We start from the raw sequence: 144,179 nt of genomic DNA, 5'->3' as shown, positions 1-144,179 counted from the left end.
TAAGAGGTACACACACAGGGAACAGGGGATGGGTCTTTTCCTTACAGTGGCCTTAAAAACAACAGCAGAAATGACCTTGGTAGTCATTACGTACAAAGCATCTTCGTCAGATGAGAAAATGGAACCCTGGAGATGGGAAGTAAATGGTCCAATTCCCAGAGCTCATTGGTGGGAGGGCCATTGCTTTGTACATCTCCAGGGGCCCTCGGCTTCATTACCTTATAGCTGCAGAAGTCACCAGCCACCTTATTTTCTCTGTGAATAGTGGTCCCTAGAGATGTGCCACACAGCGACTCAGAACCGGGTCTCCAAACCAGCTCTCTCTCTCTCCCTAGCACCGCCCTAGCTCTGGAGCACATCCCACCTTCTGAAGCTTTTGTTCTCTTTCCCGTGTCCACAAGGAACGTGCACTTGGGCAGAGCAAAGGCCATATTGGACATCACTAGGAACAGGTACTCGGAGAACTGGGGAGGATTCTAAATGATGAAAGAAACCAGAACTTCATAAAGAAAAGGAGGCTCGGGGAACCATTTTTTGTTCGGAATTAAATTTCCTAATGCTGGCAGGAAGATGAAAACACTAGAAAGGCAAAGCCGGAGTGGGTGGTTGACAGCTGTAGGCAGCTGGAGTGGAGGGAAAGAATAGGAAGACCATTACCGTGCAGCAGTGGGTAAAGGACCTGGAAATAATGAACATAAAACCCCACTGAGGAGTGAGGTGACACAATTAGAGACACATAATGGGCCAGTAACACAGTAACTTAGTGCCTTTATTCTCTGCTAAAGGAGTTTTAATTTGCTGCTAAGAATTTTGATGTGCTAACATGTGCTGCCCCAGGAAAGGAACACACTGTTCAAATCTCAAGGTCATTTGAACTGGGTTTTCAGGCTTCTCCAAATAGGGCATATCCGAGTCCACCTCTGGCAGGAGGTTTGATTGAGGCAAGACCTGCCTCGGGCAACAATCCTCCTGTATTCATGTGCGGTCATTGTCCGGCCCCTGGGACGCCTGTAGTGTTTGGGAATTCTCCTTCTATTGGGAGATTCAAAGAAAACTTTAAAAACTTACAAACTACAACCCAGATTAAAGCTCAGCCCCAGGGGTAGTATCAGATGGGAAATATGAATTTAATGAAAAAGCATCTGAACATTTGGAGTAAATTTGAAAACAGAACCATCTGTTGAATAATCAGATCCGGTAGACTCCACACTTTTTACCACCAGCTGCTGTCAAATAGGAGATTATGAAACCTTGTAATAAGTGCTCCACTAAAGCCTGTTTTCTTGTTTCAGGGTTAACTTGGGGCAGAGCAGCAAGGCTGGAGGGATGAAGTTCTGGAGTCTTTTTATGTCAGCATTTCTTCTCGGTGTACGTCTTTCAATTCGGTCATCCATTGTGGATGTAAAAGTAACCCCAAGCCAGATATGTGAGGTTGGAAGAGGGGCAGAAAGAAGTGAACTCCGTCGTTCCTCTACTCCCTCTTGAGTGTAAATTCTGGCTTCCTCTCCCGCCTGCCCTACTGTTTCTCCACCATCTTCCATTCTCTGCTTCTCTATGACCCCACATGGTGGGATACTCCTGGAAATGACAGGGGAAGGGAAATTGAAATGGATGTAAGGATCAATATTTCAGGGCTTTTTTCTTTACTTCTGGCTTTGCCCACAGATACGAAGAGATGTTAGTAATCATCTCAATGAAAAGACAAGAGGAAAAGAAGCTGGAACATTCTTCCCACTTCTACTCCACAAGTTTCCTTATTTCTTTGGTCCATCTCTCGCTCCCCAAACTCTTGTTCTGAGTAGGTCTTGCTGATGTTGATGGCTGAACTACCCTGGAGGTGGACAGATAAATGGTCCCTGTTGATTGCAGTTTCACAAGACAACTCAGGTTTATGAGAATCTGAAGCAAAGAGTTTATTTAATCCGAGAGCTTCCTTATATCCAGTCAAAACGTATGTGTCTTTCTCAGCTCCTTGCTTTCTCTCATTACCCATGTCTAATCCATCAATGGTCCTTTTGCCTTTGTCCTCAGAGTGTATCCCAAACTCTCTCCACCCGCTCTGCACCTCTGGTCTGGATGACGGGCTCCTAACTTGTGTTGCCCTCCCCCAGCTTGCTCCACCTCAGTCCCTATCTCCAGCCAGTAGCAAGAAGGGTCTTCAAGAAGTTCATTCAAATGACATCATCTCCCGCTTCAAATCCTCCAATGGTTTCTTTTCACCTAAAATAAAGTCAAACTCTATGTGTGTTATATGATATGGTCACTTCAGCCTCATTTATTACCACTCTTCCCCTCAACCACAGCATTTCAGAGACACCAGCCTTTTTGTTTCTTGGATAGGGTATTTTGGTCCCTAGTTCACCATGGGGAAACTGAGGTACAGTGACATTAGCTAACTTCCCACAAGGGTACAAAGACAGGGAGGGAACTTCAGCTCAAGCCTTCTGGCTTCTCACTCCTCCAGGCTGCCTCTCATTATCTCATTTGATGTTCACGATATCCCTGGGAGGTCAGAAGGGCAGGGTTGTAATCCCGGTGACATTCCAGTGAAATTTTCATGTGACACATACGCTTGCCAACGCTGGCTGGGAAACCCCAGTCTGCACAGATCAAACTGGGAAACGGGATTCCAAGCGGTTCTCTCAGTGCCACACAAGCGGTAGGACGGGCCCTTCTAGGTTGCTGTTCTGTCTGTAGCACAGACGAAAGATGGACTCATGCTTTCTCCAGCACCATCTACCCCAGCGTCCAAGTCACCACCTCCCTGGTGCCTCTCTCTCCTTTACCCACCTGCCCACTAAGTCGCCATGCAGGGTCACTTCTCCCTCCAACCATCAACTCTTAGCTGTGGGCCAGGCTGCTAGCATGCGTATCCCTGCTTTACACTTACTAAGTGATGCTTGACCTTGGCAAGTTATTTAACTTGTCTGTGCCCCAGTTTCCTACTCTGTAAAATGGAGGTAGAAAGTAGAACTGATCTCACAGGAGTGTTATGAGGATTAAATCTGTCAGTGTCTACAGAGCACTCAAGCACAGGGCACAGAGCAAGTGCCATGGAGCTATGGGCTGTAGTCATCATCATTAGTCTTTCTGGGTCCTCATTAACACTCCTCTGGATTCTCCTTTCAGTCTCCTAGCAGGACCCCTAACTTCCATTTTGCCCACCCCCTCCACTCACCACAGAGCTTCTTAACATATAAAATGGCACATGCCACTCCTTGGCTTAGAATACTCAATGGCGTTCCACTGAACTTTGGATGAAATTCAGTTGTTTTGCCCCAGCCCACAAGGTCATGGTCTGGCCACTTCATCTTTCTCCCATCTCACCTATGCCACCTCTGCTTTAGCCATTTGGTTACAGCCTTACTGGCTTTCTGCCAAGTTCTAGAACATACTAAGCTCTTTTATACCCCAGGCCCTTTGCACATGCTGTTCCTGGGTCTTGAACTCTCTTTTCCTTGTTCTTCTGGCCTCAGCTCACAGCAGCCTTCCTGTCCACCTAATCTGAGAGAGGTCACCCACATCCACGATTTTCTGTCTTGGTCCTCAGATTATTTCTTAACAGCACTTATCGCACTTCCTAATTATTGCATGTATCTGTTTCTTTGCTTATTTCTGCTTTCACAAAATTTTTTCTCATCACAGAATGAAAGTGTCATGAAGCCAATGATCGTGTCTATCTTACCACAGCATTAGAACTTAGAGTAATGCCCAGAACATAGAATGTTGAAACTGTATGATCATGAACTAGGTAATATTTTCTGCTCACTTACAGATAGATGGATTCGAATGCCAGCATGAGAACCGCGATAAACATTCGAACCCATTTGAGCTTGTCTTGAGACATGACTTATAGAAATGACAGTATGTGCTTACAACTAACACTATTTCTAATCCCAAGGATTTTATTTCTCTTGCAGGTTTTGACCACAGCTTCTATTTTAGAAAAGAAGTAACAGGGGAATAGTTTCAAAGATGCTTTAAGAAACCAGTTTTGGAAAAAAAGTAATTATTTCTTGATGCTACACACACAGACACACACACTTTTATGCATAAATAGCAATGCTTCCCAGAGGAGGAAACAAAAAGAGAGGAATGATGGTTATAGACCTATAAATGGGCCTGAATAATTGAAACGTCACCCACAAGTTTCACTAAAGAGAAATTAAAGGGAATTTCATTAAATTTCTCTAAGTTTTGATGGGAAGGGAAATGAGGCCTATTAAAATTGATTTGTGTTCCTCACAGTTGAAACTGTGGCAGTGTGAGTGTGAGTGCGTGTGTGTGTGAGTGTGTGTGGAAGGAGGTGGGGGCCCGGGGGCGGAGAGCAGACCGTTAAGACCAGAAAAACCTCCTCTGACGTGGTGCAGTCCTGCTGAGCAGCTCATGCACTTTGAAGATTTCTTTTAAGTTTGTAACTACAGAAAAAGCCAACTAGGTTGGGTTCCTTCCTTCCTTCCTTCCTTTATTCCTTCCTCTCTCCCCCTTCCTTCCCTCTCTTACTCCCTTCTTTCCTTCCCCTAATCTTGATTGAGTTTCTGCTCTACACCAGTATTTTACTAAGTACTATTAAATCAAAGGTGATAGACCTAGTCCCTGCACTCAGGAGGCCCACATATCTGTAGAGAAGGCAAATCCTTAAACAAGCAATGAGCCCAAAACATCACAACTACAGAAGCAGGTACAAACTACGTTAGCAGCATGATGAATTTTATTTAAGAGCAGCTAGGGCACAGGGTTGTAGTTAGGAAGGCTTCTCGGTGGTGGTGACAGCTACACTGGACTTTGAATTTTCCATGGGAGTTGGTGCATGACCAAGTGAGGACAGGCCAGCTGGACAGAAGCAAGAGCCAGGCGGAGATCCTCTATTGGATCCTCCTGGATCCCTCAGCGCTCTCTCTGTCTCTGTGTCTGTCTGTCTCCCTCTCACCCTCTCTCTCGGCTCTGCAAAATCGACCCACATCTCTGCAGTACGAGGAAAGTGCACAGCCTCCAAGTTCAAGGCTTTGCTGCTTCCTGGCTGGGTGACTGGAAGCAAGCTACCTGGCTTCTCGGGATCCCAGTTTCTTCCTTGGTAAAATGGGAGTGAGGCTATTACTGACCCACTTTGCAAGATTCTGTGAGCATAGTAGATAGAAGATGGCAGTGTGTGTAAAGCTGCACTTGCACTTGATGGGACTTATAAAAATCTGTACTCACAACTGCAAGGCAGCAACCAGGAACAAAGGTCTGTGCTGCCACAGGTGGACGACATGGCCTGGGCTGCTCCGTCCTCAGATGCTAGAAGGTTTAACACACGGAGCGCCCTTCCAAAGGTGCCTGGCGAGCCCTTCAGCCCACGCATGCGCTTCATTCTGGCACAGGCTTCCCGTGGCCCGGTGGTCATGCCGCCCTGCCCTGGACGCACATCTGCCCAGGATCACAGAGATGTCAGGGGAAGCCGCTCTGACTCCGTCTCAGGCGCAACCTGACACTGGAGTTTCCTATCACCAGCCAGCGAGGAAACATGTGGGATGAATTAACGAAGCCAACCAGGGAAATCAACAGCAGGCGGACTTGGGTCAGCTCCCAGACGATGGAGCGGGGTGGGCCCACCTCTGCCCAGCGCCGCGGGGGCCTCAGAGCACACCCAGCCTGCCCTCGCCCCCAGGAGTTGCTCTTTGGTCAACCCTCAGGCCTAGGGATGTGGGATTTGAACCCAGGTGGTCTGGCTCCTGACTAAGGAATTGATGGTGGCGAGAAAGAGTAATAGTGAGCAAGGCAGCGTCAGGACCTCATGGGAAGGGCAGGCTCAGACCTCAGCTTCACATTCGCAGGTCAGCAGCACAAGGGAGCCAGGACAGGAGGACAATCAAAAGCCCGACAGTCCTCCCTCACAGTCCGGATAGAGTTAGGGCTGGGAGACTGTGCACAGTCAAGGGACAGAGCACCTGTAGCTGTAAATGCTCCATCACACGTAGAAGCGGCTCTTTTTCCACCTGCCCTCTCCCACAGGTAAGTCTTCGTCCCTACAGGTTAAGCAGTAGCTTCTGTCCAGCCACACGTCTCCCCAGAGGGAACACAACCGAGTTCTGGATTTGCTACTGCTCCTGCCTCCTCCCAACAGCCAAAGTGTCCTGGATCTTCAGCGCCAGCCCCTCTCTTCCATTGGCCGCCCTGACAGAAGGCAGGTTCCCCGTGGAGACGTGTTCTGCCTCGGCAGGTGATGTCCGGTTTGCAAAGTACAGTCAGCGCCGACAGGTGTCTGCCAGGTGCTCACACGCGCCGGACATGGAACATCCTCTTCTTTTAAGGGACATGATGTAAGAGGCTGGTTAAGGAGAAAGAAGGATAAGAAAGAGGATGCCCCTTACTGAACAAAGCGCTTGAAATGAAACCCTGAAAGTTGCTGATGGCTCTTTCTAACTGAAGATCACAGTCTCAAACCAGGCTGGCAGACAGCTACAGCTCAGGGGCTTTGGTGACATCCTGCTGCTTTCAGTCAAGCGAAATGATTTTCTCTCTTCCTTGGAGAGACGGGTTTATCTCAAACAGGCTTAAGAGGGGACGGCGAAATGTTTAAAAGAAGGTTAAATACAACTGGCATTGAAGCGGAGTCTTGGATAACTTTGGAAACTCCGGTGTGATTATTACCTCCGTTTCCATCTGAGTTCCATACCCCTCCTTCTGCCAGAGCATGCTTCTGGCATTTTCCTGGCTCTACCAAGTTCCCTCTGAAGGTGATGCTTCACAGTGAGGCCATCTTCACGTCCTGGTCTCTGTGACCAATGGCCACCATCATCCATCCTTCCCTAGGAGCTTCCAGATCTGGGCACACTTAATTAGGTTGTGAGACTGGAATGGGGGAAGGAACACCAGGGTAACTGATGCTGTGAGAGGTTGGACCACACTGTATAAATGGTTCCAAGAGGAGGCAGCCGTAAGCTCGGGCAAGTTCTCCCAGATACAGTCTTCACGGGACCCCGACCACTGTGAATAGTGGATTTTCAGTCACACAGGGCTTCCTTTCTTGCTTTTCTTTCTTTTAATTGTGGTAAAATTTACATAACATGAAATTCACCATTTTAACCATGTCTTAAGTGTATACGGCTTAATGACATTATGTACATTCACATTGTTGTGCACTCCTCACTACCATCCATCTCTAGACTTTTTCATCATCCTAAACTGAAATTCCATGACCGTTAAAGACTAATTGTCCATACTCTCTTGGCCCAGCCCCTGGCAAACACCATTCTACCTTCTGTCTCTATAAATTTGACTCCTCTAAGGACCTCATACAAGTGGAATCACACAGTATTTGTCCCTTGTGTGTCCAGCTTATTTCACTGAGCATAATGTCTTCAAAGTTCATCCATGGTATACCATGTGTCAGAATTTTCTTCCTTTTTTAGCGTTGGGTAATATTCCAATAGATGTATATACCACATTTTGTTTACCCACTCATCTGATAATAGACACTTGGGTTGCTTCCACCTTTTGGCTATTGTGGATAATGAGCAGAAAATATCTCTTTGACACCCTGTTTTTGATTCTTTTGGTTACATACCCAGCAGCAGAGTTGCTGGATCATATGGTAATTCTATGTTAAGTTTCTTGAGTAACCACCATATTGTTTTGCATTGTGGCTGCACCATTTTACATTCCCAGCAGCAGGGCACAAGTGTTCCTATTTCTGCACATTCTCACCAACATTTGTCATTTTCTGTTTTGTTTTGCTTTATTTTGTTTTTCATAATAGGGCTTTCTTTCTTTTGGTTTTCCTTCCAAATGGGCAATTCATTTTTTCCAGGGTGAAGAATTTCCAGTTCATCTCCTTTCATTCCCCACGGCAGGGCAGTTATCTCACCAACGATATTTTTCTAAATGGTGTGGAAACCACTTTTGTGAATGCCACAGTCCCTGCAGCTCTGAATTTGGGACTGAAGTGCTTTTCCAGAGTTCAGAACTTTCAGGAAATGTGTTATTTCTAAAATCTTGCAAGTGGTTGCTCTTTCCATTTTTGCTAAGGAAAGTTACTCTCTTTTAAGAGAAGGGAAATAAATCACAGGAATGAATAATGTGGGGAAGAAGAAGACATGCAGGCTGTAGAGTTAGACCTCTGAGAATTTCTCCTGTGCACTTGATACATGGCTGTGTGGCCCTGGGCAGCCACCGAACTCACCGAGCCTCAGTTTCCCTGTGTGAAAGTGAATAGTCATGCTTGTGTTGTAGGATGGATGCCACATTTACATTAAAATTTCTTCTCACCCTCCTACACTGTTGGCAGGAATGTAAATTGGTGCAGCCACTATGGAGAACAGTATGGAGGTTCCTTAAAAAACTAAAAATAGAGTTGCCATATGATCCAGCAATGCCATTCCTGGGTGTATATGTGAAAAAGATGAAAACTCTAATTCAGAAAGATACGTTCACCCCAATATCCATAGCAGCACTATTTACAATAGCCTAGAAATGGAAACAACCCAAGTGTCCGTTGACAGACAATTGGTTTAAGAAGGTGTGGTATAGATATAGGTATAGATATAGATATAGATATAGATATAGATATAGATATAGATATATGATGGAATATTGTTCAGCCATAAAAAAGAACAAAATATTACCATTTGCAGCAACATGGATGGACCTAGAGAATGTCATACTAAGTGAAGTAAGTCAGACAAAGAAAAATATCATATGGTATCGCTTATACGTGGAACCTGAAAAATAATACAAATGAATATATATACAAAAACAGACTCATGGGCTTAGAAAACAAACTTATGGTTACCAAAGGGAAAAGGGAGGAGGGGAGGAATAAATTAAGAGGATGGGATTAATGGATATAAACTACAATATGTAAAATAAATAAGCAAGGAGGTGCAGCCAAGATGGTGGTGTGGGAAAATGCAGAGTTAGAGTTAGAATTTCCCCACAACTAGGGCACCTGCCGGCCACTGGTGGGGAACTCTGCCGCCCAAGGAGATGGGAGGAACCCCAAAGTGAAGCAGTAGGAAGTAGAGGGACTGAGGGGGGAGGAGAAGTGGAGGCCAGACAAGATCGGCACCCCTGAGGCTGGGGAGATCAGGAGAGGCAGGCGGGGGGGCCCTCTGAGAGGAGCGGGAGAGAAGTGGAGGGTGATTGCCCAGCCCACTTGGGGCCGGGGAGCCTACTGAACTCTCAGGCAAATCCCCTGCCCTCCAAACCCCCTCCAGGTCACGTGGGTCCTTGGGAGCATAAGAAGGAGGCCAAGGGGAGAACAGGAGAGGTAGGTGGAAGGGGTCCTCTGGGAGGGGTGGGAGAGGAGTGGAGGGTGATTGCCTCACTCACTCGAGGCCAGGAAGCCTGCTGGGCTCCCAGGTGAGGTCCCCTGCCCTCTGAGACCAGGGCTGGGGGCAGTCTGGGCCCCTTCTGTTCCTTGAGCCTAAGCTCCACCCTGCAGAGTCCCCAGGGCCTTTTCCAGCCCTGTGGGTACTAAGCATAGGCCCACCTACTGCCCAAACATCGCCCTTGCTTAGGCCCCGCCCTCCACAGCCAAGTCCTTTTCCCCTATTTTTTACATTTCTTTTCCCTCCTCCTCTTTTTTACTGTTGTGGTACTGATGTACCTTCCAGCTGTTGATTCATCTATATTTTTACTATTATATTCTTTCTAACATATCTGTTAGTTTCCTAGTCTAATTCTATCTTTTACTTTGTTATTGTTCTCTCTTTTTTTTTTTTTTTCCACCCCACGCAGCTTGCAGGATCTTGGTTCATGAGCTGGGGGTCGGGCCAAAGCTCCTGTGGTGGGAGCTCCAAGTCCGAACCACTGGACTAAAAGAGAACCTCAGACCCCAGGGAATATTCATCGGAGTGAGGTCTCATGGAGTTCCTCATTGCAGGACCAAGACCCAGCTCTACCCAATAGCCTACAAACTCCAGTGTTGGAAGCCTCAGGCCAAACAAGCAGTAAGATAGGAACACAATCCCACTCATTAAAAAAATAATAATAATAAGATGGCACAAAAATATGTCACAGATGAAGAAGCAAGGTAAAAACCCACAAGACCAAATAAATGAAGAGGAAATAGGCAATCTACCTGAAAAGAATTCAGAGTAATGATAGTAAAGATGATCCAGAATCTTGGAAATAGAATGGAGGCACGGATTGAGAAAAATACAAGAAATGTTTAAAGATCTAGAAGAACTAAAGAACAAACAGAGATGAACAACACAATAACTTAAATGAAAAATACCCTAGAAGGAATCAATAACAGAATAACTGAGGCAGGAGAACGAATAAGTGAACGAATAAGTAAGGCAGGAGAACAAAATGGTGGAAATAACTGCCGAGGAGTAGAATAAAGAAAAAAGAATGAAAAGAATTGAAGATAATCTCAGAGGCCTCTGGGGCAACACTAAGTGCACCAAGATTCAAATTATAGGGGTCCCAGAAGAAGAAGAGAAAAAGAAAATGTCTGAGAAAATATTAGAAAAGATTATAGTCGAAAACTTCCCTAACGTGGGGATGGAAATAGTCACCCAAGTCCAGAAAGCACAGAGAGTCCCATACAGGATAAACCCTAGAAAAAACACACCAAGACACATATTAATCAAACTAAAAAAAATTAAATTCAAAGAAAATATATTAAAAGCAGCAAGGGGAAAACAAAAAATAACATACAAAGGAATCCCCATAAGGTGATCAGCTGATTTTTCAGCAGAAACGCTACAGGTCAGAAGGGAGGGGCAGGATATACTTAAAGTGATGAAAAAGAAAAACCTACAACCAAGATTACTCTACCCAGAAAGGATTTCATTCAGATTCGATGGAGAAGTCAAAAGCTTTTCAGAGAAGCAAAAGCTAAGAGAATTCAGCACCACCAAACCAGCTTTACAACAAATGCTAAAGAAATTTCTCTAGGCAGGAAACACAAGAGAAGAAAAAGATCCACAAAAACAAACCCAAAACAATTAAGAAAATGGTAATAGGAACATACATATCAATAACAACCTTGAATGTAAATGGATTAAATGCCCCAACCAAAAGACACAGACTGGTTGAATGGATACAAAAACAAGACCCATATATATGCTGTCTACAAGAGACCTACTTCAGACTTAGGGACACATACAGACTGAAAGTGAATGGATGGGAAAAGATATTCCATGCAAATGGAAATCAAAGGAGAGCTGGAGTAGCAATACTCGTATCAGATAAAATAGACTTTAAAATAAAGAATGTTACAAGAGATAAGAAGGGACACTACATAATGACCAAAGGATCAATCCAAAAAGAAGATATAACAATTATAAATGCTTATGCACCCAACATAGGAGCACATCAGTACATAGGGTAAATGCTAACAACAATGAAAGGAGAAATTGACAGTAACACAATCATAGTAGGGGACTTTAACACCCCACTTACACCAATGAACAGATCATCCAAACAGAAAATAAATAAGGAAACACAAACTTTAAATGACACAATAGACCAGATAGATTTAATTGATATTTATAGAACTTTACACCAAAAAGTGGCAGAATACACTTTCTTCTCAAGTGCACATGGAACAATCTCCAGGGTAGATCACATCTTGGGTCACAAAACAAGCCTAGGAAAATTGAAGAAAAGTGAAATTATGTCAAGCATCTTTCCTAACCACAACGTATGAGACTGGAAATCAATTACAGGAAACAAACTGAAAAAAACACAAATACATGTAGGCTAAACAGTGCACTACTAAACAACCAAGAGATCACTGAAGAAATCCAAGAAGAAATTTAAAAATACATAGAAACAAATGAGAACAAAAACATGACAACCCAAAACCTATGGGATGCAGCAAAAGCAGTTCTAAGAGGGAAGTTTATAGCAATTCAATCTCACCTCAAGAAGCAAGAAAAATCTCAAATAAACAATCCAATCCTACACTTAAAGCAACTAGAGAAAGAAGAACAAAGAAAACCCAAAGTCAGTAGAAGGAAGAAATCATAAAGATCAGAGCAGAAATAAATGAAATGGAAATGAAGAAAACAATAGCAAAGATCAATAAAACTAAAAGCTGGTTCTTTGAGAAAATAAACAAAATTGATAAACCCTTAGCCAGACTCATCAAGAAAAAAAGGGAGAGGATGCAAATCAATAAAATTTGAAATGAAAAAGGAGAAATCACAACTGACACTGCAGAAATACAAAGGATTATAAGAGAACACTACAAACACCTATATGCCAATAAAATGGACAACCACGAAGAAATGGACAAATTCTTGGAAAGGTACAATTTTCCAAGACTGAACCAGGAAGAATTAGAAAATATAAACAGACCTTTCACAAATAATGAAATTGAAACCGTAATTACAAAATCTTCCAACAAACAAAAGTCCAGGACCAGATGGCTTCACAGGCGAATTGTATCAACCATTTAGATAAGAGCTAACACCGATCCTTCTCAAACTCTTCCAAAAAATTGCAGAGGGAGAAACACTCCCAAATTCATTCTACAAAGCCACCGTCACCCTGATACCAAAACCAGAAAAAGATATCGCAAAAAAAGAAAACTCCAGGCCAATATCACTGATGAACATAGATGCAAAATCCTAAACAAAATATTAGCAAACAGAATCCAACAGCACATTAAAAGGATCATACACCATGATCAAGTGGGGTTTATCCCAGGAATGCAAGGATTCTTCAATATATGCAAATTAATCAATGTGATACACCACATTAACAAATTAAGGAAAAAAACCATATGATCATCTCAATAGATGCATAAAAAGCTTTTGACAAAATTCAACACCTATTTATGACAAAACCTCTCCAGAAAATGGGCATAGAGGGAACTTACCTCAACATAATAAAGGCCATATATGACAAACCCACAGCAAGCATCATACTCAATGGTGAAAAACTGAAAGCATTTCCACTGAGATCAGGAACAAGACAAGGATGTCCACTCTTGCCACTCTTATTCAACTTAGTTTTGGAAGTCCTAGCCACAACAATCAGAGAAGAAAAAGAAATAAAAGGAATACAAAGTGGAAAAGAAGAAGTAAAACTGTCACTGTTTGCCAATGACATGATACTATACATAGAAAATCCTAAAGGTACCACCAGAAAACTACTAGAAATAATCAATGAATTTGGTAAGGTTGCAGGATACAAAAGTAATGCACAGAAATCTCTGGCATTCCTATACACCAATAATGAAAAATCAGAAAGAGAAATTAAGGAAACACTCCCATTTACCACTGCAACAAAGAAGAATAAAATACCTAGGAATAAACCTGCCTAAGGAGGCAAAAGACGTGTACTCAGAGAACTATAAAACACTGATGAAAGAAATCAAAAATGACATAAACAGATGGAGAAATATATCATGTTCTTGGATTGGAAGAATCAATATTGTGCAAATGACTATATTACCCAAAGCAAACTACAGATTCAATGCAATCCCTATCAAACTACCAATGGCATTTTTCACAGAACTAGAACAAAAAATTTCACAATTTGTATGGAAACACAAAAGACCCTGAATAGCCAAAACAATCTTGAGAAAGAAAAACGGAGTTGGAGGAATCAGCTCCCCAACTTCAAACTATACCACATAGCTACAGTAATCAAGACAGTATGGTGTTGGTACAAAAACAGAAATATAGATCAATGGTACAGGATAGAATGCTCAGAGATAAACCCACACACATATGGGCACCTAATTTATGACAAAGGAGGCAAGAACATACAATGGAGAAAAGACAGCCTCTTCAATAAGTGGTGCTGGGAAAACTGGACAGCCACATGTAAAAGAATGAAATTAGAACACTCCCTAACACCATACACAAAAATAAACTCCAAACGCATTAAAGACTTAAATGTAAGGCCAGACACTATAAAACTCTGAAAGGAAAACATAGGAAAAACACTCTTTGACATAAACCACCGCAAGATCTTTTTTGACCCATCTCCTAGAGTAATGAAAATAAAAACATAAATAACAAATGAGACTTAGTTAAACTTAAAAGCTTTTGCACAGCAAAGGAAACCATAAACAAGACAAAAAGACAACCCTCAGAACGGGACAAAATATTTGCAAATGAAACAACAGACAAAGGATTAATCTCCAGAATATACAAACAGCTCATGGAGCTTAATATCAAAACAACAAACAATCCAGCTAAAAAAAGGGTGGAAGACCTAAACAGACATTTCACCAAGGAAGACATACAGATGGCCAAGAGTCACATGAAAAGATGTTCAACATCACTAATTATTAGAGAAATGCAAATCAAAACTACAATGAGGTATCATCTCACACCAGTCAGAATGGCCATTATCAAAAAATCTAGAAACAATAAATGCTGGAAAGGGTGTGATGAAAAGGGAACCCTCCTGCACTGCTGGTGGGAACGTAAATTGATACAACCACTATGGAAAACAGTACGGAGGTTCCTTAAAAAACTAAAAATAGAACTACCATATGACCCAGCAATCCCACTACTGGGCATATACCCTGAGAAAACCATAATTCAAAAAGAGACATGTACCACAGTGTTCATTGCAGCACTATTTACGATAGCCAGGACATGGAACCAACCTAAATATCCATCGACAGATGAATGAATAAAGAAGATGTGGCACATATACACAATGGAATTTTACTCAGCCATAAAAAGAAACGAAATTGAGTTATTTGTAGTGAGGTGGATGGACCTAGAGTCTGTCATACAGAGTGAAGTAAGTCAGAAAAAGAAAAACAAATACCGTATGCTAACACATACATATGGAATCTAAAAAAAAAAAAAAAAAAGGGTTCTGATGAACCTAGGGGCAGGACAGGAATAAAGACGCAGACATAGAGAATGGACTTGAGGACACAGGGAGGGGGAAGGGTAAGCTGGGACGAAGTGAGAGAGTGGCATGGACATATATACACTACCAAATGTAAAATAGATAGCTAGTGGGAAGCAGCAGCATAACATAGGGAGACTGGATCTGTGGTTTGTGATGACCTAGAGGGGTGGGATAAGGAGGATGGGAGGGAGGCTCCAGAGGGAGGGGATATGGGGACATATGCATGCATATGGCTGATGCGCTTTGTTGTGCAACAGAAACTAACACAGTATTGTGAAGCAATTATACTCCAATAAACATCTATTTAAATAAATAAATAAGCAAGAAGGATTTACAGTATAGCACAGGAAACTATATTCAAGATCTTGTAACAATCTATAATGGAAAATAATCTGAAAAAAATATATATATATATAACTGAATATCTTTGCTGTATACCTAAAACTAACACAATATTGTAAATTAATTATACTTCAATAAAATTCTTATCTATATACAATATATACATTTATACAATATATATCTACAAATGCATTTGCATTCACTCATTGTTTTTCCATAAATGCTTAAATGTGATCAATTCAGACACACTGTGATTTTTTTTAATTGAAGTATAGTTGATTTACAGTGTTGTAATAGTTTCAGGTGTACAGCAAAGTGATTCAGTTTTATATATATATATATTCTTTTTCAGATTCTTTTCCATTATAGGTTTTTACAAGATATTAACTATAGTTCCCTGTGCTATAAAGTAGGTCCTTGTTGTTTATCTATTTTATATATCATATATACTGGGTTTTTTTAAAGCAATCATCTTTTTAACTTGGCATCTCCCTTCTTATTCTCTCCCCAACCCTTGCAAATATTACCCCCTCTTAACTATGTAGCCCCTGTGAACAATCTATAGTAGTATGCGTCTTCCCATCATTTCCTCCATGCGTCCATAATTGTTTCAATAAATACATGTTTATATTGCATATGGAAAGTGGTGAAAGCCCTTATAAAAATAGGATGTTGTGCATGCTTTCCTGCATTTTGGCTTTTTCACTCAGAGTTTCCTCATGGAATTCCTTCCAAATCAAGCGGCAAGCCTAAGTTGATCTTTGTAATGGCTTAATCCGTGGTTTGACTGTGCTATAATTTATTCAACCACCCCCTCTTGGTGAGCATTTGGTTTTCCTGTGCTCCACATGGCAGCCTAAATGCCACTCACAGATTGTGACTCGGCTGCTGAACGCCCTCCAGAGGCGCCCTCTCACTCAATGAGATCCAAAGGCCTCACAGTGGCCTTCGAGGCCCTAAGTGATCTCTCCACTCTCACTTCCCCGCCGTCCTCTCTGTCCCAGTATTCTCTGCCTCACTGTCTCTGCTCCAGCCACACTGGCTTCCTTGATGCTCCTCAAACCCAACACCCTCGTTCCCACCACTGGGCCTTTGCACATGCTATTCTCTGTCACAGATGTCTGCACAGCTCACCTCCTTACCTTCTCTAGCACTCTCTCAAGACTCTATCTCTAGCTTCCCAGGATAAATAAGCAACTCCTCTTTCCCTTGGCATTCTGTATCTCCCTTCCCTGCTTCATTTTTCTCCCTAGCACTTATCACTCGTTTATTTGTTTATTATCTGACTCTTCCCACTAGAATGTAGACTGTACAGGGCAGGAATCTGTTTTGCTCCATTCCATATCCTCAGTATCTACAACAGTGCCTGGCACTTAGTAGGGTTCAATAAATATTTATTAACTGGTTTAATGAAGGCATGAATAAATGAACAAACAAAACTACATAGGTTATTGTGGGATGTGGACCATCACAGGACACAGAATAGCACTGAATTAGAATCAGAACAGAGACAATTTTCGTGGCCCTATCAAATTAAAGTTTCACCAAAGTCCTAGCAAAGAGGAACTGGACATAACACCGGAATTGCACTGTGTTTGAGACTTAATCACAGATACACACACACTTAGATACTCAGTGAACTATAAAGAGCTTATTCCATGCGATAGATCAGCCAGTGTTGTCCTTGTTAAATCCAGACTAACCCATCTGGTCCCATCACAGAGAGCTCTGTATCCAGTAGGTTATAAATGAAGAAACACCGTGATAATACTGCACAGTAGCTGAAAGCCCTGGCCCTAGAGTCTGACTCCCTGGGTTTAAACCCCAGCTCTGCCAGTTACCTCTGTGTGAGCTTGGACAAATTACTTAACCTCTCTGTGTCTCAGCTTCCTATGTGTCCAATGCAAATAAGAAGAATACCTACATCAAAAGTCATACCATATGCTAACACATATATATGGAATTTAAAAAAAAATGGTACTGATGAACCTGGTTGCAGGGCAGGAATAAAGATGTAGACATAGAGAATGGACTTGAGGACACGGGTGGGAGGGGGAAGCTGGGGCAAAGTGAGAGTAGCATCGACATATATACACTACCAAATGTAAAATAATTAGCTACTGGGAAGCAGCAGCATAGCACAGGGAGATCAGCTCGGTGCTTTGCGATGACTTAGAGGGGTGGGATAGGGAGGGTGGGAGGGAGGCTCAAGAGGGAGGGGATATGGGGACATATGCATGCATATGGCTGATGCACTTTGGTGTACAACAGAAACTAACACAGTATTGTGAAGCAATAATACTCCAATAAAGATCTATTTTTTTTAAAAGTCTCATATGCAGAATCTTGAAAAAAAAAAGATACAAATGACCTTATTTACAAAACAGAAACAGACTCACAGACTTAGAGAACAAACTTATGGTTACCAGGGGGGAAGGGTCGAGGAGAGGGATAGATTGGGAGTTTGGGATTGACATGTATTCACTGCTATATTTAAAATAGATAACAAATAAGGACCTACTGTATAGCACAGGGAACTCTGCTCGATACTCTGTAATAACCTAAATTGGAAAATAATTTGAAAAAGAATAAATACATGTACATGTGTAACTGAATCACTTTGCTGTACACCTGAAACTAAGACAACATTGTTAATCAACTATACTCCAATATAAAGTAAAAATTTTTTTAAAGTCTCTTTTTGCATAGGACAAATGAGTTAATACACATAAAACACTTAGAACAGAACTTGGCCCATAACAAGCACTCATAATTGTTATGGACGTTAAAGAACACAAACTCCAGAGACAGACTGCCTGGGATCAAACAGACAGACCCAGGCTCTGCGACTAACGAGCTGTGTGACCTTGAGCAAGTCACTTAACCTCTATGATTCAGTTTCATTACCTGTAAAATAGGGATAATCATAATCTCTCTTCCCAAGAGTGTTGTGAGAATTAAATATGTTGATGTGTATAGAACCTAAAATAACATCTGACCCATATTAAGTGCCATAAATCACGTAGATGTTTGCCATCATCATCATCATCGTCATCGTCATCATCATCATATATGTAGCCCAGATTCTGAGTTACAGAGAAGAAAGAGCAGACAAAAAGCATCTGTCATATAAGAGCACTTAAGGAACACCTGTCCCTTCACTGGCCTGCATACAGGTAGTTCTTTGCTTTTCCCACCAAACTTGTACCTGACGTGTATCCCAAACCACTGTCCCTCCTTTTTCTCTACATCAACAGACTTAGCCTGTTAGCCTTAGTTTTCTGTGCTCCCAGAACACCTTACCTTTGTCTGCAATTCACCCTCCCTGGCTGGAGGCTGCAGGTTCCCAAAGCTGTGACGGTCTCATCTCTCACCAGAAGCTGCAGAGGAAACATGCCAGGAAAGCCTGTGGAGGTGGAAATCAGAATAGGTCACAACAGGGCCAGAAGAAGAGGACAGAGGGAAGAACCGAAGTGCTCACTGATAATCTCTCTACCTCAGTGTCTTTCTCTGTAAAATGGGGTTAATAACCACACTGAGTCCATAAAGTCACTTTGAGGTTTGAATGAGAGGATGGGAAACTCTCAGCTCAGCTCCTGGCAGATGGAGCAATGACCAGAGGAGGAGGAGTGGGAGGATACAAGTGAGCTCGGAGCACAGAACACGAGTTTTGCAGGGGTGAGATGTGGGGGACTGTAGTAAACTGTGTTGCCCACTTTTCCCTGGGGAAGGTTATACTTGCCTGCTCCATGGAGGCAGTTTTGGATATGTGACTTTTTTGGCCAATAAAATGCGAATGAAGTGACATGGTACCTCTGGGCAGCAGCTTTAAGAGTCAGTGCATGGTTTGCTGTACTCTCTTTTCCCTGCCTCGGCCACCACACAGCATGTTTTGAGATGGAGCCTTGATTAGTCCGGAGGCCTGAACCTCTGTGATGATAAGAGTCCTTTTGCTGGCTTGCAGCTGACATGTAACACTCATGAGAAGTGAATTTTGCTTTAATCCACTAAAACATGGAATTGTTAGTTGCATCAGCCTGAAAGCATTTTGGTGTTTTTGGAGCCTGAAATCAAGGAAGAGAATGTCAAGGGATATGTCTGGTAGGTGGGTGGGAGTCAGATCAGAGCCCTAGTGTGCTCAGGTGCTGAAGCTCTGTCCTGCAAATTGTTGGGAAGATGCTTCCGCCACGTCCTCCTGCCCTTGAAGGGCCCACAATCCTGTGACACATTCTTTGTGTGGTGCCGGATCAAGGGTCACATAACAGTAACCAGCTCCAAAATCCTACATGGCTCCATCTTTGCCAAAAGATAAAGTCAACAACACTTCAATCTAGCATTTTAAAACCCATATACATGGCCCTACTTATCCCACTCCTTAGCAACATGAATCGCGCACTCTAACCACAACAGTCTGCTTTACTGTCTGCGGCACATGTTTTGGTAATCCTATATTTCAGCCTTTGTTCACATCTTTCTCTCTCACCTGTGTGGATCCTCTTCCCCTCCCAATGTATCAAAGTCCCAGTGGAAAGTTTCAGACCTTTGAGGGATTGGAGCTCTGGTCCTGGTTCATTTAATGATACCCTGTTACCAATTTTTAAAAAATTCTCTTAACCACTCTGGTCCTCATCAGGAAAATGAAGATTATTGGACCAGGTGCTCTCTCAGAGGTGCTTTTAATAATGCTTAGGATTTTAAATCCCATTCAGCCAAAGTTACTGTTCCCACCTCCAAACTCCTTTTCTCCTTATTTTGCACACATAAGATGCTGTCTTACGTTATCTAGTGTAAATGCCTCTCCCACCTCCACCCTCTTCCTAAACTTCTCCCCATGACCTGCAGAATTTGCAATCTTTAATGCATTCCTATTTCCCAGGTACAGGAGAACCTCTCTTCTCCAAGTCTCATACTTCCATGTGGAGGAGCCTCCTTAGTTAACATTCCCGGTCTCTCTTGGTACCTCCGGTCATTTCTCCCCTGGGATGGATGACTAACATGGTTGGTGTTTGGAAGAAGGAACAGGATATTGATGACTCAGCCCCCTTGAAGTGGTTCTGTTTTGGGATCTCTCTGCAGAGGATCCGTTCCTGGTTTACAGATGCCTGTCTTCCAGCTAAGTTCTTCCATGGTGGAGAGAGATCATGTCTCTTCTTACAAGGGCACTAATTTCATTCAGGAGGGGCTCTACCCTCATCACCTAATTACCTCCCAAAGGCCCCATCTCCAAATATCATAGCAGTGGGAGATTAGGGCTTTGATGTGTGAATTTTGGGAGGACTCAAACATTCAGTCCTTGACCCCCTGAAATTCATGCCTTTCTCACATGCAAAATACATTCATTCCATCCTAAGAGCCCCCATAGTCTTAATTTATTCTAGCATCAACTCCAAAGTCTAATGTCCAATGCCTCATCTAAATATCATTCAAATTAGATATGGGTGAGACTTGAGACACATTTCATTCTGGGGCAAAATCCCTCTCCAACTGTGAACCTGTGAAGCCAGACAAGTTATGTACTTCCAAAATTCAGTGGTGGGACAGGTGGAGGATATACATTCCTATTCCAAGAGAAACGGGAAAGAAGGAAGGGATGATGGGTCTCAAGCAAGTCTAAGACTTAGCAGGGCAAAATCCATGAGATCTTAAAGCCTCAAGAATAATCATCTTCGGCTTGATGCTCTGCCTTCCAGACCCACTGGGGCAGTAGTCTTGCCTTGTAGAACATTCTCGCTACCAAAATCTGTATGAGGCAGGCTCCAGAAAAAAAGAGTCAGAGAGAGAGAGAAAATTGGCTGAGAAGTCTCGTGATCTGCCACCTGCAAGCTGGAGATATAGGAAAGCCAGTGACGTAGTCCCAGATTGAGTCCTAAGGCCTGAGAACTGGGGGAACCAATGGTAGAAGTCCCAGCTGGAGTCTGAAGACAGATGTTCCAGCTCTATCAGTCAGGCAGAGATATCAGATTCTCCTTTCTTCTGCCTTTTTGTTCTATTCAGGCGCTCAACAGATTGGAGGATGCCCACCCATATTTGGGAGGGCAAGCTGCTTCTCTAAGTCCATCAATTCAAATGCTAAACTCATCTGGAAACACCCTCACAGACACATCCAGAAATAATGTTTAGCCAAATGTGTGGGCACTCCATGGCCTAGTAAAATTGACACATAAAATTAACCATCAAAATAGCAAACTTTTTTTTTGTTTTCTCTTTGTTTCATCATTGTCAACATGTAGTGAGAAACTAATGGTGCAGTATGGCTTCTTGAGTTCCATCCATCACCTCCACCTTTCAGTCAGCAGGAAGAACAAAGGGGATAAAGAAAGACTTTCCTTTCTTTATCCTTCATCTTCCATCCCCCCCTCCCAATAAAAACACTGGAAATAATTACAGATAATGTGAGTATGAAAATATGAACGTTTTGCTATATAAGACAAGCAGCTTATGAGAATAGCATATAGCAATACTGAGAGATTGCTTTGGAAGAAGATAGGTAGAAAAATATGGTCTTCTTATTCCTATCCATCCAATTCTAAAGTCAAAGAAAGATGCTAGCCACACGTTCCCAAACAGAAGGAACTGATACGTGCAAGCTTACTTACGTGTCTTGTAGCTTTTTTTATTATTAAAGTGAGGCTCGAGCCAACTTAATACTGAATTACCATGATATTTTTACAAGAATTGTATCTTTTTTATGTTAGATACATGCCTTATTTTACATACATGATATATGCTAGGTACATATGTGTTAGATACATATTTTATGTTAGATACAAACAAAGCTATTACTTCTGACAAAACACATTGAATAAGTAAGATTCCTTCTCTTATTCACCATCCATTTCGTGATTCACTTCATGTCACACAAACTTCATTTTTGACTCACAAAGTATGTCGCAACGGGCTTTGTGAGACATAATTATTGAGGCTATTTTTGTGCTGCTATTCACTGCCTTTTCCTAGCTCCTCTGCATTAATAACCAGTTTTTTCCTCTTCATTATTCAGTATCCGACCAAAGAGAACTGGTGACAGCCAATCAGCATCTTGGGTGATGACTCATTTGCATTCAAAAGCTTAAAAATATTGGGTCCTTATCAACAAAAATGAAGCCTGCTGTTACACACTGGGCTCTGAGCTAGGTCAGTGGATATGGTGGAAAATAAGATATGTTCCTGCCCCAGCACTCTCCCACTGAAAACTGAAATGTTAGATTACAAGAGAGATTTGTATGTTAATACAAATAATTATTGCCACTGACGTCACAGCTAACAAGCTGCCTTTTTTGTACTGAGCTCATTTGAGCTGCAAGGCAACCTCAAGAGAGAAGTGTCTCTATGATTAAACCCTATTTACAGACCAGGAAACTGAGCCCGTGGTAAAAAAAAAAAAACTAGCCCCCACTTCAAAAATTTTTTTAGAAGTCCCACTCCATACTTTCCTCAGTTCTGGAATTCTTTCCAGAAAGTCTGAATAAACGAGTATGGAGTGTTTTCAGAGGCGTGCCTGAATTTCCAGCATCAGAATCATCTAGGGCGCTTGTCTACAGGGAGACTCCTGGGTCCCATTCCAGACTGACTGAGTCAGAATCCCAGGAGGGGCCAGAGAAGCGGCAGCTTAACAAACTCCCCCAGGTGAATCTCCAGCCCCCGGAAGTTTGAGATCCACCAGAGTAGACCCTTCACAGACAAAAAAAAGGAAAGGTAGAACATTCCTGGCAGGGAGAAGTGTGCAAGCCAAGGTGTGGAGTTATGGACATTCATAGCAAACTCAGAATCCACAACAGACCAAAATAATCCACTTCATCAATTTCTAGATGACATCATAGACTAGCCACTGAGTTGAAAATCTTAAAGGGAGGGGCTGAAATGATTTCTAAGCCCTTGATGCCCTGAGTCTCTGTGACACCTTCAGCTTCTTCAATCAGACGCAGGCTACAGCAGCTGGAAGGTCGAAAGTCTGCCTCTTTTGAAACTGGGGACATCTAATTTAATCCCAGACACAATCTGCTGCTTGTTGCAAAGATCTGCTTTCTTCCCCTGGGAGAAGATTTTTCTCGCTGAGTTATACCCAGGTCCTAAACAAACTATATATGGGAATAATCAGAGTACAGGACTGGAAGCCAGGAGACTCAGGTTCAAATCCTGTCTCAGCCGCAGTACTCATTCTGCTTCTTAGTTTGCAAGTCACAGAGCTAACTTAAGTTAATAGGGGAACTTATCCTAGAGACACTGGTGTCTCATGGGTCCCAAATGCAGATTCAGGCCTCTGGAAAGACTATTCTTTCTCTATTATTCTTCTCTACCTTGCTAGACACATCTGTTCATCTTTCTTTGCTTTGCCAGAGTAGCTTTTTCTGCTGCCCTGTTTACAGGAAGGAACATAGCTGCCCCTCCCCTCCCAGCAATAGCCAACAGTTAATGTTCACTTACTTGGATCAGACACTATTGTAAGCTCTTTATAAGTATTATTTTATTTAATCATTACCACGATTCTTTATAGTAAGGATGCCATGATTACTCCCTTTATACAGATGAAGCAATTGAGACACAGAGAAGTCAAGTAACTTTCTCAAGGACACACAGCTAGTTCAGTTATGGACTCCAGCAGGCTGAACTCAGAGCCAATATATTCATGTCCTGTCTCGTAGTCTTTCATGTCACATATCAAGGTTTAATGGCTTTCTCTCTGTCTCATTTCATATTTCCGAGTAGAACCAGATTGTCCCAGTATGGCAGGAGGTCCAGGTCACACAGTACCATCACGAATGAGATGTGCTCACCAAAGTGCTCACCAAAGTGAAGGCCTAGGGCATTGCCTGTGCCTCCTACAAAAGCGTCCTCCTTGCCTGCTAATCCAAACAAGAGACTTTCTATAAATCCCTACCCATCTTTGGGTTTTAAGTTCTTCTACCATAAAATGAAGGTGCTGATTCTGGTCAGTGTTTCCCAGAACATTCCATGAGGTGCCATGCACATAAAAAGTTCTGTGGTCCAATGGGAAATGCTGTTTATTCTCCTCTTGGACACTCACAATGAAAATGGCTCTGAAAAGTCCACTGGTGAAGATAATTGCTTAACCTTCACAGAGCATTTCCCCAATACATTTGACGACAGAAACTCTCCCCCATCCTTTGTACAGACCCTGAACTTCCTGCTTTACCGTAACTATAAAAGAGTTCAAACAGGAATGCTATCAGCTTCCTCCACAACGCCTCAAGTCACCTACACCTATGGCCCTCCTCCTGCTCCTGTCTGGTTACCATAGCTGAGGTGCCCCTTCTCCTTTCTGAGGCTCATGGGTCTGGGTTCCATTCCCTCCTGCCTTTTCAGTAACCTTACACTATCCATTTCTAATCTCTTTCTCTCTCTACCTCTACCTCGATCTCTCCTGTATTTCCAAACCTCTGCTCCCTGCCCCCCATAAACCATGTAAACACAGTAAAGTGTCTTTCATCACAAATAAAAACTCTCCCTGGTCCTCATTTCCCTCTCCAGCTATCCTCTCCTCCCTCTGTGGCCAAATTTGTCCAGGAGGGGCTACTCTGTCCCATGTCTTCTCCCATATGTTCTTCAGGCCTCTCCAACTTGACTTCTGACCCCAGTACAAACCACTTGCAAAATGGTTCTTGCTGGGATCACCAATGGCCTCCATATCACTAAATCCAAAGGACAATATTTGGGTCCTCATCTTCCATCTTCTCTCAACAGCACACGCCACTCCTGATCAAGCCCTCCCTCTTGGAATGACCTCCTGTGGGCTAAGGAACAGGGCCGTTGCCTGGAATCCCTCCTACCCTGACTCACGGATCTCTGTCTTACCTGTAAGTGTCAGAGCCCCTCAGGGTGAGTTCTCATCACACCCACGACTCCAGTTATTATCTCCATCCCACTCTTCTCCTCTGAACACTACACTTGTACCTCTTTCTGCCGACTTGACATTTCAACTTGGATAACTCACACAGGCCTCAAACTCAACATGTTGGAACCTGATCTTCCCTCTACAGTCTGACCCATCTCCAGTGGTCCCCACCTCCCGAAAGGTAATGTCGTCCATAGAAGTGAACAAATCAGAAACCTATGAGTCATCCTAGTATCTTCCTTTCCTCACCCCCATATCACTCCAGCACCAGGTTCTATCTTGGTGTAGCTCCTAAATAAAGCTCACATACATCCATTTCTTTCTGCTTCTACCCACACCACCCTAGCTGAAACGGCCATCGTTTATCACCTGTTCTACTGAAATAAGTGGTCTCACTGTTTTTCCTCCTAGGCTTCTCCTTTTCTTTCGGCAGATCCCAGCTGGGATTAACCTCTACTGAAGGCCCTATTGTAGCTTCCTGGAGCTTTTAGGGTAAACATTGAAATCCTTAACATGTCCTACAAGATGCTACCTCAACGAGTCCCTGCCCTCCTCCCAGCCTCACCTCCCATACTGCCTCTTGCTCTTGACACTGTGTGGGTAGAGATGAGGAATGCCGATAAACACCCTACAACACACAGGACAGCGCCCATAATGAAAAATTATCCCCAGATGTCAATGGAGCCAATGCTGAAAAACCCGGTGTAAGCTCATCATTTCAGCCGCCTTCCTAATGATTGGTTTAAAATTCCCGCAGCACACGGTGTCCTCCTGGCCACTATTATAGGTTCAGGAGTGAGTACGTACATCCGGAATTGGCTCAATCTGACCGCAGAGGTGGACTTTTCTTCCCAGGGCTGGAGGAGAGGGTTTCTCCCTTACCCCCTCCCTCGCTGTTGGTTGGCAACCAGAAAGCATGGTGCCCACATGCCACTGACAATGCCTTATGACCACATGAAGAAAGCAGTCCAAGAACACAACTCATACACCAATGGTGGGAGAGCAGAGAGAGAGAGAATGAACCTGAACTTTATGGCTGAGCTATTGGATCGACCAAACCTGAGACACATCTTACTGCTAAACTTATTACATGAGATAAATAAATGCCCTAGTTCTATGTTAGTTTGAATTGTGTTTTCTCTTACTTGATGCTTGAGACTTTCAAATTCATCTGTCTGGTCCCTTTCGGTCCTTTACGATTCAATGACTTTCTGATTCTAGATGCAGCTAAGATCCTTCTAGCCCTGGACATACTTAGAGGAAAGGTAAATAATTCTAAGGAGTGCTGGTAGAAGATGGTGGGGAAGAGTACCTTTTCACCACGTTAAAGAATACTTCTTTTCTTGTTTACCACTTGGGCCTCTCCACAAATTCTATTCCCCTCAGACTTATCTCAGGTATATTCAGGACATCATGAAAGGCAGACAATTTATTTTACTAAGATGATGATAGGTGTGTTTGTGACCCCATCAACCTTGCCTTCTGTCTGTTCCTATGGCTCCAGTTCCAAACAGCTGCTTCTTCCCCCACTTCTGATGTGCTAGACATTAAGGAACCATCTGTCCCCCATCAGCACTATCATCATCACCATCATCACCATCATCATCATCATCATCATCATCATCACTATCATCATCCATCACAGCCCCAGCTGCTGCAGTCACTTGCCATGACCATTAGGTACTTTCTTTAGGACGAACTAGCCTAGATTGCTGATAGGATTTGAACAATACCAGTGATAGCTGAGATGACTGAGTGCTTGTGATACCCATGGCTTAGCACTTTACACACCTTCTAGCACCAAACCCCTTACAGCCACTCTGCGATGCAGGCACTATTATTAACCCTATTTTCCAGATGAGGTAATGGGCCACAGAAAGGCTCAATAAATTGCCCAAGTCGACACAGCTGGTAATTGAAGCCCTTTTTCCTGGATCATAGAAAATCAAGGTAGGGTGGACAAAGCCCCTATAGTTTAGTTTGTTTTAATTAAATTATTCTTTTCTAAAATTTATGGTTTAAAATAAAAAGTAGATACACAAGATAACATAACCAGGCAGTGTAGAGAATGATAAAATGAAAGGCAGAAGTCTCCCTCGCCTGGTTGTCCCTTTCTAGACAACTAGAAAGTTGTTACCACTTTCCAGCTCTGCAAGGCTAACAACTGCTAAAAGTTTCTGGAAATTTTTTTGCAGAAATTCCCTTTGCAACAGGAATAAAGATGCAGACGTAGAGAATGGACTTGAGGACACGGGGGCGGGGGAAGGGTAAGCTGGGACGAAGTGAGAGAGTGGCATGGACATATGTACACTACCAAATGTAAAATAGATAGCTAGTGGGAAGCAGCTGCATAGCACAGGGAGACCAGCTCGGTGCTTTGTGACCGCCTAGAGGGGTGGGATAGGGAGGGTGGGAGGGAGCCTCAAGAGGGAGGAGATATGGGGATATATGTATACATATAGCTGATTCACTTTGTTATACAGCAGAAACTAACACACCATTGTAAAGCAATTATACTCCAATAAAGATGTTAAAATAAAGAGAAAAGAAACAAACAAACAAAAAATTCCCTTTGCATATGCAAAGAAGCAGTTCTTCCCTTAAATCATCTTTTCCTACTTCCCCCCTTTCAGGGCAGCACTCTCTTGACACAAACCATCCTTTGCCTTTTTCTGTGTCTTTCCCACCTCCCCCGCCCCCCAGGCTTCTTTGCCCCTTCCCTGCGGGCAAGGACTGCCCCTTGCCAACTTCAACACAGTCAAGTCATCTCAGGCACAATCACGAATGAGGGGATGAGAGTTCGGAGAGCAGCACCTTGTGATGAGAGGAAGAAAAAAAGAAAAATCAAAAACGAAAGCAGAAGTTTCCTGAAGAGTCTCCCTGCAGCCCTGTTGGGCATCTTTCTCTTTCTCCTGTCTGAGTGGTCACCCTAAATCCATACACTCTGCCTCGTTGCTGAAATGTCAGGGTGAACCTTCAACTGGACAGTTAAACAAACACATGAGGTCACTGGCAAAGAAAGACACTGCCAAGGATCTAAGCTCTCCTGAAGATCCCTGGTGAAGGCAGTCCCAGTTTGGGGGACTACCCTTACTTCTTTCACCCCGAGCTGTTTATATTTTTGTTGTTGTTGAAATTCAAGTGCAGCTCTCTCAGAAAAGCTCTAGGAAGTAACCTTTCCAACAGGGACCTCCAAATGCACTCACTTCCAAACGTTTGCTCTGGCTGGAAATGGCACATAACCCCACCCACTGCTAATCCCAGCTCACTCTCCATCTCTCCACAGCATTTCTCAGTAGCATCGGCCTAAGTGATCATACATAACAGACATTTACTCCTTAGAAAATCAAATGGAACTTGGGCAGTGGATCTCTCTAGGGCCCAATCAATGATGCTCACGTTTGCGAAAAATGTGCAGCTATGGCTCAGATAAGTAGAGGAGAAGCTCTGAGCCCACACCTGGAACATTCCATGACTTTGGTGACTAGACAGTGACTAGGTGCTCTAGTCCCTAAGGAAGAGACTTGACCAGCTGGTGCAAAACAAACACAAATTAAGCTGCCTCATGATTATCTACATGCCGTGAGCCCAGAATCCACCCTTTCATTTTGGATTCAGTAGCTAAGGCAGCTCCTTCAAAGACAAGGTATAAAATATTAAGATCTAATCTTGTTTTAGACACGGAAGCTCTATGTCTCTTTCAGTGCCCATCACCTCCACCTTGGTGCCATCTACTTCCTTAGTCATACTCAACCCCCAGCCAACCCCCGAACCACCAGACAAGGCATCTGGTACTCTACATTTATATCACACCTGGGCTGATATCCCAAGTTCCATCTTGTGTGTTTCTAATCTCCGGACACCTTTCATTGATTGACATCCCAAGTTCCATCTTGTGTGTTTCTAATCTCCGGACACCTTTCATTGATTGACAGTGCCTGACTGGTTGGTCTTGTACAGATTCAAGAGAAAACACTGATGTCTCTGTCATGGGTACATAACTGGGGAGTTGGAGAGTTGGATTGTGTGGACTTGCACCACTGGCAAATCCCTCTTCTCCTATCAAATTAACCTGATATTTAGCACCTCTCAGGAACTGTATTAGATTCATTCATTCATTCATTCATTCCACACATATTTGTTGAGCACATACTATGTGCTTGACACTATTGTTGGCATCTGAGATATTTTAGTGAATGATACAAAGACCTTTGCCCTTATGCAGCTGACATTCTACTGGAGAGGGAAGAGGGCACAAGAGTGAAGGTGGAGACAGAGAGTAAACAATAAACATGATAAATAAGTTAAATTACATAGTATGAGAAGTTCTTTGTAAAAAATGAAAAAAAGAGTAAATCAGAATAAAGGAAATCAGAAGTGATGTCAGATTGCTATTAAAATAAAGTGTTTAGATCACTAACCTAGGACCAGGCTAGCAGGCTCACTTCTGAGCCAAGGCTGTGCTGCAGCGGAACATAGCCATGTGGTTGACAGGGTCTTGGTGCTCCGGCTGGGTGTCAGGTCTGTGCCTCTGAGGTGGGAGAGCTGAGTTCAGGACATTGGTCCACCAGAGACCTCATGGCTCCACGTAATATCAAATGGTAAAGCTCTCCCAGAGACCTCCATCTCAATGCTAAGATCCAGCTCCACTCAACGACCAGCAAGCTGCTGGACACCCTATGCCAAACAACTAGCAAGACAGGAACACAACACCACCTATTAGCAGAGAGGCTGCCTAAAATCAAACTAAGGTCACAGACACACCAAAACACACCACTGGACACAGTCCTGCCCACCAGAAAGACAAGATCCAGCCTCATCCACCAGAACACAGGTACCAGTCCCCTCCACCAGAAAGCCTACACAACCCACTGAACCAACCTTACCCAATGGGGGCAGACACCAAAAAGAATGGGAACTACAAACCTGCAGCCTGAGAAATGGAGACCCCAAACACAGTAAGTTAAGCAAAATGAGAAGACAGAGAAACACACAGCAGATGAAGGAGCAAGGTAAAACCCCACCAGACCAAACAAATGAAGAGGAAATAGGCAGTGTACCTGAAAAAGAATTCAGAGTAATGATAGTAAAGATGATACAAAATCTTGGCTATAGAATGAAGAAAATACAAGAAACGCTTAATAAGGACCTAGAAGAACTAAAGAGCAAACAAACAATGATGTGCAACACAATAAATGAAATTAAAAATACTCTAGAAGGAATCAATAGCAGAATAACTTGAGGCAGAAGAACGGATATGTGACCTGGCAGAAAAAATAGTGGAAGTAACTACTGCAGAGCAGAATAAAGAAAGAAGAATGAAAAGAATTGAGGATAGTCTCAGAGACCTCTTAGACAACACTAAATGCACCAACATTCGAATTATAGGGGTCCCAGGAGAAGACGAGAAAAAGAAAGGGACTGAGAAAATATTTGAAGAGATTATAGTTGAAAACTTCCCTAATATGGGAAAGAAAATAATCAAGTCCAGGAAGCGCAGAGTCCCATACAGGATAAATCCAAGGAGAAACACGCCAAGACACATGTTAATCAAACTATCAAAAATTAAATACAAAGAAAAAATATTAAAAGCAGCAAGGGAAAAGCAACAAATAACATACAAGGGAATCCCCATGAGGTTAACAGCTGATCTTTCAGCAGAAACTCTGCAAGCCAGAAGGGAGTAGCAGGACATATTTAAAGTCATGAAAGGGAAAAACCTACAACCAAGACTACTCTACCCAGCAAGGCTCTCATTCAGATTTGACAGAGAAATTAAAACATTTACAGACAAGCAAAAGCTAAGAAAACTCAGCACCACCAAACCAGCTTTACCACAAATGCTAAAGGAACTTCTGTAGGCAAGAAACACAAGAGAAGGAAAAGACCTACAATAACAAACCCCAAACAATTAAGAAAATGGTAATAGGAACATACATATTGATAATTACCTTAAATGTAAATGGATTAAATGCTCCAACCCAAATACATAGACTGGCTGAATGGGTACAAAAACAAGACAGGTATATATCCTGTCTACAAGAGACCAACTTTAGATCTAGGGACACATACAGACTGAAAGTGAATGAATGGAAAAAGATATTCCATGCAAATGGAAGTCAAAAGAAAGCTGGAGTAGCAATTCTCATATCAGACAAAATAGACTTTAAAATAAAGACTATTACAAGAGACATAGAAGGACACTACATAATGATCAAGGGATCAATCCAAGAAGAAGATATAACAATTGTAAATATTTATGCACCCAACATAGGGGCACCTCAATACATAAGGCAAATGCTAACAGCCATAAAAGGGGAAATCAACAGTAACACTATCATAGTGGGGGACTTTAACACCCCACTTTCACCAATGGACAGATCATCCAAAATGAAAATAAATAAGGAAACACAAGCTTTAAATGATACATTAAGCAAGATGGACTTAATTGATATTTAAAGGACATTCTATCCAAAAAGAACAGATTACACTTTCTTCTCAAGTGCTCATGGAACATTCTCCAGGATAGATCATATCTTGAGTCACAAATCAAGCCTTGGTAAATTTAAGAAAATTAAAATCGTATCAAGTATTTTTCCGACACAATGCTTTGAGACTAGATATCAATTACAGGAAAAAGTCTGTAAAAAATACAAACACATGAAGGCTGAACAATACACTACTTAATAACCAAGAGATCACTGAAGAAATCAAAGAGGAAATCAAAAAATACCTAGAAACAAATGACAATGAAAACACGACAACCCAAAACCTATGGGATGCAGCAAAAGCAGTTGTAAGAGGGAAGATTATAGCAATACAATACAACCTAAAGAAGCAAGAAACATCTCAAATAAACAACCTAACCTTACACCTAAAGCAATTAGAGAAAGAAGAGCAAAAAAAACCCCAAAGTTAGCAGAAGGAAAGAAATCATAAAGATCAGATCAGAGATAAATGAAAAAGAAATGAAGGAAACAATAGCAAAGTTCAATAAAACTAAAAGCTGGTTCTTTGAGAAGATAAACAAAATTGATAAACCATTAGCCAGACTCATCAAGAAAAAAAGAAGACTCAAATCAACAGAATTAGAAATGATAAAGGAGAAGTAACAAGTGACACTGCAGAAATACAAAGGATCATGAGAGATTACTATAAGCAACTATACGCCAATAAAATGGACAATCTGGAAGAAATGGACAAATTCTTAGAAAACCACAACCTTTTGAGACTGAATCAGGAAGAAATAGAAAATATAAACAGACCAGTCACAAGTAATGAAATTGAGACTGTGATTAAAAATCTTCCAACAATCAAAAGCCCAGGACCAGATGGCTTCACAGGCAAATTCTATCAAACATTTAGAGAAGAGCTAACACCTATCTTTCTCAAACTCTTCTACAATATAGCACAGGGAGGAATGCTCCCAAACTTATTCTACGAGGCCACCATCACCCTGATACCAAAACTAGACAAAAATGTCACAAAGAAAGAAATCTACAGGCCAATATCACTGATGAACATAGATACAAAAATCCTCAACAAAATACTAGCAAACAGAATCCAACAGCACATTAAAAGGATCATACACCATGATCAAGTGGGGTTTATCCCAGGAATGCAAGGATTCTTCAATATATGCAAATCAATCAATGTGATACACCATATTAACAAATTGAAGGAGAAAAACCGTATGATCATCTCAATAGATGGAGAAAAAGTTTTCAACCAAATTCAACACCCATTTATGATAAAAACTCTCCAGAAAGTAGGCAAAGAGGGAACTTACCTCAAAATAATAAAGGCCATATATGACAAACCCACAGCCAACATTGTTCTCAGTGGTGAGATACTGAAACCATTTCCTCTAAGATCAGGAACAAGACAAGGTTGTCCACTCTCACCACTATTATTCAACATAGTTTTGGAAGTTTTAGCCACAGCAATCAGAGAAGAAAAAGAAATAAAAGGAATCCAAATTGGCAAAGAAGAATAAAGCTGTCACTGTTTTCAGATAACATGATACTATACATAGAGAATCCTAAAGATGCTACAAGAAAACTACTAGAGATAAGCAATGAATTTGGTAAAGTAGCAGGATACAAAATTAATGCACAGAAATCTCTGGCATTCCTATACACTAATGATGAAAAATCTGAAAGAGAAATTAAGGAAACACTCCCATTTACCATTGCAACAAACAGAATAAAATACCTAGGAATAAACCTACTTATGGAGACAAAAGAGCTGTATGCAGAAAACTATAAGACACTGATGAAAGAAATTAAAGATGATACAGACAGATGGAGAGATATACCATGTTCTTGGATTGGAAGAATCAACATTGTGAAAATGACTATACTACCCAAAGCAATCTACAGATTCAATGCAATCCCTATCAAACTACCAAGGGCATTTTTCACAGAACTAGAACAGAAATTTCACAACTTGCATGGAAACACAAAAGACCCCCAATAGCCAAAGCAATCTTGAGAAAGAAAAATGGAGCTGGAGGAATCAGGCTCCCAGACCTCAGACTATACTGCAAAGCTACAGTTACAGTAATCAAGACAGTATGGTACTGGCACAAAAACAGAAATATAGATCAATGGAACAGGATAGAAAGCCCAGAGTTAAACCCACGCACGTATGGTCACCTTATTTTTGATAAAGGAGGCAGGAATATACAGTGGAGAAAAGACAGCCTCTTCAATAAGTGGTGCTGGGAAAACTGGACAGGTACATGTAAAAGAATGAAATTAGAACACTCCCTAACATCATACACAAAAATAAACTCAAAATGGATTAAAGACCCAAATGTAAGGCCAGACACTATCAAACTCTTAGAGGAAAACATAGGCAGAACACTCTATGACATAAATCACAGGAAGATCCTTTTTGACCCACCTCCTAGAGAAATGGAAATAAAAACACAAATAAACAAATGGGACCTAATGAAACTTAAAAGCTTTTGAACAGCAAAGGAAACCATAAACAAGACCAAAAGACAACCCTCAGAATGGGAGAAAATATTTGCCAATGAAGCAACTGACAAAGGATTAATCTCCAAGATTTACAAGCAGCTCATGCAGCTCAATAACAAAAAAACAAACAACCCAATCCAAAAATGGGCAGAAGATCTAAATAGACATTTCTCCAAAGAAGATATACAGATGGCCAACAGACGCATGAAAGAATGCTCAACATCACTAATCATTAGAGAAATGCAAATCAAAATGACAATGAGGTATCACCTCACATCAGTCAGAATGGCCATCATCAAAAAATCTACAAACAATAAATGCTGGAGAGGGTGTGGAGGAAAGGGAACACTCTTGCACTGTTGGTGGGAATGTAAATTGATACAGCCACTGTGGAGAACAGTATGGAGGTTCCTTAAAAAACTAAAAATAGAACTACCATATGACCCAGCAATCCCACTACTGGGCATATACTCTGAGAAAACCATAGTTCAAAAAGAGTCATGTACCAAAATGTTCATTGCAGCTCTATTTACAATAGCCAGGACATGGAAGCAACCTAAGTGTCCATCATTGGATGAATGGATAAAGAAGATGTGGCACATATATACAATGGAATATTACTCAGCCATAAAAAGAAATGAAATGGAGGTATTTGTAATGAGGTGGATGGAGTTAGAGTCTGTCATACAGAGTGAAGTAAGTCAGAAAGAGAAAAACAAATACAGTATGCTAACACATATATATGGAATCTAAGGAAAAAAAAAAAAAAGGCCCTGAAGAACCTAGTGGCAAGACGGGAATAAAGACACAGACCTACTGGAGAATGGACTTGAGGATATGGGGAGGGGGAGGGGTGAGATGTGACAGGGTGAGAGAGTGTCATGGACATATATACACTACCAAATGTAAAATAGATAGCTAGTGGGAAGCAGCTGCATAGCACAGGGAGATCAGCTCGGTGCTTTGTGACCACCTAGAGGGGTGGGATGGGGAGGGTGGGAGGGAGGGAGATGCAAGAGGGAAGAGATATGGGAACATATGTATATGTATAACTGATTCACTTTGTTATAAAGCAGAAACTAACACACCATTGTAAAGCAATTATACTTCAATAAAGATGTTTAAAAAAAAAAACAAACAACCCAATCCAAAAATGGGCAGAAGACCTAAATAGACATTTCTCCAAAGAAGATATACAGATGGCCAACAGACACATGAAAGAATGCTCAACATCACTAATCATTAGAGAAATGCAAATCAAAACTACAATGAGATATCATCTCACACCAGTCAGAATGGCCATCATCAAAATATCTACAAACAATAAATGTTGGAGAGGGTGTGGAGGAAAGGGAACCCTCTTGCACTGTTGGTGGGAATGTAAATTGATACAGCCACTATGGAGAACAGTATGGAGGTTCCTTAAAAAACTAAAAATAGAACTACCATACAACCCAGCAATCTCACTACTGGGCATATACCCTGAGAAAACCATAATTCAAAAAGTGTCATATACCACAACATTCATTGCAGCTCTATTTACAATAGCCAGGACATGGAAGCAACCTAAGTGTCTATCGAAAGATGAATGGATAAAGAAGATGCGGCACATATATACAACAGAATACTACTCAGCCATAAAAAGAAATGAAATTGAGTTATTTGTAGTGAGGTGGATGGACCTAAAGTCTGTCATACAGAGTGAAGTAAGTCAGAAATAGAAAAACAAATACCGTATGCTAACACATATATAAGGAATCTAAAATAATGTTTCTGAAGAACCTAGGGGCAGGACAGGAATAAAGATGTAGACGTAGAGAATGGACTTGAGGACACGGGGAGGGGGAGGGGTAAGTTGGGACGAAGTGAGAGAGTGGCATGGACTTATATATGCTACCAAATGTAAAATAGATAGCTAGTGGGAAGCAGCCGTGTAGCACAGGGAGATCAGCTCGGTGCTTTGTGACCACCTAGAGGGGTGGGTTATGGAGGGTGGGAGGGGGATGCAAGAGGGAGGAGATATGGGGATATATGTATATGTATAGCTGGTTCACTTTGTTATAAAGCAGAAACTAACACACCATTGTAAAGCAATTATACTGCAATAAAGATGTTAAAAAATATAAAAATAAAAAAATAAAAATAAAATAAAGTGTTTAGGGTAGGTCTCAGTGAGAGATCAAACAGGTGGCACAGAATCCTTGAGACAGGTGACCCTCGAATGTTCGTGCATAAGGTGCCCAGTATAGCTGAATTTGGAGCTTTCAACAACCATTGTGGAATCATGAAGCAGCAGCTTGCCTCAGAATGATGCCAGCACAGAGCCTAGGAATGGAGAAACACAGGTTCCTATTGACATCGTTTGAGCACCTGGATCCAACCCTGTCTGAAGCTAGTCTCCCCAGCCTTTTTAGTTATGTTAGTAATTACCCTTTTCATCTTGAGCTGGCTTAAGTTGGGTTTCTCTTACTTGAATGGAAAAAGTACTGACTATGAATTAGTACTGATAGAAGCAAATTAAAATTGTCATTTTAAAGCAGCCTTAATGTCTTGCCTCTTCAACCAAAGAAGTAATTAATGGTGGGCATGATGGTGAGGAATACATGTGAGTCATAGATAAAATTTAATAGAACTTCAAACCATACTCCTGTCCTCTAACTTTCAAAGCTGAGGCCGTTAAATCCCCATCTCAGTTCATGAGAAATTTTTTGGGCAGACATGGAAATGTTGGATTCAAGAGCTCAAATTAAGAATCAAATAGGCCTTGAGTCTGGGTCCCTCTGACTTTTGTAGCCCAGATCCCCAGTAACTGACCTCTGCCTCCCCCTCTTATGTCTGAGTCCTTTTTGGCTCTGAAGGTGCCAGGGACTTCACCTCTTTCTTCTAAACCTCAGTTTCTTTGTGCCTGCATGTAGTAGACAGAATTGTTGGCCCCAATTCTTCACTCCTCCTGCATTCACAGCCTTGCCATGGTTTCTTCATGGGTGTAATGTACTTCTCTATCTTTTGACCTTCAGTTTGGCCCTATGATTTTCATTGGCCAATGGCATGTGGGCAGAAATAACAGTGTGCTAGTTCCAAGCTTAGGCCTTTTACACTCTCGTGGCTTTGTTATCATCAGAAGTTATCCCACTGGTCCCCAGAGAAGGGTGAGAGACTTGTGACAGCCTCCCATTTGCAATAGCCTGAAGCTGAGCTAACCCAACCTAACCACAAACCTTCATTTAGAGACGGAGCTGCTCACCCAAGTCCAGCCTAGAAGGATAAATCAGAGTCAACCTGCAAAAGCATTAGCAATTATAAATGATTATTTTAAGCCACATAATTTGGGGGTGATTTGTTATGCAGCAATTGCTAACTGATACACTCACTTCCTTATACTGACTGACAATATCACCTTCCTGGCCCATATTCTTGGACGTTCCCTGACTACCTGCACCTCCTAAACATCCTGGGCATTCTTGAATAAGATATTTAGACTCCATATCTCAGAAGACCTCTCTTTTCTTCTCTGAAAAGGTGTAGGATAAAATACAGGATGCCTAGTTTAATTTGCATTTCAAATTTAAAAAAATTTTAAGCATAAGTATATTCCAAGCAATATTTTCAAATATTTATCCAAATTCAAATTTAAGTGGGCATTGTGCATTTTTATTTGCTGAATCTAGCAACCCTTCTCCTCTACTACTTACTCTGGTGGGCTTTGACAAAAGAAAAAGATGACCCCACTCCCAACACATACACACACTTAAGGCTTAGGATCACTTATTCCATCACTTCATGGAAGAATTACCTGCAATGAAAGTTTACAGCAAAGATTTTTTGGCATCTGTTTGAACTGATTGCCCTGCGAATATTCTCTCCAAATTCCAAGGCGCAGAGGTGAGGGAAGAAAGGAGTTGTTTGTACTCCACATGCAGTTAACCAAATCAGTGGAAGGACTCCATTTGTCTCTCCATAACTCTCTAGTGAAAATCTGTCCATTCTCAACCCATCGGAGGTGAAACACAGAGTTAAATACCAGCAGCCATGTACTGAGATCACAAATGACTGCTTATCATTCCTTGGTTCATAGAAGGACCCTATCTTTAATGTCAATTTGATTAAAGGCTTCAGCTTCAAAATAAAATTTGTGTCCAAAGGGCTTTCATTTTCCCTTTGATAAATGGGCAGAATTCACTTTTCTTTAATGTTATTCCAAGAAGCATTGTGTTACAATGGGGTTTTTGTGATGCCCCAAAAACATTTTTGAAACTCTTCTTATCTTTCCGGGCTCCTGCGAACAGCCACCACAATACTCTCTTGGGTATAAGTGTGCCTACTCTAGCAGACGCTCAAGAAATAAGTTTATAGCCTCTGGAAGTTGGATCTCCTGGGTGGGAGGGAGAAAAGGTTGCATGTAAATTCTTTTCCATAAAAGGCTTTTTCAAATGACAGAAACACAGCATACTAGGTAACTAGTTCCAGATTCATTTTCCATCAGCATTTTGTGAGCACCAACTAGGTACCAGGCGGTTCACAGACCAGTGGTTCTTCACCTTGACTGCATGCTAGAATCACCTAGGGAGCCTTTTTAAAAAGACTGCTCCCTGGGGCCCACCCTTGGAGAGTCTAGCTCAGTTGGTTTGGGATGGAGGCTGAGCATTAGTATTTTTAAAAGCTCCCTAATGACACTAAGGTTGAGGCAGCAGGAAGCAACACTGTTATATCCATGTGTTTATTCTTCCCAGCCGTCTGACCAGGGCAGCAGGAGTATCCTGCACGACACGAGGGGATTGCTCACGAGAAAGCAGCCTCCATCACTGCCTCCTCAAGCTTGGACCTGTTTCATGCTCAGTTTCACACCATGACAGCTCAGGATACCAGGGGGCTGCAGGGGATTTTGTTTTTTTTTTTTTTTTTTTTTTTTGAGTTCTCTAAAACGTGTATAATGCTCAGAGCATCTCAGAAAATTAAATTCAACATCCCAAAACATGATAGATATATTTTAAACTTTGTATTAAGTATTTAATGTTCATAAAAGGAAAGGAACAGTATAATGAGCCCCCATTACCCATCACTCAACTTCAACAATTACATGCATTTTCTCAGTCCTGTTTCCTCTCTGTCTTCCAGGGTTTCTCTTTGTTTTGTTTTACTAGATTGTTTCAAAGCAAATCCCAGTCATCATATTATTCACCTGTAACTACTCTAGCATTTGTCTCTAACACCTGAGGACTTATTTTGTTGTGGTAAAATAAAAATAACTTAACGCTGACTATTTTAACCATTCTTAAGTGTATAGTTCAGTGGCATTAAGTACATTCACATTGTTATGCAACCATCACCACCATCCATTCTAGAACTTTTTTCATCGTCCTCAGTTGAAACTCTGTACCCATTAAACAATAACTCCTCAACTGCCCTTCCCCCAGCTTGTGGCAACCTCCATTCTACTTTCTGTCTCCAGGAATTTGACTATACTAGGTACCTAGAATGAGCAGAGTCATACAATATTTGTCCTTTTATGTGTCTGACTTCTTTCACTTAGCAGAATGTCTTCAAAGTTCATCCATGTTGCAGCATGGAATGCCTGAGTACTTTTTCCTGTAGCAGAATCCGATACTATTTTCATCCTTAACAAAATTAATATGATATTAATATGGTAAGTTTCCTTTAATCTAACAGTGCCCTCTCACCCAAAACCTAGCACTTTTTTTTCCTTTTACATTTCATCGTCCTGAACTTAGCAAGGGAGGCTGGGAAAAGTTGTGTTTTTGCTGGGCAGCTAAAAGACCTAGCACTTTTTTGTGCCATTCATTTGTTAGCTAAAGAAACCAGGTCATTTGTCCTGTAGGACTGCCCACATTCAATTTGGCTGGTTGTATACTTGTTCCCTGGGGAGTATTTACCAGGCTCCTCCATTCCATTATGAAAGCGGGTAAGTAGATGGAGAAACTTAACCAGACTAGTGTCCAGTATTTTAGCAAGATGGCTTCATGGGGAGTGTAACACACATCACATTGTGCCATTCATGAGGCCAGTAATGTCTGACTGTCCTTCTATTGGTGATGTTAAGGTCGCTCAGCTGATGTCACCCAATCCTTCCATCCAACTGCTGCATGATAGGATTTCAACACTGAATGAAGCCACTCTGAGTTTATGACCCCTAGCCAGCTTTTCTCATTTGTTCAAAGGAAGAGACAGGACCAAGGAAGTTTAATGATTTGTTCAACATCATTTGTTTGTCAACAAGTATTTATCAAGCTCCCACTCCTGGGAGAACCCAAGTCTCTTTGCATGTAAAATTTCATCCCTCCTCCCCATGCTTCCACATGACTCAGTTTTTCAAGAACTTGGTAGCTATGAAAGTTGCCTAGAGCAGACCACAAGCCTCAGGAGGGCAGGGATCTTCTCTATTTATTCTCCACTGAACTCCCTGGACAGAGCATAGTTCCTGGCACAGAACAGGCAGCTGATAAATATTTGTTATATGAAAGGAAGAATGAGTGAATGAAATGAATGCCTAATTAGTCTAATCAAAAGATGCATGCACTTTTTGGGCACTTTTCCAAACATATGTTTCTCCATCTCCTTTCCATATATACATCTTCATAAAAGAATGCCCAAATAGTTCTTTTTAGATTCTGTGCATGATTCCATCCCAATATGAATCTTAGATATTTGTAAAGAGCAGTGATATTTTGCCAAGTGCCTCTTCTGGGATATCTCACAAGGAGCTGAGGAATGGCTTTGATTTCCCCAAAAAGCTTTGAAGTCTCTTACCTGGATGCTCTGTTGCCCCTCTATAATTTCCAGACAGCAGCCAGGGTGAAATTTTTCAAGTGAAATTCTGATCATGCCATTCCACCAACAAAAACCCTCCAATGTTCTTCCATTGTGCTTAAAGTACAGCCCAGACTCCTAGCAGGGACCCTCAAGTTCCTGCCCATCCCACCTCATGGCCATCACTCCAGCCTCAGCTCTTAGCTTCCCTCCTTCCACACTGGCCTCCTTTCATCCCACTGACCCCAGAACCTGCAGCCCAGTCCCACCCAAGGCCCTTGCACCTGCTTCTTCTTCTGCCTGGCCTGCTCCTTCACAGCGCTTCCTAAGGGTGGCATATCTTCACCCTTCAGCTCTCTGATCAACTGCCCTGGGACAACCCTATTTAAAAATGGGCCTCACACGCACCGCGATGAAGAGTGGCCCCCACTTGCCACAACAAGAGAAAGCCCTTGCACAGAAACGAAGACCCAACACAGCCAAAAATAAATATAAAAATAAATAAATAAAATAAATAAAAATGCAATAAAATTTTTTTTAAAAAGAGCAATGTCTGCTCATTAATAAATTAGAACAATAAATAAATAAATAAATAAAAATGGGCCTCCTCTGGGTACACTCCATTCCATCAACCTGGGTATTTGCTTCATATCACTGTCACCATCTGTAATTATCTTTTTTGTTTATTTTTTCCCTCACTTATTATCCCTGTTCTCCATTAGAGTAGAAGCTCCATGAAGACAAATAATTTACTTATCTTATTCACACAACCAGCACAGTGCTTGGAACAGAAAGTGAGCTCCATAACTATTTATTGGGTGAATGAATGAAGGTAAACCGTTAAAAGCTTGTGAGTGCAGAATGCCCGAATCCTTGATCTGCCTGCCTGCTCCCCTACCCTGGCCATCACCCCAAGTCACAGCTAAGCCTTTTGACACGCTATAGCTCAACTTGGCCCCAGACTCTAGGAAAGGTTGAAAGAGCCCTGATTTGCTTAGATCTCACATCAAATTCCTGTAATGTTAGGCCTGCCTCCACCTTGGGCCCGAGGTCTAACTCCCAAGGTTGTGGTTTATTCTTGGACCTAAATATTCATATTATTTCTCAGGTCATACATAGACTCTGCCTTGCTCTCCCTGCTTCTCAGTCTGCCTTATTCTTATCCACTCTCCCGCCACCTTAGGAGTTAAAGTCCTGGTCCTCCTCCCAGGCCCTGTGCTGGGGCCATGCTGCTGCTGCTGAGCTGGTGAGCAGGGTCACTTCTGGAACCATCCCCGTGTCTCCCGTCAAAGCCTTTCCCATCCCTCTCCCCACAGACTTCGTCCAAAGCAGCCAACACCCAGATGACGGGTTGTGTGAAAGGTTGCTACAACAAGAGCAAAAGCAAATGGGTCTGCCCCTCCTCCATGGGAGCAGGGAAGGGTATCCCCAAGACCTTGAAAAGGAAGGGAAGGTGGGTCTGTTGCTCACATAAACACTTCAAATGGAAAGAAATGTCAGCATTTTCGATCTGCACTATTAAGTTGAACCACATGAAATCATCAGTTTGCTACCTACCAATAATAGAAGGGTTATGTCACTCAGACACACTCCTCCTGGCTTGCTTCTCCCATCCAGACATGGCACACAAAGCTATTGTCAGTTGTCTTGAACTAATTTGGAGTGAAGAAAATATGGACCATAATGAAAGGGTGAAGTCTGGGACCGAACTGTGTGGAAGAGAAAGCCTTCCCTGTCCCTTTGCTATTGCTTAGGATACTTGAAACCAAGGATAAGAAGGAAATAATGGTCATTTGCTCACTCCCTCAGCACAAATGCATTCTAGTCCTACTGTACGCTTAGTTTTCTCATTGATAAAATGGGTCTAAAGAAATACCCACACCATACTTTCAGGATGAAAGAATTTGATCCACAGGGCAAGTGCACTCACTATGGGCAAGTTCCCTTCACTCCTGCTTTTCTCATAAATGCTTTACTTATTGTCAAGTTTCCTCGGAGCAGCTATGGTCTCTGGTTTAAATTGGTTTGTTCTGGTTGGAGCAGACACATAGTAAGTGGGATAAAAGTCTGGGGTAAGGTTCATAGACACCAGGTTAAGAATTCCTGATGTATGTTTAGATGCTTCAATACTTGGTGGATGACTCTGACCCCAAATGATCAATGTCTCTGTTTGCTTTCTTGTTCTATTTTCGGATGCTGTGTAAACACACCAATATCAAAGAGCAATGTCAGAGTTCTGCTGTCACACTGGACTTTGCCACTGCCCAAAGCCCTTGGCCAGTGTTAGCACTGATCATGACTAATGGTTGGCAAAGCTGCAAGGAGTCCCTCTCATATCCTGCCTGGGGAAGTGTAAATTGAGAAAACCTTTTGGAAGACAATTTGACAGTCCCATTAAAAACCCAGAAATGTATGTAACTTGTATATTAGAAATTCATCATTAAGAATATCTGGTGAGAAAGTAATTCATTAGATGTTTGTTTATAAAAACTTGAGGGGGGACCCTCAATATCCAATCATAGGTTTAATTAAATCAAGTATGACTAGGAATGCAATTGGGACATCAGAAATCTCATGATAAAGTGAGAAAGTGTAATCCATTGCTAAGTGAATAAAGCTGATTATAAAACAACTCAGTACAGCGTTTATCTTTTTTTACCAAATACACCAGAAGTTTAACAGTGGTTACGTCTATATGGAAGGATTATTGGTGATTTTTGTCATTCTCTGTGCTTTTCTATATTTTCCAAATTTCCTGCAATCTATGTAAAGTCCTTACAATACTTTCAAAATTAGAGGGTTGAGGGAGGGATGCATCTTTTTGTTTCTAAGTAGTTAATTCAAAAAAAACCTCTTTAAATAGCACTTTACCACAGGGGAACAGAGCAGAGGGCAGGGACTGCTGAGAATGATGGAGACACAAATGGCCATTGTTATATCGTGGTTATGAAAAATTTAAGAACCAGCCTTGTTGCGGTTTCCACTTTCTGTATTAGTACATGCTTAAAGGATGTTGTAGTGAGTTTTCCAGGCTACACAGGAAAACTTGCCTTGACCAGTTGCATTCAACTCAGTGAAGAGTACAATGGAATATCAGGGCAGAAAGCAATCTTAGAAATCAATTTGTTTTACTTCATTTCCTTGATGAGGCATCCAAGCTCAGAGGAGCCAAGTGACTTGTTTTAGGCTGCAGAGCTAGTCATGTCCTTAGATAGGGCCCAATGTAGCAAGTAGATTGGGGTTCATATGATGAATGGGGGAAGATTATCACAGATTAGAAAGACCTTCCACAAAAGTATCCATTTGGAATAAGGTGGGGTATGAAAGACAGTAACAAGACAAGATGAAACCTGTGCTCGCCAGCATTACACTCACACGGTGTTTGTTTCAAGGAATGTTATGAAAAGCTTACTCGGACTAGAAACTGAGGCCTTGGGGCCATGAAATGGTTGGTGCCAAGGCTTCAGGAAGGGAGGCAGAACCCCTCTGCACAAGAAGAGAGAATTGTATTTGTTCCTTAGAAAGGGAAGGATGGGGAAAGAGGAAAGAGACGAGAAATGTTGGTCATGAAATGGTGAGTAGATGGTTTTCTGTGAGGTCCGTGAAATAGCTGATTTCTGTATCCAAGTTGGGGCAACCAGTAGGCTGACTTGTCCCAACTCATCCTAGTTTGCTTGAGACTTTCTCAGTTTTAGCAGTGATGGTCCATTGTTCCAGGAACCCCTCAGTCTTGGGCAAACCAGGGTAGTTAATCACCTTAGGGCAACATGTGCAATTATGGGAGTTGGAGACCTCATCTGACTTCAGGTTACAAAATACATTTTTACAAATCCAAGAGACTGTCGAATTTTGCAAAACATTGTCAAGTTTTGTAACAGGGTAAATGAGCAAAATGGGAAAGAAAACATCTCTTCCCACACCCAAAGAATCTATAATTTTTCAAAAAAGCCACTTGCTAGGCTGTAACAGTGCTTTAAATTATTTATGAATGTGAGAACCTTCATTAGAAAGCTTCTCTCTTGCCTGAAGACCAAAGATTAAATTCCTGCCCTGCCAACTGTGCAACTCACCAAACCTCTGTGATATACATAGAAATCACATCTCTTGTAAATAAAACCCAACTTCCATATGTAAAAATGGAGATATGTTTGTTGTACTACTTCAAAGTACTGAAGTTTAAATGAGCACTTCTTTTCCATTTTTGGAAACGCAAATGCGCTAATATTGAAGACAGAAGAAAGGTGAAGGTAAAGGCTCAACATCATAGTTTTGGGCTAGAAGCTGTCCCTAGCCCCATGGAAGCTGCCAAGTTCTCCCCCAAGTTTTCTCTTTTCCTGACCAGACTAAGACAAGTGTTTTATTTTTAGCAGGTACCTATATATTTAACTACTTCCTCAGGTAATTCTAATGTATAGCCAGGGTCAAGAACCTTGAGTATAGAATATGTGTGGTGCAATGGGTCCCAGACTGGGTGGCTCTGAGGCAAGTGGAATGCAGCCTGCACTTTGGGAAATGTTGCTGTTATGGTTAAGAGCACAGGTCTGGGAAATGTTGCTGTTATGGTTAAGAGCACAGGTCTGAAGCCAGGAAGACCAGCATTGGGATTCCAGCTCTGCCCCTATGTAATCGTACAGATTCCTTATCCTGAGTTCTCACTGTCCTTGGGCATAAATTGGGAATGAAAATAGACCCTTCCTGTCAGATGAGAGGAGAAAATGTTTGTCGAATGTTTGTCAAATATTTAGAAGCACGGAACATGGTATACAGTGAATAGTAAGAGATGGTCATTACTCTACTTCTAATTAGTCACTTAATCCTCTGTGAGCCTCAGCATCCTCATCCATAGAATGGCGTGCACCCAAGATCATCTCTAAGGTGCCTCTCAGGTCCAACTCTCTATGATCGAGTAGGATGTAAAGCAGGCATTGGCAAACTTTTTCTCTAACGGAACAAAGAGTGAATATTTTAGTCTTTACAGGCCATATGGTCTCTGTTGCATTAGACTCTCCCTTTATAATGTGAAAGCAGCCATAGTTAATACCTAAATGGATGAGTGTGGCTGTGGTCCAATAAAACTTTATCAACAAAAACAGGCGGTGGGCCAGATCGACCTTGGGCTGTAGTTTGCAGCATTCTGATGTAAGAGATAAAAGGAGCAGGTAAGTTCCTTGCACTCTGTGCTAGTCAGAACTGTAGTATTGTGTCTTCTCCCAGGTACTACACTTTTAGAAAATACTAAGGCACAGAGCAGTTACAGAATATGCCTTAGGTAGGTTATATTTTTCAAATTGACCATAACAGTGTCTCCCATTATACTCGCCCTTTGTACAATGAGACTTTGACACTCTTCTCATCAATAGGTGGGGCCCACATCTCCTAACTTTAACTCTGGGCAAAAGTTTGACTATGGCACAGTGACACTAGGTGATTTTTGAGAAAAAAAAAATTAATAAAATGATACAGCTTCCACCTGCTTCTCTTGGGACACTTGTCTTTGTAACCTAGACACTACGCTGTGAGGAAGCCCAAGTCACCCAGTGGAGAGGCCCACATGGAGAGAAACTGGCAGTCAGCACTGAATTGCAAGTTGTGTGAATAAGCCATCTTGGAAGTGAATCATCAATACTAGATGAGCCACCCCAAGTGGGAAGAGTAGAGATGAAACGTTCCTGCTGGGCACTGACCAGGCTGAAGATTCATGAATCAAATAAATGATTGGTTTTACTTTAAGCCTTAAGTTTGTGATGGAATGTTATGGATCAATAGATCAAGAAAGTTTGGTACTGAGAATGGAAAAACAATGTGTGCATGTGTATATATATATACACACATATATACACATACACACACACATATATATATGTACATACATATATACGTATATATAAAGTCAGTGCCATATGTATATATGGCACTGACTTTAGGATTGGACAGTAGGCAGAAACCTAGAGGGTCTTGAAGGGAGTGTTAGTGAAAGCCTAAATGGTCTCAGGAGGCATCAGAAAGAAAAGTGAATAAAATGTTGTACTGAAGCTGGAGGAAAGAGTTTCCATGTTATGTAGTGGCAGAAAATCTGACAAGTCAGTCACCTGGGTTAGCATGGCCCATAGGAAATGTACCTAGTGAATCTGATGATTCAGCTAAGGAGATTTCCGAACAGAATATTGGAAGAGTCCCCTTACTTCTTCTCACTACCTATGATAAAATGTGAGAGGAGAGAGACGAGCCAAAGGATAAACTGTTGCACACAAGTGAGCCAGGGTTGGCAGAGTTTGAAAAATAAAACCATTTCTCACTCCTGGCCTTTCCAAGATTTTAAAATATATAAATGGCTTCAAGGCAAAGATAGCTGAATAAAGGGTGTGACTATAAACCCCTTTGTCTTCAGAAATATTTAAGGTGGTGCCTCAGAGACCCTTTCAGATAAAAGAACTACCAAGGATATGAGCGGCGTATATCACAGATCCTCCCATTAAATGATAGGGCTTCCAAGAATCTTAAGGGCAATGTACTTCAGAAGACTTACAGGGGGCCAAAGATTAAGAGCCTGCCTAAAATAGGTTTGTAGGTATAACTTTTGTCTAATGGGTAAACATCAATATGATTCATGGAAAACCCACAATGTATTTATGATAATTTTTTCTGGTGGAAGCACTGCTGATTTGGGATAAAAGGGACAGCTAAAAGAGACCTTTGGACTGGGATATGGACTAAGAAAATTACTCAGCTACAAACGTGGGCTACGGTTTATGGAAGATAAAGGATAATTTGGAAGATAGAACCAAGAGTCAGATGGTAGAACCAAGTGCTGTGGAGAACCATTCCAGGGAGTGTGAACCATAATCAAGGAACTAAGAATATGTGTCTGGCCGGATTCCAGAATTCTTATGGCCCCAAAGAGTTTTGTGTTTCTTGTTTTTCTCTCTCTTTGAATAGAAATGTCTATGAGGTTATTCAATGCCTGTCCCAAATTATATATTGGGTATGAGGAGAGCAAATAACTTGCTTTGGTCATAGATCTTCAGAATGGTACTCAAATGGCTATACCCAAATGCCATAATGGGATAAAACTAGGATTCTGGGAAAGGAGTAAGAGTATATTTTGCATAAAGGATGAATATGAATCATTGTGCCCAAAGCGTAGATTATGGAAGATTGTATTTTCTAAAAATAGCCATAAGAATAGCTCCAATCTCACATGCTTTTTTTTTACAATGTAGCACTGACATCCTCTAACAAAATGTGATGACCTGTGACTTCTGAGGCTAGGTCATAAAGGTGATACAGCTTCTGCCTAGTTATCTTGAAATGCTTATCCTTGGAATCCAGGCACCATGCTGTAAGGAAGTCCAAGCTCACCGGTGGAGAGGTCATTGCTGAAATTGCCAGTCATGTAAGTGAGCCATCTTGGAAGTGGATCTTCCAACCTTAGATGAGCCACCCCAGCCAACGCCATATAGAGCAGAAATGAGCTGTCCCCACTGAACCTTACTCACATTGCAGATTTGTGCTATAAACAAATGATTGTTGCTTTTGAAGCCATTAAGTTTGGGGTTGTTTGTCACATAGCAATAGATAATTGGAACACTTAGCAAATGGTGGAGCTCACATTTGAACACAAATATGGATTTGCAGTTGGTACAGAGTGCTGCACTGCCCAGATCCCCCTTCAGGACTAAAAGGCATATTCACTCCAGTGCTGGGAGTATTTCCCACCAACAGCTCTCAGCTCTCAGGCTTCTACAGTAATTGGCCTTGGCTGAAAATAGCCATCTTCCCCAAGGTCATGACTCCATCCAGGGGCAGCCTGCATCCAACATCTGGTTGGTACAGGGATATAAAACCTCAGCCTCCTCACCCCAACTTGGGCCAACTCCAAAAACCCACCCCAGCTTCAGAACTCTCTATGGGGTCATGTAAGGCCCTGTCGCTGCTGCACCACAGCCCAACTTCTCTCTTTTCCGCATCCGCTCCTTTCACTTCCTCCACAGGTGCTGATCCCGAGAGACCTCCCCCAAAACTTCTTACACACAAATCTCCATTTCAGAATCTTCTTGGGGAACCCAACCTGCAACACTATTCTTAACTATCATTAAAATAGTAAGAGTAGAATGAGGTGTCTACAGAGGTGGTAAGCTCGAAGCATTTAAATATAGGCACTTGAAGGGAATAGGGTAGAAGAAAGTTAGTCTATGTAAACCACTTTTACTGAATGCCTACTGCATGGAAGTATAAATTTAAGGGACTGTCTTTATCTAGAAAAGTTTACCATCTAATAAAGGATATAGATAAGGAAATATGAAATTACAATACAGTGTAATAATTACTATAATAGAGAAGAATTCTAACAGGGCCATGGGAACCCAAAGGGCTGGGAAAGGTGTCTTTGAGCTTGAAAATATAGAACAAGAGCAGCATATAAATATCCACAGGCACTGCCAAAAATACAAACAGATGAGAAATGGTAGGTGATATAGCTAGAAAAGCTGGCAAGACCTGGACCATGAAAGACTAAGTACCCTGGTTAGTGGAATGCATTTTACCTTATAGGAAACACGGAAGGGTTTCAAGAAATGCATCATCAAGGTTATATCCACATTCTAGAAAGATCACTATGGCCACATCTTGGTAGATGGTATTAAAAGTAGCAAGACTGGAGACATGGAGAACATTTAGGATTTGCTGTTGCAATGATCCTGATGAGAAATTATGATCTTTTCTATTATTATTCAACCAACTAAGAGAAATGGGAATTCTGTACCTCTCCCCCAACTGCCTGCCAAAGATTAAACCATCTAATCTGGGCAGTCTGTACTGATTACATTGAGCAATTAGATGATTAATCCTCTTCTCCACGGAGAAGCTGAGGAAGCAGAAGAAACATCAGCAGTTCACCAGTTTCATAAGAGCAAATTAGTTCCTCTATCCCCCAGCACTCCAGAAAAAGCACCAGTTCCTCAAAATGAAGATCTATGTTAATTAGACATTTCCGTGACATGCCACTACCCAGCCAAATGTTGAGACATTCTGGGTGCCCCTACAGAGTGGCTTCCCTGCCCAAGAATGTCATGACCACTTGAAAGACTTTCCCCAAGAATGACAACATTTCTGCTGGCAATGTATTATCAAGAACATCTAGTCTGGTTTGTGCCAGAACTTATTTGTTGTTTGTGTTTGTCTTAAAAAACATTCATCAGCCACCATTTCTTTGGTTCACAGGAAAGCAGAGACCTGTGGAAAATGCAACAGAAAAAGAAGCCTGGAGTAGGTCACTTTCCTGATTGTCTTGGAATGGAATCATCCCAACACTAGGGCATCTAAGAGCCCCAGCAAACTGCTGGAATCCTTTTAGATTCAATTCCCTTGGGATTAGAAGGTGAGAATGGAGGTAGGAGAAGAAGTTTCTATTTTGTTTTATTAACTATATCTACACTCACATACAAACACAACTACAATTCACTTAAATTTTAACTTCTTAAAATACATTCTACATGAACATATCTAAAAATTAGACAGTACAACAGATTATGGTAGAAAAAAGAATGTATGTTTCCCTTTCACCTTGTCTGCCTTTTCTCTCATTCCCAATTTCCATGCCAGAGGAATCACTGGTTCCAATTTCTTCTGTATCCTCCCAGTGACACTCTATGCACATGTAACTATATATACTACATGGAGTCACATCTCAAACTACTTGCCCTCAAATCTTTGTCTCGGGGTGACTTCTGAGGAAACGCAGTTGAAAGGTACCCTCCTCAAAAGTTGGGATAATTTGCACTTCCACCAACAATTCTGTTCTCTATCCCCACCTCAATTCCATCTCCACCCCAACTCACCACCAGTTTTATTGTTTATTCATTCATTTACTCATTTGTTCATTCATTCAGTAGATACTTGTTGAGCATTTTCTATGTCAGGCCCGCCCCTCGATACAAGATAGAGCCCTGGAGAGCAGACATACCATCTCCATCACCTGCCCACCTTCTCCTTTAAATTGACACCTAAACATCTTTTTTTTAAAATGTAGGTCCAATATTCTTCCACAATTGGAGCAAAAGCATTTAAAATGCATAATCTTGACTAAAGCAACACATGAAATGAGAGCTTCCAACAAACTGTACTGGGCAACAGGAAGAGTGATGATCAAATCCTTCCCAGGTTTGCTAGGGGATGGGGTTGAAGAGAACAGGAGATGTCAGATCCTTGAATTAGGTCAAGGGGACCTAGGACAGAAGATATTTTTCAGAGATTTCACGTGTTGATCTAGACGAGGGTCTGGTCCAGGACAAAAAGAAGCTATGTACAGAACAATTTTGTCATAAGGCTACAAATGTTCTGCTTTCATGATTTATGGACATGTTTTTGTTTTTCAGACTGCCTGTTTTCATAGTAAAGAGCTTTATTCCCGGAGCACAAATTAATGGAGGTATTATTGTTTTTAAAAGAACAAGGAAAGTCACCCCTATCCTGGATGAATGCCACAGTCTGCCTTGTCTGCTCCTAAACCAGGGCTGCCAAGCTTTGCTGGGAATTCCCTCTATTCTATAATCACTGACTCCAACCACAGCTGGGCCCTTGATGCTCTGAATAAAACTTGTACTTATCCATGGGCAACTTTTTCCCATTCTTCTCAGCAGCTCTTTCAAACTTTCTCCTTTCTCTTTAAACCCCCTGTTCTTCTACTTTTCCCCTTGCTCTAAGCACATTAACCTCTTTTCTATTTTAAGCGGAAAAACAGGCAATCCAAACATGGGCTCCTGCCTCCACAAACCTCTCCACATCTGCTTCCATCCCCTTTTCTCAGTTACTGGCCTCTCCATCTGAGGACCTCAACTCTTTTCTCTGCTCCCCTCCAACTCATTACTCTAGGGCTTACCGCCTGTATCTTCAGCTTCTCCAGGCTTCATTACAACCTTTTGTCTTCAGCAAATAAACATGCCCAAATCTCTCCCATCTTTAAATAAAAAGGCTTCCCCTGTCACTCCCTCTAGCTGGCTCCTTCTCTAATTTCTTTGATAATTTAATGCCTTGAAAATAGTATCTACCTCACTGCCTCCACTTCTCCCAATCATTTCTAATTCCCTGCATCTTCTTGTGCCCTCCATAACACAGACACAGATACTGTTCTCATTTCCCCTCTTCAAATCTTGCTTTATTCAAAACCTCTATAGCAGTGTTTCTCAAAGGTGGTCCCTTAGACCAGCCAAAAAAAAAAAAAATTACCTGGGAACTTGTTAAAGACTTAAACTCTTGGGCTCCACCCAGACTTACTGAATTGAAACTCTGGGTTGGGGTTCAGCCATCTGTGCTTTAGCAAGCCCTCCAGGTGACTCTCGTGTACACGCTGAGGTTCGAGCTCAATACTGCTAACCTCTCCTCTTCCTTTTCAAAATTCTTTCTTTATTTGGTTTCTGTGAACTTGATATTGCTGGTTCTGCTTTTACATTTTAAGCTGTTTCTTTTTAGTCTCCTTCTCCCGGTCATCCATAAATATGGTATTCTCAGTGCTCTATTCTCACACTATCTCTTCTGTCCATGTGATGTCATCTATTTACAACACTTCAGTTACAACCTGTATTCGTCAGGACTTTTGGTTATAAATGGCAGAAGATGCAATTCAACTTAGGTGAAGTTGAACAAAATTAAACAAAAGATAGAAATTATTGGCTCAATGTTACATATTTGTCTTGATCCAGGATCTTAAATAATGTCATCAGGATTTGGTCTCATTCTTTTTGTCTCTCAGCACTGCATTGAGACTGGAAACAAAACCTCTGAGCTGGTTTTGTTTCCAGTCCAGCTTCTTCTGTGAAGCCCCTTGAAGCTCCTAAAGTACACGCTCACAGTTCTAGGGCCATGGTGGTTTATGTGCCCATTCTAAACCAATTGTTGTCACCAGTAAAGTAGAATATGATGGTTTTCTTAAGCTTTAGTCACATCACCACCCCTAAAGAGAGAAATCAGGCCAACCTTAACCAAATTGACACTGATTTATTTAACAGACATTGAACACCTACTACTTGCCAAGTGCTGTTCCTGGTTCTGGGAATGCAACACTGAACAACAGACTCAAAGTGCCTAGGCTCATGGAGTTTATATTCCAGAGGCGGATATAGGCAGTAAGCAAATAAAACAAACCAATAAACAAAGATAAGCACAGGAAGATAAAAGACATAAAGAGTGATGAGGCTGCTGGGGCAGGACAGGGGTAACTTCTCAGAGAATATCAGAATGTTGTTAACAGAAGGATTAACGTATTCTAGGCAGGCAAAAACAATAGATACAATACCTAGGTCTACATCTTTAACCGTTATATCCAAGTGCCTACTGACCCTGTCACTTAATAGGGAAATTGAAATGTCCCTAACTGAAATTAGCCTATTCCCTATTTTTAACTTCCTACTCAGTTTTATTTTAATTGATTTTTCTTTTTAAATAAATAATTTTTAAACTAATAGAGTTCAATATCTTCTCTCCACCCCCTCGTATTGGAGATAATAAATAGTAAATGGTAGTAGGCTAGAAGCCACAAAAATAGGAGTAGAGAGAAGCTACAAAGACCACTTTTGAGAAGTCTGAGGTAGGAAGCTTGTGGAAAGACAGTTAAAGTAGAAAGGTATGAATGACCCTCTTAAGAAGTCCCCTCCAATACTCCAATGAAGCATCTGAGTAAAATTCTTAAATTTAAAATGACTTCATTTGTCCATTGTTTCTAGCTTCTACCCAGTGGTTCATGATATAAGCAAAGCTGGTTATCCAATTGTCCAAGCTCAGTTTCACTCCCCAAATCATGCCAATTCTGCCTCCTAAATGTTTCTGGAGAGTATCCTCTGACCTACATGCCTGTGACCACTTCCTTAGCCCACAAGTCAATCATCTCTTTTCTGAATCTCTCATCCAAATTCTACCCAGTCTTCTTGCTTGTAGTCTTGCCCCTTCCCCCAATATTCTACACATTATTTCTAGAAATGTCATGGATTTCCAGGCAATTCTGAAGGTTGACTTGATGTTTGTGGTCAAAAATCTAAGTGAGCCCTCTCACCTGATTATGTGTTTTCTTCAGCCATCCACATTCAGCCATCCACATTCAACTCCAGGCATGGAGTTGACAGAGGTTCAGAGTTGGGGTTTTGTCTGACAAGTACGATGGGAGGATAGATGAATGAGGTATAAGAACACAAGAGGCTGGATTAAAGTGGTGCGTCATGGAATCTAAGTTGAGTAAAGAGGGAAGCAAAGGCATGAGGAGACAATAGACAGGAAGATATGGTAGAATCAAAGGACTGGAGATCCCAATGGGGCAAAGAATGGTTAGAGTAAAAGTACCAAAATAAGTGAGCTGGAAATATAGAAGATGGTTTGCAGGGAGTGGGGTACGTGGAATGAAGATTTTGGAGGTAATTCTTTTTTTTCTTCCCTGAGAAGATGTTTATCTAGCATATTCTGAAATCAGTGGAAAATGAACTGAACTTGGTTTAAGGTTTAAGCACACTTAGGCACTGGGCTTTTCATGTGATAATATTTGGTAACCTAAATAAGGGGCAAAACCCACAAATGACTGCCAAACCAGGACTTGAACCCTGGATCCTCAGATTGAAAGTCTAATGTTCTATGGACTGAGCTATCCAGGCTAGAAGACATTCAGTTAACAATGAATAAGGTATGAACGTGGGGAGTGATAGCTGGAGTGGAGGAACAGATGACTGGATGTAAGGAAGTCAAGGAGTTCAGAGGTCACGTTGTCAAATAGCCTGTCCGTATGGATGCTGAAGTCCTCAAGAATGGTGCAAGAACAATGGTGGAAAGAAAGTCAATAATATAGACAATAAACCTTCAGCAAATGAAAGGGAATGATCAGGAAGACAATGGGTAACAGCAAGAAGGTGGGAAAGAAGGTGGCATATTCTGATAGCTTGTGCTTCAAAGGAGCTGGAAGTGGAGTAACTTAGGGAAGAGAGAGCAAAAATAATAAAGTAGTCATAGGGACACCCATCCATCAACTCCAGACCCGGCTGTGCATGAAATACAAGAAGAAAAAAGAAAAAAGTCACAAGAGAAGGCTGGGAAAAATCACTGTCCTGGAGAGGCAGATGAGTTTCTGTTAGAGCAAAAAGGGGAAGCAAAGAAGATGAAGAAATGGGGGATTTTGCTGATGACATGTCATGAGTTCCAGAGGACACAGCAGAAAAGTTTGCAGAAGGGGTACAGAGAGTAAGTCACATTGAGGGATGTGCAGAGCAGTATAGAGAGTCCCCATGGTGACATGTGACCTGTAAAGCGGAATCAAAAGCATAAAGGAGTTAGTCCATGTGGTCTTTTAGAAGAAAGTTAGGGACTTCCCTGGTGGCGCAGTGGTTAAGAATCCGCCTGCCAATGCAGGGGACATAGGTTCGAGCCCTGGTCCAGGAAGATCCCACATGCCTCGGAGCAACTAAGCCCATGCACCACAGCTACTGGCCTGCGCTCTAGAGCCCTCGAGCCACAACTACTGAAGCCCGCACACCTAGAGCCCGTGCAACAAGAGAAGCCACTGCAATGAGAAGCACGCGCAGTGCAACAAAGAGTAGCCCCCTCTCACCACAACTAAAGAAAAGCCCGCGTGCAGCAAGGAAGACCCAAGGTAGCCAAAAATAAATAAATAAAATTTTTTTTTTAAAAAAAAAAGAAGAAAGTTAGTAACCAGCTCTGACTGTAGCCTCCTTTCTAAGACTAGTCTCTGAAGCAGTTTTCAGGGATGACTTGGGAAGTGTTGGAAAGCAACATGTTCTTGATAAAAAGTATGAGAACCTCTGTTAGTCTTATATGGAACCCCAAAGCAATTCTTATTAAGCTCTGGGTAAACTGTAACCTTTCCAGGGGCTGTTGTATTTTTAAGGGAAGCTGTTTTCCAGTCTAGCAGATGGACGACAGGGGTTTTGAGCCTCTACACCTTGCCTCCTCTGACCCACCTGTATGTATGCTCCCCACTTCACCTCAGCTAATTGTCTAGAGAGTTAATATGGCAGAACAAAGATTATAGCTGCAACTTTCCCATCATTAAATCACTAAAATCAGATAAATACTAATATTTGATGTCATGTCTCTCGAAATCACCGCAGGTAAATATGACAGGAAGATCAATGTGACCACTTGTAGTTTGAATAAAATTTTAAAATCAGAAATTCTTCTGGGATGAACCTTTAGATTTGGTTTCCACTATGGATTGATGACAGGGGTGATAAATTTCGTAGTAGGTGAAACTTCCTAAGGGCTTTGCAATCATTCATGTTAGTTGAATTATTTCTCAAGGCTTAAATAAATTTAGGACTACCTAAAATCAGTTTGAAAAAGGTCACCTTAATTTTGACCCAACTTTTCTAATAAGGAGAGGCCATCAGACAACTCTGCAGACAACACACAATAGGTTCCAAATTGAAGAACTTTATAGGCCAGACATTTATACTAAATATATACAAACATCCTTGTACTAATAACATCTACTCTATTAGCACTTTTTGTGTGCTCAATATGTGAGGTAGGTATTAATATCCCAATTTTATAGGTAAGTAGTTTCCTAGAGAATGAATAATTTGTCCAAGGTCACACACAGTCAGTGACGCTGCTGGGATTTCCATCCCAGTCTGTCGTATCCTAGGATTGTAGATAGGGACGTTCAGGGAGAATGAGTAACTTGCCCAAGGTCATAGAACTATTTGGTGATACTCCTGGGATTTAAACCCAGGTCTTGTCTCAATTTCTGTGACACTTACTTTGGGGGACAGTTATTTACTCTTTCTCACATGACGCTTCTATTTCCCCATCTGGACCATCTTGAAGCTTGGCCTATCCATCCAAAAATCTGTTTCTAAACTTCCTTTCTTTTAGTGTTGCCCCTCTTTTCTGAGGCACACAAATCTAGAAGAAATGCTTTTCCCAAGCAGGTGCCCATCTATGTGTCCAAGAAGCCATTCTGTTTACCATTTGCCTTTTCTACAAAGTGCCACATTAGAGAACATATGTAGCAAAAATACACATTTTTTCCTTCTTGTTCTCTTGCCCAGTTGGGATCACTGTACCCATTATTCTGTATACTATCCCTCATCAGATCTCCCATTCTCCATTTCAATGAGATATCAAATGAATAGGCAGTTGGACCTGAGATGGTCTCTAAGGTCCCTTCCAAGTCTAAAGTTCCATGAGTCTATCAATACTGTACTTCTGATTCTTGTCTTGAAACATGGTACATTAAGCACTAGTAGCAGATCTGTATTTTTGTTGGCACTCCCCTATCCCCCCCAGCAAAAATACACACAGTGATTATTTTAAATGTTGGATTTGCATTTCTGTAGCTTCTTCTATGATGTCAAGTAACAAGGTTTGATCGTGAAGAGGGAAGATGGTCATGGTTTTCTGTATTTGCCATCCAAAATTCCAAGTACCCAGTAGTAAGAGGAAAAGGTGACACTGATTGCCTTTATCTTTGAGGCTGAGGATAGATATGTATTTATCAGATAGTTCATGTTCATCTAGATGTCTACAGATGAACTGTTTTAGAAACTGTCTTGGCAATTTACCAGTTGACCTTTGTCTATTGCTGTTTCTGACTTTCCATGATTTTTCTCAAGTAGCTCTCTACCTACATCTAACATAATTTTGGTGCAGTTCTACAAGATAAATTATTCCCTGCCAATAGACTAAAATTATCATAGTTATAATTCAGTTTTATAAATAGCAGTACCTAATTCACAAATGATTTGTGTTCTCAATGTTCATCCACTCCAAGAAATCAGAGCTGCATGAAGAAATTGAGGCTCAGGGACATTAATCCACTTGCTAGACTATTGGCTATGACGTCTCACGGTACACAAGTCCTTACTTTTATCCCAATTCTCTTTTTACTGTACCTAATTTTAAGTAGTGCCTTCTTTTTTTCCAAAAGAAAACATTTTATTTCTATCCAGTTGGAACCAGATCTTTAGGAATCCTCAGTACTAATAAACTGTGATTCTCCCTGCTCTCCATAACAATAATTTTTATTTATTTATTTATTTATTTATTTATTTATTTATTTATACAGCAGGTTCTTATTACTTGTCTATTTTATACATATTAGTGTATATATGTCAATCCCAATCTCCCCATTCATCCCACCACCCCATAACAATAATTTTTAAAAATTAAGTTAAGTGGGGAAAAGTTCAACCAAATAATGCTTGTGGTAAAAGGAGGGAGAGAAACGAGGTGGCAGATAGATGGGGAAGTAGAATCAAAATGGGAGAAGAGCCAGAATATTTATGTGCTGATGAGAACGATGCAGGAGAGAGAGAGCTGAGAATACAGGAGGGGGGAAGAATTTCTGGAGTGAGGTCCTTGATAGGCGAGAGGGGACGCAAGTGGTGGTTGGCCTCAACTAGGAGCATGGACCTTTATGTCTACTAATAGGAAAGAAAACAGTATGTGACACAAAAAAAATGAGTGAGTAGGTGAGTATTATGGGAAGAGCTTGCAGAAAGTCTCTTATGGTTGTTTCTATCTCTTTGATGAAACAGGAAGTAAGGTCTTCAACTAAGAGTGAGGATGGTGGTAAAGGTGGTAGAGAATTGGGGCAAGAAGAGAAGATCTGAAAGAGTTATCTACAAAAGGAGGTGAGTGAACAGTCAAGGGAAATGGAGTATGATTGTCAGGCAAGGTCAAGGGCCCATTCTCCACTCTCTGCCCACCATAGCAATACACATGTAACAATAATCTTATAATTTGGAAATTGATCACGTGTTTAATTTAACACTTCAGGACTATATCATCTTGGATTTTGTGTGTGTGTGTTTAGTGTCTCTAAAGCAAGACAGCAAATTTCTCAAGGTCATAGATCATGTCTTGTATTTCTCTGTGTCCTTATAGCGACTCCCATGGGAGCTGGGCACATAGCAGAGGTTCCGTGAATACTCACTGCATTCAATTAGAACCGGATCAGCTACCTGTCTAGAATCAGAAACTGACGTGGTGTAGTAGAGCTTACAAGCCTGATGCCAACACAGAAAAGTGAATGTGCTTCAGGACTGTTAATTTGGAGCTCCTTGACCTTTTTAACTTGGAGATTTTGGCTTGGGGCGGAAGGGGGTCATAGGCTAGGAGGGCACCAACTGAGATACAAATATCCACACTGGAGAGTCGTCTGCTCTGTGTAGACTTAAGACCACAGAGGTCACTTTGGAAGACTTGCTTGTGTTTATTATAATGTTGCCAGGCAGGCATGGTGAAACTTTATCTGGCCCAAGGCAACTATAGTAAAATCTTTATCTGTAGCATTCAGATGAGTTAACTGAGATTTATTCTTAATCCATTTGCTTCCTCATTTTTCAAGAACATTTGGATATTTGTTTCCTACCTCTGCGCTTTCAATTTATGGAAACTACAATTTCAATGAGGAGAAGATTTGATTCAGCTTATAACACTAAGCTTATTCTGCCAGCTAAGAGGTTTGAAGCAACTTGAGATTTTAGTTTTTATTATTGCTTCTTTAAACCATGACTGCTATATCAGGTAGTTTTTACATGCTCAATTTTTTTTAGAGAATGACCTCTAGATTCTTATATTTCTAGTCTTATTTCAACATTAAATTAACTACCATCTCTCAAGTCAACCTGCATTAAAAAAAATTACTTAGGGCTCATGTTGTTTAGTTAAAGCCCACAGTTAGTACCCACAACACTCTTACCCTTTGTGTTTCTAGGAGGCCTTTTTTCAAAGTGGGTCAAGGCCACAATTAATTAATCCAGGTACTGGGTAGAAGAACACAGGTAGAAGAACATAGGTTGTATTTCTAGTTCTTAGCATGTTGCCTATTATGCTCAGCAGCTATTTTATGAACGAAGGAATAAATATATGAATAGAAATCTACATATGTACATAAGTGCCTACAAGAGGAGAAGGCATGAACACAGTGATATGCGAGTTGACAGGGCTGACTCCTCACTTCTAGCTGGTGCAGGAATGGAGGCATGAAGAGATAGCAGGAGGGCTGAGGAAGGGCAGGTGGAAAATGCGCTGAAATTTTCAACCCAAAGAGCTGGGGTTGAGGTGGGGGGCGAAGATACTTCATCAGGAACTAAAGGGTCAAACGGGGCAAAGCATGTCGAGAGTGTAGTAAGTAGTCCCAATTTGGCCAGAGAGGCAGATGAAGTTATGTGACGAGGTACACAATTTGGCCAGAGAGGCAGATGAAGTTATGTGACGAGGTACATTTGTTTGAAAAGATCAGTTCAAGCTGAATTGTAAAGGGCTTGGGAATTGTACTGATTCAGCAATAACTTCAACCAAAAAGTTGGTGTGATTCAGTACACTACCCTCCAGGATAAAGAACACTGTGAAGCAGGAAGCTACAGTCGAAAAGTCTAAACAGTTTTTAAGAGGGCTCAGTAGAGGTTGCTTAGAACTAATTCCTTTTGGAGGAGATATTGAAGTGTAAGCAACTCGACAAATAAAAGCATCTTTTTCTGATTGTGCAGGATATTGAACGGTCTGATTTTACAAAGGTCAGTTACTCAGTGATCCATTCGAGCTGATCTACAGCTGCATTTACTTTCTGTGCCCCTAGACCTTTCCGGCAAATGTTGTTTGACAGTAGAAATGAGCATAGCGCTGTGAGGCTTAAACAAGGAAAGAAAGACCTCAGATGGAAAGGTCCTATAGTCTTGCCTTGGCTTGCTCTTTTTCTTTTTCTCTTTCTTTCTTCCCACTCGTTTTTACATGTTTGTTTTGTTTTGCACACATACACTTACCTAACTGGAACTGTAGGATTTAGCATTATAATCTCAAGTGTTTCAGATTTCAAGTGTGTCTCTGTCTCAATTACTAAAATCAGGCTTCCTGGGCAAGGAGAAAGCCTCCACTTTGCTCCCAGCGAATGATTGGGACATAATGAACATCTGGAATGTATACTCGGCTTCTTTACATGATTACTGATAGACCCAATCCCATCGCATTCTTCCAGGACTATAAAAACGTGTTAACATGGTTACATCACACACTTCAGCTGGTTTGTATAAGGCATGATTTTGCCATATGATATTTACTTAAAGTAAATAATAGTCCCATTCAAAGTGATGCTGTAGCTCAGGGCACCCATGTCAGCCCAGCCCTGGCATTTCCTGCCCATTTTCTGGACTTAACCAAATTGCTTGACACTGACCTGTGTCAACTTACTTTCCAGGCAGCATAGTTTAGTAGTTCCAAGAGAATGATGTTTCTTCTAGTTCGGGGTGACCCCAGCTTTAGTGTGGGTACTCGGACTGCCCCAAATGATGAGTTGCATCTTTTCGTCATGTGTTTCGGAAATGGTTTCCCTCCACAAAGAAAATCCCTCGTGTAGGATAACACAGCCCTGGGTTTGGCATGCTCAGGGCATGGATGCTGCTGAAATTTTTCAAAAGGGCTCAATGAAGATCCTGTGGAATTGTAATTTATAAACCGTAAAAATGCAGATGTATCACCACTGATGCTGACTGCTGATGATTGCTATTGTCTGCTTATTCCTGACTGCACTTATTGTCTGTTCTTGGTTCTTCTCTCCCACTGAAAAGATTCCTTTCATTCCCCAGGAGTTTCGGGGTTTATGTTTTGTCTGTTTTGTGTCTGGGTCCTGAGAGTTGGTTGCATTTGGATCACAAGAGTCCCCTGTCCCACTGAGGCTGTCCATAGGGCCAACACCTGGCTAACTGTCTGTAGTTTGAAAACCTTTGCTTTATCTGCAAAATCCACAAAAGTTACTGGGTCAGAAAAGTCCAGATATTGGAAGACTTGACCTAGATAGCCCCTTGGGAAAAACAGATGTCCTTACTTAGCAGTCTCAACCTCTCTCCAAATTTCGCAAATGCTACCACTGCCTCTGGGTGTCTCTTCCTCTCCAAAGCAGTGGAGTGAGTTTAACAAACTTGCAGGGAAGCTAGCCAGTCCAGGATGTGGGATTGCTACCTTGATGGGAACCCAAGCTAGGAAGGAGTCTGCCAGCTGCATTGACAGTGCTCTAGCCCCAGCAAGATCCAAATTTTAAGTCACTGTTTTCCTTGTGAAGAATCAGGGATGTAAAGCCAGAGAGCAGTTGATTAAACGGAAATAGTTCAGCTAAGATTCAACAGCCAGGGAAAGAAGGGGGCACACACACACACACACACAAAGAATAACTGGGAGCAAAAGGCTAAAATACTAGTCAGTGATAATACAATCTGGTCAAACCATCCTATCCTGAATTGCAGGAAAGTCAGTAAGACTTTAGGAACTGTCCCTAATCCATCATAAGCTCCATTTGGGAATTGCCAGACAGGAAAAGCAATAGCTTTCTGAGAAACCCCAAGCTGCACCAATTCTAAGGCAGGTTGAAAGGGATTTGCTATGTCGTCTATTCCACAACAATCTGTAGATTCTTCCCTAATCTAAGGAAGTATAGACACCAAAGATTGAGTTTGCACTAGCCTCTAGGACGCTAAGAAGTACAGCATAAATTGTCATTGAGTGGGAAATGTTAAGGCCTTTATGTCTCAACAGAACAAAGTTAATTTATTTATTTTTAAAATTTTTTATTGGAATATAGTTGACTTAAAATGTTGTGTTAGTTTCTGCTGTACAGCAAAGTGAATCAGCTATACATATACATATATCCACTCTTTTTTAAATCCTTTTCCCATATAGGTCATTACAGAGTACTGAGAAGAGTTCCCTGTGCTATACAGTAGGTCATTCATTAGTTATCTATTTTATATATAGTAGTGTGTATATGTCAATCCCAATCTCCCAATTTATCCTTCCCTTCCCCCCTGGTAACCATAAGTTTGTTTTCTACACCTATGACTCTATTTCTGTTGTAAATAAGTTAATTTGTACCATTTTTTTCGATTCCACATATAAGCCATATCATATGATATTGGTCTTTCTCTGTCTGACTTGCTTCACTCAGTATGACAACCTCTAGGTCCATCCATGTTGCTGCAAATGACATTATTTCATTCTTTTTTATGGCTGAGTAATATTCCATTGTATATATGTGTCACATCTTCTTTTTCCATTCATCTGTCAATGGACACTTAGGTTGCTTCCATGTCTTGGCTATTGTAAATAGTGCTGCAATGAACAGTGCATGTGGGGTGCATGTATCTTTTTGAATTATGGTTTTCTCTGGATACATGCCCAGGAATGGAATTGCAGGATCATATGGTAGTGCTATTTTTAGTTTTTTAAGGAACCTCCATACTGTTCTCCATAATGGATTCAGTTGACAGATGTTTGCCAGTGTGAGTTGCTTTACTGCAGTTGCCCACATGGAAAGCTCCAGGAAGACTACACTCCAGAAAAATCTATCCTCTGTTCTTAGTGTAATTAGAGGAGTATAAGTGGCTTTCAGTATGAGGCAGGCTTTGCCTGAGCTTCTGGCTTGTACATCTTGTTTCTGGAGAGTAATTGTCTCTGCCGCTTTGGTTGCTTGTTTTGTTTTATTAGAAGCAACATGATATAGAGAAAAGTCTGCAGGGACTTGATTTCCTCTCTGTGTATTCTGAGGCAGTAGCTAAGGCTAGAAGTGGTGGGAATGAGGACCAGTAAACATAATCTCTCATTGTTAGTTTCCCCTAAAATGCTCCAAACATGGCTGTAACCAGACTCCATCCTAAGTGTACATCTCTAAACTTTTCAGACTGGCTATTTTGGAAATGGCTATTACAATTATTCTAAACTCATGTTTAGAATTAATTATCCCTTTACTGAGTACCAGTAAAAGTCCAACATTGTACTGTGGGGAATGTAGGGGTAGTACAACAAAATACTGCAAGAGATCATCCATCTACCAAAGATGCGTAAACCACGTAGTGGTGTGTATTAGACCAACATGAATTTGAATCCTGGCTCCGTAATTTACTAGGCATTGGACATCATTTAACTTTTCCTAGCTCGATTTTCTCTTCATTCATCTAACAAATATATTTGAGAATCTGGTATGTTCCCAAAACAGCACCAGGCACTTTGAAACAAAAGTGGAAGTAAAGTATCTATATCGTTAAGTTATGTGAGAATTAAGTGAGATGATTAAAATAATATGAATACACTCAATAATGCTAGTGGTTATTATCATTATTAATTAACAAATATTTATTGAGAACCTATTAAAAACCAAGCACTAGGCGGGGGCCAGGGATGGACAGGTGAACAGTAACAGGCTATGAAGAAGCCATGATGGGCATTAGCAAGAGAGAAGACTGCTGAGGAAGGGAGTGTTTTGAATGACAGGAGAGGATTTAGATGTGACCAAGGAACTCTCAGGAGGTGTAACATGAACAAGGCGTTTGAAGAAGACGATTCCAGCAACCAGAGTTGCCTAGATTGCCATGAGGGAAAACTGGTTAGAAGCCCATCCAATAATCCAGGAATTCATCAATCCGATCTAGAGCAACTCTGAGCAAATTGAGAGGAAGAGGCTGAACTTCAAAGACATGAAAAAGGAAGGAGGGGAAAATGAGGGTGAGGTTTGATGAGTGAGTGCATATAAATGTCACATAAAAAAGCCAAGACTGAGACAGTAAGCATACAGGCTCAAGCTTTGAAGAATAAAGAGGTAAACTAAGTCACTAATACACATTCACACAAACATATATGTATAGGCTACATGTTCAGTCAATACTAAGTACAGATAACACTATTCAATGATGTTTTTAACAACTGTTAACTATAAAAGTAATACCTGCTAAAAGTAAATAATAATAACAATAATATCTAGAAAATGCAGAAAAGTATTGAGAAGAAAGTTAAAATCACTTGTCATCCTGCTACCCAAAGGGTCATAGGGCCCCCATTAATCCAGGCATAGAGTCAGTCTCTGGGGACAGAAGCACATGGGATATCTCTCTCTCCATTTTGCCAATGGGAAGGACATCACCCTATCCCAAACACTACCTTATGCTTGAAACTTCTTCCCATTGATCAAAACTGCAATTTTTAAAATAAGGGAATGAACACACTTATTATCTGGAGAAATTAAGCACAGATGTTTACATGTGTGACTGTGTGCATGCATTTTAGTGGTATGAGTATGGCTGTGTGTGTGTGTCATATGCACACTTGTTCTCCTTAGCGGAAGGGAAAAAAATGAAGCACTGTTTACCTTCTTGTCACCAATGAACAGAATTTTCATAAAATATTAATGATATTGTCAAGGCAAGTGTGCTGTGACTTCCTTTTGGCAACGACCAAGGAACAGTAAGTTCAGGAGCCAAAGTTTAATGTATGGGAGGAAAACTTAGAATTGGGAAATGTAATCCATTAACTTGAGTTTTCTTTTCGTGAGGGAGGACCAGTGAGTGCACCTTTTGAGAACCACTAATGTGGTTATATGCGTCAACTTGGCTACGCCACAGTACCCAGATATGTGGTCAAACTTTCTAGATGTTTCTGAGAAGGTATTTTTTAGATGAGATTAACATTTAAGTCAGTGGACTTTGAGTAAAGCAGATCTCCCTCCATAAAGAAGGTGGGCCTCATCCAGTCAGTCGAGTCACTTAACAGGACAAGACTGGTCTCCCTGGAAGAAGAGGGAATTCTGCCAGCAGACCATCTGGACTCAAACTGCAGTTCTTTCCTGAGTCTCCAGCCTGCTGGCCTACTCCGCAGATTCTGGACTTGCTAAACTTCCACAATTACATGAGCCAACTCCTTAAAGTATATTGATCAAGAGAGGGATTAACATATACCCACTACTATATATAAAACAGATAGTCAACAAGGACCTACTGCAAAGCACAGGGAACTCTACTCAGTATTCTGCAGTAACCTATATGGGAAAAGAATCTGAAAAAGAATGGATATATGTATATGTATAACTGAATCACTTTGCTGTACACCTGAAACTAACACAACATTGTAAATCAACTATACTCCAATATAAATTTTAAAATTTTATTTAATTTTTAAATAAAAATTAAATATAAAAAAAAGAGAGAGAGGAGACAGATAGGCAACAGATCCTGTTTGTTCCATGGCTCTGGAGAACTCTGACTAATACAACTGAGTTTAAATATTTATTCTGAGCTCTGAAAGAAGCTGAGGCCTTTACCAAGGTGTTGTGAAAAGGAGCAAAGTGCGTGTTTCCATGGCACACCTTCATTCCACCCTCAAGGGACTATGTTGGGCATAGGACGAGGTACAGTCTCCAAGGATATATGCTTCCCAGATGGATCATTACCAAGGGTTCCCCTAGATTCCGTTTCTCCTCCTCAATTGATTACTCAAACTTCTGTTTATGCAGGGAACCCTCACAGGAAGCAGTCTGAAATGTTTCTTAGTAGCCACCTTCAAGTAAAGAATCGAGACTGGAGGCTATGTGCCCTGCTCTCAAAGAGCACAATAAAACTGCCTCAGTTGACCCACAGGAAGCATGGGACGTTCTGATGAACCAGTTTTTCCAGAAAGTTCATGGCTTACCAGAAATAAGATCTTTTTGCTTCAACCCTTATTGTGGAAAATCTTTATCAACTGTAATCATTTCGTTTTTCCATTAAAATTTACTTAACGAAGTATAAACACTACAATTAAATCTTTCAAAACGGCATCTCTGGCAAGATCATTGTGTGATCAGTCTCCACCTTCGTTCTTCTTACCCAGCACTACTCAGATTGGCCGAGGTTATAATGTAACCCAGGTCTGCTGTTGCATATTTACCTTGAGGCACTATGCCATTCCCAGAATTAATCACAGATTCAGTTACATACAAATCTTTGTTTACAAGAGAATCATGAGGGAATTAGACTGTTTTCCAGTCTTACAGCTCTGTGAAGGCTACTGATGGGGAAAGGAGAGACTAAAGGGCCTCCACAGTGCAGGAGTCTCAGAGCATGGCTGCAGCATTATCTCCCACATCACAGCACTGGGAACCTCTTCATTCCCATCTAATTTTGTCCATGCTGTTCCCTCTGCCTGGAACAGCCTTTACTGTTTTTTTTCATCTTGGATGTGAACTTATGCCTCAAGACTCAACTCAAATGCTATTCACTCTACGAAGACGTTTTCAATATCTCTAAGCTCTAAGAAAGACTGGAATGAAAAAGAGTGAGCTTAAAGGGTATCTAAATTAACAGGAAACATAATTAATACATTTATATGGTGGAATGTTTTACACACAGGGTCTCTGTTCCATGCTTTTTTCATAGTGGTTAGGTTGGGTTTTTTTCCTAACACAGAGAATGTTACACTGCAATCATGCCCAAACGTCAGATATTCAAATACCAATTACACCGTTTTTTGTCATGAACTATCTGTCATCTGCAATAGAATTTACTTACTTTTAAAATATTTTTCCTTAAATTGATTTTTTAAGACTTAGAAACATATATTTTAAACATCTACTTCAAAAACAGCATCACTTGCCCTGAATAGAAAGTATTCTTAAAAACAAATGCCATAAAACAAAACGGTATTATTAAATTCTGGATAAAACCACTGCATGCAAAGACTTTTGGCTTAAGGTTCATTTTTTGTTTTTTGTGTTTTTTTGTTGTTTTGTCAAAAAGGGCGATTAGCAAGTGTCAGAGAGGCACTGAAGACAGATTCGTACCAAACTGAGACTTTCTCCTCAGTAAATTCAGGCTAGAAAGAGAATTAAAAATGGAACCCCTTCCACTCTTACATGATTCTTTAATGCCATGTCTTTGACCATCAGTGTTAACGCCCACATTCTGAACACTGATGTGGAAGAAAGAGTGTAGAACGGACAGGGGGGACTGAATTTGAGCTTGGTTTGCAAGCACCTAACTTTGTTACATTAAAACAAGTCACTTGTCTATCCACCACTCCCCCACCCCTCATTTTTCTTATTTATAAAATGAAGAAGTTGGTCATTTCACTCTCAGAGAGTTTATTATCTTTTTTATGTGAAATAGTTTACCTTTACCACCATTTATTTTCCAGACTTTGATTCAACCAACAAAATGTTTGGAGCCCACACCAAGAGTAAGCACGGGGAGTAGAGCCATCATGATGATGGAGACGTCATCCCTGCTCTCGTAAAGTTTATCATCTTCCTTTCTCCCCTTAGCACTCTTCCCTTTTTTAAAACTAGAGTGAATTAAATACCTAGCTTATTTGTTTCAAAACATAAGTGCAATTTAAAGTATATTTGAATCCCGAGCTTTGCAAAACTCCCCACGCCTCCCAAATTCCACACATCAACGGTGAAGATTGCGGTGGCAGTTTCCCCGCAGCCCACTAGAGGGCGCGCACATTTTTCTATTCCGAAAGAAAGCGTTCTTTGGGTACTTGCCCCTGAAAATTTGGAATTGGTGTCTCCTTTCCTCACTTTCTTTTCAACTTGGGGCAATTGTGGTGAGCCCTTAGGTTCTCTCACTCCACCAAGCCATCCTCGCCCCATGCAGTGACTCCTCATCTGCCATTACGAAGAATTCTTTTGCTACCCAAACCACAAAAGTTTTGCTTCTGACTGTTCTCAGCATTTGCCCTTTTGACATTTGAGAAGAAATAAGATCCGAGTTTGATGTTGAAAAGAAAGCATTGATTTCTTTAGTGGGAGGATTTCTTCTCCCTATTACTGTTTTCCCTAGCTGTGGGGAAAAAGCGCCTCTAAGGATTTAAAGCAGTTCCTTTGAGCTAAAGATCTTTCTGAGGGCTAACAGAGCTGCTTCTGAGCAGATCTTTTGGAGCTGCCATTGGTCCCCTTGTTAAGCAGCCTGTTGTATTTTTGAGGCCCAGCCTTTTCCTCTGAGTTTTACATTCTGAATTGACCAGATCTTGATCTCAGACATTGGAGAATACACTCCCAGACCAACCCTCCTCACAAACTGTGAGCCAAGAGACAGGCCCAGTAGTTTACCCCAAGTTCTCTGCCTGGTGGGTGGCCCCAAAGCCTTAAACCTCACCCGTTATTTGGTTCCAAAGTCCTCTTACCCCCAGATATCCATCCTAAGCTTTTCGTAGGAGTCAGCACTGACATTAATGAAATAAATTGTTAAGTCTGCCCCACTGCACATGGATATGAGATGACCTTTTGAATGAGCGACTCTGCAGTTGACATGGGGAGGACTGGGAATGTGGCTTGAGCAAAAAGAGTGGGGGACGGGGTCTTGCCCCCCCCCCTTTCTGTGAATCTCCATCAGCCTGCTCTTAAGGAGATGAACGACTTTTTTTTTTTTTGTTAAGAAAGGTGTCAGAAGTCTTCTGAGACTGCAGCTTTATGCAAATACGCTACTCAAGAAGAAGGCTTTAGGGGAGAGTTATTTATATCCCTCAGGCATTACACATGCAAAAGGTGAAACTGTGAATCTCTGCATTTCCAGGAGTGGATGTTCTCATGATGAGCACATCCTTGCTATTTTGGTGGCACACAATTCCCATATCTAACTGTCAGGTTGTTCCAGGCAGGAGACTACATAATCATTCAGTAATTTTAGAACGACCCTGTATGTTTCTCTCCAATGGGGCTTCTTGACCTGAACTTTTCCTAGGGCTTAGATTTACTACCACCTTGGACCCTCTAGTAATAGGTGCATCCATCTCTTTTTCTCTTAAACAGGTGCAGGACTCAGTCATTAAAAAGTCATCATGTGGCACATTTATTGCCCTTTGGCTTTCATGTTGACTCCTGGAATTAGCCAAGAAAATGGCCATTTCCCTAGGAATTATTGCTCTGTTGCTGGCTCACCCTACCCAGAAATCTAGACCATTCTCCACATTGAAGTATACAATAATCACTTCAGGAAATTGCTTTCCCTGTTGGAAACTGAGAGCTCACATCGGAATGTTTCCACAGCACAGCTGATGATAATTACGACTCACTGAAATTTCAGTTTTCTTTGATTGTGACATAAAAACTGGGACATAAATTAAAACCCAATTATCCTTTAAGGGTAAAACCAAGAGACTGTGAATCTGTGTGTCGATAGTGCAGGAGCCCACTGTCGGATGGAACGGTGTGCCCTCTGTCTCCCGAAGCAGCCTTTTACATGAAATGGCTGGGGATAAGGTGATCTGTTCATACGGCATGCCAAAAGAGCCCATCAAACTGGGGTACAGCCTTGGAGAGGGCAGTGAGCTCCTAGGACATCTTGCAACGATTAAAACAAGCGAAAACTGCAATGGGAAAGTCACGGCCTTTACCTGTGAAGGTGCCCAGCGGTGGACCCAGGCACCCAGCACCAAGACTCAGCGGGTACCTGACTCTGCATACGTGGAAATGGCAGATCTTTCTACGTGTGAGACAATCTACATTATCAAAGTCCATGAGAGGAAGTTGGACTTTTTTTTTTTTTCACGAAGGATGTGATCTGCCAAAGCTGCGGGGGAAAAAAACAGATCTTTGGTAAATCAGGTCCTAAGTTAAATGTGTGAAGGGGAGGTAATTAAAGGAAGTCTTGGATTATTCTCGAAGTATAGGAATTGCCCACACACCTACAGATGCCTCCCAGGCCACCTCTTGATGATGCATATTTGTAGACTCTTTAGGTCAAATCGCATCCCCTGGAACTTCCCAACTTTGCACCCCAAAGCCTCTCATGACACACCCCTCCTCCCCCATCCTGGATTCTCAACAGGGTTTCACTTCCCTGTCTTTCCAGAGAAAGTGTGCACTTTTCGTATTTTTAAAAGAGCACATACCCTCCACATGACAACAGTGTTTTCCTCTCTGTCTCTGCCACTTAGCTGACAGCCCCTGTGGGGCCTTGACTGTGATGCATGTAATTGGGCACATAGTAGGCACTCACTAACTGATGCTGAATGTACTGCACCATTAAAATGGCATCACTCCGAACGTCTAACTTGTCTTTCTCGAAGGTAAACACTGCCACAAGTTATGAATCACAGAGAAGCCTTGAGCAAACTCAACCCCCTTTCAAAACCAATCGGGTTTTCTTTCGAGGGCACTCACTTCTGCAAACAACTTCCTGGCCACAGGACAACATAAAGACCCAGACAAGGGTTTCCAGCAGACCTCTGTTTTGAGTCGATGCATCAATATCACTGGGTCTCCTGAGAATCACGAGAGAGAGAGGCAAGGTCCAGACTATCTCCACCATCCCTGGGAAACCATGCCCCGACAGACCTCTAGGGAAAGTGGGATGTCCGACCTGGGCTTTTGCAACCTTATTTCATAATCTACTTTCTTATCTCCTACTTCGCAAAACCGAAGAGAAATTGGTGCAAACTATATCGACAAAAGATCAGAACTTGATTCTCAGTGGCAAAGGCAAGTATACATTATAAATAGCAAAACAGCTGGCTTGGACCATGTTGCCGGCCACTCATCCAGTTGAGAGATTTGAATGACATCATAACCCTTGAGAGGGTATTGCTAGCCAGCTGGTGTTATTTAGAATACACAAAAACTGGAGAAATAAAATGCACTCACGTGCGCATGCGCGCGCGCGCGCGCACACACACACACACACACACACACACACACACACACACTCAGGTTCAAGTTATGCAGAAAAATATGAACGACAGGAAAATCATTTTCCCCTCAGGTGCCCTTCCCCTGGGGTGAGGGTGGGGGTGATAAGCAGCAGAGTAGAGGAAGGAAGAAAAAGATTTTGTTTTATTATTTCAGTTGGCTTTACAGCTCAGCAAAATCTCTGCCCTGTCGTGGGCAAAAGGCATTAGACAGTGTCCTAAAGGGAGCCAACTGCAAAGCTGCCCGCCCCTTTCCAGGTTCTAGGAAATGAGATCATTCCCCTCACTTGGCAACTAGGACGAGGGGTCATCCCAGCGCTGTCTTCCAATCTAGTTTACCCCAGTCATTTGAGGGTTAAAATTGTAGGGTATGTTTGAGATGGTCTTTTTTTCATTTCTTTTTTTTCTTTTTTTTTTTTTAATTTTGCGTTCGCTCTGGAATATAAAATTGCTTGCCCATCCTCCAAGTATATTCCTTTCATACTGGTAAGGTGTATTAGCAGATGTGTGTGTCTTCCTGCCCAGTAGAAAGTTAATCAGAGGACAACATTGGTATTTTAATGTCTGCTCACCCTGTCACTAACACGCATTCTTTTAAGGGAAAAAATGCTTCTGTGCTCTAGTTTTAAAATGCAAAGGTATGATGTTATTTGTCACCATGCCCAAAAAAGTCCTTACTCGATAACTTTGCCAGAAGAGGGAGAGAGAGAGAAGGCAAGCGTTCCCCCAGCTGTTTCCTGTCTACAGTGTCTGTGTTTTGTAGATAAATGTGAGGATTTTCTCTAAATCCCTCTTCTGTTTGCTAAATCTCACTGTCACTGCTAAATTCAGAGCAGATAGAGCCTGCGCAATGGAATAAAGTCCTCAAAATTGAAATGTGACATTGCTCTCAACATCTCCCATCTCCCTGGATTTCTTTTTGCCTCATTATTCCTGCTAACCAATTCATTTCCAGACTTTGCACTTCAGAAGCAATGGGAAAAATCAGCAGTCTTCCAACCCAATTATTTAAGTGCTGCTTTTGTGATTTCTTGAAGGTAAATATCTCTTACTCTTTGAAGTCATTGGGGAATTTTCTTTAAACTGTGTACTGTTTGCTTCTGCTTAGAGACGTTCTTCACTTTAGAATTTTCATTGTTTCGGCACCGGGAGTTATTTATAAATTGCTGAATATGCAATTCTGTGGGATCTGAAAAAATAGCTCCGGGAGATAAATGCCTTTGCACAGATATCTGTATGAGTAAAAACTATTGCAAGGTACTTATGCTAAATCCTCCACTTCTGCAGGGCTTGAGTGGTGTCATTATAGAAGATTCCTTTAAATCCTGTCTATGGTTAAGGGCTAGAGAGCATGGATATGAACTTTTGGATTTTTTTTTGCAGGTGCAGATGTTTTATTTTTAAGACCATGTTCGTGTGTATGTAGGACTGTGTGTGTATGTATTTGTGTGTGTGTAACTTGTCAGGACTTTTATTACAAGGCATGCCACATATAAAGAGTTACATTTTAAATGATATTAAAGCTTTTAAATGTGATCTTTGGAGCGAAGGTCCCGGAACTCTCTGCACTTACGCCCAGAGAGTCAAAGTTAGAGTGAAGTTTACTTTGCTCTTCTGAAAAAGAACTCCTTAAGAACTCTTGCTGACCTTGCACATTCGTATAATTTAAACAAATGCATACTGTATATGGAAAGCGGAAACTTTCTAGCAACTGCTATTCCAAGTTTTTTCTTTTGAAGAGGATTCTCAGGGGCGAAGTTTGGACTTGGGGTTTCGTGTTGTAAAACTCTGATTTTATACTCGGTGTTGTAAAGTCTCTTTAGGTAAATTTGGCTGGCGTTGTCAATGCACTGACTTCTCGTTTCCAATCACTGGCCCTAGTTCAAGTTTCCATTCTCAGCAAAATTATCTCTCTCAAGACTTGTGTTTTTCCAATTTGCAAGCACTTTTAAGCCGCTGTCACTGGCTCCCCGATGCAATTGCCTGAGGGCTCAATTCATAAAACGTCCCTACCACTTAGTACGGTAATCATTTGCTGCTTTCAAATACTCCACCACTAGGACTTTTCTTAGTCAAGTAAGTGGCTTAGGAGTTAAGGATACATCCTTGCCAGGCACCTGATTCTGCTGCACTTGAGATGCCAAGATGCACACCGGCTACCTTGCTTTTAAAAGAAATGAGGTCAATATACACATATGCTATGTGGTCTGAGAGCTGGGGGCTTTGTCTCCCTGCTTAGACGATCTTAGAAGAGGCTGTGGAGTGTTATCTCTGCATTAATTACAAGTCTGGAAAACTCCAAATGAACTTTCCATGTTGTGTATGCTGAACTATTCAGAAGTAGAGCTAGCCGTAAGTTGTTGCTTTTTCCTGTACTTGGAGCAGGAAGTGGTTTGAGGGAGCTACGTGGTCTTTCAAACGTAATTCAATGAGTAAAGGTGTCTGCCAGGCAGAACTAGCAAGCTGATTGTACTCTGAGTCTCAAGATATTTCCGAGTGTTTGAATCAGGAGGAAGAGGGCACAGGAGAGGACTGAAGCTTGGGTCACTGTCTAGGGCGGCTACTATAGGCACACAGTGGAAATTGGTGGCTTGATTTGGAGGAAAAGATTGACTCAAATCCCAGCCGTGCAATTTGTTCATTGTCTGAATGGACAAAAGGCAGTTTACCCAGGCTCATAGCATACCTGCCTGGGTGTCCAGATGTAACTAGATGCTTTCACAAACCCCACCCACAAAGCAGCACATGCTTTTAAGTCCTCAGTTTATTCACATCAGTCTCATAATACCCACCCTGACCTGCTGTAAAAGATCTGGAACAAACAAAAATGGTTACACCTACAGTGAGTATTTTCTTATGACTATTGCCCTCAAATTTTGCTGGGCATTTTTATCGTAGCCCAAACATCTGGAATCAATTGATATTCCATTTATTTAAGATAAAAAGAAAGGTCTTTTAAATTTTGGATTTGTGAATGATTTTTTGAGAAAGAGTGCTCTGCAATTTTTTTCTTTTTTCTCTTCTCTTTCTCGTTCTTCCTTCCTTTCTCTCTCTCAGATCTTTCCTTTCTCTCTCTTCATTTCTTTTGTGTTTGGAAAAATAAAAGGCCCAGGAAATGATGAACATATGGGGCCACTTGTTTTGAACTTTTAACTCCTAAGCAAGTTCCTTATTGTTTTCTTTCTGGGGAACATAATGTGATAAATTCTCTGGTTCTCTGTGGGTGTACTGGACCGTTCCCTGAACTAAAGGCAAATGCACTAGAGGTTCTGTCTTGTCCTAGAACTATAAGTGCTGATATTTATCTTAGAACATAACTCAGCAAAAAAAAAAAAAAAAAAAAAAGAAAGAAAGAAAGGAAAAACCTGTAAAAAATAAATCTTAAATTCTTAAATGCTAGAGATTTATATGTATTGCTGGGTTTAAATGTGTCATATAAAATAAATAACTACTAAAATATAATTTTGACCTCTAATGAAGTTCTCAATTCACTAAGGCTATAAGCTGAGTACCTTTTCCCCTGGATTTCACGAGAACTGAAGAACTTGAAGGCATCTACAGTTGCAGGTGCTTGGCCTTAAGCATCACTATTAAATCAACAGAGAAGGAGGGATGGAGAAATAGGATTGGCAAAATAACATACATTCTAGAACTGGCCCATTGCCAGAGTGTGGGATATGTTCAGTAAGATCAATTATGAGTTTTCTCTTTTGAAAAGGGCAAGGAAATCCAGTTGGGTTGGACTGGCTGAGATTTCCACTGGAAATATTGAAAGGGAAAACTCCCACCAATTATTTTATAACTAAGAAAGATGAGGATTGGATGACTTGTTTCTAGCGGTCCCCGTGGCTTTGGCTACATGGGGGTGGAGGGTTTCCATGAACAGGTCCTATGGAGAAAATGGAAGAAATGGTCCATCAAGCTTTCACCTCCTCTTCTATTTTATGTCCATTATTTATGAGGATTTGCAAATAGAGGAGGCTTTTCATTTTCCACAGTTTTACAAGCATTAACTAAATATTTACATTGTGTTAACGAGAGTCAGGGGTTTAGGGGTTTTTTTCTCAATTGCTGAGCTGAAAGTCTGGCCACAAAAATGGAAATCTTAATTACAATGATGGAGCAAACTTTGCCACTGATGTAGAGAGCCATTAAGTTAAGAGTCCATGGAGGGCAAGGAAGGTGGTTGGAAAATAAATGACTGAGTCTGTTTCTCCAAAAGTGATGGGGTTAAATGGACCTGCCACCACTGGGAGTTTCAGAAAAGCCTCTTTGCATAATGATAGCTTCCAGCTTAACTACATGACCTTTTGATAGGGTCCCTCGCTTAACATCCTGCCACTGACTCTGCTGATGCTTCTGAGAGTGAATGCATCTGAGGGGGGTGAAGCTACTCACCTTGGAAGGCTTCCTAGAAGAAACCACATCTTGGTGCCACAAGTAGCAATATGGAAAAACTTAATGATCACCTTCGCATTGTTTCTACTGCTGAGAGTGAGGATGGAGACTTGAGCCACAGGAATCCTGCTTCTGGCAGGGCTGCCATTTGGATGTCTATCATTTGCTAAGTCAAGCCAACCAGGGGTTCCTGCTATAAAATGGTTACAGTGACACATAAGTCCCTCCAAGAGATGAAGTCAGAATTCCTGTGACTTAAAAAAAAAAAGGCTTTTGCAGGTTTTGAGCCCAGTGCCCTGTTCATGGAAGGCACAGTCCACATGTGTGTTGATCTGATATTGAGCTTGACACGAGGGGCTTTAGAATGAAGAGGGCGTAGGGTCTACTTAGCATAAGCCAATTTCATTCCTAAATCCTCACATTTTTCCCGTTCCTGATTTTTAACTTCTACCTGTAGTTGTTAATTGCTGATCTTCCCCAGGTAAGAAATCTCTCAGTCTCTCTTTCTGTGTTTCTCTCTGTCTCTGTCTCTCTCTCAAGTGAAAAAAAAAAAAAAAAAAAACTGTAATGATATATAGTATTTTCACCAGTTCTTTTTCAGCTGCAGTAAATTCTCTTTAATCAGTAGCTGGGGAATGATGTTCTGGTTAATTTAATATTCTGGTCGATAATGAATGCACATGCTATTTGTGGATGGCCAATCTTGAGAGAACTTAAATTAATAAAACATATTTGGCCCCAAATCTGGACTGAGCCCAATTTAACCTTTGATGATTCCAAAGGTTTACCAGGATCTCTGAGCGGTGTGGGATCCCACTGCAATAATAGCACCTTTCACGTTCACGTAGTAAATGTTTCTAGATATTTTATCTCACTGAATTGTAATAGGAACCCATAAAGAAGGGGTTCAGGAAGGATTTCCCCAAGGTTCCACAGTAGCAAGAGGATTCAACTCAGGTTGGCTGATGCCAAGACCTGCTCAGCCCTCGCTGCCCTGCGGTCACTCACACACCTTGTTGCACTTCGGAGCGGGTAGTTTTGATTAATGACAGGAAGGGAGAGCTGAGGGTAAAGGCACCCCTGCCTCGCCCCCATCTCCTGGCAAGGACCCAGGAGGAAGCATGACCCTCCTTCTGCTTCTTCGGCAGGTAAAGATGCACATCACGCCCTCCTCGCATCTCTTCTACTTGGCCCTGTTCTTGCTCACCTTCACCAGCTCTGCCACGGCTGGACCCGAGACCCTCTGTGGGGCTGAGTTGGTGGACGCCCTTCAGTTCGTGTGCGGAGACAGGGGCTTTTATTTCAGTAAGTAGCCTCCTTCTCACTGCTCTGTGGATTTACAACCGCAGGGAGTGTGTGAAGAACTGAATGACTGCCCACGGCTGGCAGCCGGCCTCAGCCTCCGAGATTCTTCACCTTAAAGCGAGCCTAGTGTTTCCGCGGGGCTGTGGCACGTTTTGCAGATTTCAGATGGAATTTTCCTCCTTAGCAGTTTGTCTTTTAATGACTTCCCACTGAGCTTTCCTGCAACTATGCTGCTCTACCCTCACTCTTCCATACCTTCCAGTGAAAAGGTGTGACAAAATGGCCCTGGAGGATTAAGGTTTTGGTTTTTGAGATCTGTGAGTGCACGTAGCAACCATATGTGAACACGTAGGGCTGTTTTAAGTGCTAGGTTATTTGGAGGAAACTAGGAAGGTGGACTTGGGCAAAGAATGATGGGGCCCTTCCCAGATGCCTCCATGTGATATGAAATCACCAGGAACACACAGAAGGTGAACCTTGCTGAAAGGCACATTTGCAAATACACAGGCTCTCACTCGATGCAAACTGAAATGCTGAATTAATTTGCCCTCCATTCAAACTGACCTTGAGTCTTTGTTATTGCCTTCCTTTGACATTGCTCTTCTCTGGAGCTCTCCAGTGATGTCTCCATCTGGAAAAGGGTTTCTGACAAGTGCAAGGTCACTTATCCCATAAGTAGGTCTCAGGTGATTAAAAAGTCAACAGTCAATAAAAAGTAGACTGCCAAGTCCACGCTTGCAAATAAATAATAAACACAAACAAGAGTCCATGCTACCTGAGGGAACAGATCATTTAAAGAACCTACCTCAGAGGCAACTGTCTCATTGTATACTACAGGACACTGATGGAAAGCCAGATGCTCATTCTGTATAATTCTTTGGAAATTTAGAGAGTTTCAGGAAACTGACTCTCAGGTCCTCAAGACCATGAATCATTCTTAGAGGTTCATATCGCTTAAGTGTAGACAGCTTACCTCAGTTACCCACTAGGCTTTGAATAGCTCCTGTGATGACTCACAAACTTCAAGTCTCTCTCATCTTCTTCCCAGGAAGGGGTGTGTGTGTGTGTGTGTGTGTGTGTGTGTGTGTGTGAGGCTGGAAGGAGGGGTCTGTGTGTAGCAGTCCGGGATGAGTACGGAGCATGGGAAGGAAGAGGCTGATAGGCGTGTTGATGGTCTGTACTCATTGTAGATTTGGTGACAAATAGCTTTTCAACAACTAGTGACAGAAAGTGAGAAGTGCTTTCTACTCTTTGAATGGGAAAATTCCCACTCTCTGTTTCCAGCCAATGCTTTGAGTGAATTCATTTATTTTTCTGGCAATAAAGCGATTCTATCCCATTCTCTGTTGCTATGCAGATGAAAGCCTTCATTGGGTGAGTGCTTTTCAAATAGCAGGCTTGTTTTACCTTCAGAATATCTTGAGGAAGGCAAATGTGTCACACGAACATCACCCAACGAAGGGTTGTCACTATTTTTTACTTTGCTACTACTGATCCACATTTTACAAGATGGATAAGTGTTTCTCACTTATTATGCCCAAGAGGATTTTTTTGTCTTGATAATCCATTTGTGCCATTTCCTTTTACCCAGTTCACTAAGTGATTGCCAAGCCCCCAAGTGTCTTGTGTTATGTGCCAGGTTGAATTGTGATGTTCAGTGTGACACGCTCCAGGATTTCCATGCACAGTGCATGGAAACTGGGTCTTTCTATGACTGTGATGCTTGCATTAAATGATTGAAAATGAGAATGGAAAGAAATAATTTGGTCTCAAGTAACCATATGATACTTATATATGTTCACGCAGATAGTTAAGAGTATTGGACAACTGTGATGGAAACTGATTTCAACGCACTGAAAGGCATTCTGTTACTCCAAGGATCAAAGTTTAGCAAATGTGTTTTAATTCCATTTTAGTAACTTGAAAGGGGAAGGTTCTACATGGCAACTCTTAATATTTAGAGTATGACTTTGGATAGAAAGTGGTTTTATAAATTGTGTTTTATTATTATTGAGAGTCTAGGTTTCATAAGTTCTGCCTTATAGAACTCCATGACTTAATATAAATTATTTGTCAGACATAAACCCTCATGCACCAAAGTATTCTTATTAACTTTCTAGTCAACTGGACTAGCCTTTTTGCCCAAGAGAAGTTAACCCCTTTAAATTCTTTAATTCAAAACATCGATGGAGCATCTGCTATCTGTAAGACACAGTACGAGGCATGAGTGAGATACCTAGAAATGAACGAGAGATTAACTTTGCCTTCAAGGAACTCACAGTCTAGTTGGGAGGTTAAGAAAAATAAGTATCAATATTATCAAGTGTCATAGAGAAAACTAATCATGGAAGAATAGATTATAGTCCTTTATGCTTTTCCTGAATACTTTTTCCCATTTTTTGAAATCACCTAACCCGGATCTGCCCTCTCAATGGGCTCCTTGATACCAAAAGCCATATTTATTTACCACTGAATCCCAGTATCTAGCTCAATGCCTGGCTGATATAGCTGCAGCTCTAATTTGATTGTTGAACTGGCAGGGCTGAATTGAACGGAATCCAGCTGAATGGAATGGCATGGCTTGTTTGGGATCTTAGTCTTCAGAATCATCAAGAATTAGGTTTGTCATGTACTTTGGACAATTCTCACCTCATATTTACCCACCTATTTGATAAAACTTTATCTTTTTTCAACTGAATACAGTGTATACTAACAATGACTTAGAGGCAGCATTTTGGCCCTCCCCAAGCTACGCTGATGGTCTGTTTTGTGTCTAAGCCAATTATTCTTACAGGCATTAACTGTTGTCAACAAATTTTATTGAGTTTCCTTTTTGCCCCTTGAGATTTACTGTGTGTGGAGAAGTCAGCTCTAAGCATTTACAGCCTTTGAAATACTTTTTAGAGGAAAGCAGTCTTCCCTACCTCTATCCTCTGTCAATCGACTCTTATTATTTTTTTTACCCTTATTTTCAAAGTTTTATTGCGGCTGTGTGTTTCATTTTAAGCTACTTCAAATCCATTTTGAATGTATGGATTTTTTCATAGTGGAAGGGGGTTTCTGATCTTAGTTTGAAACACAAACATCTAAAAGAAAATTGCCTCCATATCTATCTTTTTTATTGGGCTGGAACATTTAACAAGGAGAATTTTTAACCCTATTAGAGACAGAACTGTTCCAAATAATTTTTTTTTGTAATGTTTATTTTGCATAGATTGACCCAATGCTGTAAATAAGTTCCTATTTCTCTACAAGCCCAAGTTCCACTAGAGCACAGGGGAAGCCACCTTCTGGATTATTTGTTTTGTGAACATCTTCCCAGCATAAGTGAAATAGTTCCTCTATAATAATGCAGCTTCCGCAGACATTTTATGCAATGAAATTTGCAAAGAAGAGCTAACTACTGATCCTTCCCTATGTATCATAGTAAGAGAGCATATCAACCAGTTTCATACTTTCATAGTCTTGGGAGAAAAATGGTGGCATAATGGAGCTGGCACATTGGGAAAGAGCTAGCTAGCTATTATCTTACCAGATTGATGGAACCCTCCTAGAGAGCAGCTTGTTATAACCTCGCTGTGCATGGAACAAAGCAAGAGGAAAAGAGCTTCAAGTGAAATAGGAGAAGTTAAGCTTGCCATAGATATAACTTTTGACAGTCATGGTGATTAACCATTTTAACATGTGCTTTAGAGGCTTGTGGAATTTCTCTCCTTGAAGATACTTTAAAAATTGACGGACAACCAACCACCTTGGATGGTTTCAATTAAGAGCAACCAAAAGAAAGCGAGTTTCTGGGGTCCTTTTTAGTTTTAAGAGTCTATAAACAGTCCCTTAAATAAACTGTATATGCTTTACCTCGGCGGTCTGGGAAAAAGGAGAAGTAAATCAATTAGAAAGGAAAGTTGGATGCCCTTTTGGCTATTCCAGATTTATAGCTTTTGTAAAACATACCTCCAATGCATAGTTATTAAGAACAGGTCTGAATAAATGAATGGCATTCTTCATGTGTTAGAACATACTGTTTTATAAAGAGTTTAAGTAAAACTTTGCAATGAATTTCATTGTTATTGATTGCAACAACCTTCCTAGATCGAAGTTATTATTATTAACTCAAGCTTCTTTCATTTGAAATATAGTGCTCAGAAAACTACTCCCAGACCTGTCATTCATTAGCTGTATGACTTTGGCAGGCATTTAAACTTCCTGAGCCAAAATGTCCTTGTCTATAAAACAAGGGGATTTTGTTAAAGTAAATGACCTCTTCTAACTTTAACAGACTCATAGTCTAGGTTGTAATTAACAAGGATTTGGTGCTATTCAAGAAAGGAGAACCTTGGATTTAAATAGTGACCTGACCAAAGAACATTTAGACTCCTTTATCTTCTCCACATAGTTTCTTTTCCTTCCCAAAGATAGGAGATCCCACCTACTTAAAGAAAGAGGAGCCAGCTTCTTTGTTTTATTTTGTTTTAAGCTGGGTTCCAACCCCTCGGGGATGAAATAGAAGCTCAGACATGACCAAATACACGCAAGTCATCTGGCCAAAGGAGCACACACCTCATGAAAACAGATTGCCATTTTTCCTTACTAGGAAGGACGAGCTGACAGGTCTCATCTTTACATTTTCTCACTCTCCTGGACGTGAGGATGGTAAGTAGGTCATTTTTTAGCTGCCCTTTATTAAATTAGAGGGGGCAAATTAGAATCTATAGGCTTCTAAACCTTGACTAAAAGCCTTTTCCCAGCCTATTGAGATTGCCTTTCCATTAAAGGAGAGTGCACCTCTGGGGACACCCAAAGACACAGTCACCCACCATTAGCATTGCTGTCAGTGGGGCTGGATTTGAGCTGCACCATTTGCATCCTTGGCTTGGCACCACTTAGACAGCCAGCCATGCATTTGTATGACAGCTGGTCAAGCTTTTCTCTTTGAAACTAACTGGAACATGTGGGATTTGACCTTGGCCCTGGCCTCATTAGCACCACTAAGTTAATAGGCCACAGATATTCTTAAAGAAAAACAATGAGTTTTTTTATTGACCCTAAGTGCTTGCTACTATTTAAAAATGCCCAAGGGGACCAGTCTGGGCAACCAAGGGACTGCTAAGAAAGTGATGATTTCTGTGCAAATTCAGAAAATAATTTGCATTTTCCTGACATTGTAATGCTCTTTGAGACCATCTTCTCCCTGATGGATAATTACAAGAAGCAGGAGAGGGAAGAATTCAAGACCAAGCGTGGTCTCTGTTGCAAAGAATCCAGGGTTTGAATCCCAGCTCTGAAACTTACTTGGTGGGTGGCACTGAGCAAGTAACTTAACCTCTTTTTTTCCTCAATTTGCTCATCTATAAAACGGGGCCTACCTCATAAAACTGGTTAATATATTAGAACATATTAAATTAGAATTCTGCCTGGCACATAGTAACCATCATAAACACATTAGCAATTATATTTATTTACTCTCTTCTGGGATCATTTGCAGAGTCTATTGCAAAGGTAGAGGTATCAGGGCAGCCCAATTCATTATACACTCATTTCTCTCTACAGGGGCAGCTGATAAAACCTGTTGCTAGCAGTAACAGTTACATAGTAGTTTCAGTAACACAAAGGATGCCTTATGTTTGACTAGTATATTCACTTTTTCAAAATCCAGCTGTATCAGCTCTCTCACTTTGTCTTTACCCCAGTCTTAGACGGCAAGAATTATTGCTTAATCGGACAAATGAGAAATGTGAGACACTGAGATTCTGTGACTTACCTCACTGGATGGATGCAGAACCAAAGTCCAGTTCTCTTGTCTCCAAGAAGCATGTTCATCTGGCCGTTCACATTGTTTAAAGGTCCAAAGTGTTATAGCACAGGGAGATGCTTCCAAAAATCCCAGGCTTCCCTAAGAGATCAAGAGCAGGAACCCCTCAGTTCAGTGTCAATTCTGAACACTTCTTTGAAAGGAGGCTTGAGGGAGACATCCATGTAATGGCCCTACATTTTACCTTCTAGAAAAACTTAGAAAATACTAATAGAATTTCCTCAGGGTGCACAAGAAAAGCTTCTTTGATTAGCAGCTGCTGCTGTTCAAGACCCTTCACAGACTGGACTGCCCTCAGACAGAGCACCGCATCTCACCCATGAGCAGGAGGGTATGCCTTATGATCTGTGGGACCCTCTCCTCTGGCCAACTTCAAGTTTTCTTCTTTCTCTGCCGGCAAACCTCAAGTGCTTTATTTCTAGCATCTATGAGTTCTGCTGGTTTTTCTCAAAGACCTACTGAAGAAAGGCTGTTTATTGGACCAAGGATCGTTCTCTGGGTGCTATAAGAGAGGTGGTAAAGGAGAGGTGGTCCCAAGGCACCATAAGCCTGAGAGTGAGCCAGGCAGGAAGAGTCTTCCCCAGCTTGGCCATGAAAGGAGCTGTGGGAGCAGCCAGGGGTTTGGATGGGAGGCTTCCACCTGTGCAGGCGCCCCTCAACCAGTTGCTTGAAGACCAACGGTATCGGAAGTTTTCAGATCTTCAGTGGTTGGCAGGTGCATATCTCCATTTGGGATCCAAAAGATAGTGTTGTTGTTCTCCAAACCCTCTGGGCCTCCATATACCTAGTCCAGACATCATGTACCATGCCAGCATTCCTCAGGGCCTCTGTAAAGAACCGACCTCATCTCTCTAGCAGACTTTCTTCTGATTTCACAGCCCATACCAAAGAATTAGACACACTGCAAACAGGCACGAGATCTCTCCCAAGGAGATTTCTCATTGTTCTCAATAATGGGCTACAAAGCCTTTCCTCTTTTATGCAGCCAGAGTCTTTGACAACCAGAGTAGCAAAAAAATTGTTTCTGCACTGAGCTGTTGCCCTGGCAGAGGTCCATCCTACACCTCTCCATGAAACATCAGCAAGCTCTTACATCACAAAGAATTACTTTTGGTTGCCTGGAAAGTTCAAATCCCCAGCCCTTATTAGCTGTTAGACTAAGGAGATGACAACAGAGCATTTCACTTGTCTTTATCTATATGCGAGATCATGTTTAAAACATAGCAAAGAGCTGTTATTTGACATGCGATTCCTTAACTGCAGTAAGTCGTATGCCTATTTAATGCATTGTTTAGTCTCACATTGGCTAAAGCCACTTAAAGAAGCACTTGGCAAGCTTTGGCTTTTCATTCTTGGCATAACTGCCCCTCTTACTTTTTCACTGAACCTTAAATACCAAGAAAAACCGTTCGCTTACTTTACATCTGGCATGTTGCTTTATGCAGTTGGCCAGAACTTTTGCACGTGGCCCTCTGCACTGGTCCTAAGGTAATTAATGGCTTTGCAATATCTGATCAGCAGCAGCACGGACACAAAGAGAAGTTGTGCAACCAGCAGAGACCACACGGTCTTTTAAATGAAAACCTTTTGCATTAAATGCTCAGGTGTTCTGTGGGGATAAGAGTTTCCATGCCCCAGAAAACAGCAACAATAACAACAACAACAACAAAAATGGGCAAGCTGAAGCCCCTGGGAAGACACCCAAGAACCTGATTCTTGATTAAGTATACATCTCTCTAATAAAACTACCTAATTGTTTAAAGGAAGTAAAATTGAAGATTGTTGTAAGCTTGGAAGCCCTTGAAAAATAATCTAGTCAAACATCAAGAGTGAAACTCAGAGAGGAGGGACATGTCCAAGGCCATGCTTCTAATTAGTGGCAGAAGTAGGAGATACTCTTGATTCTGTTTCCTGATTCCATGTGGTGTTCCACCTTTAGCTTCAATGGACCACGCCTCTGTCTAAGTTACCTGGTAAATTTAAATGATCAGGAGAGGCCTCCAATCAAGCTCATCCAAATGAACATAGATCTTGGTGGCGCTCTCATTCCGATGAATTCACCTGAGACTGAAGCTAACACCGTTGTTCCCCTGCTGTAGAAATTTGTACAAACTAAGGGGGTTCCCTGCCCTCTTCCTATACAATGCACTAGGCCTTTCAATATGCTTTGGGCATTGCAAGTCCACTTCAGGTCATGATTTAGACTATTATTGTATATTATATTATTCTGACTCTTTGGTCACTCTCTCCAATGTCAACTTGGGTAGAACCGCTTTGGAATGACTTAGCAAAGCTGTGCTCCTGGAAAATCTGAAACAGCCTGACGAGTCGTTGGATCAGCTTTTTTACTGGAGATTTCTCTGACAGCCCTAAGCCAAAAGAAATTTACACCTGATTTTTTTGCAGATTTCCAAGCAAATACTCTGTGAATCTCCTCAGATTTTCCTCTTTCACCTGTGGTCTTTTTGAGGTAGTAGAAAGGCTGTTGGAAGGCGCTTTTAAACTTTGAGAATTTGTTAGTCATGGAGTCAATTCTGTGAGTATTTCTGGGAAGATGGTCCTACCTCTGTGCCATTTACCTTGATGAAATGGGTCTTTCATCAGAGGCAAGTGATGAAGAAAGTCTGTACTGAGCCAACCCACATGCATCCAGCTCCTGATTATCTATGAAACTGGGGAAAGGAACACCAAGGGTGGGAATTCTGGGTTCAGCTGATTTGGGGACACTGTACATTTCAGCCTCCTCATTCCTCCTTCCTCCCTGCCCCCAGCCCCAGCCCTTTTGTGAGACCAAGTGGCATGTTTTAAAATTCTACTTTATTCTCTTATTCCCCCCTCATGTCCCCCAGCAGTGCCATTGGCAATGGGATTTCTCAACCTCAGCACTATTGACATTTTAGGCCAGATAATTTTTTGTTCGGGGAGAGGGACTGTCCTGTGCATTGTAAAATATTTGGCTTCTACCTTCTAGATGCCAGTAGTCCCCTCCTCCCATTTGTGACAATCAAAAATGTCTCCAGACATTGCCAAATTCCCCTGGGGAGCGGGGTGCAAAATCACGCTTCATTGAGAACTACTGGACTCCAGAAGAAAAGCAACTAGAGAGACGGGAAAGCCATGAGTGAAAGTGACACACAAACTAATTATCAGTCACTGGTTAATGGGGTCTATGGTCCATTGCCCAGAGTAAAGCAATGAGAAGAGTTACTAGGGTTTTGAAGGCTTCTCTATGAAAATAAAAAGCTCTTCCTATAGGCCATCAAAAAAAGGTGTTTGTGGGCCCTCCCTTTCATCTGATAGCTATGGAACTCATTTATTTTAGTAACAGCAGTAAGGGAAGGCAGAAATGATGTAGAGCAAAGCTGTGTGCTTAGAAGTTTGATTGTGACCACCTGGAACAAATGAAAAAAAAAACAAAAAAATGCTGGTTCTCTTTGAACTCAGTATTTGTGGCTGTTCCCTTCTTGGTCATATAATAAATAAGCTCTCAATTCAGAGTGAAAAAGCCTGGTTCAGAGGAAGGGCCACAGTTTTTCTTTTCCCTTCTTGTGTCTTTCCTATCTGAGTATCATCACAGTCATTTTATTGTCTATAAACAGCCCCACCAGAAAGCAGAAAGAGAAGATCAATGAAGTATTAGTTTGGAAATCAGAGGTTCCACATTTGGGCCTCGCCCAGCTCCCTCAACAGCGCTATGACCTTGGAGAAGCCACTTAATTTCTTTGGGTCTTACATTCCTCATTTGTAAAGTAGGAATAAAAATATTTTACCTCAAGGGTTTGTTAAGGCTCAACTATAGAGGGGCTTGGAAACTGAAAGGGCAACCAAATGTGTTACTATTAGTGGACTGAATTGAATACTCACTCTGCCTTGTCCCTCTAATCACCGTCCACAAATTAGTTCAGTGGTTTGACTTCAACTTTTAGTGACATTGAACCATTAGTTCAATGGTTCTGCAATAACTTTAATCTAGAAAAGCTAATTTGGCAGTGTATCTTCTGAACCTTATTAATTAAAAATAAAAGCATGCTGGTATCTTCTATTCACCTATCACTTTGCATTTAGACCACCCAAGAGTCTATTAATTGATCTTCAGAATGCTTACTCAGTATTACTGTTTATGTCCTCATTGGAGGAAGCAGAAAAAAGATGGGACCTATCACTTTACCACAATGAGCTTGCTTAAAGAGTTAGTTTTCACACAGTGGTGAGATAGTCACTGAGGTTATCACACATAAGCAAAAGATTTCCATTCTCCCAAGTCAGCTATTGGTGATTTTTGCTTACCCTCAAAAAAGCGATGTTCAGCAGAGGGAATGTACTCACTAATCAGAAAAGTCTCTTTGTGCTCTCAGGTTGCCCATCTAAACTGCTTCCTTAATCACAGCCTGACTTAGGGGAATTGAATTTTTTTTGTTTGAGCATGGCGTTGATGAAATCAAAATTGTGAGTTTCATCACCATATGGACCCATGACCATATGGTTCTTCTATCTCACAGGCTTCACATCCAATGGCTCCCAGAGATACATTTGACATAGAAACCACAATCAAATACCAGTTACTGCCACCATGAATTTTCATCCTCTCTCGTTTGAGCTCTTTCAGAAAAACAGAGACTAAGTTTTAAAAGTTTTTTTCTGTCCTCCACAGCATCCAGTGTTGGGCACTTAATAAAACTTCTTGACTTGATGTTAAAAAAGGCATTCCAAAAGCTATTTCCTTCTACTGGTCCCCAGGGTATACCCCATGACTATCCATTTGCTACTGCCACTGTTGTGGATCTGAGATTGAAGGTATAGAAGAAAAAAGTCTATTTGAGGTGTCATCCCTTGGGACTCCTTCACTGTGGCCCCAGTGAAAACTTATCCTAGATCAACAATAAGCTAATTCTAGTCAACAGGGAGTCTTCAAGAGCTATTACAGGAGCCCACACAATAGATTCCACCTATGAAAATGGTTTTGAGAACAGAACCTCCACTCAATTCCTCTCTCTTATTTCATCTGAGGCATTCACACTACAAGGAAAAGTGGTAGGCAAGGGAAGGTACATAACAAATGGTACATCCCTGGTAAATAAGCCCCAAGATAGGTATAACAACCAGAGCACCAGCCCTCAGAGAACACTAGTAGTTTCTATTTGCCAAAGTAAAATTGAAGAATTGGAGAGCTAGAAAGAACCATATAGAGCAATCTGGTCCAGTGTTCTCACTTCCCAGATGAGGGAAGCGAAGTCCAGAAAAAAACATGATGTGCATAAGGTCACAAAGCATGCTGGTGGGAAAGCCAGGACCGTAATTCAGTCACCTCACCCTCTGTCTGGGGCTCTTTGCATAGCGGGACATTTTAAACTTAACCTTGATAAACTCATATGAAGGTAGCATAACAACCACAGTCCATAAACTCAAAGTGAACAGCTATGTCATATTCTTCTGGTGTCATGCATCGGAATAGTCTTTGAAAATTTAAGCCCTTAACCGTTCATAAGAACTTTTTTTCCAATTTTTATCACCCATTGTATAATTTCATCAAGTCTCTTTATCCCAAATCTGACCAACCTGACTGCAGGACTATGGATCTTCATAGACTCTAGTAGTTTGATGGTTTGGAGACTTAAAACAAAGAAGGAAAGGACTAATTCCTTTTAGAGGCCATTTTAATTTAAAGTCATGTCAGCTGGTTGACTGGTTGATGCATTTTGTATTGCTTGTTAACTCAAGAAGCTACCCAAAACAAAAGGTATTGTCGATGCATTATTTCTGTCTCTAAACATTCCTGACTTACTAGTCTTCCATGAAGGCCTTCCATGAAGAAGCTTAAATTTTCCTACGTATTTTGAGTTTTATGTTTCTTTCCATTAAAGTTTCCAGCCGTTCATAGACATATTTAGTTTGGCAGAAGGTAGTGGTGACTCATGGAATGAAGAAATTTGAAAGCAAAGCTACTGAAAATGGATCTAATTTCTTTTTTGGGTAATTTGGGAGCGAGCGATTGATAATTTGTCTAATTTTTCCTGGTTTCATCAGCTGCCATACTGCCAAATATTTGTTCCATATGGATGCTTTGTTATTCCTGAAACATGTAACAAATTTCAGCTGCAACTATATCAAATTTGGTCAAAGGGTAAGACTATTGTTGGCTCATTTTCTCATTGTTTTTGGCTGGACACCCTCAATCAATGGCTATTGAGTGAAAAAGCAGGATCATATTGAAACCATTTTCAGCATGTTCCTTCCTATGGATCCAACCATTTCACTCTGAGTTTGTCAAGCACAGCAAATGTTCCCTATTAAAGGGATGATTATGTTTTCGGCATAGACGCCACTGCCAGCTAATTGCATTCACCTTATAATTCCACTCAATTTGGTATAGAGGAGATGTTTTTGGCTCTCCAAAGAGTCCCTCTTCTCTGATCCTTGCCTCTCACTATGGAAGAGATATTCGGGGATAGATTCTGAGAAGATCAATGACACACACCTACAGTAGGCACTGTTTCAGGTTTACTTTAAGATAGACAGCCTGTGGGCCCTGAGACATAAGAATCGTAAGACTTGTAAAAGGTATTAATGTCACAAATCTGGCTGGCATTTCTGTAGATTACTAAGTGTTTTGCATGCAGTAATGGAGAGCTCCCTTACCAGAAAAATCAGACGAGGATTCAGTAACATTGCACAAAAACACCATCATATGTAAGTTATAGACACAGAAGGACTTACTTCTGGCTGGTTCTGAAGTAGACACTGATCATTTAGCTTCAGAGTCATTCAGTAGGTAATTGGTTTCAATCAATAAAAATGATTTCAATGCTCCCCCATAAAAAAAAAAAAGCAATAATAAAGAACAGAGAAGTCTCTCTTAGAAGAAGCCAGATTTTACTGAAGGCCATGAAAGTGTTGTGTGGCAAGAAATAATCTCTTATTAATAATGGGAAAATTGGATTTGATTAACAAACGTTACAAGGGGCACCCATCAATGTCACATAGTAAAAATTCAGGTTCGTGTAGATGGATCTAGAGCCCTGCTACTCAAAGCCAGCTGAGAGCTTGTAAGAAATGCAGAATCAGGGGCCCTACTCCCAACTAACTAAAACAAAACCTGCATTTTAACAGATACCCAGGGGATTTGTATGCACATGAGGGTTTGAGGAGCCCTGGTCTAGGGAATCGCAGGAGATAGCAGGTACCTGCTGATCGGTGTCTCTCATCTGTTAACAGAGAGAACGCAAAACAGTCAGAGCTGAACTTTCACTAAAGATTTGAAAAATGGTGTTGGGGCCAAACCTGCTTGTGGTCATTAACAATATATACGCTGATTCGACAGTATCAAATCCTGATTCTCTCAAGTTGGTGGAGTTTTTCCTCAGAGGAAGTATAGAACTGCTCCAAGCATAACCCCATGGCCTGACCTTCTGTGAACTGGAAATTGGAACTCCTAATTGCTGTGGCTGCAGTTTCCAAACCCATCACTGGGGCCAGGAACTGAGATCCAGGCCTTAAGATCTTGCCAGTTTCTTTTTCAATAGTTACATTTTTCAAGAAGAGCCAAGCAAGAGTCCTGAAAAAAAAATATTTCTAATTGCATTGAGTGGAGAAATGCGCATTTTACTCATATCAAATTGCTTCCTTTGTCATCCCCAGCCAGGTTCTAGTATTATTTCTTTTAACTCTGAGTTGATTAGTTCCATTAGGACTCCTATTGGGATTTAAGAGAAATGGTTTTAAACTAAGAAAAAGTGGGTTTCTGTCACCTACTGGAATGTGAAGGGTAAACTTTAAATCTGCTTTTCAGAGACATCTGGTTCCCCAGTTGATAGCCTTCACTAGACCCCATTCTGGAACAGGGTGATTTCCCCAGGCTGAACCCATTGAAGAAGGTCTGGTCATCTGAAAGACATGGCTTCCTCAGAAAGACATTATCCCATAGCAGGGTAGGTAGAAGTGAGAGAAGGCCAGTTTGTAACTTCTCTTCTTTAAATGACACTAGAAAAAAAGGGGGGATTTGAACTGGGGAGTTAGGGAATCTCAGATTTACTCAGAGCTCTTCCACTAAATAACTTGGTAAACTGGGTGATTAGTCTTATGGGTCTCCAAACCTGTTTCCATTGGAACAATGATATTAAGATGAACTAAGTTGTTCCACTTCCGAAATGGGATTATTGGGGTCTGTTTTCACAATTTTCCAGGGGTGGGGGAGGGGAATAAGCCATAGATAGAGTTTTCATATTTTTTTCACATACATTTTTCTTAAACATTAAGTACTTGCCACCTCTTAATTGTATTCAACTCAAAGATAAGGTGGTATTGGACTTAGCTCACAATTATATATTGAATTTGTTTAGACTTAATCCACTGCATTTTAATACAGTATCCCTGACTCTTTGGCACTCTACCCATTGACAGAATGTTGACAAGATAATTTCTAAGACCTTTCCAGAACTAACATTTATTGTTGTTTCACGGAAATCTCTAAAATCCTTTAAGAAATCTAACTGGATGTGGAGCTTAATGTATGTTTCTTTTATTAGCATTTTTCTTTCATTACTTTTGTTCAGTGCTTTAGTAAAATATACGGAAGTAAAATTATAGCACTAACTAACCAATTTAATTGTAACATCATCGGCTAGTCATGTGCTCTGTGCTAAGCAATACCCAAGGGAGGATGTAGCCACGCCTTTAAAGAGGTTTCCTAATAGCTATTAAGGACCCATTAAATATCAATCAGACAACCCCAAGCTTGACTCAGATAGGAATAATTCTCGTCCATTGTATTCCAGTCCACACCATGCATTGAGTGCCCTCTGGTTAGCAGTACACTAATGATGAAAGGAATGAGTAAAGCACAGCCCCTACCCTCATGGAGTTCATACTCTAGAGCAGATGTCACAAAATGGTGCCAGACCCTACTCCCACCCCACCTGAATCTAGCCAACAAACATGTTTTGTTTGACCCACTCAATGAGTATTTTTAATTTTGAAATTTTAAAAATCAAGAGGTTTTTAAATCAAGACAAAGATTAACAGCTTCTCTTGAAAAATTGGGTGATCTAACATTGCTGGCTGGCATTCCTGAATGGCAGCTATTGGCTAAAGCCTTTTATGTGCCCCTCCAGCTCACCACAGTGACTTACAGGCTTTCTTTATTCATTTATGTACCCATATGGCCTCAGCATACATTGATCTATGCCACTCATGTCCCAGATATGCAAGATCTCTTTGGATATTAATCATACACCCTCCTCTTTTATTCAACACTCATTTATTGCCTTTGTACTATCACCCAGGCACTAGGCCAGCCACTGCCGATGCACATGAGTAAGACACAAATCTTATCTTTAAGGAACTCCACAGCTCTCCTCAAACATAACAAGAGTACAGTTCAGGTAGAATTTAAAAGGAAACCAAGTCCTCCTGGTAAAGGAAAAGCCCAAATCTGAAAAACTGAACTGAACTCAATAATTTAGAGATTATCAAAGAGATATTTCTTCAAGAGCAAGTGAAGTTTTTGGCCAGTGACCTTGTAAAGCAGGAAAGGCCAGGTCCCAGCCAGAGCAATGGACAAGTTATGCAATCACTCTGAGTGTTTAGGACAGTGGAGACCATCAAACCCAACTCTTCAGACAAAGCGAGTTGTAGCATTGTAGTTTGTTTTGCACCAAGATCCAGAACAGCTGTTACCAATTCGCTGGAAGATTACACATGTGTCCCTCCTTCCATTCCCATCATTATTTAGGTCCTCCTCATCACTCACCAAAACTATTGCAACAGCTTCCTCAATGATGGCTCTGTGTCCAATATTCCTTGACACCAGCCATCCCACCCATGAGATTAATCTTCCTAAAGCACAGTCCTAATCACTTTATCCCTCTTCTAAACAATTTCCAGTGACCATCCGTGGCTAAGTAAATTGAATCCAAACTCTCCAATTTGACAGTAAAGCATTTTATACGAGGCCTCTATCTAACTTTCCAATTGTATTTTTGTTTGTAATGTTTTGTTTCTAATGTCTAACTAATGTTTCCCTACAACGGTGCTCACAGACTGGCAGTCTGTAAGTGATAGCCAATCTTCAGAAGTATTTTGTTTGGTGAATACAATGTTTTCATGAAACTCTGAATTATTTGTCAATATTTACTAGATGCCTCTTCCCTCTAGATTGGCACATGCTTTCTGCTTTACCAAAATCCTCACCATTCTCTATTACCTTACTCTGGCCCACTTTACTCCTTTATGTGACTTGCTTGGCTCTGATAGGCATCCGAGTTTTCATTTGCCCCCTACATATTCTAATATCTGACCTAGATGTCTTACTACCACATGCTTTATTTTCCTGGCCTTTCCTTCTGTTCTTCTCTCAAATGTCACCTCCTCTGTAAAATCTTCTACCAGATGTTAACTCTCTCTCCTCTGAGTAGCAATAATATTCCTCTAACCACACTTATCATCTAATCTATATTGTGTTTTTTTATTCAGTGTTCTTGCTTTATACCATCTGGCTGACTAGAAGCTCCTCAAAGGTGAGGGCTGCAAGGTCCCACACACTCCGTTGCATACAGACAGCACAGTCTGTTTGTATGAAATTAATTAAGTTATCCATTTTCCTTTGGCCTTCCAGGCCTAGATTAGTTGTGTGTACCCATAAGAAGGCAGTAACTCATCTGAAATGCAGACATGGCTGAGTCAGAAGGCTCCCGTGGACTTTCAGGCGTTTTCAAGTAGGGAGTGAGAAATGCTGGATCGAAAGGAAACTACTGAGGGAATTTAGGTAAACAGAACATGATCCTTTTTTTTGGAAGCTGGCTGTGACCTTCAGATTAAATCATTATCGCACATCTCACAAGAAGCATCAGCAAACCCTTTAGTATGCTTGTGTCAGAATTACAGGAGTCAATCCATTCCTGGGGGCCCAGCTGAAATATTGAATTGAGCCAGCACCAGGTAGAGCACAAATACTCTGGAAAAAAATGAAACAGAAAGAGCTCTGCACACTGCTTTCAGAAATGTCTATTTCTAAAGTTACCAAATGCCCAGAAAGGAGCTTTCATTCCTGCTTGCCCTGGCAGAAGAGCTGTCAACAAGTTACAAGGTTATAGAGCCAAGACTCAGTGACTTCAGAAATGGATCCAACTTATTAGATTTTGATCGAAATGACCAGTTGTAAACTATGGACTAAAAAGAAGAAAGCCACTCTTCTTAAATGTAATTTAATTCAGCAATGTCTTATGGACAATTGTGTGCCCGGGATAGTGCTAGAAATCAAGAGCTAGAAATAGTGCTAGAAATCAAGAGAAAACTGAAATAAGAAAGCCAGTGGAGACAGCTAATATTAATGGGCACCTACCACATTCTCAAAGTGTGATATCAAACCTGCCTTAAGGTTGCCCTCAATCTGGTTAAGAATGCAACACTTACCCATGTGTAGGAATTGTCATCAAAGCAATCTGACAGCAAAAAAATAGATAATAATATATAAATATGGCATTCTTTTTTTCTATTCCTCTGGGACATGGCAGATCTCAAAACATGTTTACAAACGAAGACCAGGGATTTTCATTTTCCTCTCCCTATCTATTATCTTGTGAGGTTTTCCACTGATGTTTAAAAGTAAGGTGGAATTTGTCACCTTCATGTACCTTCTGTCTGCCTGGGTCCTTGACTAGGTAGACATATGGATGGGTTCTGTTGCCAGAGGCCAGAAATACTGTATGAACAAGGTACTTTGACTTTGATTTGATGGAAAGCTCATGAAAGAATCCTTCCTTTTGTGAAGTTGCCGGGCCAATCTTTCCAGCTGAAGTTCAATGACAATCCAATGACAATTCCAGTTCAAGTTCAATGTAAATCCTACCTGGAATCACACGGTTCCCCTCCCACCTGATCCTCCGTAACTCCCAGTTCAGACAGGATCTGATGCAAAGAACATGGGCATCACTGGTTTTTTTTCTTTCAGCACAAGAAATCCTCAAAACAGAGATTTTTCTGAATTAAATGGAAATCCAACTATGAGTGCCTGGGTATATTTGAAAAATATTTATTTTGTCACCAAAGAGATGTTAGGTATCAGAAGGAGCTCTGAATATGAGGTGTGGAGACCTAACACCCTGAGGAGACTTGGCTTTGTTGATTATAAGCTGGGTACCTTTAGGCAGTTCTCTTGCTTGTAAAATGGGTACAATCAGCCCTGCCCTGCTTCCCAAAAAGATTTTTTGTAAGTATCAGGTGAGATAATACCCAGGGAGTCATCACAAAATTCTCAGGGAATCAAGGCCAGCTACAGACTTCTAGAGATAATTTGAATGAGGCATTGTTTGAATTGAGGGAGTGCTAGGGCGGGGTACATTCTGAAGTTGCAAGTGGGTTAGCCAAGATGGTACTCAATTCCTGAGTCTTCCTTGAGATCTTCCTCCAGAGCCGTTCCTTTTTGGGTCGTGTATGCTTTCTGTGGACTGGAATTACAAGGGCAAAGGCAGAAGTAGCTGTATTATTGGTCAGTGCTTCCCATAATCCACCATCCCGTGAGTAAGGATAAGAGGTTAATTAAATACATCTCTTGGGCAACAGAAATGATCAAGGCTGTCCCTGGAACACAGTTGCTTCAAAAAGTAGGCTTTTGTTTCAGGGAAAATCTCCCACAGAGAAACATGGAACACCAAAGAGAACTATAAATAGGACTATCATTTATGTCAATTATAAATAGATTTGTTCCCTTTTGATTAGAAGATTAATGCTACCTGAAAGCCGGTAGTTGAACAGAAACGAGGGAAAAACTCCTGACAAAATATTATGACATGCTAACAGTTAGATTTGATATCTCTTCCTCCCTGTGGTATTTTCTCTGATTTTCCCTAAATGAAGACTCTCTTCTCATTTGAGTTTAGAATTTAGTTGTTAGTCTTTGAAGTACATTTGTTCATACTTTATCAGCTCCTCAAGATCTCTCCTTACCCTCCAGATTAGAACACACACACACACACACCTTTTTAAAATGGCAAAATTGACTATCAGTGTTAGGAATTCAAAAAGGGCAAAACTTTCCTCTCAGATCCTCCCAAGATGGTCACCATGACCTATTACAAAAGTTCTCCTTTTCATGAAGGTGATTCTTTACCAAATTACTATGTACATGTAGATCTTTAGCAATTAACATATTAGCAGTGAACGTAATGACCAAAGGGATAAAGTAAAAGATCAGTAAATGAAGGGCCACCTCCCACAGGCTGCGGTTCCTGAGCACGTGGTCAGATATGCAGCCTTTTCCCTTTCATTCTGGAGGGAACGTTATCCAGGGGGATCCCAGCTCTGTAGGCCTGGTTAGCCAACTCCTTGTGCTCTGCTCATGTTCATGACTCATCTCTTCCCAGGGCCAGGGAGAGAAACGGCAGCTTCCCATCCAAGCTGTCTGCTAGGTTCATCCTGGGACGAGGGTTTGTGGATGGAGCAGCAGGGTGCCTCAGTCCTGTACCAGGCGCGATGGAATGCAATAGAATGCGTGTCTCACGCCTGCTAGGATGAGGCGATGGGAAATCTCACCTGAGTCCACCCACCTTGCCCCATGCAAGGTCTTGATTCCAGCCACCCCAGACTCAGCATTAAGAAAGAGGCTGTAGGTAGAGGTAATTGGGAGGAAAGGGCAGATGCAATCAGTACGGACCGCTCTGGGAAATTCCTCCCCTACTTTAAAGGCCCAATTCTGGTTTCATTGTGGGATATTTTAAAATGAACTTAGCTTGTCAACTGGAAATTCACTGCCTGACCCAAGATTCAGGGGGAGATTTCTGGAAAAACACTAATCAGGGATTTTGAAAGCTTGGTTCCCAACACGTAAAGAAATATATTGAATATTTTTAAAGATATACAATTCTTAGAACCGTTGGACAGGTTTCTGCGTGTGACCGCCCTCTTCCAAGTGGCGTTGCTCAACAGCCCAGCTCCCATCAGAAGGCTGACATCATGTTGTTGTGCAACTCCCAGCCATCGCAATGTTACTTTGCTCACGGCGCTTGCTGTGCGTTCACTACCGAGAAGCCAAGCGGCTTTAGGTTTTAAGTCAGAAGTTCTGAGCAGGATCATTCCCGTGAAACTTGAGCCCTCGGTTCTTCTAAAAAGTCAAAATACATTTGGATCTGCAAATCAAGAATGTCAGAGCCAATCATTTCTTCTTTAATCAAAACCCAGGAATGGCACGGTGGGTGGCTGGGACCATGTTCTCCCTTCCTCTCGTTCCCTTCCCCCACCCCCTCAGCCAAGATTCTTCAGGCTTCAGAGAACTAAATAGGAAAGAAGCCCTCAGTCCTGAACCTCTCTGCTGAGCACTGCATCGTGCTGGACTCTGACACAGTGGGATGTGGAAACATGAGCCTGAACATCAATTTGTCCCCAGACTGATAGGTAAACAGAAAACAGAAAAGGTTTCTTCCCATGTATCCTTGCATTCCCAATCAAATATTTGGGGTTCTGTCCAACAGCCCAACTCTATAGCTAATGTTCACCTCTGACTCAGTTGACCCCTTGATGGGGACTCTTTTAACCAGTTGGATTATTTCTTGGATTCAACCTATGGAACAATTTTCAAAATTGAGGAGGTGAGACTCTTTTCCATTCTAAAATAGGCTGGCCCAGAATGTTCTTGGGAGCTTCATGAAGAGCTCTGAGTCCTGGCTTATTCACAAAGGTGGCAATGGCCTTCAGATTGGGTTAAGTGAAACCCTTGCACATGCAGGTGGCCATCTTTATCTTGTTCCTTCTGTGAGGCTGTCACCTTTCAGGGAAACCCAGGAATAGTAGAAGAATGAACCAGTCCTTCCCCCTGGTGCATGCGTTCCCTCTAGGGAGAAGGGAGGGAAAACCCTGACATTCCCTAGACCCCATGAATCACTCCAGAGGGTCAGTAGTAGCCTTGGTTAATGGCAAGTTTCAGAAAGGGAGCTTCCAAAAATTGGCCACAATGCCTGTAAAGTGTAATGAGGCTACTCCCACTTGTCTGGAAGTCATATCTAGTGTTTAACATAGACCTTGAATAGATAGGATTTTGATAGATGGAGAAATTCTAGGAAGAGAAACCAACTCAGTGGAAAAGTACATAGAGAGCAGAATGTAGAGTATGTTTGCAGGAGCAGACACCATCCAGCCAGTTGTTGGGGGTCACAGGCTAGTGGAGAGTCATGCAAGATAAGCCCAAAAAGATAGGTTAAAGCAACGTTTATACTGAAGAGTGATAAGAGCTAGCACTTTCTGAGCTCTAATTACATGCACGGTCCTGTTCTAAGCACCGATATGTTTTAACTATTTTAATCCTCCCAACAAACCTGTGAAGTGAGTTCTGTCATTATCCTCACTTTACAAGTGAGGCCACTGAGGCACAGAGAAGTACCTAACGTGCCTAAGGGCACATCGCTTTTGAGTAGGACAAAACCGAGGTTCTCACCCAGGCAGCCATTTCCAGTGCCCATGGTCCCTGGCTGTCCTGACAGCCTCCTGCCCACAGCATGCCTTTATTCTTTGCTTTTTTTTCTCATTCCCTCTTCCCTAGCTGTGGAAGTACTGTCTAACCTCTAAGGACAAGTTCATATGTTCCTTCCTTAGTGAGACCTCTTCTAGCTTTGTCAGCAAGAATTTATCTTTCCCTATTCCTGGCTCCTCTATTTTACCTACAGTAACTTTTCCAAACTTACCTATGTTAGAGTTCAGTATGTGTTCATTTGCAAACTTCTTCAGGCCAGAATTGACATCGTATTCCCTTTTATATCCTCAGAACCTGGGACAGTGCTTTGCATGTATCAAGTGCTCAATTCACATTGCCTGAATTGAACTGAATACCAGAGTCCACTGGTTGAGGCACGGAATGTCCCCTAATCATCCCACCACACTTCTTTAAGATCATCTTTCCAAATTCAAAACAAACAAAAACAAAACAACAACAACAAAAAAAACCCAAAGAAATCTTAGAACCCACAGGGAACTCTCCCACTCCTGAAAACCTACAACCCATTAAAAAACCATTTGGAAAAGCACAACATGGACCTCAGGCCACAGACCAAGAACACCATTCCAGGTTCAGTCCTGCTTGGCTGCAAAAAAAAAAAGGCTAATGGTAACAGGGCTTCTAAAGGCAAAAACGCAGCCACATGTGGATGAAGTCTCTCACCAAGGGCTGGGGGTTCCAGGATTTCTGAGAAGGCTCCTTCTATCCTAATAAAGTTCTGAGTTTCTCGACCTCCCAATCCCAACTCCCTGCAGGAGACTCAAAAACACCCAATTTAATTAAAACTTCTTTTTTTTTCACGTTGAAGTCACAAGTTTTCACAGGGTGCAACGTGTTGCTAACCCAGCAATTCCCAGACTAGACTGTTCAGCAAGGCAGGTGCTGTTTTCTTTCTAGGGCCCATGTCCTTAAATTGCTTTGCTGCTTAGATATCTCTGAGGGCCAAATTGCTCTGGCAGATTCCAGCCCAAGCTCTTCCTCCTTCACCCAACTCTTTTCTGGCCTGCAAGATTTCTTTCTCCCATAGGCAAGATTAGCCAATAGGAAGAGAATTCTTACCTCTTTTTTTTTTTTTTTAAAGTATACTTTTAATGTTTGTCTTTAGTTACCTTGAAACTCAGATAGTCAATAACAACAGTAAGCACAGCATTCTGCCTTCTGGAAGAATGTCAAACAAGCATGTGGAATGGTCTACAATTTTCTAATTGGCAAGATCGTTACACAGATTGAGCGTTATATTTCTGCAAATTCGAGTGCTAAAATAAAATGTGATCAGTCTGTGCGTATATATTTCCTGAGTATCTATTACACACCGGGCTCTGTAGCAGGTTCTGGGAATACAGTGTTGAACCAAACTGACAGGGCTTCTGCCTTACGTGCTTAGCGTTTTGCCAGAAAGCTACAGACAGCTAGTGCTAAGAGAGAAAGAGGGTTGGTGAGACCCTTGTGCCCTGGACTTGTCTGGGAGGAGACTATACAGTACATTCTCCAAGTTTTCTTTCCTTCCCAACTGTGGGAATATCTTTCTAAGCAATCTCCCATCTTCTTTCCCCCTTTTCTTCTTATTTCTCTCTACAGCATGCATTGTTGCATAGCCACTGTTATAGTCACTGGTTTTAGATTCCTTCTGGCAAGGAAGTCTCACTATTAGGTTCAGTGTGAGCTCTTAATCTTTCCTCTTAACCCAGCCAACCAAGGGAGGCAACTTGAATTGTGTGACTTGTTGGTTTCCATCTGGAGTCAGACTCATTGGTCCTCTCTGTTTTCCTACATGTATTGGGAAATTCCAGGTACACTGGAGTCTCTTGTCCTGGGAAGGCCCACAATTCCTGAGGTGTTAAAAAAAAAAAGACACTGTAAAATATCTATGGGCCTATATCTTGGTACTTTTTGCTCTCAAGCTCCTGGAAGCACCAGCTTCCTAGAAATTTATTACTCACTCTGTAAACAAACAAAAGAGAAAATGGTAAAAAAAAAAAAAAAAAAAAAAAAAAAAAAGGCAGTTCTCCAATTACTTGCTTGAGAAATACACAAGTGCTCTGTAGAAGGGAAAGCAATGGTCTCTCTGATCCTTGAAGATCGAATCCATAAGGAAGTCACAGAAGTCACAGGTTTTGATATAACTTCGTTGATGAACTCAAGCCACTATCTAGGAGCCAAATGGTCTACCTGGAAGTGTTCTGGGAATATACAAACTAGACTATGTGTGGGGAACCATTGATCAAACTCCAGATATGAAACTGTGACTTGATATGGCATTAGAATGTGTATTTTGACATTAGCTTATTTTCTTGCCAGTAACCTTTCTGATTTTCCAAAATCCTTTTCCTTGCTTTCCTCTGATGCTAGGAGATTAACTTTCTATAACGAGATCATCTGAAGCCTCTCTTATGGCTAAACTGCTGTGATTTTGTATCCCTAGATCCCAAATCCTGCAATTAACAGGGGTTTAGGAGAAATGACCCAAGACCCTTCTCCTGAAAATCTACCCAATTTATTATTGGAGTCTTATTCGAATTGGAAAGAATGAATCAAAATTAGATCCACAGATAGAAGAATATAGTATTGACAAACAGCATGTAGATCTTGAGAAAATGAAATTTAAAATAGCAAGAGAATTTAAGGGCACCAAATGAGTTTAAAAGAAAGCAAATGTGTCCTTTATCTGTATTTGCCAACACAGAGTAATAACCATAGTCTCCAAATTAGATGGTGCATACCCTTGGCCTTCAAATGAAGGGTGAAAATAGATTGAGAAGTCCAAAACACTCAGTGTTTTATCAGGTCTAATTTAGTCCTAGAGCTATCAGGAGTCCATTTGTCTCCAAATGGAGCATTGCCTGGTGGCTGTGTTTCCGTTCATGGCAGAAAGCTGCTGGGGCCATCAGAGCAAGGGAAACTTCACAAAGAAAGTCAGAAAGCAGGGCCAACAGGCAAATAAGGTTCCTGTCGCAGCCAAAATGGTTCACTTAGCTCTTTGTGCTCCTCTCTTACTCTTTGTAGTGGAGCAATTTCTATGAGAGTTGTGTAAAAACAAGGAGATTTTTAGCTTTGAGCAGCAAATGAGAGAACTGGGCAAGGAAAGCATGAAATTTAGTGAGGGAAAGAAAGAGTGATAGGAGAATAATGTAAAATCCCTGGAAAAGAGTGCTTCCTCTTTAAAGACTCTACTATGTGAAAATCCATGCCTGTAAAACAGATGTACTCTGGATGGATTTTCTCAGTTCTGAAGAGTCCATCACTTTACCAAAATGCTTTTTAAGTCTTCATCTCATGACCTCTCATTCAACGTGGTTGAACATTTTCTTTTGGACACCTCTCTATCTACTCAGCTGGAAGAGATGAAAAGGAGAATCCATGAGGTAGGGTCCCTTGGAGGTCTCTGTGCCTACCCATGTTTGTGCTTTGCTCTGCCAAGTACATATAATATGACAAGACTTAGAAACCCTAGGTAGTCCAGAGGGGAGAGTTTCTGTTAAGAATGGAGGCAGAAGAACCATGGACTTACAGGGTTGGAAAAGACCTTCAAACTCCTAAAATCTCTCTGCTGAGAAGGCAATCCCTTCTTCAATGTCCTGACAGAAGGCCTCTGCTGAAATCCCCCCAAACGGTAAGGACATCAGTGGTAAAACAACTCCACTGCCTCCCCTATTCTGCAAGCAGAAGACCATAGCAATGGGGTATTATACGAGTGATGAGATAGTCATCTCTTTCATGAGTGGAGGTCACCCCTTGGTAACTCAGCAGGGTTCCTTCTCTGAACCTTCATTGTATCTGTACCTGCTAAGGCACTTGACCTCACTCTGCTTTATATTATGGTTATTTATGGGTTATCTCATCCCCCTGCTGGGTCATAAACTCCTTGAAGGCCAGAGCTTTGCCTTACCCAACCATTTTCACATACTCCACAACACTTAGGACAGTGCCTTAAATATGGCAGGTAATCAATAGTTTTGTTTGCTTTTTAAAGTGATTTGTTTTTAAACTGGATTTTAGCTTTGCTCTGCAGAAGACTACTCAGATTAGAAATTATTTTGTCACCATAGATTTAAATTTCCTTAATATTTCCTTATATTTAATCCATAGAAAGTATGCCTGCCACACAGTAGCCAGTAAATATGTTCGTTGAATGAATTTATGAGTGAATACATCAATGAACAACTGCTTATAGAGGGTGCTCTCCCTTTTTCCCTGTGAAGTTGAGGCCGTATTGGGAGAATGTTTTACTGTCTGAACATAACTCTCCTGTTTCAGTCTAGTATTGCTGATACAATGGTGTCATCATCACTGCTTATCCAATATTGATGTAACCTGAACTTTTGCTCTGTGTAATCACAGATCTGGGTGAATTTCCTAGAAGAGAACAGCCCCTGAACTAAACTGTTAAGTAGACAAAACACAAATTGGGCATCTTCCATATTGTCAAGAGCGAGGAAGGCCCTAACTCTGCTCTGCCCCTTCCATCTCAGCCCCTCAACTCCCACAGTAGCACCTACCAAGGCCTTCCACAAAATAATAGGCCCCTTAAGCTTGCCTACATTATGCCTCCTCCTGCTCTATTCATGCACCCTGGGTGTTATGTTACTTCCTTCCCAGAAGCTCTGTATAAGTATACCCTAATCCAATGGAACAAAGCTATAATGGGGACATTCAAGGCACCAGTAACCATTCACTGAACTTCAGTGAACTTTGTTCATTCAAGAAGTGGTTGTCAATAAGATAGTCTGCAAGTAACAGAGTTCTAGGTTTACATTGGCTTAAACAACATGGAAGTTTACTTCTCTCTCATGTAGCCATCCCAAGATACATAGATCAGGGCTGCTGAACATCAGTTCTGTTCCACAAAGTCCTCAGGGATCCAGGCTTCTTCTAGCTTTCTACCTCATCATCCTTATATTTTCGCCCTCATCTGTATGGCCCAAGATAGCTGCTGGAGCATCGAGGAACAACATTCCAGTCAGCAAGAAGATTTATAAAAAGTAAAGGAAGTATGCTGGTTGTCTTTTAAGGAAGGATCCTAGAAGCTGTCATGTTACACTTTCACTTGTATTCCGTTGTCTAGAATTTCAGCAAATGGTCACACATAGTTGTAAGGGAGGCTGAGAAATATGGTTAGCTGAAAATCAGTGTTTCTGTTATTACGGAAAGAGGGAAAATGGATATTGAACAATGAGTAGGAATCCCTGCCAGAAGGACCATCCCAGAATGTAAGTCATATCACTTAGGTGCTCACATATGCACTATAAAATCAAAGGTTGATCTAGTGTCAGCAAGATCCAGATGCCAATCCTGGCAGCATTACTTGATGAGCTGTGTGATGCTATCAAAAACAGGAATAGTGCCTCCCTCTTTGGTTCCTATCAGATGATATGAGATGACCAGCAGTGCCTAACACAGTGCCTGGCACATAGTAGATGCTCAGCTAACATTTATTATTATTTTTATCATTCTGCCTACATATGAGGCTGGCTCTGCTTCTGACTGTAGACAAACTTGGGCATAAAAACATTAACAAAATTCCCAGTGGCCATGTTTCTTGAGCAATTTCATACCTTATTCCACTAACCAGTTGCATTAGAGCAAATGAATGGCTGCCCAAAAGAATGTCTTTATCCTCAGTTGCCCTTTCCTTTCTGTCTTTGTTGGATGATGTCAAACAAAGACAAAAGCAATTAACAAACTTCTCAGCAGCTTAAGAGATGACAATTAGGATCAGCAGAACTTAAAAAGGAAGCCCAAAATAATGGAGGGGGGAAGTAAACTTTTCAGAATGCAAAGATCATTCATTTTCACATCGCTTTATTTATCAGGTCAAGCAAACTAACGTGAGAAGTCACTCTGGAAAAGGGTAAAGAAAAATAGATCTCTTTTGGTACTGTCTACCATGCCATATCAAGTAAATAGATTAAGAAGTATACTAGGCTTTATTTTCTATTGTTTCATACTCACTTCCTCTTTGAAGATGCTCTAAGATGCACTAAGCTCTTCCCATTGGCTTCTGTCTAAGCAGGAAGTTTCTACTCAAGTTGAGAGTTACTGTGGTAGAATGATTTAGTGCTTGGGCAGACCTGAGTCTGAATCCTGGCTTGCCCACTTAATAGGTGAGTGATCTTGAGACAAATTAATTAAGTTTTCTAATGCTCAATATTTTTAATGGTAAGACGGGGATAATAGTGTCCATCTCGTTGAATTGTCTTAAGAATTAAATGATAAAGTGTATTTGTAAACCAGATGTCCCCAAGTTTTCCAATCCACTTGGGTCACAGTTTTATCCAATATCTATATAAAATGTCTTGTGACACCCTTTCCACATTCCATGGGAAATCCATGTACTTTCCAAAAGCTCTGAAGATTTGGGGTGCCATGCTTCTCCCAAGTTAGTTCACTCCGTAGTCTGTTTTCCAACTATTTCCCACTCCCAGTTGTCACTCTTGACTCCTGAAACTGCTCTCCTCTGTCACCTGCCTCCTTTGCTCTAGCTCACCTGAGAGATAAATAAGGGTAGGAAAAAGTTGGAAGCAGAACAGTCATGAGTGCCTGGAATTTTGCAGGAGCAGTGGGAATGGGCAGGAATAGGGAGACCTGGCAGCTATGATAAAGGAAGACTTGATACAAAATGTTGCCTGCCCGGATAAAGGGAAAAAGGAGGAGAAAGTAGTCAAAGATGATTGGTAGATTTCAAGTCTAGATAAGCAAGAGGATGATGGTGCAGACATGGGCAAGACCAGAAGAGTATTCGACTTTAGTTGACTTTAGTTAATGGCATTAGTTAATTAACTAATGACCTTAGTTAACTGACTTTGGTTTTAGAGATACTGAATAATGATGGAGCATTCAGAAGATAACCCCCATGGCTCATGAATGGTGGTGGTCCAAAGCTCTGGGAGAGGGCAGTCCAGAGCAACAGGTTTGGAAATTTCTTTGTACAGATGACTGCTGAAGTACAACACCCTCCCGAGCTCCAACATTAAAACTTTTAAGTTATATTTTAAAATAAAAAGAAAGAAAAGAAAATTGCCATTTTGGAGTCTCAAAAAAACTGAGCACCATTCAATTACATCCCAAATAATCTCATTCCTTTAGCCCAGCAACTGAGTTTCTATTCACTATTATTTTTGTAACAAAAATTTAAAATCACAGAATCATAACACACTGCGGTTGTAATAAGCCTTAAAATGTTCCTGGTCCAAATGCCTCACTGACATAGGGGAAACTGACCTACTAGAGTTCAGGTACTACAGGTGGCCTGTACATACTTAAGTTGAATGATGCTCCCAGGTATCCATAACCTGCCAGAGGAATTTCTGCTCTTCCTTGCACATCTTTTCACCTACAGTTTAGCTACTGAAGGTATGGTCTTAGACATTCTATCTGCATTTTAAATGTTCCTTCCAACTAAAGTACAGACACAGGTAGCGAGGAGACACTGCGGAACAAGGAGCCAGAAGGCGTAGATTTTAGTCCCAAGCAGAAAGAACTGGCTGCATGACCTGAAGACAGTCATTGAATATTTCAAGGTCTCAGTTTCCTCATTTGAGCAGCAAGGGATTGATCTGGATTAGCTCTGAAATGCCTTGCAGCTCTGATGTTCCTTGATTCTTGGAGGTATCGACTGTCTCCAACTGGATGCACATCTTCCAATCCCACACAAGATGGAGAGCAGGCCCATCCCAGTATTTGGGGAGGCCCATCAGGACACGAGCTGGCCTCTCTCTGTGGGGGCTGGAGAAGGGAAGCAGCTGAAGCAACACTATCAGTTTCCTTCCTATTCAGAAGAGAACAATCGAGCTCCTCCCAGGGGAAGCCTTTCGGATTTTGACAGTGTGGGGTCTGTCTTGTGACGGGAACGGAGGATTAGTGGAGAATGGGGTGCTTAGCAGCCGGGATTCTGAACACAGCATCAAAGATGGAAGGAAAGCCAAGAGGTCCTTAGGTCCAGTCCCCTGCCTGTATCTAAGCCTTCCAAGGCAGATGGTTGTCATCCTACATTTAAAGATCTCCAGGGCAGCTTCCCACAGAGCCCTGGGTCAGCATGTTTTCCCCTTACAATCAAGAAATTCTTCCTGATGCTTAAGTGGAAACACTTTCAATGTAGCACACGTCTGTTTACCCTCGTCTAGTCCTCAGTGGAGATGAGAATGAATACTCTGTGTAATAATAACACTTATTATACCTGGCGGTGAAGATTAAGTCACCTCTTAGTCTTTTCTTTTCTGGGTTGAAACTTCACTCTATTTTCCACCCAGTTCATCATTTTTTTAGTCCTATCTGGATCCATTCCAGCTTCTCCAAATGAGTCTGAAAATAGGAGGATGAAATCTGAGTTCCCAGTCTAATTAAAACCTCAGCAATGCCAAGTTTTGTGGAAAGATTACTCTCCAGGCTTTCATTTCATAATGCTCGACATACGGCCGCATCATATTACAATTTTGTTGTAGCCCTTTCTCACTCACTTAGGGCCCACAGCTATCTTGCTATAGTACTTGTCTCTGCCAGTTGGAGCCCATTTCTGTCCATTTTAAACATCTTCCTGTTTTTAATGACCACCCCCTTCTAAACTGTTAAAGGTCACTTTAAATTCTAATCCTACCTCCTAATGCTTGAAGATCTTTTCCTGCCTTAGTGCAATCTGAAAAACATTCTAATCTATTACCTCAGTCCCTGAGAAAGGAATCTCAATTTATATCAATCCTATAAGAGTCTGAATACCACTCATTTCTCCCAATACCCACAAGCATGGTTTGAGCATGAAAAACAATGCAGACCACCCCTCTCCATTCATTTATTCAACAAGCATCTTTCTAAGCACTAGTGATAGGCACTGGGGATACAACAGTGAACAAATCACAATTTCTCTATCCATTCAGTAGCACGTCCATACAATGTATACCACAAAAGGTATTCATTAAGCTCTTTCTCTTTGCAGACCTGCGGTTGGTGTTGGGGCTAGAGCAGTGAACAGGATCTCATGGATCTCACGTTCCAATGGGGGTGGGGAGGGGGGGAGACAAGGTACAAGTCAACCAATAAATCAACGGAACCGAGTCTATCTTGATAAATGTTTTCAAAGAAACAGTGGAATGATAGATATCACGGTGGTGGCTATCTTAGATGTGGAGAAAGCTCCCCAACGAGGGGTCTCTGAAGACCTTACAGCTTAGCAGGGGTCTGCTCTTCTGAACCAATCCCCTTTAGCAAACCAACCTTCCTTATAGTCTATTCTCCCAGACCTAGACTTCACTTTTACTGGGATGTTGATGGCTGACAATGCACTGTTCCTTAGTAAATTATTGACATTTCCAAAGGACTCTTTCATGTACTTTAATCAAAAGAAGTGATAAACGGAAGGAATTTCGGGATCCGTTTGCCTTAGTTCCTTAGGAAGTTAATAGACATTCCTGGGAAACAGGAGTCCAGTGGCCCATTAAATACGGGGAGAGTGGACTTAAGTACCATCAGATAGATTTCTTCACTATAGAACTTCTCACAAACTTGAATAGGCTGGTGAACTTTCAGACTCTCTAAAATGGGACAACATGTACAGCTGTTTCCTAAGTTTTTTGCATGGAACCTCTTGAGAAACACTCTTTGGTGAACACTGGGCTGAGGAGGTATCTTGGATCCTTTGGTGTCTTTTGACGTTGGATGTGGCATTTGGGATATGATGTACAGGCCAGCTGGATGTTTGTGAAAGGTAAAATAGGAACAAAACTGGCTTCTCTGCAAGCCTGGGCCGGGACTTCTCTACTTTCCTCAGATCGTGGAACATTTTGAGACTCTTTTGAGTGTCTGATCCACAAACACACATAATTACACACCACACAGAGGATTCACAGGCCTCTTACCAAAACTCATCTATGGACCACAGGATATCTAAGGACCTGTGCAGTGCTAAAGTTCTACTAAGTTTCTGCTCTCAGGTTATGTTGATCTCTTGGTCCGTGTTTTTTATTAACTTATGGGTTTCTTGGGACCAGACCAAGCGTTTTACATCTTCCCAAGCTCCTTCAGCCTTGGTGAAGTGCTCAGTACACAAAGGATGCTAATAAGTAACAGCCAGGGAGGGTGGGGAGACCCCTCAACACAGAAGTACCAGCCAACCCTGGGGATACCCAATTGGCTTCCCAATTAGTGAATGAGGTCATTTTCCCTCTGATGTTTTCCAGAAATAGATCTGTGAGGAAGGCGTGCACTGAAATGACCTAGTGAGGCAACGGGAAGGAAGTGACTAGAAAGGGAATCATTAAAAATCCAACTTCTTCTTTAAAGGGAAATGGAAACAGGGACCTGGAGGACGGTTATAATTGCCAAGCCAGCAGTGGCCCCTGCTTTCCTCCCCCTGCTCCCAATATGGATTTCCTGCCTGCGGGACACCATTTGATTTAAAGCTATGGGAGCCTCACAGACATTCTCATGAGAAGGGCTCGGCAAAGAAATAGAACAGCGTTTGCCCTCTTCCTGCCACTTCTGCATGGAAGCAGTCGGATTAATTAACCCTGTTTCCTCAGCAGGATTGATCCCGACACTTGCTCAAGAAACTTTGATGCTTATGTGTAGCCTGACTGACGAATAACAAATTATGATTTTCCTGTTTGCAAAATTGAATGTCCTCTACTTTATATAACCACCTGGTTCTATAAGCAATCATCAGTGGCATATTTCCCTTTAACTCTCCTTTGCCATGAGTTTTGAATGCTCCGTGAAAAGACGTTTTGACGATGTGGTCCTGAGGGTGTGCCCAAAACCCACCCCACCTGTTTGGCTTCTCTGCATTAGCCTGGGAGGTTATAAAGGGTGAGGGCATAGAAAAGATAGATTTGGGTCCTTGGGAAGTCGGTCTTCTAGAACTGAGTTTTACAACTGAGCAGATTGGCTTGAATACCCACGTGACAATTTTGAAAGCCTAAAAGTAAATTGAACCTGGTACTTAGAAAAGGCAGCTTTCAATATCAGAGGACATCCCTGTGTTTCTAGTTTTCCATTTGGCCGGGGAATTTGTTAAGGCTCTCATTTCCCTCCCTGTGACCTGGCTTGCTGTCTTCAGGTGCTAGCTGCAAGTCAGAACGACACAGACTGTGCAAGTAAAAAAGGCAGGGAAGGGAAAAAGGTCAACATGTGTTTTTCGTTTCAGTGTAGTTTCTTACTTTGGAGGGTTATGATTTTTTTTCCTTTTTGCAATAAAACTGGTTCTGCTACTAGACTGACATACGGTTACCTTTATTAGGCAATTATCAAAAGAGATAGGAAGCCTTTCTGGAGTTTTTAAAGTGCAAGGGGTCCTTCCCAGGATGCCTGCCCTCATTGGCCCTTTCCTCCTGGCCAGTGCTCCACCACTTAGTCATATATTATATCCAAATGTTGGATGTCTATATCACACAGAGGCCAGAGGCACGGCCATCATCTGAGAACTTGGAATTGCAAATTATCAGGCACCATCTCAGACTTACAGAAACTGAGGGTGGGACCCAATGATGTTGTTTTAACCAGCCCTCTGGGTGACACTGATACAGGCTCAGGTTTGAGAAGCACTGATACTTATCATTGTGTAACCACCCACTGCATTACGTGTGAGTCACCTTGGCCACTGGCTGCTTCAGGAGCTCCCACAGGTTTATGAACCTGAACTTTGTCTTTTCATGGGGGTTAGGAGGCAGGTATGTGGGTGGAGAAGTTTTACCGTTTGAAATCAAAGGAACTTCCAGATTCGTGAGTCACTTAAGCTCTCAGTTTTCTCATCTATACAATGAGGGTAATTCCATCTGTCTCACAGGGTTGTTGAAATGGCTGAAGGACAGAATGTGTGTGAAAGTGATGTGGGAATGGCCAGGCGCTGTCTGCAGTGAACTCTGGAGTTAGCTCTATGGATCAATAACACCAAGATGCATTGTGAACTGCAGTCTCCTGAATGCGGAAGGGACTGCGTGTCCTCTGTCCTCATCTGTATTCTGAACCCCGAGTCCAGGTACATAGTGGCCATTCACTGACTCTTTGCTGAAATCTTGGAACTAAGTATTCACTCGTGCCGTCATCACAAGTACCCTGTGAGGTGGATACTATTCACAACCCCCCTTTTGGATGAGACCCTAGAGGTTAAGCAACTTACCCACAGGCACAAAATTAGAAATGGAGCGAGCGTCTGAACTCAGGCAAATAGGCTCCGGAGACTTTGTTTTCACTAGTTCGCTGTCCAGCCTCACAATTAATTCATTAATGGTGATGCTGAGGACGGTGATGTGACATTTCATGAGTGCTTGTTCTATGTCACTCACGGTCCCAATCTCTCTATGTGCCTTAACTCACCACAACCCCACAGAGGGAACTGTTAGGTAACCATTGCTAGCATCATTCCGCTTTAACAAGAAAGGAAACAGAGACACAGACATGGGCCCTGATTTGGGGTTTCTTCTTTCCAATGTAAAAATTTCTTCATACTGTGCCTCTCTGTGTACTGTTGGTGCACTTGACATCAATCCACTAATCAGTGATCATTTATAAACTGCCTGATAAGTGCCCAGTGCTGTGCTTCTAGACACAGAAATATGAGACACCATTTCCACCCTTAAAATGCTTCAAATCAAGTTGGGGAAATGGATTGGTCCTCATAAAACAGAAAAAAAAGGCTAATATATAGATTAAGTGCTAGTTTGTGATGCACAAAATAATCATTTTGCACCTTCAGAGAGGTTAGCGGGAATGAAATCCTCAGACAAGAATTCTCACAGGGGCCTGAAGGAAACTCCCTTGCTGGACTCAGACTCCAATTGCTCTGGGCAATGGTCATTGAAACGAGGACACTACAGTTTCCTATAAGGTTGTCATAGGAGCCAGGGGCATGGAGGGCATGGTGACCTGTTATCCCATTTTTGTCTGTTTTGTTCACACCTTATCCTCGGTACTGAGAGCAGTATCTAGAATATAGTAGGTGCTCAATGAACATTTGTGATTGAATGATTATAAGCAGGAAAGGAATAACGTGGTAAAGGAGGGCAGGTGTGGCCAAATTTGGGGTTAGATGGGGAGGTAGGTTGTCAGGGATATTACTCCCTGAAAGAAGGTTGAGAGACCCCAGCTTGGGCAGGAGGCAGGTATTCCAGAGAGGTCCTGAGTTCAGAAGGAGCACGAAAGCAGAGCCTTTGTTATTTAGAACACAAACTCCCCATCTCCCTACAGGAGGTGTGATGCTGTTGGCAGCTATGTTCCTGGGGAATCCCCTCTCCCCACCCTGGCGAAGAAAACTTGTAGGTACTTGGTGATTTTGAAAATTGAGAACTAGGGTCTCTTGTCATCAATTTCATTTTTCCTGGTTTTTCTTCTACTTGGTAAACTTTTGGACACCAAGCCCAATTCTTGGTTACATCCCATGTTTCCTTCAGAGGAAACTGCACTAGTAATTGAAAACAGAAATTGGTTCTTTTATCTAATTCACGGTATGCAGGTAAGATTCCTGTTTGTGCTCTACCTTGGCTCTCGCTTTTCTAATCCCGGGAGAAAATCTAGATATAATTCTCTGCTTTGGTCCTTATGAAAAATTGTAGGCTTTCATCAAAATAGGATTGTCTGATAATATTATTTGACTCAGTAATTCCATTCCTGGGAATTTATTCTTACAAATGATCTAGAAGTAGAAAGTTATGTGCACAAAGACACTTATTGGTGCATTAGTTAAAATAATGATAAAGCTGAAACTAGACTAAACGTCTAATAACAGGAAAATGGTTTAAAAAATAAATGGTGGCAAATCTACTCAATAAAATATTCTTCAGCTTTAAAATTATAATTATAAAGATTATGGAGCAATATGGAAAATGCTCGCAATATAATGTTAAGTGAAAAAACACAAAAATACCGTAAATTTAGGCTGTGACTGTACCTGTGTCAAAATGATGCATGCATCTGGGTGAGAACTAGAATAAATAATAGAAAAATGATGATATTATGATTTGTTGGGATAGCGAGATTATGGGTAAAATTTCTTTTTTCAATTTCTGCTGAAGTTGTCATAATTTTGTGCAATTCAAAGGGGATTGGAAACGAGATGGTCTGGCTGCACTACAGAGCTGACTGTCCCTTTTGAAAGTGGAAAGAATCACAGTGTACTGGGTGAGATGTGAACATCCAACACCAGCCATGCCTTAAACTGCAGGGTTGCCCAGACTTTTCTCTCGAGGGCAAAAGCCATGCATGACATTCCTTCTGGCAGTCTCTGGAATACCTAGGCTATAACTCTGTCTACTGCATGTGCTCAAAACCTGGGGTTGGTGGGCTGACTTAGATAACCTCCCCCATATACTTCATGGATTTTAGCATTATGTGCCTTTAAGAATCCCACTAATGGTATCAACTTCAGAATTTTTCCTCACCTGAGAATTCTCCCACTTTCAAGGTGTCCCCAGTTGAAGTGAACTCGCTTGGCAACCTACTAGCTATATGATTTGGGTCAAGTTACTTAACCTTGCTAAACCTCAGTTTCCTCATATGTAAAATGGATATAGTAATAATGCCTACTCCATGCAGTTGCTGTAAATGAGATGACATGAAAAGTAATATTTACTATACTAGCTTAATAGAAAGCACTCAACAAAGGGAAGTTATTGGTAATATATTACCGCAAAGGCACGCATTTGTTATAAATGTCAAAGAAATTAGTTTCAACATAAAATGAACTGGAGAATGAAATGCCCCTTTTCAATCTCCAGAGAAACTTGTGTTTAATGGAAAAGTTTCAAACCTCATTTGATTATACCTTTAGGTCTTATTATAGTTCCTTCTTTCTCACTAGCTAATCAATATCCTCTAGGTTTGGGTCTTCTCAAATGGTCTTGAGGCATGAAGGTGTTGTCTGCACTACTGTGTTTAAATCAACGTAAGGGAGCTTAACTAAGCATCAAACCAGGTAGTATGGTCTGCATAGTAACTCTGACACTTGAAGAAATGCATCATTTCAGGCCAGATAGAAGGCTAGGAGAAAGAGACACAGTTGGTGATGCCACAGATGACTAACCCTGATGGGGGAAGATGAGAAGGTTGGGAAGCCAAGAGCCACAGCCAAGGACAAGAGAAGAATATGGTTTGAAAGGAGAGTGTTAAGACATCAACAGCCTGGAAGGAGAAGTCCAGGGTGATTTGTGGCCTGTTGAGTACCAGGAAAAAAGATGTGGCCAAAGAAGGCACAGATGTTCTGAAGAATGCAAGGAATTTATGACGGGTCATAGTCTGACTGCAGGAAATGCCTGCTGAGGGCAGATCTCAGTGGACCGTGGGAGTCCTGGTTCAATGAGAAGATATGGGAAGACTAGGATGTCACAAGTACCTTTACCAGAGTCTCGTCCTGAACCGGAAGCAAAGGAGGAGGAAGAGGAGGACAAGAAGTTGCTTGAGGAGAAAAATAAATAAATTAGCAGGTCGATAGACGTAGATTAAAATATTTCTAAACCAACAGCCCCCTTTTCCCTGTCACTCTTCTTTGTAAAAGTCATTGTCAATGACTTGAACTGACAGTTCAGAAATGAGAATGTTCGTAGCTCTCTCCACATTCTCTTATCAGAACCCTTACTACGAGTCAAAAAGCTTCACTTCTCCTCCTATCCCTATTATACAGAAGCTGCTGCAAGACCTTGACAATCATTTCTTCTCATCAACCTAAAGGTTTATACATGCAGTTTTTATATAAATATGCATCTAATTGACATAGTGGGGATTATGGAGACCATACACATTAAGAGATCAATGGATTTTATATTCTCCTTTCTAGCACGTGTGACAGGCTATGTGTGGGGTTACAAGGAAGCAGGTACTTGCTGGAAGGCTGGAAAGAGAGAATGGAGGCTTCCCTGTTCAACAACTATGCATCAGAAGAGAGCCTTTAGCCCCTGAACTTGGGCCCTGACTTCCTACTAGAGTTAGGACAGAGCTAATTATGCCTAAGTATTAACATCAGCAGTGCCTTCATGCAGGCTTCCCAAACCCAGATCTGAGCCAAAGAGAGCAGACAGAAGGTAAGTGTTGAGGGAAATAAAATATCCCACAAGCAGTTATCCTGGCCCAGTATCCCTGCACGAAGGAGCCTCCGCAGCCATAGGACACATCAGGCCTCACGTTGCTTGCTTCTAATGAGGCCAACTAATTCTGCAACCATGGACAGGTTTCGTGATAAATTGGAAAACGACTTCTGGGGCAACTGTCTCCAGTTCTCAGAAAGAAAATTCACAGAAGTGAGTGATTGGCTAAAAGGCCAAGAAACCATTGCCTCAGAGTGGGGTCCCAGAGCAGAGCAATGTGGTCATTCACAGTGTGTTTGAGTATGTGACAAAAAATAAAAATAAAAAAGAGTTTGATTTCTCCAGCCAACATCACGAGCTGAAAATATTTTCCTTTAGTAAAATAAATAAGAGAATCAGAGATTCTTCTTGATTGATAATAATATTTGCTAAAAGCATTTAATGAGGTTTGGAGATGTAGACATGATATCAGTCTCAGATGAAATAAAGATGAGAACAGGATTCAGCTTGGAGACGAGCTGCAACCCAGCCACACCTCTCTCTCCTTATTCATACTTCACTTGCTCAATTCAGAAAAATAATATTTGGGGGTGGGAGGAGTGGGGTGGCTAAAACTAACAGGCTCGGTGATTGCCAGATTACTAAGAAACTTCTTAGTTGACCTTGAATTTGCTCTCAGGTCCAAAGCTTTATGAAACTCTAAAATTTAATAATTTGAGGAAAGCCCTTAAAGTCTCTTGCTCATGTTTAAGCAATTAAATATTAAGGGGAGAGGGAGAAAATTACAGTAGCAAAATTCTATAGAAAAAAAAGAGATAAAGGATGGTTAGACAAGTCCAGATTTTAGCTGAGAGTTCCTGAGATAATATAATCTCTCTCTAAATGAACCATTTAGCCTCAGTCTGCATACCTGCTTAATATTTTGATGAATCATACTACCACTTGCTTGAGAACTCCTTGTACAGATTTAAAATTTTTAATAACCTTAACATTAGTTTATCTTACCAAAAAAAGGTGTAGCATTTGAAAAAACATGTATATAATGGTCTTCTAATTTTGTCCTCTGGGCAGATGTTGGGTCCCACTGGTAGAGATGATGACCTGTCTGGAAGCCCATTCACGTTATCAGAGATGGGATAACATGTAATTGGAGATGGAATTTTCTGGGGAAACTATGTACCAGTCCCCCAGGAAGAAACTGAATATCACACAGAGGATTCAGATACCATTGACAGACACTTAGGAAGCTAGTGAAATAAAATGTTGCCCACATTGAATACTAGGAAATTCAGCATTCTGGTCAACAATATTAACAACCCTCCTGGGACTGGTCACTGATCTTTTGAAAATGTCACTTTGCGAAGAGTGATGTTAAAAGACCATGCCCCCAGGATGGCCATCATCAAAAAATCTACAGACAATAAATGCTGGAGAGGGTGTGGAGAAAAGGGAACCCTCATACACTGTTGGTGGGAATGTAAATTGATACAGCCACTATGGAGAACAGTATGAAGGTTCCTTACAAAACTAAAAATAGAACTACCATACGACCCAGAAATTCCACTACTGGGCATATACTCTGAGAAAACCATAATTCAAAAAGAGTCAGGTACCACAATGTTCATTGCAGCTCTATTTACAATAGCCAGGACATGGAAGCAACCTAAGTGTCCATCGAAAGATGAATGGATAAAGATGTGGCACATATATACAATGGAATATTACTCAGCCATAAAAAGAAACGAAACTGAGTTATTTGTAGTGAGGTGGAAGGACCTAGAGTCTGTCATACAGAGTGAAGTAAGTCAGAAAGAGAAAAACAAATACCGTATGCTAACACATATATATGGAATCTAAAAAAAAAAAATCTTTCTGAAGATCCTAGGGGCAGGACAGGAATAAAGATGCAGACATAGAGAATGGACTTGAGGACACAGGGAGGGGGAAGGGTAAGCTGGGACAAAGTGAGAGAGTGGCATGGACTTATATACACTACCAAATGTAAAATAGATAGCTAGTGGGAAGTAGCCGCATAGCACAGGGAGATCAGCTCAGTGCTTTGTGACCACCTAGAGGGATGGGATAGGGAGGGTGGGAGGGAGATGCAAGAGGGAGGAGTTATGGGGATATATGTATATGTATAGCTGATTCACTTTGTTTTAAAGCAGAAACTAACACACCATTGTAAAGCAATTATACTCCAATAAAGATGTTAAAAAAAAAAGTCACCAGAGGGGCTCAATAGTAAATTTGAACTGGAAGAAGAGGGAATCAGCAAACTTAAAGATAGATTGATAGTGATTATGCAATCCAAATAACATGAAGAAGGATGGAGAAGAAAGGAACAGAGCTTCAGAGATGTATGGGGCATCCAATAAAAACGTTAAAAAAAAAAAAAAAAAGACCACGCTCAGGAGTTTCTAGAAAGACTCTTCTCATACTCATTCTCATTTCCGGGTGCCCACACAAATGAGGCCACTTCCTCATTCCTCAAAGCCTTTAGGATCCGTTTCCAAAATGAAGTTGGATTCTTTCTACTATTTCAACAGCTCCAGCAAATGACTCTCTTATCCTCCTAATTCATACCTGTATCCTGCCTTGATCTGCCTTCTGCAGTCCTCACAAATGGTCTTGTCCCCTCCCTGTACTCAAACCCACCTCCATACTGGTCATTTTCCCTATTTTCCTCCATCAGACCCAATGCTGATCCCTGCTTTTCTTAAATTCAATCTGATATATCAATCTTGTTTTCATATAAGGTTAAATCTGACAAAGAGGAAAGACCTGGTTCTCTCATCAAACTTCTCTTCACTGTATTTTTCTCTATTATTGGGGAAAAGCACTGATGTGCCATATATGCATTGTTGATTAAAAAGTGGGTCCCATAGCCATTTAGATAATGCTTGGAGTCGTGTTGTTAGAAGGAGTGCTTGATGTTATCCAGTACTTTGTCTGTGTGAGAAAACTGAATCTCAGAGAGTTTGGGTGACTTGTGAGTTTGCACAAAGGATCTGGGCTGGAATCCAATGTTGCTTTCAGTATACCATATTGCCTTCTTTTTTACTTCCTCTCTGCATATGGCACTGTGCTAGGTGCTATAGAAACACTCCCCAGGACCTTTCAATTCAGGAACAACGCTGTTGACACACCAGCATGAAAGGTACCTCACACACAACCCAACTGGCACTGACGTGCACACTCTGCAGTTATTTATATCGTGTAGTGCTCTAACCCCCTTCTCCCTCCCTCCCTCCTCTCCTGTGTTCAACCTGTCGCTGACTCTGGCTGTTGCTTCTCAGCACTAATGCCAAGGGCTGTCTCTGCTGCTGTGGAGGCCGCCCTCCAACACCTCACTCCCTGATGCAGGTCCGGATGCCTCTCCTTATGCGGCCTACACCTCCCAACACTCTCCCTTCAGACACGCCAGACGGCCCTGGCAGCTGTCACCCCTTCACCTGGATCCTGACCGTGTCACACCCACCCCTGGGAAAATCTCCAGATGCACCCTGAGCAAAACACAGAGGCCTGAGTGAGGAGACTGATGGGGAGCAGGGCCCCTGAGAACACAGGGCAGGTGCCAAGTTGCAAAGAAAAGAGAAATGATAGACTTTAGAGTGAAACTAAAAATAAAGAGAATGTGTTTTAATACCCCTTTGGCTGATTCATCTTTCTGTGGCACCAGAAAGAGGGGCGTTACCCCCTATTCATGAATGCCTTATGTTTTGCCTACAAGGCCTCTCTTCCCACACCTGAAAGAGTAAACTGACAGTAACAGTGTAAGTATAGGAGATAATGCTGGTGGCATGGCTACAATCTCCACATTGGAGCTGGACTCATCTTACAATTTCCATCACAGCCTTTCTCAAAAAAATGAGATAACTCAGGTCCATATGTACGATTCCTCAACAGCCCTTCTTATTCTCTCTTGTTTTGTCTGTCTTCAGCTCATTCAGGCGTGGGTCCAAGATGGAGTAGTGATTAGTGGGCCTGGTGACATTGTATACTTGGTGGCTGCTTATTTCCAAAGCATGGTTGGCAGGAAAGGGAGCCTTAGATTTCAGTCATTCCAGAGAGGGAACTAAACTCTAATTCTTAGCCTACCATGAACTCTGCATAATATGAGCTTTGGCCCTAAAGTGCATCAGTGAGCAAAAAGAATGTCAATGGCTGTCAATAGCAGGAGACAAGAAGATATAGAGGAAGAAGAGAAAAGAAAGAGGAGAGAAATACATATGCTGGTGGAAAGTGATTGGGGAACCCCTCTGACCATGTGTTTTGCCCACACCCATCCCATGCCTTGCAGCATTGTTTTGAAATAAGTGAGTCGATACTAATGCTGAAAAGCCAATTATTTTAGCCAGTGGATTATTTGGGAGAAATCAAAGGTAACAAGAGTTCAAGATAAGTCCATATCACTTGTGTGACTTGACTGGAGGATCTGTTCTCATAGAGTGCCTATTCGAGATTAAAATTATTTAGGACAGTCTATACAACATAAAGTTTGGATAATCTTTCAAAGGAACACAGATTCATTCATTTTCATAGAGAACAGTCCTCCTTTATCTAGAAAGGCCATCTTTTCAACCAAACTTTGGAAAGGATGCATTTTGAAGAGGAAGAGGAGGAGTCCTGCCCAGTTAGCCTTGCTGGCCAACTAACTCCATAACAATTGTAAGAGCTAACATTTATTTAGAGTTTATTGCGTACCAGACATTGTGCAAAACACTTCACATACATTCTCACTTAACCTTCACAACAGTCTTGGGAGATGCTCTCATGTCCATTTTACATAAGAGGATCTGAGTCTTAGAAGAGTTGGTGCCTTGCCCAAGGTGAATAGTGAATAAGTGGCAGAATCCAGACCTGTCTGACTCCAAAACGTGTGCTTTTAGCCACTCCACACATTGCCTCGTTCACTGGTATGACAGATGTCACAGGCAGATCATACTCAAACCCTGCAGTATGTTCTAAATAATCCAAACTATATAACTGGAAAATGGTAGCTAAATTATATAGCAGGCTCAACTGAAATAATTCAAACATAAAAATGACCTCCTGGCGTTTGATTATCTTTTACCTTAGACGTTGATAAACCAAACCATTCCCTCAGGACAACATTTCTGTCCAGCAAAGCATTTCTCTTGCCAAAGTATAATTTTGTTGGCTACATCTATCTCCTCCAAGGCCTGGAATCAAACCTAAACTAGTAAATTGTGCTGACCTGGCAAGACGCTCGCCCTCCAGGGCATTGTATCAGGCTAAAGTAATACATCACGTTGCTTCCCACTCTGTCGGCCCATTTCTCCAAAGAGCCCTAAAACGGTAATGCTTCTCCTCTGAATCTCTAGTTTTCTTGCTCATAAGCCTTGCGCTCTAGCTCCCTGGCCTTTGGGACAGAGGCAGACCGAATAGCACTAGTTTCACACCTGCCCTTGAATTGGGGCTTCCAAAAAAAAAAGGCAGATTTGAAGAAAGGGGCAGCCCCACAGAGCGCTGCTTCATTCCTTTTAGGCCCAGAGATACACAAACATTGACTTGATTGGGTAACAGGAAGACTTTGGTCTTTGGGTGATGGGGATTTAGTAGCTGAGAAAGAGTTGCCGAGTGATGGGGGTGGTGGCAGGTCAAACGGAGCCGCGATTCCTAGAAAAGATGACCTCGTTCAACTGAGAAGTAGTGGGACCAGCAGACACTGGAAATTAAAAATTAACACAGGCTGAAGTGAAACTGATGACTGAACTTGATAGGTTTTCAAGAAAAGTTTATGACGTGCCGTTCATAGAAGAGAGGACATTTTCTGTGTTCACTTTTATAAATGCCAAAGGCCAGTCCTACTTGGAAAGATCTTCTGCAGAAAAGCAGAAATGTGCAGAGTCCACTAGCAACATATAAGGCAGGCAATAGGTATATATTTTCAAAAAATTTCTTCAAAAACAATCCTATTTTTAAAATGTTTTGACAATAGTTTTGATACTGACAGTCAAGCACTGCATTCCCCGATATGTGTTCGAGTATATGTGTGTACATACTCTCGTTATTCTGAATGCATAGTGATGTGGATGGTCTTACAGTAGTGAAGGCATCTTTCCATATCTTTACTAAGCACATGAACACATATATCTCAATAATTGTTTTAATTCAAGTTGATTTCCATAGAATTTTTTAAAGGTAAAATATCGATTCATCAAAAGGCTTTAAGTTAATGCAAATCCTATGAATTCAGGAAATATCAACCGTTCAATGTATTACATTTGGGGTCTAGGTAATGGTCCTATCACAATTTTCCTTATATTAGGAATTCATGAAAGGAGTCCAGTTTTCCACATAAAGCCATAAAAAAGGAAAGTGAGAAGTGATTCTCACTAAAATGGACACAAATTTAAGATTACTCACATTTTACCCAACTTTCCTACTAGTATCCCAGGCAAAATTATGTCAACTGAATGGATTTTCATTAGATAAGGTGGTCCATGGAGCACTGCTGCCTAAGAAACTAATCATTCTGAGTTATTCTAAATTGTCAACAGGTCTGGAAGTTATGGATAGATAGTTGGTGTAGGAAACCTAACTGGCTTCTACAGATGTTAACTATGGTATTTGATTGTGTGATCAATCTTAAGTTAATCAAAGTTAAATGCAACTTTGTTTTTTATTAGTTAATAATCCATTTGCATTTTCTACCAGACACATAATTGTGAATTTTCTAGAAATAGCCCTGGAAATACAACTAGAACTGTCTTACTTCTTTTTCCCTGCTTTCAAAACACAATCAACTTTAGGACCTCCCCCGTTAGCAATTTCTAGAGAACTTTTAGTCCTTGGAATGCAAAGAGTAACAAGTGTATATCTTCAGAACTGGATATTTCCCTATTTGGAAAATGTTTGCATTTTTTATTATTTAAATACTGATTCTTCAAATCAGTGTCTTCTGTTTCCAACGATAGAATTAAAATAATTAAAGGAAATCTTTCTCAATAAGCAAGAGGGGAAGTTTCAAAGGAAATTAAAGTTGAGTAAAATGTCCCGACTGTATTCCCAGAAATCTATAAAGAAACACAAGCTTATGTAGCACCAATAAAGGTACTACATATTTACCAATGATGAATGACCAGAGCTCTTTTTTCTAGAAGTGATGACCCCAGTTAAATCTCATTATTATGCCTTCTCCTTCAGAGATGGAGGGAAGCAAGTTGCTTGCATCCATGATAAAATGTGAGACTCAGCTAATTGGCATGGTTTTGATGATGCCACAATTCTGCCCCAAACCCTTATAACTAGCAAGTTTGCCCTGAAGATTATTGAATTACTCCACTGACCATGCATTATTTAAAGGGAAGTGCTATTATTATAGAAGCCAGCTGTTTAATCATTGGAATTCTGTCTGTTGGCCAACTTTCAAGATACAGCCATGCACTGTGATGACACTTTATGTCTGCTCATAGAGGACTCAAGGCCTAGGTTAGGTGGTAGCCAACTTGTCTACTAAGCAATCTTTGGTTTGCATGCTCTGGAGCAAACCTACTGAAAAATAAATACACAAATATATAAATTTCCAATATCAAGACTTTGTCAGCAAGGAAAATTCTGTGAAATTCTACACATGCCTGTTCACCCTAACAGTTGAGTGAGTATATGGACACTTCATAATTGGTATGACAGAACTCTGGGACTACACCTAGTTGTAGAAAGGACTATCCCAGTCACCTGTCCTTTGTTATAGAATTGAGTACAGAAAAATGTTTTGAGCATCTTGGGGAACTCAAATGATAAACAGAAAACAAATTTTAACCTTCTAAGTTAGAAAATATTTGGTTTTCTTTCTTGAAGACAGTGTAAAAGTGGTTTCCACCCATAGTGAATATTTGGTTGGCCTAGATGAGTTTTCTCCTCCATTTCTTTACTTATTGCAGAATATTTGGAATAGAAAGGACCATAGCAGTCAGACACTGTGTTCAATACAGGAATATGCTCTTAGGATCTCTGACAGGTGTTCACATAGCCTTTACTTAACTGCTTCCAGCAATGGGAAGTTCATTACATTTAAAAGAAGTCAGTCCCATTTTTAACACTCTTAAGTTCAAATTGTTAGAAATTTTTTCTTATATTAGTCCAACATTTGTTTCTTTTTCACCTACCAATTCTGATTCTGCCCACTGGAGCATAATTACCTAGTGCTTAATGAGGAGTTTTTAAAGGCAAGGATGGAACAGTTCATTCCATCTCATTTAAAAATTACTCATAATGACAATAGCTGCAATTCTGAGGTCATTAAAAATCCCTATTTTTCTCAAAATTGATACTGTAGCAAATTATTTTACTGTTTTCCTGGTAAACCACATTGCATCATGCTCCTAGTTTTAGCCCATAGCAACAAATATCTTTATTTCGGTTCTGGAAAAGTAAGAAATATGAGGCATTTGAAGATAAAGGGAAAAACTTTGACCTTCAACTCTGGCCTCTCAATTGGTGAGAAATGATTTTTTTGTTGTTAAATATCTTTATGTAGAACCAGAAGTCAAGTCTATAAGACACTTCAAAGGATCAATTAAACTTTAAAAGGCAAGGTAAATACTTGTTATGTTCATATATTTTCAATGAAGTACAATTAGTCCATTGTAGACATCATGAATAGACAAAGAAAAACATCTTTCTAGGATTCCGGTGGCTAGAAATAACTGGTAGTTACATTTTTGGCAAAATCCAAGTCTGTAATATTTTGACAATAGTAAAAAAACAGATATAGACATAAGGTAAACTTTCTTTTTAGAGCATTATGGAAGAGTCCTAAATTTCTCTGTTCCTAAAGTCATTGATCTATGGACTAAAAAAGCACAGCTATTTTATAGACTGAGCCATGGCAAACTCTGAGCTCATCTAAGAGGTGACAAAGCAGATGCCTGGTGTGTGCTATTATTGTCTGCTGTGCTGATGATTACTTTCTATCTCTCAAGAGGAAATAGTCCTGTGGTGAGTTTCATGGCTGTTGACAGTCACCAAGAAGGGAATATGTAATACATACAATGTTTGATGCTGTTCTGAGATGAAGGTTAGTGTCTTTCTCCAGTGGCAAGCAAGAAGCGCCAGAACCTATGGAGTCTCAGAAGGAAGATTACTTTAGAGATGCTTGAAACAGAGGTGCTAAATAGGTCCTGGAATCACAGAGCCTATCCCTCTCCATCTTCAACCCATAAGGATGAAATTAGTTGTTTCTAAGTTAGCCGAGTGTGAAGGTTTCTGGAACCACTCCTGCCACATTACCTCCAAACATCAAATTACTATTCCAAATTCAACAAATGAATCGCAATCATGTCCCATTAAGAAATGCATCGTTTTGGCAAAGAGCAATCATTACCTGCGGTGGATAGCAGGGACACTTACCTCAAAGTAGGCTGAGTCACCTTCCCCTCTCTCCCCACCCCAAGAGAAAACCAAAGAGTATCAGCCACTCTCCACTGGCTGACCCCTTCAGCCTCTTGAAATAGCCACTTAGCAAAAAGTATGCAGAAGTCCTTTGTGGATTACAAAGAACCATGTAAGCCTATTTGTGTCTTTATTCTAATTTATAGTTCCAGGAAAAGATTATAAAAACAAAAAAACAAAAAATATTGTTTACATTGCCCAAGGGACCAGATAAGTCCTGGCTTGCCAGGGCCCAGCTGGCGAGCAGAAGCAGAGAGTCTTCTGCACTGGTTGATCCTCCAATGGCAAGTGAAAGCACCATTGAGGCTCCAACTGGGACCAGCTGCCTGGTCCCTTCCAAATCCCTCAACCATGAGGAACCCACAGGGTTCGCCCTGAACGAAAGCAGCACACCCCACCCAAAGAGACCACAATTGAACCCTTGCTAAGTTTCTACCCCCAGCTGCCCTAAGAATGACAATAAACCTGCCTTACAGGGAGGAAGCATCCCCAGGTTCCTGTGCCAAGCATCAGGAAAACATTTGGATTCTTAGAGGATGCCATGAACAGCTGGCCCCTCGAGCCGCAAGGCAGCCAAACTAGTTTGGTAGCAGGCCATGACCATGGGTCTGATCTCCCCCAACTAGAGAGTTCAAAATATACATGGAGATTTTGACTTTCAAAACTCCATCCTACAGTATCATTATCATGTGAACGTAAGACTTTTTATTTAACATATAATGCTGTCTTCTGTGTCAGGAATTTAAATTGAACATATGTCACATTGATTAATTGGATTCTTCTGGCTCAATAGTTCACAAATTTTCTTCCATGAAGCTTGGACATCAGTGGAGAAGACTCAGGCCCTCCACCTCCCAAGGGAGGTAAGGGAGACAGAAAAAGCCAAGATCCAGTCCCCTGCCCTTGCCCAAGCCACAGCAGTTTCATTTCGTCTGTTTTATATACGGGTATATAAGTAAGATTTGGTGTAACAAAAGTTCTACTATGACAAAAAGTTTACAAAGAATTCAAGTACATTTTAAGTTCCATGTAAACTTGTTTTGCCTCCTTTTTACTTCTAGAGCCAGGAAAAGTGTGTCCAAATCAAAACAAAACAAAATAGAATCAAACTAAAACCTACTTGCCAAGTAAAGAGGCCTAATTGATTTGCAAATATCAAAAGAAATTTGATTCCTGGTGTTCCCTCTGGGCAATCAGAATGAAAAATGGACATTTAGTTGATTCTGTCTCAGTCTAGTGGTTATGCTATAAGAAAACAGAAATGATGGTTCTGGTCTCCCTAGGGTGATAGGAGAAGGAGCCCTATCACATTGGTATTGCCATCAGTTCCAAGTTCCAAAGCTTCTGGATGCAGTCAATAGAGAGCCTGTCTCTTCACAGACCCTATATGATCCTGGAAAGCGATGTTCTGAGGAAACAAACCAACATTTATTTAGGACCTACTAGGTGTCAGGTGATACGCTAAGTACTTTTCATACAGTATGTCATATAATCCTCAAGCAATCAGTACAAGGAAAATCTTATTAACCCCACTTTACAAATGGGTAAACTGAGGCCCAGGAAGCTTAAATGACTTGTCCAGAGTCATACAACAGGTCTCCCAGGCTCTATGAGGCACTTGGGCTTTGCCAGGAGTAGACCTGAGTTTGAATCCTGGCTCCACCACTTACTGCATGAATGACCCTGCGTAAGTCATTCCCAACTCTGAGTTTCGGTTTCCAAGTCTTGGTTTCCGCATCAGTTAAGTGAGGAGAACTTTCCAGACTTAAAACCTCTTTAATTCTCAGTCTGATGTTATAACAGAAGCAGTTAAGTCAAAGAGCAAACATCTGAGCCATCCTGCGCACAAAAACCATGCAGATTTTCTAAAAAGATTAAGAAAACATAAAACATGCTCTTTTAATTAATATTCCTAGCAGCCTCCCAATTAAGTCAACATATAAGGAAAGGTGAGGATTGGGCATAGACAAGATCCTTGAATACAGGTGGCTGAGAACTTGAGGAGAATTAACACAAATAAATGCACGATGAGTGAGGTATAGCCAACGAGTGTGGCACCAACTCCAGGAGACATACTGGAGTCCAGAAAGATCTAGGGGGTCAGGAATTGTTGGAGGAGCTTCAAGAAGAGGTTGACTCACAAAAGTGTGGGTTGACGAGGTGTGGGGAGAGGAGAGTCTTCAGGGGCTGGGTGGGACTGTGAAGATAGCGTATTATCCCACTCTAAAGCCAGGCCCCTCTGCGTTTGATTGGAACAGACAAGCCCACGGGGTATGGCTCGAGCAGTCGGAGGGCGCCTCAGACAGGAATCGTGGACGAATGCTGCTTCCGGAGCTGTGATCTGAGGAGGCTGGAGATGTACTGCGCGCCTCTCAAGCCTGCCAAGTCGGCCCGCTCTGTCCGTGCCCAGCGCCACACCGACATGCCCAAGGCTCAGAAGGTAAGCCAGCCCGGGGTGGGGATGGGGGTCGGCCACCCCTGCGAGATCTGTATCCTATCCATGTGGGTGAGCCAAACAGTAACTAGGTCCCGTAGTCTCCTGGCTCACAGGTCAAAAAAGCTCCATTCTCAGCTGAGAAGTCCATCCCTTACATCGCTCCACATTATAAACTCTCCCTTCCACTGCTCTGGACCATCTGATCACCAGAAGATGGTGGAGAAGAGTGATTAAACTTGGGCTTTGGTATCAAACAAAACTGACATCCTAGGTTCACCAACCACCAGTGGAGAGCCCTTGGCGAAATAATGTAACCTCTCAAGCCCTAGCTTCATCAGTAAAGTTGGGATAACGGTACTATCTACCTCATCAGGTCATTAATGCGCATGCAATGCTTTTCACATGCCTGCACAAAGTAACTGTTGGACAAGTGTTAACTTCTGTCATAACTGCATGAACAAAGTATGTGACCTTTCAAGTCCTGGTATTCTGCAAAGGTGCAAAGAAAAAAAAAACACTCTAAAATGGGAACTAATAGAAATTCACATCCAGTGGCAAACATAAAGGAAAATAAAAACAGAATAGAAAGAAAATAAAAACAAATAGAAACTTCTGTTTGGCTCTAAGAACACCAAAAAATTTCTAATGATCAAAATCTGCAGGTGTCTCTTACTAAGAGCTAGACTTTAAACAAGCCTTAGAGGTACTATCTATGACATCAAAAGTACGTAAATCATCTGATGCACGTTGATAACTTAATACATTTTTGTTGAATGAGTGAACGAACAAGTGAACAAATGAATATAAGTGACTACATTTTAGTGATTAAGTAGAAAGAATGAGAACTAAAGAGAAGGTGAAGAAAATGAGGAAGGATGAATAAGGAAAGTAAAAAGCTCTCAGGTCTCCTTGGGGACTCTGTTGACAAAAAAAGAAAACAACAACTTGAGGTTTTAATCTTTGGAGTCAAAACTAGCATCGTGCAGAAGGCACAAGATGAGAGACCAAGAAGTACATAATAACACCTTTGCTGCTTCCTGGTCCTAATTTGCAGCTGAGGCTGGAACAGGGGGCTTAGCTGAGATGTGACCCCAGGGAGCCACCTTGAGTGATGGAAAGGGACTAGGCACAACCTGGTTCACAGAGAACACAGTAGCCAGAGGATGAGTCAGGGAGCAAGCACCACAGAAATAGCTTTTAGGTGAATGTGGCTGGAAGGTGTGCTTGAGGGGGTGAAGGCAGGTTAATTCTTTCTCTTTCCAGGTGACACAGTGCCTCTCAATTTCTAGTTGGGGAGGGGGTGGGTGGTGTCAGAGATGAGTCCCAAAGTTCTGGAATATCAGGTCTAGTGACTGAGGTCCAGACACCTCTCCAGCACCACTGATGTCTTCTGCATCTATAGAGCCCAGGCATTCTGGGCTGACCCAAAGGCTCTGTCTCCCGGGACACCAAGGGAACCACCTGTTCTCAATGCAATTATTTTTGTGATGTTTACAGTATCAGCCCCCATCTACCAACAAGAAAACGAAGTCTCAGAGGAGAAGGAAAGGTGGGCCAAAGAAACATCCAGGAGGGGAACAGAAGGAGGGGACGGAAGCAAGTCAGCAGATGAAAGGAAAGAAGAAAGAGCAGAGGAGGGAGACTGGAGCTAGAAACTGAACACAGGCAAGAAAGGAAAACGGAGGAGAGAAGGACTAAGACAGAGGCAAGGAGGATGAGAGAAAAGCAGACAGCGAGAAAAAAGTGGGAGATGCTATAGAGGAAATGAAGAAAAGTAGGCCCGCTTGAGCTAGAGAAATCATGTGACAGAAGGAGGAGAAACGGAGAAATGTGGAGAAACGGAGAAATGTGGAGAAACTAATAAACGTGGAGAAATGGAAAAGGAAAATGTCATGCCCAAGAAAGTCCAAAGAAAGAGAGTGGCAAGAATGAAAAAAGAACAAAAATTAGGAAAGAGGCAAATAAAACAATTCCCCTCCCCACCAAAAAAACAAGTAAAATAATTAAAATAAAAATCAAGGCTTTTATATGCATTTTAAATTTTTGTGTGAATTTTACAAGAATTTCCATGTCAATATATATCCAGAGTTAAATATTAGCCCCAAATTCTCAGCAAGACTGAATTGTGTCATAAAAGTTCCCAGATTTCCTTTCCTACAGTGTCATTGGAGGCTGCATTTCTTAGTCAAGCTCGGGCCAAAGGGCACCCAGTATTTGCCTAAAGGCCCATGAGGCCTGAGAGCTTACCTATGAGAGGAGGTCACTGAACTTTTTTGTGTGCACTTTGGAATCAGACATAAAAGATGTATTAGTGTGATAGGGCTGCCATAATAAAGTGCCACAGACTAGGTGGCTTACACAACAGAAATTCATTGTCACACATTTCTGGAGGCTGGAAGTCCAAGATCAAGGTGTTGGCAGGGTCAGTTCCTTCTGGGACCTGGGAGGGAAGGATCTGTTTCAAGTCTCTTTCCTTGGCTTGGAATTGGCCTTCTTTTCCCTGTGTTTGCACATCATCTTCCCTCTATACAAATCTCTGTACCCAGATTTCCTCTTCTCATAAGGACACCAGTTATATTGGAGTAGGACCCATCATAATGACCTCATTTTCACTTAAATATCTGTGTAAAGACCCTATCTCCAAATACAATCACATTCTGAGGTACTAGGGGTTAGGACTTCAACATATGAATTTGGTGGGGAACACAATTCAGCCCCAAATCAAAGACTTCTGATGTTTGACTACTGCCGTGTGATTCCATCACCTATAAAGTTCTCTCCCTCCCTCCCTCTCTCTCTCTCTCTCTCATGCACGCACACAAACACACACACACACACACACAAATCTAGAGTTTTAGACCTGAAGTCCTATGAGTTTCTGCTCCATGGAAATACTAGGGCCATGTTATGTTAGAGCTGCAAATCATTTGCTTCAATCCCTTCATTTTGAATGTAAGGATACTGAGATACAGAAATGGGTAAAGACAGGCTTGGGTTCTAAGCCACCCTCCTCTGGCCAACAGAGAACAGCACACAATCAACAGGGACTAAGAAAGAATTCCAAAAGGAAAAGATAGGGCAGAAGTGGCCACATGAAGTCTGCCACTAATTTAATATTTTCCATCAGAGGGAAGGGGGTGAAAGAGCGCAAGAGCAGTAGATTTTCCTGAGGGTAAAGAAAAGTCAAGTAGAATCACAGAATTTGAGTCTTAGAGATTTTCTCCTTCAGCTTCCTTGATTTAAACAGTAGGGTTAGGGTCTTCATAGATAATAAAGCAAAAAGCCTCAAGGTCATTCAAATTGTGAATTATAAGAGGTGAGAGAGGGTGCAAGAGAGAAGTGCTCAGCCAAGCAAATGATGACACTTGGGGTAAGAGGATGACAACCAAGAAGTGAAGCATTTCATCGAAGTAGCCTACTTTGAAGATGTCATGGTATAAAGGAACATTCATTCTACCTGTCCTTCATGCCCCAGCCATGCTTTCTACTTCAGGATCATCCTTCCTCCATGGGTCACTGAAAACCCAGGATATATAATATATGGATATGCCCAAGGCTCAAGCCAGGAAGGAGGAAAAGGTCTGATCACAAGCATGTCAAAGCGCCACATGGGAGCCAAGACACTGCTGTTATGGTTGCAAAGTAGGTCCTGGCTTATTAGAACAGACAAAAGCCAGGCTGGTGCCTGAGCCCATCTGGCCAGCCACCTTATTCAGGAGATGCCCAGTTCTCCTGCTGATACATACATGCTTTGGAACCAGCCTCAGGCATAAGCCAATACCTACTGTTTCTACCACCTGAGAGTAACCCCGCAAACAGTGATGGCTTTTCAAGGGACCACAGTTTGGTAGAAGAATTAACAGTTCATGTCCTATGGAAAGATTTCTTAGAAGATTATCCCTTCCCTTTTTCCTTGATGACTGAATCAATGTCAGTTATAACACAGGGCTTTGGATAAACTATAGTTATACCCAATGATGAACTTCATTCAAGAGAATGTAAGGCAAAGACTTTAAAAGAAAAAAAAGGAATAGAACTTTCTAGTTAAAGAATGCTTAACTACCAGACTATTAGTTAAAACCCACTTCTTTTTGCAATGGGTTTTATCAACTCTAAAGCAGTCATATTGAATGCCTACATGTGATTTCTCAATAATATGAATTAAGTAAACAGGAAGAATCTATTGTTGTCTTTCCATCTTATCCCTTCTAGAATCAGTCCTAAGCACCTAGTGATACATGGCATATAATGATGGATGAAAGGATGGATGGACAAGTGAGTGATATAGGGAGGGGAACAGTATTAGAGACATAGACCATAAAAGTAAGTAGCACTGCTGAGATGAAATAATTCCTTTTGTCCTTGCATAAGACAGTGAGGCAAGTGCAGCGTAAAAAAGGGAAGGCAGAGGAATTGTGCTTGCACAAGTCTTGCATATTTGGAATTTCCTACTCTAGCCAAAATTGAAATCATTCAAGAACCTACTGCTAAAGGAGGCAACTGGCTGAGTACCTTATGGTGAATGTTATGTTCCTATTCGTCCCCTCAATGCTTTCTTGAAGTGGGCAGAGTATTAAATATCATTTAAAAGTCCACTGTTGGGGCTTCCCTGGTGGTGCAGTGGTTGAGAGTCTGCCTGCCAATGCAGGGGACACGGGTTCGAGCCCTGGTCTGGGAAGATCCCACATGCCGCGGAGCGACTAGGCCCGTGAGCCACAATTCCTGAGCCTGTGCGTCTGCAGCCCGTGCTCCACAAGAGAGGCCGCGATAGTGAGAGGCCCGCACACCACGATGAAGAGTGGCCCCCACTTGCCGCAACTAGAGAAAGCCCTCGCACAGAAACGAAGACCCAACACAGCCATAAATAAATAAATAAATAAAATTTAAAAGTCCACTGTTTCAAATGTTTCTTGTAGGGCAAATTGATGATTGTGTGTAAAACTAACAGGAATATGTAAGGAATCATGATCCTTAAATTGCTGAAAATATTTTTATTGAGTACCTATGATGTGCAAACCTCTGTACAAGGCAGGAAGGAGAATTATAAAGATTGGAGAGACAATAAAACACAGTGGTTAAGAGTACAGAATCTAGAATCAGACTGCCTGGGTTCAAATTCTGGCTATTTCACTTAATAGCTGGATGGCCTTGGGAAAATCATGTAATTTACCTGTGCCTCAGTTTCCTTATCTGCCAAATGGGAGTAATAATTGAATCTACTTCATAGAGTTGTGAGGATTTATTGAGATTGTGTGTGTGTGTGCGTACAAATATATATTATAGTGTTTAAAATGGTGCCTGGCACATAGTAAGCACTATTAAGTTTTTAGTTGATATTATTTTACTTAGTTCTTAAAATTAGAGCCATCTGAAAAAGAAATAGGTCTCCTCAAGTAGAAGCGAGGCTCCTATCAACAAAAACTTCCAAGCTCAAGCTTACCAACACTTTCTAGTGACATGGTAGTGTGTTTCGAGCATATGATAGGAAAAGAGAACTCGATGACCTAAGAATCCTTCCAACCCAGAGAACCCCAGTTCTATGAATTATTCCAACTTCAGTGGAAGCTTTGCTGTCCCACGTGAAGAACCGTTAACTTTTATTTTGAGGTCACAGAATGAACTTCCAGAAAACCACCATTTTTCTCAACCAGTTAAAATCAAATGTAATACGTGTTTTCATTTCATGGTGCCTGAGGAAAATTTAATTGTAGCATGAACTCCAGCTCTTACTAGTTTAAAGTAAAATTGCCAAAATAAATAAAAATGTGGGATATTTCCGGCCTCACACAGCTTCCGGGACATTTCAGTTTCTAGGGCTGCCGATCCAGTGCCTCTCACAAACATTTGATCTTCTTTCAAACATCTCTTGAAAACAAACAAAACCTCATATAGCTTCTAATGTGCGTGCTGTTAGGATGTAAGGGTGGAAAAGAAATGAGCTCCCGAAGAGCCCCTCCCCTACTCTCTCCTCCATCTCCTGACTGTCTCCCTCCCACCGATCACCAACAGGAAACAATGTTTTCTTAAGTAATAAACTTTGCAATTTCTCAAGTCCACTTGCATCCATGGGGGAAGATGAGGTCTATTGTCTTTGTTTGCCTATGTGAAGGGAATAGGGCTTTTGGCAATATTTACTAGAAAACAGTGAGCTGACTTTTAATCCAAGGGCAAAGTTGATAGTCTGGAGTTAAAGTGGAAGCCTTTGGTAGCAAGGAAAAGGTAAATCATTTTAGAGGAAGCAGAATGCCATTTATGAGGTTTGAAATATCCACTATAGAATTCCTCAGTGATTAAAAGCCCAGCTACTGAATCCTTTGAAAATCAGTGACAATATATATTGACTTAGGCAAGATAAGTTAACTTTTAAAGAAGGAACAGGCAAGGTTAGCAAAGGTTCTTCAGTGGCCACTAAACTTCCAGACCTGCAAGGTCAAAATCAGCTTCTCCATCCTCAGAGGCCTAACTGAAATCTGAGTACCTTTCCCTGATACCCGTCTATTTGGGACTCCTTCTTTAATGGGACTCCTTTAACAGCCTTAGTGCTACCTCATTTTTATCTAGCAACCAAAAGAGATGGTTTAGAAATATATACTCACATTTAAACTCAAGTAGAGAGAAATAGAAATTGAGAACAGCAGTGAAATTATGAGAGATGTGGGACAATGGGTCTATGACTCCATGTCTGGTACTTCTAGAGAGCAGAAACTTCTCACCGTACTAGGAACTCAATCATAGCTCAATGGGCCATTGCTAGATAAGTAACAAGAGCTAGAAAACATTTTCTAAAATTTCCATCTATATTTTATTCACTAATGTGGTTACAGTTTTAAGACCCATTGGTCAGAAAACTAACTCTTTTGAAAAAGTAGAGGTTTGATAGAAATAAGAATGCTAAAAGTCCATCCAACTAATTTTAATTCTAGATACCCTTGGTGGTAATTTACAATCTGTAGTTAACTACAGCAAACAGTTTTGAAGGGAAGGAGATTATTTTCTCTCCTTTGCTTTTTCTCTGTGTGTGTGTGTGTGTGTGTGTGTGTGTGTGTGTGCATGAGCGCTGGTATTCACATGCCAAAATTCTTACAAAATTCTGTGTAAAATATATAAACATTCACATGGAGCTTTCTTTCTGGACAGCTCCAAGAGGTCATGTAATCAAAGACCAACCAGCTCCGCCATCCATGAAAATATGATGCGCTATTTTCACAGCTGTAGGTAACAATTATGGAAAGACAAAAATTCTAAATGATTACAAGTAAGACCATGGCAGGTTGAGGGTTGGGTAAAGATTCCTAATCAGTTGACGATTGTAGACTTGGGAACATGTGATATTTATGTCATGGTATGAGTGTGGCAAGCTTGAATCATTCATGAGGCATTGGAGGACTAGAAAAAATGAAAAGTATAAAGGAATCAATAAATATATAGCATTATTTTGTCAGTATTGGTTGACCAAGGCCACGATTGGACGGCTCTGGTTTGTCTCTGTCAGTAATGATATTTGTTTCCCTCTTCAAAAAACGCTAGGATGGAAGTAAAAGTACTTTTGGCACAATGCAATGGTTCTGATTTTTTAAAAACTGTATACACGCATGAATTATTCTTGCACCATTTTCTGTCTTGGAAAAGCACTGGCTGGCACCATGCATGTTTACTCTTATATGCTGAAGGCTCCCATCAACCTCAAACAGATGCAAATCACTTTAACTTGTCATAGTGTTATTTTGTTCATCCTAAAAGTTCAGAAGATCCTTCCAAACTTGCAAAATTTCTCTCAATTCAGTGAGGAGGAAAATTCAGAACACAGTATTTGAATGTTCTGCCCAGATTTGTCACACACACAAAGAATGAGTGGAAGAGGGCAACACCCTTTCCTACTAATCCTCTGAACTCATCACTAGTGCATTGAAATGACTCTAAAAGGTAACAACCCTGAGCCTTGCACCTCCCCAGAATATTATAATATAAATTACCACATACATGAGTTTAAGTACTCCAGCATATGTTGTATGTCAGATGAAACAATGCCATTTTGGAGGCTTAAGAGAAAAAGAATAATCAAATCCAGTTTTTAGGTAAAAATGTGCTGAATCTTTAGTACATATCAGTGAAATTGCTAGAATCTGGTGTTCCACTTTTTTAAATACCACAACATTTGAACCTTTCAGCAATTCCAAAATCAACTCCCTCTGGGAAAGATAGTGTGCTTAAAGTTTTTTTTCTTAATTTAAAAATGTAACACAAACACAAACAGCTAACTAAACAGGCTGCCCATATAATCAACAGTCTAAGCAGCTCTGAAGTATTTTACAACATCCTTCAAGACTATTAAAGGCAACATAAATAACTATTGCCGGCAAGGGAAAATACCCTTCAGCTTTTTCTTCCCTTTCCTTTTTTTTTTTTTTTTTGTTTAATTTTTATTTATTTATTTATTTATTTATTTATTTATTTTTGGCTGCATTGGGTCTTTGTTGCTGTGGGCGGGCTTTCTCTAATTGCAGTGAGTGGGAGCTACTCTTCATTGCGGTGCGCGGGCTTCTCATTGCGGTGGCTTCTCTTGTTGCGGAGCATGGGCACTAGGTGTGTGGGCTTCCATAGTTGTGGCACACGGGCTCAGTAGTTGTGGTTCGTGGGCTCTAGAGTGCAGGCTCAGTAGTTGTGGCGCATGGGCCTAGTTTCTCTGCGGCATGTGGGATCTTCCCGGACCAGGGCTCGAACCCATGTCCCCTGAATTGGCAGGCAGATTCTTAACCACTGTGCCACCAGGGAAGTCCCTCCCTTTCCTTTTTTTTTTTTTTTTCTTTTTCAGGCTTTTAAACCATTTTGGTAGTGATTTCTTACATCACAGATAGAAATACTTGAAACAGAGTCAGGTGGTATCCTTTGAAAAGTAAGAAAGTTGCCAAGACAGGATAATTTGTGAATAATTATGGGATAAATATACTCCCTAAACCTGGGGACTCCTAGGGATGTACCAGTCACTAGAAAAAAGAGCTATACATCTGCTATCCTAGCACTCAAGGGAGCCCTGGGCACCCAGTAAATAACTACTCTTTCACCAGCCAGAGAAAGGGCAGCACCCAAGCATGGCGTGTGCTTTGACAACAGTAACTATTTTTTAAAAGGCAATAATAATAGCTGTTATTTATTAGGCATATGCTCTGTGGTAAGCGCTATCACGAATCACCTCATTCAATCTTCACTGTTAGCCTGTAGGGCAAATGCTATAATTACCCGCATTGCACAGATTAGAAAACTTGGGCTAAGGGCAGCTAAACGTCTTGCCAAGATCTTGCCCTAACAAGTGTTCAGACCAGAATCCAAACTCAAGACGGACTCTAGCGTGTTAACCATGCATTGTGCTCTCTCTTCTGCATTTCTTCGCTGATATTTACTGTACTGCAACCCGCCAGTTGTAAGTTCTGAGACCGGAGGGGGCTCTGTGCACAGCAGGAAGTAGGAAGCCACGCAAGGCTTGCTATGACCTGAACTCTATTCCACCACTCCTGCAGGAAATTTAAATCAATTTAACAAGCGTTTCCTGGTTTGCCACTTTGCTCAAAGCAACATGCATCCAGGGAGGAGACAGAGGTGCAGGAACAATGCTACCTGCCCTCAAGGAGCTTACTTTTTAGTGGGGAAGTGAACACTTACATAATTTATCCCACAGCACATCAATGCTCTAACAAAGGTAGACCCAGAGTGTATTCTGACAGCACAGAAGCCAGAACAGACTGTTGTTGCCATCAAGTTCGCAAAATAGATCTAAACCAAGGGCCCTTGAAACAGTAGGCTCTCTTGCATACAACTCTGCCAGGTAAATGTGTAAGGGTGATCACATGCAATCATAACAGTATGAGGTGGGTGCTCTTACCCCACCCTTTCATTTTACAAAACAGGAAACAGAAGGAGAGAAGAATGTAGTGATTGTCAAAGGTCACACAATTCTGTGCTGGGAGCTGGGATCCAAGCTAGGTATGTAAGCCCAGGACCTCCGAGAAACATAAATGAGACTGGGTTAAAGGAGCAAGGATTTCATTAGGGGAAATGCCCATGTGAAAAGCAATAGGAGAGGATCAGGGAAGCCTGAACAAGCCGTCAGAATGCAATGCAAGTCTGACCCCAATGAAGCAGAGGAAGAGAGACAGTTGGGTGGAAGCATCCTAGACTGCTGAACAGTCTAAGCAAAGTTCAGCAAAGCCACTGAGGAGCCCTTGAGCCAAAGCTGGCCAATAAAAGAGTCTTGTGTTTCCCAGAAATTGGTTCTGCCTTGGTTTCCCCACCATACTCTTCTTGAGCTATGGGAGGGGTGTGCCAGGCCCATCCACTATGGCCAGAGGAGACAATCATACTGGGAAAAGTGTGCATTCCCTCTATAACCACATAAAAGATAGGATGAGGTCTTTCCAGAAAAAATAAGTAAAGAAGAGGCTGAGCAAACCAACACTGTGCCCAGACTATACATCTCTCCCTTTGTTAAAGAGGCAGTTACTCCACCAGGAGCATATGTCTCTTGAAAAGTGCACTTTGTCCTTTGGTTTTAAAAGTCACATCCCAAAGCACTGAGTTGATTGCATGACACTCACTCTGCTTGGCTCCCACAGATGAAAGACTGACCTCACTCTCCTGGAATTTGAACTTGTAATCCCCCAAAATAACGAGACATCAAAGTTGATGTTGAGACATCTAAATCATCCTCTACAATTTCACGTGTCTCCAGGCCAAACCAGAAAAATAGCTAGAGCACATCCTTTTCAACAGGTAAAGAGCTGACATCTGGGCCATCTCTTCAATCATCCACTGCTCTTTCTTTTTTCCATTTTGCCCTGTTAAGGAGAAGGTCAATGCTCAGTTAGAACTTTATGCTGTACAATAGGCTGCTAACATTCCATGATGGACAGTATTTGCCTAGCATTTTTTATAGGGTGCCAGTCTTTTCTTAGAGTTTATGTCATACAATACTTAACTTGTTTGCAGTGGGTGCAGATGGAAACAGAGTCTATTGAAAACATCACTGCTCCCTCCCGAAAATGTAAAGGGCCTATTATCATCCTTCTTTTAGATTCTGTCTCTCGGGCAAAATCTCATAAAGATAGGCAGGGAGAAAATAAGGGCTTATAACATCCACAGGGTTAGCTTTTGTTAAATGAATGCTGTGCTACTAGACCTCTATCACTAACCATAAAAACAGGACTCAGCTCATATTGTGATAAGGGAGGGCACCCACTTCCCTAGAGTCTTGCCTTACCCTCCAAACCAGCATCTACCACCATTTGGGATCATGGGCAGCTCATGACATTATCAGTTATTGTTACTGGAAAGAGATGTGGATTTTGAGGCACCAGATACTGTCCTACCTCTTAGAGAGGCAGTATGGCAGAGTGGCTAACTGGTGAGCTCCAGAATCAGAAGGGACTGATACAAATTCCAACCGTGGTCACATCTTCACTCTAAGAAATTAGGAAAGTTGTTTAGCTTTTATAAGCTTCATATTCCATAAAGGTAAAATGAGCAAGGCACTAGTACCCATCTCCAAGAGAACTATGAGAATTAAATAAGAGAATGTATACAATTAGCACCTTATAATACAGTGTCCAGCACATACAAATGTTCAAGTGATAGAATTGTTATTCTTTTATTAAAATAATAAATTATTTTACTATTAGTTCTAGGTCTATCGATTTGTGCCTATGTGACCTCAAGCAAGTCCCTAAATCTTAGGGAGCCTCGGATTGTGAATGAGACAGATGCAAACAACATCTCACAAGGTTGTTGGGAGGGTTCACTGAGACTACCGTGTAAACTGTAAAGTGTGTGCAAGTTTTAATCCAGATTACTAGTATTGCCATTGTCATTAGCTCTCAGCAATCTTAATCCAAAGATTTGTGGATAGCTTTCCTTTGGAAAAAACCAAGAGCTAGGATGTGCTAAGAGATAACGGGGGAATATGAATGACCCCTTCAGGGCAATTTCCAGCTTCCTAAATACCTGTGTACGGTACACACTGTGTAATAAAGTATATCACTAATTAACCCCTATCAAACCTATTTCCTCGTGAGTTGGTTAACCCTTCCTTCAGAGGGTAAATTTCCTCAACCAACCCCAGTGAGCTAAAGGACCAGCATTTTTTTTGTAAATAATCTTACCTTCCCTGGTGTCAATAGGAAACAGTATTTACTCACTACTGTTTTCCTTTCAAAAATCTGTCTAGTTGCATACTAGAAACAGTTTCAGCTGGTTTGTTTGTCTTGGACAAGCTGTTGAAGTGAAAAGTTTTTGCTTGGCTGAATGTGGGACAGTTTCATAACCCCTTCAAGAAGTGCGTTGAAGGTGGGTGCCAGCTCCGACGGCTGCTTCTAACATGTCTCCACTTGCCACCCATTGTCAGGTGGCCCGCGTCATTAAATTAAGACAATGAGCAAAGCAACAGATGCAACTGAGACTAAATCCCTGAGTGCTTTTGTTTTGTCACTGTCATTGTCTGCAACAAAGAAGTCACATGTGAGAGCCTGGGAAGAGAGCCAAATGCAAACCAGACGACATCCCAGCTGGTTTTGAATGGCCTCCACCATACGCCTGTGTGCATGGGAACCATGCTGCTTGGAGCAGTGTCAGCTTTATCAAGTGAGTTTCTGCCCATGACTTTGCTGCGATGCCGAGACAGACCCAGAAGAAATAGGCCAGAAGATCCCTCCACTCAGACTTTACACTTTAGACTTCTGCTTTGAGGGAAAAAGAATCTCTCTGTTGGGGAAAAGAATAAGATCTATATGGCTGGCCAAGCTAACCCCAATACTTTTTGCTACAGCCCTCATGAATTTGAAGAGGGAAGCATAGAAGATACTTGAATTTTTTCTTCTGGAAATCTGAGATTAATTTGGCTTGAGAGGAAGACTGGAGATTAAATACCTCATGTACTTTCTTTTTACTTGTTACCATCTCATTCTGGAGCATTTTCCTAGTTGGGGCTTTATCCAGATTCTTAAAAATCTTCTTTTTCTAAGCAGGCATGCCTCTTAAACAGAAAAAGAGGTAAAACCCAAGTTAGGGTATTTTTAGACCTGTTGGTTAATTTGGTTACTAGTTTGATAGACTGATAGTGTCCTTAATAATAGCGATTGTGGGGTTTTGATGAGCCATATAAAATCAGCAGGGTCTACTGAGAACTGAACAGGAATGTTTCAAGGAGTTTGGGACAGTAGTGTCTCTACTCTGTAGCCCCATATGTCTTTCTTCCATTTTCTGGAGAACTCCTTTAAGGAAGCAGATTAAAAGGTAAGACTAGGAAGGAATACAAACTTTACTGTTAGCTTAACAGCAGATACTTTACTGTTAGCTTAACAGCAGAGCAACAAATGTGTGTTAAGTGAACTTGGTAGAAGTTGTACGACATTTGGGGGAAAAGTGGCAGGATTTTAAACAATAGTATTTCAAGCTATCCTATACAAATGCCCAATTTCTCCCCACAAAGATTTTTTCAGTGGCCACTGAGCTAGATTTTTTTTTTTTTAATTGTGCCAGTTTGGTTTTGTTTTTTTTTTAATTTTTAAAATTTATTTATTTATTTATTTTTGGCTGTGTTGGGTCTTCGTTTCTGTGCGAGGGCTTTCTCTAGTTGCGGCAAGCGGGGGCCACTCTTCATCGCGGTGCGCGGGCCTTTCACCGTCGTGGCCTCTCTTGTTGCGGGACACAGGCTCCAGACGCACAGGCTCAGTAGTTGTGGCTCACGGGCCTAGTTGCTCCATGGCATGTGGGATCTTCCCAGACCAGGGCTCGAACCCGTGTCCCCTGCATTGGCAGGCAGATTCTCAACCACTGCGCCACCAGGGAAGCCCTGAGCTAGATATTTTAATAAACATTTTTACACAATGATCTTCCTTCTATTCAGTAGGTACAAGATATTTTGACCATCAACTTACAAAGGGCTAACTTGCTTTTATAAAGGTCTTGGTGGTAACTCTAATGTTCCAGGTAGAGCTGAAAAACATGTGTAAGAAAAATTATCAAATCCCTATGGGTCTTAGTCAATAGGTACAACTTCCAGGGACTGGTAGTTGATACTGCCCCACCTTCTTCCCCTCTCCAGTTCTCAGGGCTGAGTGAGCTCCAAGGTCCCTTACAATGATCTCTAAACTTCTCACAATGATTGGGTGATTGATCATTTCCTTAGCCAGAAGGAAGAATTTGGAGATTCCAGTCACCATGGTGAGAATTCTTGGTTTTGGTCTTGATGGGAAATGTTCCCAGGAAAAAGGACACTGAATCCTTGAACCTCACTCTGTACCAATAATTATCTATTACATCCTTCTCTAAGGGCCTCCTGACTAGAAGTAAAATCAAGAGAAGCAGCACCTGATGTTTATGCATGCAAATGTTATTTCCTCCCAGATTTTATTTTACATCTTATTTGTCTAAATTAATGTTGCTATTTAAGTATATTCAAGGATAAAATAATAATTACAGAAAAAGTATAATGACTTGATTCTTCACATTATCAGAGGGTCCATTATATTCATTCATTCATTCAATTCATTCTATAGCTATTTATTGAGCACCTGAAATGTTCTGGGCACTGCTCTAGACATGGGGCTGTAACAGTGAACAGAGACAAGTCCCTACTATCATAGGGCTTCTAAGCAAAACTCAATATTCCTTGGATAACAGAATTGCTTGTTGATAGGTGAATGGTAGCACCAAAGCAAGGAATCCAGAATTTTTAATCCAAGAATGGTTACTTTCCAATAAAGATGAAATAATAATAATAAGAGTAAATAACAATTGGTAATACTTATGTAGTGCTTACCGTGTGCCAGGCCTATTATAAGTGCTTTTATGTTCTAATTCTTTAATCCTTAATCCTACAACGTAGAAACTATTATTATCCTAGTTTATGGATGAAATTGAGACACAAGAGATTGCCACTTGCACAAGTTCACATAGCTAGAAAATGGAAGAGCTGGATTTGAGCACGGCTTAGAATGTCTGTGATTTTATAGATTCTAAATCAACTACAGAAATTCCCAATCTTCTACTTCTAAAGCTCTGCCTCTCTCCAAAGGAGATAAAGAAAAAATGAAAAAGAAATAGCTCCTTTTTACAAAAACTAAAACAGAACAAAATGCAATAAAACAACAAAGGATGATCCCAAAATGTGATTTTTTTCCTCACTAGGAAAAGATGTTCCAGGCCAGAAGACTGAATTTTAAAGGATCTCCTTCCTGTCAAGGAATCTGTGATAGTAGCTGATGAATAAAAACACATTTTTGTGTAATTATAAAGCAATCTGTGGTTCCCATGCCATCAAGGATAAATAGAAGTAGCCTGAGTGAGGTTTGGCTAAACTAAAAACTACAGGCCCATCTACTTATATGTCTTTCTCAGAAAAACTTGGCCCAAGCTGTCTGTTAAATTGAGTGGTGAGGCACAGATATGAAAGGTTGAGACCCAATGTTAGAAATAGATAGGTAGGATACAAAAAACTTCATCAAAGTAATGTCACTTTTTCTCCCTTATTTTTAGGAAGTACATTTGAAGAACACAAGTAGAGGGAGTGCAGGAAACAAGAACTACAGAATGTAGGAAGACTTTCCTGAAGAGTGAAGAATGACATGCCACTGGCAGGATCCTTTGCTCTGCACGAGTTACCTGTTAAACACCAGAAGACCTACCAAAAAAATAAGTTTGATAACATTTCAAAAGATGGGCATTCCCCCCAATGAAATACGCAAGTAAACATTCCAACAATGTCTTTAGGAGTGATTGTTAAAAGCTTTGCACCTTGCAAAAATGGTCCTGGAGTTGGTAGATTGCTGTTGATCCTTTATCAATAATGTTCTATAGAGAAAATATATATATAGATCTTAGTCCCTGCCTCTCAAGAGCCACAAATGCATGGGTGTATATAGATCCAGTTGCACTACATTTGTCTCTGAATCTTGGCTGCTAGAGACATTCATTCAGCAGCCTTATCTAAGTGGTTTATTAATTTTTTTATTTGCACTTCTTTCTACGCAACACAGGCTGTTTGTTTTACAGTGTCTGGTAATCTTGTTCGTCTATCCCTCTCCCCCCTTCATCACCTTTTTATTTGCCAAATTTGGCCTCCTCAATAGCAGCAGCAAGCAGTCAAATAGCACACCAATTTTTAACCCACAAGATTCCATCTGTGGCATTTGTACCAAATATAAGTTGGATGCATTTATTTTAGACACAAAGCTTTATTTTTTCCACATCTTGCTAAAAAAAATGCAAGTAGTTGCATCTTTGAGGCCAATCATTTTAGGCATATGTTTTAAGCATAGAAAGTCTCAAACTCTGAATGGCTCCTTCAAATGATGAGTTAGTGTGTGACCTAATCAGTACTTCTCTCTTTTTATTTTTTCCATATAAAGCACTATGTAAATTTAGCATGTCAATAATACAGGATGTATCAAACAGTATGTAAAACTCTGTTTTTTAGTACAATGGTGCTATTTTGTAGTTTGTTATATGAAAGAGTCTGGCCAAAACGGTAAAAGGTGAAAGCAAAACAAGAGGAAGCCTGGAGCCAAAGGTGACACAGAGGGGAAGGGTACTCAAAATTTAACCACTTGGGAAAGAAAAGTTCCCCAATTATGCCTTCCAAAAGAAATAAGACACAAAGTCCACTGATGCAAATTTGATTGGCGAGTCCAGAGAGGAGTAGAAGAAGCAAAAAGCTAGGAATTTTAACAGTCCTGGTTTCTTATTCTCGCTGAAGAAACAAACATCTGCCGACTCTGTCACGGACTCACCACCGTGTGACCTTGGGCAAGTCACTTCACCTCTCTGTGCCTCAGTTTCCTCATCTGCAAAATGGGGGCAATATGTCATCTACCTACCTCACAGGGGTGGTATGAGGATTAAAAAGATAAAGCTCCAGATTTTTATCCTGAGTTGCTATGAGGGCGTCAAGATCAGAGCCCTTGAGCTGCTGGGATGCAAGGAATTCTATGAACAACTCATTCACAGCATAGCTAGAAAATTGATAAGCTGAATGCTCCTGACATGCCAGTTCTTGTCAGTGAAGCTATCCAACTAACTATTCAACTAACTAGTTGTTAAAGGCTAACAGCTCAATCTCTTTTAAAACACTTTTCAAAATAACCTAGAAACATTTGATCTGCAATTTGATTTTGAATTCTGCATTTGGATTTAAGAATACAAAGTGAAAAGAGAGGAAAAGAAAAAAGGAGAAAAACAAAGATTTCTCCCAGCGAAAAGATGATTATTCCATTTGCTAGCACTTACTGACTCTGCCAGGAAGTTACTAATAACCTAATAATACTTCTTTTAATATTATAAATGATACTCTATTCATTTTGAAAAACAGTTCTTTCCGCTTTTCAAGTAATCTAAAAAAAGTCCCAAGATTTCAAATACTGAAATAATAACTAATAAAATGTCACGAATTTACTTTCTTTAATGAATTTTGTTCTTATCCTTGGAGATACTGATATATACATATACTTTTGGTTAAAGTATGCTCGACTAGAGTTGCTGGTTGAAAGACAAACATTTCCTTCACAGCTAGAAATTTTCCCTCATGTCTGCTTAGAAGAGTGGCCTCTAGTCCTCTGTGGATGTGTCTTATCCATTCAATTGAAAACTGGTAGCAAGAAAATCCAATGATGAGGACAGGTCCATGCTGACCTAGAAAATATTTCCTGTCTACATATCAAGATTTTCTTATTAAAACAATGAATCATCCATCATTCAGATCTTTTTATCTGCCTTAGAACTTTTTGGTGAAAAGCAACCAGGCTTGATTATTTCATGCAAATTATATCCTTTTTATTCTTGGAGAGTGTACATGCAAAACAAAAATAACATCTTTAGTCTTCATCCCACTGGTTCACCTCAAGGTTCAGAGGCCAGAAAAAAACAAGATTTCCTGGATCTCTGAACATATGCAAAAAGAAGGCCTATTTAATGGACACCTCTGGTCAGCCAACTGGTATTTTAACCTTAGTCCACAGTGTTATTTGAATTTAGCACCCCTGGCATGCAGAGCTATGTTCTGATCACTGTGGACAGATGTAAAAGAAACCACAGGTAATTTTGCCCTTCATCTGTTTTCTAGACATATGGGTTCTATGGAATGAGATGCTGGACCCATTTTCCCAAAATGGCACT

General features: G+C 41.2%; 1 protein-coding gene across 3 annotated transcripts; it reads left to right on the top strand.

Annotated features, from left to right (window-relative positions):
• Window positions 1-72,135: 72,135 nt before the first annotated feature.
• IGF1 (insulin like growth factor 1) lies at window positions 72,136-141,767 on the top strand. Of its 3 annotated transcripts, none has more exons than XM_059934796.1 (4): window positions 72,136-72,215; window positions 76,725-76,881; window positions 125,845-126,026; window positions 141,546-141,767. In XM_059934796.1, the coding sequence occupies exons 1-4, from the start codon at window positions 72,153-72,155 to the stop codon at window positions 141,603-141,605; spliced, it is 462 nt and encodes a 153-aa protein (XP_059790779.1). In that variant the 5' UTR covers window positions 72,136-72,152; the 3' UTR covers window positions 141,606-141,767. The 3 variants fall into 3 exon arrangements, with proteins under 3 accessions (XP_059790779.1, XP_059790777.1, XP_059790778.1); XM_059934794.1 differs by lacking the exon at window positions 141,546-141,767 and adding an exon at window positions 127,521-127,712 and having other exon boundaries at window positions 72,153-72,215; XM_059934795.1 differs by lacking the exons at window positions 72,136-72,215; window positions 141,546-141,767 and adding exons at window positions 74,006-74,020; window positions 127,521-127,712.
• The last annotated feature ends 2,412 nt before the right edge of the window (window positions 141,768-144,179 follow it).

The sequence above is a fragment of the Balaenoptera ricei genome, chromosome 10 (genome assembly GCF_028023285.1).
Source record: "Balaenoptera ricei isolate mBalRic1 chromosome 10, mBalRic1.hap2, whole genome shotgun sequence".
NCBI lineage: Eukaryota > Metazoa > Chordata > Mammalia > Artiodactyla > Balaenopteridae > Balaenoptera > Balaenoptera ricei.
The sequence above is the reverse complement of the archived record's forward strand: the minus strand, read 5'-3'. Positions and strand labels throughout refer to the sequence as shown.

Excerpts from the sequence above, each read along its gene's own strand:
- IGF1 (XM_059934794.1), top strand. The coding sequence starts at position 72,153 with ATGGGAAAAATCAGCAGTCTTCCAACCCAATTATTTAAGTGCTGCTTT. Across the intron at positions 72,216-76,724 it reads GCTTTTGTGATTTCTTGAAG|GTAAAGATGCACATCACGCC; the intron begins GTAAATATCTCT and ends CTTCTTCGGCAG. Across the intron at positions 126,027-127,520 it reads ACATGCCCAAGGCTCAGAAG|TATCAGCCCCCATCTACCAA; the intron begins GTAAGCCAGCCC and ends TGATGTTTACAG.